Raw genomic sequence first — 144,179 nt, forward strand, 5'->3', positions numbered from 1 at the left:
TACTCTTATCAGCACAAAACCACAATACACTCACAATACTCGAAGCATCTGTTTGACCATTACTGTTATCACTGGACAAGAAGGGCAACTTGCCTGGCTTATCCATGTGTATATCCGTTTAACAAGGGCTTTCACTTCAGTTGGCTTCACTCACACCAGTATTCCTTGCAGCCTTGCCTACCTTGAGCTCTGGGATGGAGAACTTGCAGCAGGAGGCCAGGTTGGTTTTGGCGATGGTGCGCTTCAGCTTCTCTAGACTGGTCAAACTGGTCTTGTCCAACGGGACAGAAATCAGCCACAAGTCCGTCATGACTCCCACCGCTTCACATATAGAGAGCGCTCCAGTATCTCACCCCAGAACAAACAAAGCTTTGGCATGAACGCTGTGTGAAATGTAAATGACAAGGCAGACCTGACCCAGAGCAAACACACTTATGCAGTAAGATGAGCTGCATGGTGGAAAGCCTAGAGGCTTATATAAATATATAAACACAACAGTAATATGAATAGGCTGTCCCTCTAAAAACACATATCAACATCATTAAAGTCATGAAAGATGTGCTTCCTTCTTTCTTTTTGATCATTCAAAGCTTTTTGTTTTTGACTTGTTAGGCAGAACTTTCCCTTAGAAAGGACCAAAAATCAAAAGAAAACAAAAGAAAACAAACAAAGAAAGGAAAGGAGTGTATAAATGGCCTCTCTCTTACCGCCAGGTGATCTTCTATGGCCGTGCTGTGCCAGTCTCAGTCTCAGTGTTTGAGGAGCAGAGCAGCCTCACCTAAGAGGAGCGACTGACGGCCGACTGGCTTCCGCTGATGGTGAGCATTACATCACTGAGGGCAGTTTGAAAGGAAACATCACTGAATAATATAAAACACAATTAGAAACCATTGCAATCACTCTGCAATTTCCTAATTGATTTAGGTTTTCATGTGTTAGGCTACTTAAATTGTTACAATGTATAGTGTAGCCTATGTTCAATAGGTGGTAATTGGAAAGAATAAACTCTTTAGGCTAATCCTTCAGTATGTAAATGTTGCTATGCCACGTTCATCTAGGCTATGCTCTACATATTTTTATCCTAGCTTACATTATATGGTAGGTACAAAAATGAACTGTATATTATTGCTGGCTATGGCCACTGATTTTTCGATTCAATATGATTCTGATCTGGCAAGGCCCCAATTCGATTCGATTTACAATTCAATATGATATGATTCGACATCAATATTTCAGTTACAATAGAAATTTTGCTTGGATATGAAATAGATTCTCAAAGAACAAACATTGTAAATTGTACAAGTAACCCTCTAACCTGCTGGTGCAATGTTTACAGATGTTTGCGAGATCTCGTTGCACTAAGAACAAAACCACACAAGTCTTTATGAATCAATATCAGTTCCTTCAAATGAATATCAATTTGATATCGATTTTTCTAACCCAGCCCTATCGAACAGTATGCCTATACAGTTTATCATAATCTATCCAGTGTGGTTAATACAATGTTGAATCTCTGCTTGGTTTGGCAACTTATTAGTTAAACTGAAATCACAAATAAATAGACTGGTTCATACTGCAATGAATGTGGTGGGGGTGAGGGAGCACCCCACCCTTCAAATACTGTTAGAGAAAACTGTAATTAGACAAGCTAGAAAAATCATTGCTGACCCTCTCATGTCTTGTATTCAGAATACGAACTGCTTCCATCTGGCAAGCGTTACAGAGTCCCAACCAAGAACAAGAAAAGATACCTCAACAGATATAAAAACTCTTTCATCCCACTATCACTAATCTCCTAAACTCAGGTCATAAGTGATTGTACTTGTAATTGATTAATGTCTGCACCTTAATTGTATGTTTGCACATGTCAGCACTATTGTGCTATGCACTACTTGTTTTTTGTTATTTTTTTGTTTTGTTATGGCACTGTTGTTGTACTGTAGGCTATGTGGCAGTCTGTATGTCCAAGACAAATTTCCCTCGAGACAAATAAAATAATGTTGAATCTTGAATGTTCATGTCAAGGACTAAAACTGACCGCATGGACCCCCATTTGATAAGATTTTGTCCCAAGGTCCCACATCTGATAAGATTTTTGCTTTTAGATGTTTATTACAGAAAGTGGATGGAACATTTGCACAGACACCTGCATAGCCGCCATTTTGGATTTTCAAAATGGCCACTATAAAAGACATAATAGTTTCATGCAACTAATATTTGCATGAAATAGTTTCATGCAAATCCGGGATGACTGGAAGCCGAGATAGTGCAAAATATGTATTTTATAGGGGCCATTTTAAAAATCCAAAATGGCGGCCTGTGCAAATGCCAACATTGTTTTTCGGACTCTAGCCTACATGCTCTGATGATGACAAAACATAGTGAACCTGACTATACCAGTCTTAAAAGATGTGCCAGTTAAGTCACGGCAAATGAACGGAGAAATACCTTGAGCGGAGAAAGCAGAAGTGCAAATCCACGTTTCCGGGTCAGGGGCCATGTTGTGTGAGATAGGCCTATCAAGCTCTCCTGCGGCCTGGTTGTGCCTGCACGTAAAAGCTATATGTCAATGTATACGAGGGATCAGTTGAGCAGCATTTTGGTAAACAAAGGGCGTCACTGGGGAAAAACTGCAATGGGACCCTATGGAGCCAGCCTTGAGTGCTCACTCTAGCCCCGGCTGTGCTGTTCATTTTAAAAACTGCGACAGTTCACACAACTTTAACATGACATGCTGCGGTTCTGGGGCATTTGCGGTGTCGTGACATCACGCTGATTCCTCGTATACTACACAATTAGAAATGTTTTTTTCTTCCTTAGTTTATTTACTTATTTTATTCATTCATTTATTCACTCACTTCAAAAGTGTCCCTCCAGTAGCCACAGAATCGCGTCAGGAACCTGTGATGTTCATACATAGTTTCTACACGGACCTGTTTCTGAAACCTCCCGTTCGCTTCCTGTTTTTACTCTGATTCAACAACGTGGATTGAGCGAGAGGAAAAGTTCACCGGTCTGGTCAAGCTGGGTGTTATGTGTGACCAGAGTGTTGTTCATCCTCTAAAATGCAGATATCTAGTGTGAATGATGTGAAGATTTATAATCTCAGCCATGGGAAGTCTCTTCCAGAGGTAAGAGGCACGATCATCCGATCAGTGTGTACTAGCTCGCCATCATGGAAGAGTACCTGCCGTTCTCTCGTGTATGGAAAAAGCATGCCACTTTATTAAAATCTCAGTTTCATTTGGCTTTGCTAAACAGTATTATGGCATACTTAGAACATTTAAGAATCATTACCCCTCAATCCAATCTTTGTCCCATACTAATATATGCGGCATTTCAGTAAAAAAAATAATCACAAAAGTTTCCATTCTTTGAGACACACATACGAGACACACTACACGCCGTTGTTGTGCCAAAAAGGGATTTGCTGCCAGAAACTGATTTCACTCCGTAATGTGAGGGAAAACACAAGCCTCTCGCCGTTGACTTCAATGTAAAAATAGCAGTACACTTTTTTTGTTAATAGAAATAGAAAAATAACAGAATCAATCTCGTAATGACACAAATACACCATGACATAACGATGAATGCGCAAGATACAACGGAAATAATTGACCCATCTAAAATCTCCCAAGAAGCAATTTGTGAATGTAAAATCTCCTCTCTGGAAATTGGTTCGCTCTGCCGCCTTCCATTGTATTGGACTGTGTGTGAATCACCGGCGAAATATTTAAATATACTTGAGATGTGTGCTTCTTATTGAAGTACTAGATCAGGGGTGGGCAATTATTTCTCATGGGGGGCCACATGAGAAATCCAGATTGTTGCCGGGGGCTGAACAAATATTGTCATGCCATAACAATACTAGACAAGAATAAGTGTTCCAAAGTGTGACAAAGTGTGGTAGTTTGTTTCCGCTGAGCTCCATTGGAAAAGCGGAGAGTTTTAACAAACTGCGTTATTAAGTGTTTTTACACCAGTTTTAATTACCGAGAGCGAGTGTTAGGAGAGAAGGAAGCCCCAACTATAATTCGGCTATGTCTGTAGAAGCCTCGTGAACTATGAAAACTGATGGAATCCAAACTTGATCAAGCTGCTCACCTGTAAACAGTCTTGGGCTAAGCCCACGTTCACACAGCACGCCAAAGCAATGCTCAACCGAAGCTGTACCTACGCTGTATCCACAAGTTTCATTTCGGCGGCCTTGTTAACAGGCAAAGCCGTTCACACCACCCGCGTGCGTGCCACGCTGACGCCGTGCCGAAGCCACGCTCACGCCACGCCGAAGCGGTCACTCAGGACTGACGCCGAATTTCCAAGCTTGACACTGAAGCCGTGAGGCATGAAGTCAACGGGGATTGTTGTGGGCGGGTTCAAGGCGCGAGAGTAGGCGCTGAGAGGAAGAGAGGAAAAGAGAAGGCGTCTTGTGTGAACAGTTAGGCGTACGTTCAGCTTGTGCCTGCTTCAGGCTTCAGTTCTGCTTACGTTCGGCGTCCTGTGTGAATGAGGGCTAACATTAGCGCCAATACGGCTGTCAGCCCCTCCCGCAGAAGTGCGTTGGGGAACCAGTGGTTTTTAGCGTGCTCTCCTCTCAGGCTCCTTCTCGTGGCTAGGGAACTCGAAAAAACTACTATTTTTGACTATTTTTCATAAGATGGTGGTTGTTGTAGGCCCCTGCACTACACCACTCTAACAAAGTTTTGCGCTACAACCGAAAACGACAATTCACGCATATTCTAGCATTCTGAATTGGTTCTCAATGGGACTTCCTCACCCACCTACTGACGCGCTGCCCCTAAACCAGCCAAATACCCGAATGTGTGTCTCAAAGAATAGAAGAGATACAATGGTACTTGTAGGGGCTATGAAGCGTGGCTCATTGATTTAGCATTGTAACATATACATAGATGGAGAGACATAGATGACACTGACCTCATCTCCAAACCGTCTGTCTCTTTAACCTGCAGTGGCTCTCAGATCGGAAGAAGAGACAGCTGCAAAAGAAAGATGTTGGTGAGTTTCTGCCTGCTATCACTTCAGCATCATCAGGGGCCTGGGGTCATATTATCCCCATATGTTCTGCTCTGTTCTCCGTTCCTCTGTGATCCACTCTGAACGAGCGTCACACAGCCTTCCATAGGTCAATTGGGGGGCTCGGGCGTTCAAAACGCTCTCCTACCCGTCTCTGACGTCCGATTGCAGATCCGAAGATATAATAATAGTGAACTGAAAGAGCTTTTGCACGGAGCGGAATGGGATTTCCATCCGGCACAGACTGAAATGGCAAGCGCCAATGGAAGAGCTAAGTCCACCAGGCTGCTTCAAGCCAGTCAGACTAGTCCTTCAGTAACAGACTAATATCCAACGCAAATTTTGATTCTCACAGTAACGCTCCGCTAATGAATACACTTTGATGCGCACTTTGAATGAATGAGGAAATAGGCGTGTCTGACGCTGTTAAATCTGGAGCTGTCCATATTGCATTGTGATTGGCTAGTTGTTACAAACCACACCTCTTTCGTGGGCAGATCCTGGATCTGTTAAATCTCCATTCGTGGTAGAGGACCCAGGACTGGTACATTTGCTCAGAAACTTTTCATTTATCTTCTTCCCAGACATCCAGCGCAGGATTGAGCTCATCCAGGACTTTGAGATGCCAACTGTCTGCACCTCTATCAAAGTGTCAAGGGATGGGCAGTTCGTCCTCGCAGCAGGTAAAAGGAACTGTGGATGATACTGTATGTCAACACCTTACTATAAAGTGAGATTCCTGTGTGAAGGCACTCAAGTTTCACCGATATGGATTATTTTCAGGCTATATAGACATGTATCAGTCTAACCCTCGATATCACTGACAAGAAACGAGACGCTTTCACCATTTCCAAATTCCCATGACAATGCTGATGTATCGTTTCCTTTTCTGTATCTTCATCATTTTCAGGCACTTACAAACCCCGGATTCGCTGTTATGACACCTACCAGTTATCTCTGAAGTTTGAGCGCTGCCTGGATTCAGACGGTGAGTCCTAAGAGACAGACCCGAACATCACCACCTTGAACGTCCCTACTAGGGATGGGCATTTCTAGCAAGAACACTAGTCGAAAGTCGCTGGGCCAAAGTCGACTTAAAAATAAAAATAAATGCGAGTCAAATTTTACATTGTCTCCCCTGATTCTAAGTATAGCTGAATCGCTTGGTTTGACGAAGTAAAAAGAAATTATAAGCATTTTACGCAAGGTCTATGGAAAAATGAATGGCGGATGAAATTATAGAAATTTTATTTAATGGATAGCCCCTTGAGATACACCATCTCGTTTTCAAGGGGGTCCAACACAAAAACAGAACAATGCAACATAGACAAACATACAACACACAGCACACAGAGGCTCCATTCACTGACCCACCCACACATTCCCGTAACCCACAACAACCTACAGAAAAAGTAAGAAGTTGATAGAGCGAGATAGTATTATGCATATTATACTATACAATGCACACATACTATACTATATATATTATATTATATATTTCTATATATACCATATCATATCATATTATATTATATATATATATATATATATATATATATATATATATATATATATATATATATATATATATATATATATATATATATATATTATAGAAATCCCATGGACAGGGAGAGGGGGGGACTTTGGCACTCTTATTGTCAATAGGCAGCCAGACCTATGTTAGCAACGTTAGCATTAACGTAGCGCCGAGATGGCTCTGGGGACAGTAGACAGAATATCAGCTTTTCTTCATGCAGTAACAAGCCTTGAAACCTTTTCCTTGTGACGTGTGGAGTGTTGCTGTAATATAGGCAGTTTAAGACCATTTCTACTACATTTCTAGTGTTTCTAGAGCTACTGGGTGCTGCACTGCGCAGCTCCTACGGCAACGTCACATTGACAAACGGTGTTCTTAAAGAGACAGGCGCGGGTAATATATATATATATATATATATATATATATATATATACCGTATATATATATATATATCGTTGCCCATCCCTAGTCCCTACCTTGCAAGAGACAATGTGATAAGTCTGTTCTCTCTGCCTCTCTTAAGTTGTGGCCTTCGACATCCTGTCCGATGACTACTCTAAGGTAAGACTTGCCTTACATCACTCCTGCTATTGAAATTACACTCTTCTACGCCTAAACTGATTTGTGTACTCAGACTCAGTCACAAGATTTATATTTGAGTGGTTTTGACTTCATCTTTGCTTTTAAATTCACTGTCTGTTTTCATTTCTGTGTGTGTAGCTGGTGTTTCTGCGCTCTGACCGCTATGTGGAGTTCCACTCGCAGCACGGACACTACTACAAGACACGTATTCCCAGGTTTGGACGGGACTTCGCCTACCACTATCCCTCCTGTGACCTGTATTTTGTGGGGGCAAGGTGAGAATAAGGCTAAAAAAATGATGTTGGGATACGCTTTTCGTTTTTGAGATTCATCCTATGCATCTATGCATCTATGCTGTCCATTGCTACATTTTACTCTCATATATTACCATATTAATGCAATTTGATTTTCAGCTCGGAGGTGTACAGACTGAATCTGGAACAAGGACGCTTCCTCAACTCCCTTCAGACTGATGCTGTGTAAGTATTATGAAGCATCATCTTTGGTATGAGTTTTGCCTGGGTCCAGACTGCCTTTGAATCTGCCTACTCCACCGAGTTGACTTTTGGCTGCTTCTGCTCTGGCATCATGACATGCAACAGCCATTTCCTCAGTTGAAAAAAATATTAGCCAATCAGCGCGAGTGCACCGAGGAGTAATAACAACAATGGCGGCCGCCATAGGCAAGGTAGACACTGCTATCAAGGCTGTTTCAAATCTATTAAAAGTAGAACTTACTTTGAAATTCAAACTGTACTCTGCTTTGAAGGTATTTATTCAAAGTTGAGAGGTTTTTTGCATTCTCCCGACTGGATTAGAATCAGACCGATACGTTAGTCTCTAGTGATTGGTTAGGGAAAATGGAATTCCCCTGGGGGATTCCCCCCATGGAATTCCATTAGAGTGGCAGCGATGTCAGACTAGAAGATGGAAATGGAGAATGGAGATGGAGTGTAACACTAACGAGTTGACAATTCAGTCTGATATCAGGCTAGTATAAATTCGCTGTTACCTGATAATGTGGTTTGCGGTGCTGTCAACTGATGTTACGCGCCTCTCCTTCTCTTGTCTTGTCTACCAGGGAGCACAATGTGTGTGACATCAACCCCGTGCATCACTTGTTTGCCACAGGAACCACAGAGGTGAGTGGCATCGTTGCAGGCTGGTGTGTGGAATGAGACACCGGTGATTAGCAGACACCAGTGAAATGGTGACAATAATTGTAGTCTGCAGTGCTTGTGACCTTGGTAGATTTTCACCATACAATGAATTGCAGCTTTCTTTATGCTGCATGTCAGAATGGGGTTAGTAGCACAGTGTGTAAAACTTTTTAATGTTTTTTTATTTCACTGTATCTTCTACCAGTTGGTTAATTATGCAGTAGGGATGTTCCTAAGTGACTAATTTCTAAATTTAGACTAGTCAACTACCGTAGTCTAAAAGTAAGAAAACACTCACAATTAAAAGGTTGTCCGAACAATTATTGCATGTACCGGTATTTAAAAGTACCGTAATTTGAAACCGTTAATTACGTTCTTCAATAGCCAAATCGTGTGTGACACTTTGCTCTGTTTATTATGAACTTATCATTATATCTGGTCAGACGGTTACATCTCCCTGCCATTAGGAGTCACCAACATGCAATGTTGCGTAGTAATAAATTGATCTTAAATTCTGTTCCAGGTAGTAATACATTCTTTTACTAGTTTTAAATTTGTCTTTGTGAAATCTGCAGAGAGCCGCATTTGTTTGACATTGCCCTTCTGTTCTACAGGGAAAGGTGGAATGCTGGGACCCTCGTGTCCGGAACCGGGTGGGCATGCTGGACTGTGCCCTGAGCAGCGTAACAGAGGGGACAGAGTGAGTACCAAGCACTCACACAAAGATGTCAATGATATCTTCTGTACTCAGCATAAGCATATGTTCAACCACAGGGCACTTTTTCCCATACCAGGGCCTTTTCAATTGTCTTTTATTATTATGATAGCTATGTATATCATAAGCCCATAACTATCAAAAAAGTCTATCTATCTATTCTATAATGCCAGCAGTCTCGATCTGTCTCTTTCTCTGTCCTTCGCGTATCTCCAGAACCGTTTGTCGGATTGACTGCAAACTTGGGGAGTGCGCGAAACACGTTCAATATTAATACATTTGTGTTCAATTCTGCCCCACCCGGGTGAACAACGAAACGAGCGCTCCCTCGGCCACAGCTCTGGCCAATCAGGAACGCCTAAAGGCTGCCTCTGTTGATGTCTGCCTCGACCACTAAAGTCAACGTTCGTCAAGTTTAAACAGCCATAAAGTGCAGTTATTGCAGAAATAGAATCAATAACAACAATTAAACAACCGGCTAACGTTGTGGCGAGCGATGTCTTTTTGGGGGGAGGGGATATCGCTTACGGCGGATAACGTTAAGTGCGATGTAAGTCCCTCTATAAACCATAATATCTGTGTCGTTTCACCTTTGATTGAAAAATGCTTTCACCTGATTAAATAAAACATTATGTGATATTGACTGATGCCCTGTTCGGTCATATATCATGGTGTAGTTAGCTAATCTAGCGTTATTTTGGACCAAACAGGGGCTGGAGTTCAGCTATATGCTAGAAAACAACCATCATCGCAAAGATGCCATATCGCCCGTCGCCACCGACGATAGAATATGATCATGGTCCGTCACAACCACCATAAATCGCTGTAGCCTACTATAAACGGCCCTTGAGTGGTGATGGTGATTTTCGTCAGAGATAACAAGGATAGTATAGGGGAGACCGGGGGAAATTGTAATGTGTTTTTTGTTTGTTTACAATCGATCGTTCGATAGACAGACAGACAGACAGACAGACAGACATAGATAGATAGATACGATAGATAGGATAGATATTGATAAGATAGATAGATAGATAGATAGATAGATAGATAGAAACATACATTTCCCTTTTCAGTTGAATTTCAATACAGAGGTTGAAGATTGAACATCTAATCATTAGTATCTTTTATTTATGTTAAAGTTCACTTTGAATGATTTTAACTAATTATAATGTAGAAAAACAAAGATTTTAAATTTGGGTTAGGGGTTAGGCAACATTTAGGCTATTTGGGGACGGCTTAGATTGTATTTTTGGGACGGTTCCGGGGCAATGGTGAAAAAGGTAATTTAGAGTCCTGGGCTCATAGCCTCTTTAATCATAAATTCCATGATTTGTTTGGTTCTCATACAGGTAAATTTTTCTGTTGTCTCACATCACTAAACCATCTCACAGGACACCTAAAGCAGGAGTTTGCAGTCATCTGACTACAAACTCCTTCTTTAAGGCTTATAAAAGTATTATCTTGGCTGAACATCACTCCAATAAACGTTGGGAAATTCCCTTTTTATTTTATTTTACTTTTGTTTATGCCTACAAAATGTTACTTTGTATTTGAGTTCTCCCCTGAAAGTGGTATGGGCCATTGTATTTAAGCCAGCAGTGTTGCAACTTCACAGTAATGTTGCGTTAGCGCTACTAGGAAGCTAAGTTATCTTGATTGTCTATAAATGTTAAAGTTAACATTAGGATGCAGACAGAGAACCTGCGCAAGTAAGTTACTCCACACATCTGTTCACTGTCACCTGTGGTAACATGAGGGTTGCTGTGAGGAGCTGGGAAAGTTATAACTAGCGTTAATTACTACAGACGTGTATAACGCAGGCCACCATCGCTATTTTGTAATATAGATAATAAAAAGACTGATGACATCATCACTGAACTTATATAGCCTCAGCCAGGAAGGATGACATCACTGATGATGACATCACATCATTAGATAATTAGGGCAATCACCAAATTAAAAAATCTGGCTCCGTCAGGTCACCCGCATGGGTGCTCTTTACACTTCCTGAAAGTTTTAGCCCAATCGCACGTAAAAATGGCATTGCTGTGGCCGGCCAAAATTCTGCTGAATCACACACGCACGCACACAGACACTTCTCAATCCTATTATAGGATAAGAAAGAAGATAGATTAAAATGCAAATGCATTTTGAGCCATTCTGCCATGTTTCTGTGGTGCAAGTCATGTGTCACTTTTGGGGGTTTTCCACTGACAACTTTGTCCGTGCCAATCTATGCCATACCGTGTCGACTTCGGTTTCCATGTAAAAAAAAGATCTGTCAAGCCCAAGCCGCATTCGAAATGGACCTACTCCGGAGTGGGGCCAAAGCGCGCCGGACAACCCATGATGGCCCCCCTCCTCCCCCTCAGCTGTCCTGCGAGCAGAGCAATCATGTGAAACTCGTGGGTATGTGCTGGAGAGTGGAGAGAGCAGAGAGAAAAATATGTTTTTAAAAGCCTTTCTGTGTTTAGCTCTCAGTACCTTTGTAGCTCCTGAATCTCTGTGGTGGTTTGAGGTTTAGTTTCTCTCCTGTGTTTTTCTTTGTACTTTCAGATATGCTTTACTTTACCGTTTCCTCATCGCTCTGACCCGTGTCAAGTCACTGCCGAGCTGATGAAAGCATTTTCCCCTGCCACTCCTTTGTACTAAAAGTAAAACCCTTCCACTGACAAACTAACAGAAGGCTTTTTTTGTGTGAAAAACTTAAAGTCCCTGGAAACCAAACATAAATATTGTTAAATGTGTTTTGAGTTTGTCACACCACAGTAAAATTTGTTATGAATAACTACTAGGGGTGTCACGATACACTCAGTTCACGATACGATACGTATCACGATACTGGGTTCACGATAACGATACGATACGATACGATTTTAACAATATTTTTTTAAACTTGAATAATGACAATATATGACTGGAAAAGTAGTATTTTATTTGAAATGCACAAATACAAAACATGCTGTTGTGGGAAATTGTTATTACAATAACAACTAGAAAAAACATGAGATTGGAGATAAGGCTTATCTTGAAATAGAATGAGTTACACCGTCACTTAGATTTACTTTGAACTAAAAGGTTTCTCAGCAGTATAAATTCTCATTATGCATCTTCAGTTTTTCTTCAAACTCAAACAACAAGACTTTTCTTAGTCTATTTTTTACGCATCTTCAGTTTTTCCTGTCAAGTAAACAGTTTTGCCAGAAACTCAATTGAATGGTTTCTCTCCTGTATAACTTCTCATGTGTCTCTTCAGAGACTTGTTCAACTGAACTACTTTCCACACATTGAACTTCAACAAACAAAGACGTTTCTTTGTCTACTTTTGAAAAAAAAAAAAAAAAAAAAAAAAAAAATCACGATATGAGATTTCATCTCAACGATACATATCGTGACGTTTTACTATCGCGAAATTTCGTGGGACGATATATTGTGACACCCCTAATAACTACCCAGTCAAATTTTAACTGAATTGAATGTCGCCAAGAACATAAAATGAGGAGCTGCAATCTCTATGTTCTCAATGCGATTCAACTACTGCATGCTGTGAAGACTGTCTCTGCCGACTGTGGGGGCGTAATACAAGCTGCATACTGTGGGTGGCGTAATACAAGCTGGCTGGAGCTGAGTCTGTAGAGATGTCAACGGTTAACCGTTAATCGATTAACCGTCGCTAACGTCGTTGTTCGGTTATTGCTGTCGGTCTATCAGTTAATATAAAAAAATAATAATAATAATATTTAATATTTTGTTTGTTATTCAAGAGAGAGTTTCCTTGCAGATTTTGCACAGTGTTTTGCATCATGCAACTATTTTGTTCAAATTTTGTTCAATTGTTGGCAGCAAATCGAAATAGGCTATATTTTGTTTAAGTTTTTATGCTGCAAAAGACAGTAGGCCTAATGTGAAAAAATCAAAAGAAATAACAGATTGTTGTTGTTGTAATGTTTACATAAACAGGAAATAAAGCTCTCAAAAATATATTTCCTTGTCATCCATATAAGAGCCAGAATGATTTTGGAATGATTACCTGATCAAAATGTGGCAATAAACTTATAAATTTCAGCAAAGCCAACAAAAAATAAAGGCATAATTCTAACACAAAAAGCATTAACATTTCACCATCTAAATAGACACGCCTTGTTTGGGCATGAGCTCATTGAGTAAATAGACCAAAAAATATTTTTTATTTTTTTATTTTTTTTAATATTAAAAAATTATGAATTAACCGATAGGTTAATCGATTATTAGCGTCGGTTAATCGAAAGTGAAATTAACCGAAAATTGACATCCCTAGTCTGTAGAATGCTCCGCAATCGACCCATTTCACAGCAACCGTTTTGGAGACAAGCTCATCATTAACTCATTGAATGCCATGGACGTCCTTCGACGTCCAATTAAATAGTGACGTAGAGTGCCACGGACGTCCTTCGACGTCCAATGCGTTTTTTGACGGTGGGACGTCGATCAAAGCCTTCCGCAGCTCCTGTACAACTATAGTAGCTATTGGAGGTCTATAACCTATTTTACAGAACCCTTAGGTGGCGACAGTGCTCTCCAAATTACAGAAATGTCAGGAATACACAGCCTGAATTAGCCTTGATGAAAGAGAACCCGCTCATGCTGCAATCCAGAGCCATGTAGATTGTTCTGGCTGCAACTGACGGTGCGTGCGAACACAGTCAATCCGCGCACACAACTGAGTCCTTCTGCCTCTGTCTGTCTGTCAGCATAGTTTCTCCACATGATTAGCCGCTAGAAAAGCAGCAGCGCGACACTGAAAAGCCAAACCTTTCACTGCAGTCCGCGTGTGGCTTCTCCATGTTGCGCTGCCTGGGAGGCGGCGCTTCCCAGGCTTCCTAGAGACGCTTGGTGCGAGGCTGTGTGTTACTAGTGTGGGGAGGAGTTTTCAGCTGAGGGGGGGGAGGGGGGGTGGGGCACGCAGGGCAGGACACAACTACACCACATCACTACATCAGAAAATATTACCGTATCTAGAGTCAGTGAATGTGCTTGAAATGCTGCATTTCACAAAAGGCTGAATATCTCAGCTTATAATTTGAAATGCCTGAAAACGCTGAAAACAACCTATCTTCTCCGGCTCATAACTAAAGAACGGAAAATGGTATCAATAAACTTTTTTTTGCTGATGATACAATAGAGTCTCCTTGTTCTTTTTGCGTGTTCGGTGTTTACATAGTAATATCACACAATATTCTGTGGGCCTCGAGAAATCACTGAAAACGCTCTGAAAACTCTGGCACTGGGAGCGTCCGTTCTCCAAAAGTGGCTGGCACTCAATGAGTTAAAGACACACTGTAGCGAAGCTTGTGGGCTTGCCTCGGGTGATGCGTGAAGTGGCCTGGGCCTGGCCTGGCTGGGTGTAAGGCAGCCAGTGACCAAGAGTGATCGGTCAGAATCGCAATCAACTTGTAGTGAAGCTTGTGAGCTTGCTGGGGGCGAAGCTTTGGGGCTTGCCTCGTGAAGTGTGCTGGATCGTGGATGAGGACTCACGAGCTGTGATCGATCAGAATCACGGGGATGGAGATAGGGACCGAGATGTCGGTCCTGGGACGCGGTTGAGATTCCACTGGTGTCCTGGCTGGGTGTAAGGCAGTCGGTCATCAGGGCCTGGCTGGTTGTAAGATAGCCAGGACTCAGCTCGTGTCCGGATTTGGTTGTGCTAATGGTTGACATTATTAGGGATAGCAGGGAGTAAGAATACCTGAAGAAGTATGGAAGTAGAAGGAATCTCGCGGATGTGAATAGCGTCACAGAACACTTTGTTTATATCCCCGCGTTTTGGTGTATGACATCACGTCATTGGTGATGTCACAACGTTCGAGGGAGCTATGACATCATCGGTGTTATGTCTGACATCGCCGATGACCTCACAGGTGAACTCTATGCTATTACATCATATATTGTCATCGTTGATGATGTCATCATCATTACGTCGTTTGGCGCGCTGGCTGGTGGGCATCGACTGCCCCAAGAACAGGCCTGACGGTGGGCCATTATGGGCCCTTTTCTACACACACCTTCAGCTCTGTTCTAATGGAAACACAAATCCCAGGGCGCTGGGCGGCCTCCCAAGCCATACGTTTTTGTATTGAAAAAGGCCATTAAATTTGTCTTTTCATTATTATTGAAATTCTTACTGTTTTTATCTACAGAGTGCAAGGTTTGCCTTCGGTCAGCGCTCTCAAATTTAATGGCTCCCTCAACATGGCGGTAGGCACCAGCACTGGACAGGTAAGGCAGAGAGATACACACTTATTTGCCTTTTTGTAGAAAAGCGCACATTCAAATGAGAAGCAGACAGTTTACTGTGAGCCGCTGAGGTTGTGTTGTGAAAATGTTTGTTTCTAATTTATTAAGTAGCTCCGTTAGGCTGCTGTTTCTCAACCTCTCCACCATGTTGACTTTTTCCAACCATGGGGAACAATGTAAAAGTGTTGAATCCCAAAGCATTTCCATTTGCCAAGAAATTGGTAACATTTATGGCTGATAACTTGCTTGTCATCCAATGATCGTCTAATGATCACAGACACAGCATAGCACCCCTCCCTCCACTCCGAGCAGCGACTGTAAGTTATATATTGATATGCAAATTAGCATGTGACGGCGCGCGTGTGTTGCTCACAAAATGTCATTGCCCGTTTACATGCACGTGGGTGTGTGTGTGACTGATGATGTCATCAGTGATGTCATAAGATGATTTTGCGCTTATGACATTTGACATCACTGATGACATCATCAGTCTTATGACATCACATGGCCCGTCCTGCAGCTCGCTCACTGCGAATACATATGACATCACTGATGACATCACAGAACCTAATAGCCTCAGCCAGGAAGGATGACATCACCGATGACATCACATCAGCCGATCGCATGTAAAATGGCATACCTGTGGCCGGACAAAAATGTAAACAATTTGTTTCTCTGTCCCACTGTGATTGTCCCACTCTGATGTCATAAATCCCACTGTGACATCATCAGTGATGTCATAAATCTGACATCATCAGTGATGCTGGTCTCATTGGCCACACAGCAGCCGAGCCAGCTTGGCGAGCTGCAGGGCCGGCTCGGCGAGGCGAGGGTGAGGTTCCGCAGCGGGCGAGCTAGCGAGCCGACATCTAAAGTGTGCTGACAAAGTGTGCTGACAAATGCTGCAGCGTTTAGTTTGAGATACAGACAGTGTGATGTCAGCGTTTAGTTTGATAGATACAGACAGTGTGATGTCAGCGTCAGCGTTTAGTTTGATAGATACATACAGTGTGATGTCAGCATTTAGTTTGATATATACATACAGTGTGATGTCAGCGTTTAGTTTGAGATACAGACAGTGTGATGTCAGCGTTCAGTTTGATAGATACAGACAGTGTGATGTCAGCGTCAGCGTTTAGTTTGATAGATACATACAGTGTGATGTCAGCATTTAGTTTGATAGATACAGACAGTGTGATGTCAGCGTCAGCGTTTAGTTTGATAGATACATACAGTGTGATGTCAGCATTTAGTTTGATATATACAGACAGTGCGATGTCAGCATTTAGTTTGATAGATACAGACAGTGCGATGTCAGCATTTAATTTGATAGATACATACAGTGTGATGTCAGCATTTAGTTTGATAGATACATACAGTGTGATGTCAGCATTTAGTTTGATATATACAGACAGTGCGATGTCAGCATTTAATTTGACAGATACATACAGTGTGATGTCAGCATTTAGTTTGATATATACATACAGTGTGATGTCAGCATTTATTACAGCTGACATCACAGCTGCTGTCTTTAAGGTGCTGCTGTACGACCTACGCTCCAGTCGCCCCCTGCTGGTGAAAGACCACTACTACAACCTGCCCATCAAGTCCCTCAACTTCCACGAGCAGCTGGACCTGGTGCTCTCTGCTGACTCCAAGATCATCAAGCTCTGGAACAAAGACACTGTGAGACTCAGGAATAGCCTTGGTTGTATATTGGCTTGCTTCATTCCACTAGCAGCCAATATGTTGTCAATAATCATGATTCATGCAGCATGTCAGTGGCAGTGTAACATTATGTGAGGTGGCTCGACATTAGCATCAACTAGTGTGAAACAACTTGTTGGCAGAAACCTTTTTATGCTATGAAATACATACAATGTGGAAATGACAGTTAATGCAGAAATATAACAGAGATATAAATGATGTACCATTTAATTACCATTACCACAGGGCAAGATGTTCTCCTCCATTGAACCTCAGACCAACATCAATGATGTGTGCATCTACCCTAAATCAGGTGAGAAGAACCACTTCGCCAAACCTCTTATGGCCCATTTCCACCGCCCCGCCCAGCTCGACTTTTTTGTCTCATTCCACACCACAGGTCAAAAACCTGGACAGTCGGGGTTGAGTCATGCTAGTTTTGGTCTTTGCTTTGTCTGGGTTCTAGGGCTGTGGACCCAGTACCATACGGTGACGTGAAAACATACAACCAAGGGATTTCATCCGCCATTCATTTTCCATCTACAGTTTGTTAAAATTTCTGTGTTCATTTAAAGAGCATGGTGCAGGTTAGACACCACTTTGCATTAATATGTATATATAATATTTTATACGGTATATAGCAGTAGGATTCTGTTTTGTTTTTTTATTTTTCCCCACACATAGCTGCATCTAGACTGGTTTTTGTTAAAGGGATACACCACTTGTTTGGAAGTTTAGCTCATTTACCACATCCCCCCCACATAACCAAGATACACCATGCCTTAGTGGCACTATCCGCTCAGTTTACAGTGAGCTACAGTCGGGAAGTTAGTAATTATCGCCATAGAATGGAGGCTAATGGTACAACTGTTAAAAATCTGCCAAAACTCACATCTCACGGCGCCAAAATACATGTTGTGCTTCGGGTACTCACCACATGATGATGAAATATTAATCCAAAATGCACATAATTGGATGAAAAGAGGTCATCGGCCATGTTTGGAAAGTAGTGCCGGCTACCTCTTTTCCTTCCTAAAAGACAGATTATGTGCATTTTGGATTAATATTTCATTGTGTGGTGAGTACCCGAAGCACAACATGTATTTTGGCGCAGTGAGATGTGTGTTTTGGCAGATTTTTAACAGCTGTACCATTAGCCTCCATTCTATGGCGATAATTACTAACTTCACCACTGTAGCTCACTGTAAACTGAGCGGACAGTGCCAGTAAGGCATGGTGTATCTTGGTTATGTTGGGGGGATGTGGTAAATGAGCTAAACTTCCAAAAAAGTGGTGTATCCCTTTAAGCTTCTTGCACGGGCACATAAAAACCCGCAAATCTAGCAATAACACCTGTGATGATTTTAATACTCAATAAACAATTAATGTGGATCATTACCTCTGTACGCCCAGTGTCTGTCCCGGTCTGTTCGTCCGTCGAGAGGTCGCTCGCTGGAGCTGCACCTCAACTCTGCAGCTGAAACTGCTCTCCTCCTGAGCTCCAGAGTGCCACTTGTGTCCATCTCCAACGATAAAGTTATCCACCTGATACCATTGTGCAGCCGGTTTACACCAGCTGAGATGGTCGGTCCGCTGTGTCTTGCTGTGGCTCTCCAAAATTATATTTACAAATAGGCGTTATTTTGAAAAACCGATTGCATAATGGGGGTCAACTAGTTTTACTAATTAGTTACGTTTGACTACTGAAACTATAAAGTGCCATATTAACCATAGATAGAGCCCAAACTAAACGGAAAGTAAACAGTTGCCTTTGGGGGGGAAATGGAGCGGAGTTTTCCTCTTCTCCCGTCATGCCGAAATGCATTATTCTGGGCAGTGTCGAATTATCATGCCAGAGGGTCAAAATTGGTTTTGGTGGCAAATTATCGTACAAATACGATAATTATCGTACATCTGGTGTTTTGGAAAGTTTTCTGCTGTACACATTGACTGTATATTATTATTATTACAGTAAGTACAGTAGCCCAAGTGTCGTCACAGGTGTTATCTAAACAGATGGCTTTTTTTAACATGCATTATAATGCCACCTTTTTCTCCATATTTCTGCCCTGGGGGCATGTTTTAATTTTGTTTTTGCTTTTTGAGGGTATTTTCATAAGAATCTTGAGTTCTAACTGTACTTTTTTTTTTTTTACCTTTAACGTTATACAAATGGAAGGTGGACGGAAGTATATGGCGGATATGCGGTCGCTATGACGACCAGTTGTGGGCGGAGGCAAGTAAACTTGTGTTGGAATCAGAGTCTATTCAGGTAGAGACGAGTAATGCCAGTAATGGCCCATTTCCACCGCAGGTAGTAGCGCGATCCCGCTCCGCTCGACTCGATAAATGGTCTCATTCCACCACTAAAAACTATCCCAGCCCGGGTTGTATTGGGGTCGAGTCGTGTTACTTTTCGTACCTGCCTCGTCGTGGTTCTATTCTGTGAACCCGGTACCATACGGTGACGTGAAAACATTGTTGACGACTGATTGGTCAGGCAGAATCGTGTTTACTCTGTCTACTGACTGTCAATGCAATGCTGGCGGCTGCATACCTGTTTAGTGGGCTTACCTTCTCTTCTGTTATGTATATTTCCATCAGTCTTTTGTGTTGCTGCCTTCGCCTCCGGTGAAATAAAATCGTGGCGGGTGTTCAATTGTCTGAGAGAGAAAACTCACGGTGCAGCCACATCTACGCGTCGTTTGACGCGGGCTGACGCTTGGCTGTATGGACGCTTGACGCTTGGTGGGCGTGGAAATCCGGAAGCAGCAGCTAGCTCCCAAGCTAGCTGCTGCTAGATTTACTATGCTTCTTTGAAAATTGGTGGTAGAGAGGAAGTGGAAGAGGACAGGAAGGGTAGGATAGGTCCTAGGACGAGCTCAATTGGCTAGCTTTGTACTTTGTCAAATTCCACCCCGCCCCCTCTGTTGCCCACTGTCGCTTCACAAGCCTGCTACGCGTCGTCTGGTCTCCCAGCATGCTTCGCGAGGCGTCGAGCAGCAATGTTCAATACAAAGTGGATGGGCAGCAGCGTCAGCCCGCGTCAAACGACGCGTAGATGTGGCTGCACCGTCAGGAAGCTCTGTAGCTGAGTGCAGGCTGCAGCGCTCCACTAGGCCGCAGCGGGTGTTTGGTGAAGCCGCGGTCTTGCCTGGTGAGAGGCCGCGGGGTACAGGCTTCACTCTGTTGCGCCTCTCCCGTCCCCGCGCAACGCAGCGCATGCCTGTGAGTTTGACTAACTACAAAGTGATATCCATTCTCCTGGCCGATTGTCACATTTGCCCATGTACACTGTAGGTCATTTAGAGGCACCAGTATTTCATAAACAGTTTAAAAGTTCTGTGGATGGATTTAATTGTAACGTTATGTTATAGCCTACTTCGGCTATAAGCGAAGGACAGATATGCGGTCGCTATGACGACCAGCTCTGGGCGGGGGTGGGTGGGGGCAGATGATCCGCGGTGGAAGCAAAACGTCCATCGGGCCGAAACGAGTAGAGCCGAGTGGTGACGAGCTGTGCAGGGCAGTAAAATGTGGTGGAAATGAGCCATTAGAGTAGAGCCGTACTGTGCTGTTATATGTGGTGGAAATGAGTCTTTAGAACATGAGTGCAGTTCTCCCTTCACCTCTAGATGGCACCATGTCACAGTTGGTCCCTCTCTCTCTCCCATCCTTTCCTGTCTGCCTACTGTCCTATCTAATAAAGGAAGAATGCCAAAAAAAGAACGAAAGAAAGAAAAATAATCCATTTGTCAGAAGGTGCGGTCTCATAGTTTTTTCATGCTTTAGTTTCATACTTGAAGCTGTACTGCTGTTGTAATGGAAATGACTTGGAGGCATAAGAGGTTCTTATGTTATTTTTCTAAATGCCTTGCAACTGTTGCCGAAATGCTTATTAAAGGGATAGTTCTGTTTGTTTGAAGTTGGGTCCTATGAGGTACTCTCATACAGTCAGTGCACTGGGTAAAGCACTCTGGATGCATCGCGCACCGAGATAGGAGAACTGCACTCCAGCTGCGGCAGGCACAGAGAGCTGTTTGCTGAGTGTGAAGGGGGCCATGAGCAAAAACGTAAAAAACAACAGAAAAAATACATTAAATGCTTCCATACTGCTCACCTGGCATAATCCAAGTCTCCACAAGCCCTGAGATGCCAAGTTGACTTGAAAAGATGTCATGTACACCCTGTTTTTAGCTGAAATCGTCACTGGAGCTAGCAGCTGAAATTACAACAACTAGGGTACAACCTTGCTATAGTGACGATTTTAGCTAAAAACAGGGTGTAAATTACATATTTTCAAGTCAACTTAGCATCTCAGGGCTTGTGGAGACTAGCATTATGCCAGGTGAGCAGTCTGGAAGCATTTTATGTATTCTTTCTGTTGTTTTTTACGTTTTTGCTCATGGCCCCCATCACACTCAGCAGACAGCTCTCTGTGCCTGTTGCAGCTGGAGTGCAGTTCTCCTATCTCGGTGCACGATGCGTCCAGAGTGCTTTACCCAGTACACTCTGTATGAGAGTACCTCATAGGACCCAACTTCAAACAAACAGAACTATCCCTTTAAGACAATGGATTATGATTTCCTTCTAATCTTCTAATCAATCAAAGTAACTTTTGTCCAGACTTTCTAACTGTTTCTGCTGTATCTATTTTTACGATACAACTTCCCACTGATGGCCGGTGGAGCTGACAAACTTCCTAACACCTGGCTGGTGTTAATTCCCCATGACCGGAACTGGATTCTATATTTACACCGCAGAGCAATAAATGTCTGCCCTGCTTCCTTCCTGACATTGTTTCTCCTGCTTCCCTTGTCTTGTCCACAGGTATGCTCTTCACCTTCTTGTCTCATCCACAGGTATGCTCTTCACCGCCAACGAGGACCCCAAGATGAACACGTTCTACATCCCGGTGAGTCCTGACTCCCTCGCGTCCCCGGCCGCGGTGGTGCAGGTTTCAGTCATCCGTTTCCTTTAAGCCTGCGGCATCCCGTCTCTGGCTTAGGTGTAAATGAACAGAGTGTAAACCTGATGATGCGTATTTATAGCCTGTTATTATGGTCAACTGGGCTTTGCTTTGTGTAAATGGGTTTCTTTCAGGCATGATACAGTAGAGACAGTTGAAGAGATGGTGAACTTTGTCTGTTTGTGCCAGGATTAGAGAGGAACAGGGTGAAACGTCTCACCCATAAGAGCATAGCCATGCTCAAATGAATGCCTCATCAATACAAATATTACTCCGCCATTGACATTACTAGACGCTGTTGCATCCTCATCAGCTGTGCGGCGAGTCATGACATATGCCCCTACTAGCTTAAAAATACATGTGAAGTTCGCCACGTAGAGGCTAAATCTGTCCATGGATATTTATTTATTTATTTACGTCTTAGTTACAGCAAGATTGAGCTAGCCACTGTAGCCAGATTGAGCTAGCCACTGTAGCTGTTCACTTCAGGCACTTTTGTGTTTATGTGTGTGATATTTATTCCATTTGGGAAATCACAATCTCAAGCATTAGCTCAAGTGGCTGGCTGACTCAACAGGGAGTAGAATGTGTCTTGTTGCTAAAGGCGATCTACTTGCTGGAGTAGTAAATGTTTCATTATAGGAGTCTAAGGGCCCTATCGTTGCAACCGGCGTAGAAACTGCGTTTAAGGCCTAGCGCTAGGCCGCCTAGCGCAGTTAGTGGGTGTGGACCAGCGCACTCGCTATCTTGGTATCGGCGCTACACGCAGCCTCAACCATTATAACCACGCCTTTTAAGTGTAAAATTATGCACAGTCCGCTCATTGGAGAAGTGCAGTACGCTTGCCTTTTAAGCTCCAATTCCAGGAGAAATCCGGTAAAACCAGACAAAGCCAAGCCTCTGCCCCCCCCCCCCTTCCTTCATCCCTCTGTCTGTCTCCATATATAGGCTATTATTCCATATTATTATGCTTCTCAAACCAATCTAACTGCAGTTTAAATACTGCAAGCATGTAAATACGCTACACTATAGCAAGATCAAAGTGAAAAGAATGTTCTAAATGCATCAGCTAGAAAAATATAGCCTATCCCTATATGATGAGATTAATTTTATATTGGTGAAAGTTTGTCCAGAAAGATATCGTTTTCTCTCCCCTGCTGCAGGTAGAATGATGCACATAAATATACCCTACATTATGTAAAGTCATTGCATAAATGTGTTTTTATTGTAAAACTAAATGTGAAGTAGGGCCAAGTTATTGGAGCGGACATCACAGTATAGCACATGACAGTAGAAGCGCGTTCCGCTGTCACTTATCTAAATCACGTTAAATCGACAAGGGATATATATAGGCCCAGGATGACATATATGTTTCACATAGGCTGGTGTTTTCATTTCGATGTTTTATTTGGTCCAATATTGAAATGTTCTACAATTGCAGGTTGTGTTACCATTACACATTATTTAGATCTACCTTTTATATCTATTTCGGCTCATTTGGTTGCTATTTAGTAGCGAAATGGAGTACCACAATGAATGCTGGGACATGCCAGGCAGTGAACTTACAACTTCTTTTTCCTATGGGAAGTGTGTTGTGTCTGTCTGAGCGAGGGAGTCAGAGAGAGAGAGAGAAGGGTGACAGAGAAGAGGCAGAAGAGCGCTCCTCGCAACTGGCGCACTGAATAGGCCTGGTTTCAGAGAGAGACAGAGAAGGGTGACAGGGGAGAGGCAGAAGAGCGCAAAGCGCTAAATTTACGCCAGTTGGGAAGATATCATTAGGCCGGCATTTAAGGCCGACACGCCCATTCTCGCCCATTCAGGGAGTGCGCCACGCCCATTCCGCCTAAAGCGCATTTGCCAGCGTAAAGCCATGTTGATATCTTCCCGAGGCAGGCGCAAGGCACGTTTTTTTGCGTTTAAGGCCCGTTTTAGTGCCGAAGGCCTGTGGGAGAATAGGGGCCAGTATGTTTGTTTTTTAGAGCGAATACCTTGTTTATTGTATAGTAGTTACTGCAAATTCTTTGCAAATGTTTAAATGTAGCCATGCCTTGTTTGTTTGAACTTGTGCATACCTTTCTTTCTCTGTACTGTGATTATTGGCACGACAGTGATGCTTAGGTCAGGACCGAGGTGCTTCCTGACCACATTACTGTGGTGCCAATAATCATGCTAAAGCACACCCTCTCATGTACTACTGCTTAAGTGATCAATACTACAGTGGTTGTCTTAAGGAAGCCTGTTTGGATCAGCTTGCACACAAATATGCATGCTATTATTAACACTAATCTTGGGTTTCGATGGAGAGTTTTAATGTCCTGCGGTCTAAATGCTGTTTCCGAGGCTTTTCGGTCAAATATACAATTTTGGGGGATGTGTGTCATCTTTTGGCATGTAAACATGCAAATGTTAAAATCTTGAAGATCGCCACAAAATTTCAGGTCGTCATTACGCTCCTTAAAAATCCTATATCGTTTTTAACCCTATTGGAGGCTTATTTTCTCATTACAGGGAGCTGACAGTGGTTTTGTGTGTGTGTGTGTGTGTGTGTGTGTGTGTGTGTGTGTGTGTGTGTGTGTGTGTGTGTGTGTGTGTGTGTGTGTGTGTGTGTGTGTGTGTGCGCGTGCGTCTGTGTGTGTGTGTGTGTGTGTGTGTGCGCGCGCGCGTGTGTGTGTGCACGTGTGTGTGCGCGTGTGCACGTGTGTGTGCATGGGCAAGTATCAATGAGTGCATTTACATGGACACTTCAAAACCAATCATTATCTGACTTATTGAGGTACTAGAGTTTTCAAGTGGTCATGTATCAGCATAGTCCGATATACCTTATCGGATAAAAGCCGTTATCTGAGAAACACACCTCTAGCTTTTTGCTGATTTCCATTTTATTCAATGTCAATGTCCACACTCAGGGACTTTGAGGCGCGTTCCTGCTGTTTACTAAAGTGCATGTAAATGCATCAATCAGATTATTACCATTGCCTCTTATTCACAGTTATTATTAGTTTATTGTTTATTGTGGAGTTAATATTAGTGTGTGCCTGTAAATGCTATCAATGAAAGCTATGTCTTCCCAGCAGCTTCATTCATTCCCATCCTCTCATTTTCATATAATCTCCGAGAGCTCCAGCTTGTGGGTGGCTCTGTGTGCGAGTTGGAACTTGTATGAGTAATGGATTACTTCTGTCATTGATGTGTCTACTAAGTATGATTAATGGATTACTTCTGTCATTGATGTGTCTACTAAGTATGAGTAATGGATTACTTCTGTCATTGATGCGTCTACTAAGTATCAAGTAACTAAGGATGAAGCCTTCCACTCATGCCATACCGCTGCTTGTCTCTGTGGGGCGGCTGGTAGCTTTACCAGCTATCTGCTCCACAGAGACACTAATGTGGCCGGGCAGCACAGGGTGCCTGCTGTAGACTTTGGCCTTATTGATGTTAACATGTGTCTGTGTGTAATGTCATCTTTAAGGTGGACCGAATAGACTCAGTCAGACTCCACAGGAAATCACTAAATGGGCAGAATGACTCAGTTTAGTCATGTCGTCTTTTCAAATAGAGAGCCAAAGTCCCTCCCCCTTCTGGCCAAAGTCCCACCCCCTTCTGGCCAAAGTCCCACCAGCCCTATGCCAACCAGCCCCCAAAAAAAACATGAATGGTGAGAGACAATAATTTTTCCGATCCCATTTGAATTGTGCCATTAGTTACACATATGATGTTTGTCATTTTAAAAGTTAACTTTCCAAGTCAAGAAAGTCACCGTTTGTGGTAAAACTGTTGCACTATAAGTTATAAATCAGAAAGACTACACGCAACCAGTCACTTAAGTGACGTCCCTCGTGCCAGGCTGTGTTGGTGTGACGTATATTGTGCGAGACGAAAGATGTAGTTGATTGAGCAGTTTCATCAAAACTAAACGTTACATTTCAGTTTTACGACAAACTGCGACTTTCTTCGCAGTAACTAACTTTCAAAGTTATCTAAAATGTACATGTGGACTTCATGGCACAATTCAAACTGGATAAAAAAAAGACTTGTCTCTCGTCGTTCACCACCATTCTTACCCCCCACCCCATGCACACACACCCGCCCACCACCCCATCCACACACACCCGCCCACCACCCCCATCCACACACACCCGCCCCCCACCCCATCCACACACACCCGCCCACCACCCCATCCACACACACCCGCCCACCACCCCCATCCACACACACCCGCCCCCCACCCCATCCACACACACCCGCCCACCACCCCATCCACACACACCCGCCCACCACCCCATCCACACACACCCGCCCACCACCCCATCCACACACACCCGCCCACCACCCCATCCACACACACCCGCCCACCACCCCCGCGTGGCTGGTTCGTAGCTGAAGCAGGAAGTAGGTCACTTGGGCTCTCTATAGAAGCAGGAAGTAGGTCACTTGGGCTCTCTATTCAACTTTTTCAGAAGAGACCGCCTGGCTTGAGAGACTAACAGGAAGTGTAAATACAATGGGAGGTTCCGATTGTATTTACACTTTCTGTGACTCATAAACCTGACACATAATGTGAATTGAACTAGGTTTGACCAGGTGAGTCAGACTAGTTTGAGCAGGTAAAACAGCCGGCATTTTGAACAGGAAGTCGCGATACAATGGGTCAAGTGGGCAGGGCTGCATAAGGTGAATAGACTTGGATTTCAGTAACTTCAGTAACTTGATCATTAAAAGGCTCCTGTGGTTACAACATGCAACATACATGTTGTAACCACTGAGCAGTAATGTAGTGAGCGGGAAAAGGCTCAACGTCAGAAGCTTGTTATTTGCAAGTTGCAATTGATTGACACTGAATGAAATATTAAGAATGCCTCCTCGGCTTGACCGGAACTTTTTGGGATATTTAAATTTAAATAACTTCAGAAAATGCTCCATCTTTATGTATATAGTCTAGGAACTGGCTCAGATATGCATGTGCTTCATTTAGGAGAGAATATCTCAACTGTTATAGGCTAATATGACCCCTGCTAATATGACCCCTGTGAACAACGTGGGATGTGTGCCAAAAGCTTTATCCAGGGTGAAAAAACCCCAAATTACCGTTTTTGATCATTTCTTTTTTACAGGTGAATGTTTCCCCCCTTTAAAGATATCCTCATGAATTTCTACCAGTTTAATCTTCACATTAAGATAATTACACTTGGTCTCATCATCATCAGTATATAAATGGGAGCTAGGGCTCTGTCTGTTTGCTTCTCTGTCCCACTGTGATTGTCCCACTGTGATGTCATAAATCCCACTGTGACATCAGTGATGTCATAAATCCCACTGTGACATCATCAGTGATGTCATAAATCCCAGTGATGTCCCACAGTGATGTCCTAACTTGGGAATTCTTTCCTACAATTTTCCAGATCATTACTAATGAGACGGTGAAGGGAACGTAATTTGCAATCCTGGTCTAGCACTATTCCTAGTTGAGTGTTTCCCAATACGAGCTGCCATGGCAATGAAGCTTTCTGGGAATGCCAACCACACAGTCAGAGGTGACAATATTGAGACAAGAGTGGAATTGGTTCTTATTGTTCTAAAATACATTACATTTATTTTACTATGTCAAACAAGTTTCTCATTTGTAGGTGATGTCATGAAAGTTCACTTCAGTCGCCTCATAAAATAACCCGCTCAAAATTAGAGGCAGTTTTGCTTTTGCCGTGTTCATGCTTTACGCGGCAGCGGGGGCCATGTCATCACGTTTCCAATGACTCAGCTTAAAGTGAAGTGTTGGCAGTGCTCACTCAGTATAACCCCAATCGTAACATGACCTGCGAGGGTTATTTTTGCCTGGACAAATGCATGACGGACTTGATAGTTACTCAGTCAACAGTCTAAATCTGAACCAGACCTCACACTAAGGTGTGTGTCTGTGTGTGTGTGTGTGTGTGTGTGTGTGTAGGCCCTTGGCCCCGCTCCTCGATGGTGCTCTTTCCTAGACAACCTGACAGAGGAGCTTGAGGAAAGCCCAGAGAGCACAGTCTATGACGACTACAAGTTTGTTACCCGGAAGGACCTGGAGAGCCTGGGTGAGAGCTTGGCACTACATTTTGTTCCTTTCCCTCACAGCTCCCATTGTACATTTAAACAAGCACATCATTTGGGATAGCACCTTGTCTACCAGGACTAAAACCCATTTGATCTGATTTGATTCATTTGGTTAAATCTCTACTTTCTCTGTGCCAATCTGTTTTCATATTTTTAAGTATTTACAGAGCAAGCTAACAGGTCTATATATCCCTCACATGGAGTGAAAGATATAGGGATGCACGATATATCGGCAATCATATCAGTATCGGCCGATGTTAGTCATTTTTTAACATATCGGCATCGGTCCAATGTTGCAATGTTAATATCTGTTATCGGCATCAGCCAAAATTTGCATATTGAGAGGAAACGATGCGGTAAATCTATGATCTATGGGTTTTTAAAACGTTTTGGAAATAAAGAAATGCATTACTTTCTCAAATTCACATGTTTTTCAGTGTGTACAAAATTTGATTATCATAGAAACTTGTTTTTATACAGATCATATCGACATCGGTAATATCGTTTAGCGGCCATAACAGCAATGTTAATATTGGTTATCGTATCGGCCAAAATCTTCATATCGGTGCATCCCTAGACAGATATAATTGGATTTTGTAAGAGCTCATTTCTCACCCTGTCTCCTACCATAGCGCCACCGGAAGTTCATCATTTTGCATTTCTATTCTTGGGTTACAATAAAATTAGTATTTAAAAATGAATGTCTCCCACGCAGGAACTATCTCTCCTAAACGGTATCCATCCACTATGTTCTCTTCTCTAAATGTTGGACCCACAGTCAGTTGAAAATCAAATCAGAAGTATCTGTTATTGAATCTGTTCACCAACATATTAAATGTAAGTTTTCACTGTATTTTCATGGCTCATTCAAATGAATAGGAAGTCAAAATCTGAACGCAGAGTAGATTATATTCTAAATGGTGGTCAAGAGCCAAATAACCCCCATGTTAAAACTAAGTGGAATACTGCTTTCAAAAGAAATAGCACACAGCTATAAAACACAGCTCCACAACAAGTCTTTTCCCTTTTCTTCTGAATCACTGTGGACAGTTCATGCATTTTCTCTCTGACTTACCGAGACAGAGGGAGAGCAGACATTACAGAGACAGAGGGAGAGCAGACATTAAAGAGACAGAGGGAGAGCAGACATTAAAGAGACAGAGGGAGAGCAGACATTAAAGAGACAGAGGGAGAGCAGACATTAAAGAAACAGAGAGCAGACATTAAAGAGACAGAGAGCAGACATTAAAGAGACAGAGGGAGAACAGACATTAAAGAGACAGAGGGAGAACAGACATTAAAGAGACAGAGGGAGAGCAGACATTAAAGAGACAGAGGGAGAGCAGACATTAAAGAGACAGAGGGAGAGCAGACATTACAGAGACAGAGGGAGAGCAGACATTACAGAGACAGAGGGAGAGCAGACATTAAAGAGACAGAGGGAGAGCAGACATTACAGAGACAGAGGGAGAGCAGACATTAAAGAGACAGAGGGAGAGCAGACATTAAAGAGACAGAGGGAGAGCAGACATTAAAGAGACAGAGGGAGAGCAGACATTACAGAGACAGAGGGAGAGCAGACATTAAAGAGACAGAGGGAGAGCAGACATTAAAGAGACAGTGGGAGAGCAGACATTACAGAGACATTACAGAGACAGAGGGAGAGCAGACATTAAAGAGACAGAGGGAGAGCAGACATTAAAGAGACAGAGGGAGAGCAGACATTAAAGAGACAGAGGGAGAGCAGACATTAAAGAGACAGAGGGAGAGCAGACATTAAAGAGACAGAGGGAGAGCAGACATTAAAGAGACAGAGGGAGAGCAGACATTAAAGAGACAGAGGGAGAGCAGACATTAAAGAGACAGAGGGAGAGCAGACATTAAAGAGACAGAGGGAGAACAGACATTAAAGAGACAGAGGGAGAGCAGACATTAAAGAGACAGAGGGAGAGCAGACATTACAGAGACAGAGAGAGAGCAGACATTACAGAGACAGAGGGAGAGCAGACATTACAGAGACAGAGAGAGAGCAGACATTACAGAGACAGAGGGAGAGCAGACATTAAAGAGACAGAGGGAGAGCAGACATTAAAGAGACAGAGGGAGAACAGACATTAAAGAGACAGAGGGAGAGCAGACATTAAAGAGACAGAGGGAGAGCAGACATTACAGAGACAGAGGGAGAGCAGACATTAAAGAGATCACGGTACAAAGAGAGATTTGAAACTGGGCCCATGAGGTCTGAGGCTGCGCCGCGCCGTCGTGCCACAGCCTTTTAACTTGTCTTGAACTATGAATCAATCTGAGGCATTTTGCCGCCTCAGGGGTTAGTTAGCACAGGAGGCTAGACTGCCTCAGTAGAGGCCGGCAGAGCGTTTGAGAGGGTTAAGGTAAGCGAAGTGCTGTGTGTGTGTGTGTGTGGGGGGGGGGGGGGGGGGGGAGGGGTGAAGGGTTGAATGAACATGGGAATGCAGGCTCAGCAGTAAAGAGATCAAATGGCAAGGAGAGGAGGAAGGTGGTTGGCTGCTGTGGAATAAAAGAAGAGGAGGGGGCAGGGGAGTTGCTTTACTGTTATGCAACCAGGACGGACAGATCTCTCTCTTTAGTTATGACACCAATGTGCTTTCAGTGGAAGAGCCGCTTCAACATCATCGATCTCCCTCTCTCCTCCTATTGCATTCTCTTGCATTCATTGACCCAATGAATACCTTCATCTAGGGTTGCCAACTTCTTGAAATGGAAATAAGGAACGGGGGGGGGTTGGCGGTAGTGGACTTAAATATAACAATCACATAACTGCAATTGCTTCAGCTTCAACCATTTACACATTATTATTATTAACACAAGCAAACACTTTTGCGCATAGCCTAGTGCTAGATTATCATCCAATAATTTTATTTGGGCGTTGCAAAACAAAAGTTTCTCATTCTTAATAAAACAGCTGTATTAAAAATCAGAATGTATCAGAACAAACCTGGTATGAAAGTTTAAATCATTAGTGCAAAAACATTTTAGATTTCAACTGAAATCGTCTGAACACAACAAAAACAAATGGCATGCTACATTTGTATAGGTACAATGTAAATAGCCTACTCAATGTGCTGTCTTCAGAGTTTAGTTAAATCTAGCAACGCTGACAACACTTCATTGGTCGTGACTCACAACAAACAGAATGAGAGAGGCGCAATCTAGGGTAGTTGAACGTAACATGATGACACCCCAGACAGGGTGAGGGGCAGAGCAGCAGCGGCTGCGGGGTTTACTCACTCAATACAAATAGCCCTTCACTCTTTGTTTCTCCAATACGGGACAAAGCGCGTCCCGTATCAGTTCAATACAGAAAACGTCTTTTTGTTTACAAATACGGGACGATTCCGTATTTTAAGGGACGGTTGGCAACGCTACCTTCATCACTCATACATACACACTTCCCTGTTCCGTGCAAGCATACCTGAATGTGAGCCATGACTAAAGGCCCGAGGCCATTCTGAGTTGACTCATCAGTGTGTGACACATGAGTCTTGAGTCATAATGACACATTCACATTTTGCATCCAAGCTAAGTTTATGGTATCAAAAAAGTGATAATCCTGATCATCCATAATGACGCTGTGGTTCAGATGTGACTTTGGGAAGGTTTCAGATTGTGTGTTGTACAGTACATTAGAGCTCATATCATGGGATGTTAGTTGATCGACGAAAATTGAGCACCAACTTTTTTTTTTAATTATTATCGATTAATCCAGACAATTTTAAGAAAGAAATACAAAAATTATCTGGTTCCAGCTTCTTAAATGTGAATATTTTCTGGTTTCTTTAGTATTCTGTGACAGTAAACTAAGTATCTTTGGGCTGTGAACTGTTGGTCAGAAGATCACATTTGAGGATGTCATCTTGGGCATTGGGGAAAAAGTGACAGATTAACTAATTAATAGTCGAGAAAATAATCAGCAGATTAATCGACAATGAAATTAATTATTAGTTGCAGCCCTATTGTGCATGTTTTAAATTGGTTTGTTGGTTGCCATCAGGTTTGTCGCACCTGGTGGGTTCATCTCTCCTGAGAGCCTACATGCACGGCTTCTTCATGGACATCAGACTGTACCACAAGGTCTGCATTTCAACTCTTTCACCAAGTATTAGTTGTGTTAATACAGCTTAATTTCTTCTCAGTGGCTTTAGATATAGGCTAATGGGATATGACAGATTAAATGTACTGCAAAAGTGTTGCTCTTTAAGGGAACATTTATATTTGATAATGCTGTTTGGTTTGGCTCCAGGTCAAAACCATGGCAAATCCTTTCGCATACGAGGAGTATCGCAAGGATAAGATCCGCCAGAAGATCGAGGAGTCCAGGACCCAGAGAGTGCAGATTAAGGTGAGAGATCCTGACAAATTCTCTCTGCTGTCCACTTTTTAAAACTGTGTTAATAAATGATCTCAGTGATCACAGTGTGTCCATGTTTAAGGTTACAGTTTACCTTCTTTTCCTTTTTTATGAGACAAAGTCAAAGCCATTATTTTGTCTTGCTCCATCAACATATACATATACCTCATATATATAGATATATAGATAACATATAGTATACATATACCTCATTAAACATGATCAATCAACATATACATATACCTCATTAACCTCATCAACATATACATATACCTCATTAACATAATCATTAACCTCATCTACATATACCTCATTAACCTCATCATTAACCTAATCAACATATACATATACCTCATTAAACACGATTTAAGCCCCCCCCCCCCTGCCTTAAGGTCTACGCCTCAATAAAATATCAATTTGTAAAACCAGCTTGTGTGAATGCCTACAAAGTTATCGTTTTTGACAAAAGAATACCCAATAAACCAATCTATTTTATTTTTATTGATATAACTGCTGGTGATCATTATACTTGATGATGACAATGACCACTTTTTCATTTTAAGTTTTGCATGTGTGTGTTGTCCACCCCTCATGGTTTCTGTTCTGACCGAGACAGAAGCTGCCCAAGGTGAACAAGGAGCTGGCACTCAAGCTGATGGAGGAGGGAGATGACGAAGTGGAGCTGGCCGCCAGGAAAAAGAAGGGCAAAGTAGGAGTTTATAGCTCACAAAATCCAGAGATGGTGGAGGGGGAAAACTAAATGTATTTACCGGTATTCAAAATGTATGAATGCCTAGAAAAGGTAACTTGTCACATCACTTGTTCTACACCTGTTTCTGTCACTCCCAAACCTTCCAAACCTCCAGCTCCTTCCCAGCATCCTAGGCGACGACCGCTTCCAGGTGATGTTCGAGAACCCCGAGTACCAGGTGGATGAGCAGAGCGAGGAGTACCGCCTACTCAACCCCATCGTCTCCAAGGTCGGCCAGAAGAGGAAGAAAAAGCTGCGCCTTCTCGCCCAACAGGCCACCGCCGCTCAGCAGGTAACGCTGCGCTTCACTGTTTTTCGCACTACCACTTCAGAAGGACAGTTTCCAGGCCTATTAAAAGTATGTGTAGGGTGGTGTAGCACTCTATTCCCTTGCCTACCAACACAAGGGCGGCAGGTTCACGCTCCTGGTGTTCCACCGGCTTGGTCTCCTGGTGTTACCACCGGCTTGCTCGGGTCACTACAGACACAATTGGCCATGTCTGCGGGTGGGAAGCCGGATTAAGGGTATGTGTCCTGGTTGCTGCACTAGCGCCTCCTCTGGTTGGTCAGGGCACCTGTTCAGTGGGGAGTGGAACTGGGGGAATACTGTGTTCCTCTGCACATACTACATCCTCTTGGTGAAACTCCTCACTGGGGAGTATGTAGAAATGCAAGTTTGCGCTCATTACCTGGAAATATTACTGTCCAGGTGGCTGAGGACGAGGAGGAGCCCGAGGGGCGAGCCAGCTCCGAGGAAGAGAGCTCGGACGATGACAAGAGCTGGGTGGAGGAGGTGAGGGAGCAGCGCAGGCTGCTGCGCGAGGAGGACCGCGACCGGCGGCGGCAGCAGCAGCGGAAGCGGGCGGACCGTGACACTGACCTGCTGGAGCGGGAGCAGAACGCTCCTGACACAGCACGGGGCAAGAAGGCGAGCGAGCCACGCTTCTTCCAGATCAAAGCCGGGGAGGAGTTCCGCAGCTTTGGCGACGTGTCCCGCAAGCAGAAACTACAAAAGTACGTTCCTGGAAACACATTCGATTTCCCATGCCAAAAAAGAATTACAAGTACTCAGTGTTTGAGTCGAACCCAAGTTTCCAATATTTGCATATAGCAGTGAAACCATAGTTTCCAATATTTGCATATAGCAGTCAAACCATAGTTTCCAATATTTGCATGTATATTTCCATGTCTATGTGGAAATATAGTCTGATATAGTCTGAGGAACAGGTCTGTCTGTCTCCCAGGGCTTCTCTGGAGGACCGTCTGAAGTTGGTGGAGCACTCTGGAACTAGCAACATGGCCGACACGGCAGTGGGCAGCAAGCAGGTCACCTTCACCCTCAAAAAGGTAAAGCTGGTCACACGGTGCTGTACGTGGTTCAGCAGACTAACCATGTTACCTAAGACATTATTCAAATCCTTGACCTGTCTCACTCCTGTCTCTCTTGTAAAACATCTCTGTCACTCCTGTGCATCCTGTGTTTCTCATAAACGCAACAATTCACTAAGCTTTTCTCTCTTGCGGCGTTCCTCCTCTCCAGTCAGAGCAGCAGCAGAGGCAGCAGCAGGCTGAGCGGGAGCATCACGAGGAGAGGAAGAAGCTGCGGCGCTCGGCCGGACACCTGAGCAGCGGCCGCGGGAGAGGCTGGGGCGGCGGGAGGGGAAGAGGAGGAGGAGGAGGAGGAAGAGGAAGAGGAAGAGGAAGAGGCCGTCACTGAGGAGGACGAGCCCTATCCCCTGCCTGCCCCCCTAGCTCTATCTTGCTTCAAAGCATTGGCAGTTCCTTCCTGTCTACTCTGGCACGTTTTCAAGTTGTAAAGGGCGCTGGTGTTAAGCCCCAGCTCTGGCTGATGACATGTTGGAGAGACTCTGTCTGCACAACAACTTAACATTTATGGACAGTCGAGCCCATCCTGCTCCTGGGTGGGCTTGGCCACATATTCAGCCGCTTTGTGTAAATTCAACGCACATTGGTAAAACACGATTGCCTCGGAGCGCAACATAACATAATGTATATCATTATCCAAAGCCTCTCAGAGAATATTCGACTACATTCATTTTTAGCATGGGTGGGCCCAGGGGGAATCAAACACGTGTTTAGAGCTGAGAGGACTTGACATGACCTGCTCAACCATATATTTCCTCAGAACTGCAGCTCTGTTTGAGTTCAAAGAAGGGGAGATAAAGTGTGTGTATGTGCATGTGTGTTAAAACAATGTTTTGTATCGTTTACTCCTGGTTAGTATAGTATATTAAGTCTACAATGAGTAACAATGTACCTTAACTATTGATATTTGGTATACCGTGTTTTTATTACTGGCAAAACATCTTCAAAATGTGCATTGACTATTAAAAAAAAACATTTTATTTCCCATACAAGGGAACTTTGTACGAAAGAATTGTTACAGGAAAGCCATACAGTATATCAGATTCATATCCAAAGTTAATGGATACAAGAAGCCAAGCCCATCAAACAATACACTGGAAGAAAGCAATGTTAGTATACGGTAGTTTATGTTCACATTCACTACATTGCATTTACATTGACAAATGTCTTTATACTTTTGACGACATGGTGACATATTTGTTACCAATTGTAAACTTATATGTTTATAAGAAACATCACTGTCTTTATTTCTCTGCCAAAACTGTCTACCAGTTGGTTTTTTAATATCAACGATGAATCATCATCCAACTTAACTGAAAATTGGGCAATTAGAATTAGAATCAGAATTCGATTTTCTACTGAAGGTCAAAATGGTTGGCATTGTGACTACCTACTAGCTTCAGTTAGAAATAAGAGGAAAGAGGGGAGAAACTTGTGAATGAGGAAAGACTTTTTCTCTCTCTCCCTGCCAAGAACTGCAGTTCTTGGAAATAGCAACTGCCTGGGTGTCCCTCCCATCCCCCAGTGTGCTCATGGCGTGAACCGTCTCAATCCAGCATTGGCCCCTTTCAAATGCGAGGGAGGCGCGTTTCGCCCCCTTATGTCGGGCCTGGCCTCAACCCTCATTTATTATTATTACTTAGGCCGGGCCTGGCCTCAACCCTCATTTATTATTATTATTTATGCCGGGCCTGGCCTCAACCCTCATTTATTATTATTACTTAGGCCGGGCCTGGCCTCAACCCTCATTTATTATTATTATTTATGCCGGGCCTGGCCTCAACCCTCATTTATTATTATTACTTAGGCCGGGCCTGGCCTCAACCCTCATTTATTATTATTATTTATGCCGGGCCTGGCCTCAACCCTCATTTATTATTATTACTTAGGCCGGGCCTGGCCTCAACCCTCATTTATTATTATTATTTATGCCGGGCCTGGCCTCAACCCTCATTTATTATTATTATTTATGCCGGGCCTGGCCTCAACCCTCATTTATTATTATTACTTATGCCGGGCCTGGCCTCAACCCTCATTTATTATTATTACTTAGGCCGGGCCTGGCCTCAACCCTCATTTATTATTACTTATGCCGGGCCTGGCCTCAACCCTCATTTATTATTACTTAGGCCGGGCCTGGCCTCAACCCTCATTTATTTATGCCAGGCCTGGCCTCAAACCTCATTTATTTATGCCAGGCCTGGCCTCAAGCCTCATTTATTTATGCCGGGCCTGGCCTCAACCCTCATTTATTCATGCCAGGCCTGGCCTCAACCCTCATTTGAAATCACTGTGCTTTCTCGCTATGGCCCATTTGTTTCAAGCGCCTGACGGCAGCAGCACTGATCTAGTGTCACTAGTCGGGTTATATAACGTTATAAAGTTCAGCCTGACTGAAGAGGAAAACCTAAGACCAGTATGCTATTTAATTAAAATATCCATGTTGCTTTTATGCCTTCGCACAGTGCAATGGGTTTTTCTCAACAAAGAGCAACCTTCTCCTAAAGAAAGCAGAAAATGCAGACTTTGATCTGTGATATTACATAGAGTGGGAGGTGTAATTAGGAATTTCCCTCTGCACATATTTCTTGAAACACACAAGAGGGTTCAGAGCAGGACGGATCCAGTGTCTTCCTCCAATGCTCAATGCATCACATCAAATGTACACTACATTATTTGCCATGCTGCTTGAATGTAATGTCATTTTATTTAGCCATGTCAGCAAGCTCTTCCTCTGGAGCACTTATTGTACTTTGTGATTACTTTATCCTGATCAAAGCACCATGAGCTCAAACCACTGAAAAGCTCTTGACTCCCAGAATATGACCCTGGATACAGTTGCAGAATATGACCCTGGATACAGTTGCAGAATATGTCCCTGGATACAGTTGCAGAATATGTCCCTGGATACAGTTGCAGAATATGACCTTGGATACAGTTGCAGAATATGTCCCTGGATACAGTTGCAGAATATGACCCTGGATACAGTTGCAGAATATGACCCTGGATACAGTTGCAGAATATGACCCTGGATACAGTTGCAGAATATGACCCTGGATACAGTTGCAGAATATGACCCTGGATACAGTTGCAGAATATGTCCCTGGATACAGTTGCAGTCACCTTTTCCAGTAAATCACATGATTGCGTCATTGTGGGTTTGAATCTGGCTTTGTTGAGTACCATCCTTTTCTCTCATCCAACACTGTCACTTTCTATTGTATTCTGTTTAAAGCAAATGTGACTGTCCACACATACAGGTCAAACTCTCCTAAGGGCATAGGTGACTGTCCACACATACAGGTCAAACCCTCCTAAGGGCATAGGTGACTGTCCACACATACAGGTCAAACTCTCCTAAGGGCATAGGTGACTGTCCACACATACAGGTCAAACCCTCCTAAGGGCATAGGTGACTGTCCACACATACAGGTCAAACCCTCCTAAGGCAAGGGCATAGGTGACTGTCCACACATACAGGTCAAACCCTCCTAAGGGCATAGGTGACTGTCCACACATACAGGTCAAACCCTCCTAAGGCAAGGGCATAGGTGACTGTCCACACATACAGGTCAAACCCTCCTAAGGGCATAGGTGACTGTCCACACATACAGGTCAAACCCTCCTAAGGGCATAGGTGACTGTCCACATACAGGTCAAACCCTCCTAAGGGCATAGGTGTCACTTCAAAGCTGTAATTCAGTGGTATTCTTCACAAGGCCTTTCTAGGATGAAGTAAAAGTCATCTTTTTGTCCATGTATATGTTTGAGAGATTACCAGTAGGAGATTTTATTTTATTCGACAATAGAAAAAGCAACAGTACAATAAATACAGAGTCGTATATGTTTGAGAGATTACCAGGAGAGAGTCTGTAACTGAGCCAGGCAACAAAAAGCTCCACTCGAGTTCATCCCATTGTGTTGGGAGACACCGACATAATTATATAAGTTACCCATGCTGCTTCACTGTAGAACAAAAGAATGTGATTTTGCAAAGTGTCAGTGGCTATACTATAGTTGTCCATCTAATTAATGAGTTGCAGGCTAACTGCCCCCTTTTTTCTTTCGTGGTTCTTTGGCGTCACCATGACAACTCAACAATCAGGCCACAGGAAGTGGGCCAACCAATGTTGGCACTTAACCTCGCACAAAGGATGAGGAAACAAACAGGTTTTGTGGAAGAGAAGGGATTGCTGTTTGATATTCCTTGTAGGTCACATGATCACTGATCTATAATAGGAAAGTTTCCTGGTGCAAATTTGTGGCTTACAAGAAGGAAGAAACGCATTTTAACGGCTGCATTCACGTGTCAGATATATTACTAGTGTTCACTCAAATCTACGCAAAATCAACTTGTTTAGGAGAGGGCTCTAAAAGCAGATCAGTCATGCCTTGCAACTTCAATGTTGGTGTTTTTCTTTTTTCCATTTTAATTCTAAGCATGAATTCTAGCATTGGACAACTTGCCTTGGACATACAGTTAGGTCCATATATACCGGTATTTGGACATTGGACACAATCTTCATCATTTTGGCCTTGTACACCACCACAATGGACTTGAAATGAAACAATTAAGATGTGCTTTAACTGCAGACTTCCAGCTTTAATTTGAGGGTATTTACATCCAAATCAGGTGAACGGTGTAGGAATTACATTACAATTAAGGGACCAAAATTGCATTTTAAGGGACCAAAAGCAATTGGACAAATTAACAATCATCCAATGAGTTCTGAAGCATCAAGCATTTGGCTGAAGATGAGCAGATAATATTGCCCGAAACACTTCAGAATGCATCTTGCTGCTGTTGTCAGCAGTCACATCAATAAATACAAGGGAACCAGTTCCATTGGCAGCTATGTAAGGGATAATGTATATTGAGGCGGTGATTACGGGGGAAATAATGACCGACAGGTGGATTGAGCCCGACGCGTAGCGGAGGGCTTAATCGTTCACCTGAAGGTCATTATTTCCCAGTAATCACCGCCTCAATATACATTATCCCGCTTAGAACACGGCCTACAACTAAATCATTCAATAATCTGACAAAAATAATTATTCAAATAGATTTTTTAATAGCGTTTTCAACGGCAAAGCGGTTTCATTCGTAATTGGCACACAAGACACCACAGCTGCAACTGGTTGGCCTAATTAGTAGTGTTTGCTGACAAAAAGCTCTTATCAACTGATTAATCCAGGTGTGGCAGAGCAGCGGTCGGTTGTCGAGAAATAATGACCGGTGAATATTGTTGATTGACCAATCAGAATCGAGTATTCGAGAGAGCCGTGTTCTAAACAAGTATAACCTGACGCTGCCAGAGAGAATCCAGCTGGCTTGCAAGGTTAATACATACAACTATGGCTGTCAATGGAACTGGAAGACAGTCATACATGCCCACTTACTGTGGGCATGTATCACTGTCAATAGAACTGGTTCCCTTGTATTTATTGATGATGTGACTGCTGAAATGAGTCATAAGTAGATCAATCTGGGAAGCCAGAGTCTATCAGGGCCCAGATTGTAAATAGATCTTCTCAACACGTCTGGTGTGGTTATGTCACTGCAAAACACGAAGAAAACCTACCCTACCATCTCCCGTGGCTTTTCCAACTTCTTCCATTGGGAAGGAGGCTTCACAGCATCAAGTGTAGAGCCGCTCAGCTCTGAAACAGCAGCTACCAATCAAGTCTGTCAACATGGCGATAAAGCATTGAATCTTAAATCTCATTTCTTAAAAATCTCCACTTGTCCTTATTTTATAAAGTCAATTGGACGATGTGCCAATGTCAGAAACCGCGGCGGAGAGAATATAAAGCATTGATCCTTCTCTTCAGTCCATGTCTTTTTTTCTCCAAAGGGATAAAAGGAGTGAAATGCGCCGATGTCAGCTCTTTTCCACCCAGCTTCAGGCCAACACAGAGAAGCACAAAAGAAGTTCCATTGGAAATACCATCACATTTTTTTGACTTGCTCTCCACACTGCCGAGGGAACTAACTCTGGGCAACTCAACCTTGAACGAAGAAGAAATGATGAGTCAGCAGAGAACCAGATTAAACAACTCTCCTCTCATCGCTGGAGGCCCGGGGCGTTGATAGCTGCTCACAGATGCCTGCTGCACGGTCCAGCCCAAATTCAATTCTGAGAACCTAATAGTGTTGATGTCATTTTGATTAGATCTATGCATAATTATGGCTTCAAATATTATTCACATCTAGTCTTTAATTAAAAACTAGAAATACCGCATCGTGGTTGTATGTCTCCGCCAACAAGTGAGCAGTCTCCATCCATGTCTGTCCAGACTCATACAAGCACAAAGACCTTGAAGCCCACAGCACAGTGGTGTGGCCATTCAGCCTTATGGCACTTTAGGCAATGTTTGGGAGTACCTCAACAACACGGCTAATCGTTTTCAACATGGAAAATGGTCCTACCCCAAAACCACCGACATCCCCCCAACCACTCCCCCTTACCCACCCCTCGAACCCCAACTGTCTACGACCTTTCTATCCCTAACTACGGCCCCTTTCCCCTAGCCCCACCCCTCACCATGGTCCGTCCCACCACCAAGAGCCCCCTACCCACTCCCTCTACCCACCCCTCGAACCCTGACTCTCTACGACCTTCCTATCCCTAGCCCCGCCCCCTTACTGATAGTGCACCCTCCCACCATCCCTAGACATTCTCCCAAACCACCCCTCGAATCCCGACTCTCTAGGCTATGACCTTCATATCCCTAGCTACAGCCCCTTTTCCCCAGCCCCGCCCCCCTTCATTGACGCTCACACCCCTTCCCACCACCCATAGCCACTGCCCCTACACACCCATCGAATCCCAACTCTCCACGACCTTCCTATCCCTAGCTATGGCCCATTTTCCCTAGCTCCGCCCCTTTCCCTCACCACGCCCCCTCCCACCACCCACACCCTCTACCCCAGGGGTGTCAGATTAGATCATGTGAAAATGCCGGGGGGCAGGTGCTTCTCGCATCATATGGGTTATAAAAAAAATAAAAAATCACATACAATTGTACTAAGTATTTTGTTTACCATGTGAAAACATTAGTTCTGCCTGTGCTGTTCCTACTTGGTGCTTGTACAAACTGTATGATAGTGCTGTCATCTTTAGTATAGGTGAAGGGGAAAAATGCAAATTGAACTTGCTTAACCATATACTGTGTGGAAGGCCACATAGTATATTTTGAGAGAGAAGCTGAGGGCCACTTAAAATCTGTCTGTGGGCTGCAATTGGCCCCAGGGCCGGACTTTGGACATGCCTGCTCTACCCACTCCCCCTTACCCACCACTCGAATCCCGACTCTCTACAACCTTCCTATCCCTAGCAATGTCCCTTTTTACCTAGCCCCGCCCCCTTCCTTGATGGAACAGACATGCAACCACTGTGACCTTGAACTTTGACCTTTGACCACCACGAGATGTTTCTGCACTGGTGGTCCACCACCAGAAAGTACAAAGAAGATGGAGAAGAACTTCAGAACACTAAGTTAGAAGTATGACTTCAGAGCGACTTCAGAATGAATTGAAGAAAGTATCCTCCTGCATTCAGGTGCCCAGAGCAGACTTGGCCATTCATAAATTCCTATTACAGTATGTGCACTAAAATGGGTAAAATGAGAGAAAAGATGTGTGGTACAGAAAGCGTGGACAGGCATCATGAATGTCAGATCCAGATAACCTCGACAAGACAATAAAGTAGCCTGTAGACACAGGATGACATCAGCCTTGTAAATGAACTGCCATGACATGGCAAGTTAGCAGAGACCCACAGGCCCAAACCCTCAATTCCCTCTTCTTCTTCTTTTGACCGCCGCTGCGCTGCGGTAGCGAGCCAGACACCACAGCACAGCACAGCACTGGGAATGACCTGAAATTACAAGCCACCCACTCGCTTTCCGTCTGTCTGGCTCTGTGCGTTTTGTGAACGTTGAACTTATGTATTCACCTTTGATACGTTGTTGCATCTATATATAGACACAAACACAGACATACAGACTTGTAAATTAATTGCAGAAGGCACAATTTACAACGATGCTCTTCGAGTGACTCTGCCTGGTCGAGGATCAGTGATGTGAGCGGTCACTGGCTTTTAACTCTCCCCAGCTGTCTGGGTGCTGTGTGTGGCGTCATGAGAGCTAAGTTCATTAAGTTATCACTGTGTCAACACGCGCGTGGGGGCTCGCCCCTGTCAAAGCCGCCCTGCGTCACATGGTCTGACCACCACACAAAGAAATACCATTAAGGGAATTGAGGTCAGGTCTTAATGGATTTAAACTTTTAAAACTTTGGTAACACTTAATATGAAGGTATTCACCATTAACTAGTTGCTTATTAGCATGCATGTTAGTAGCACATTGGCTGTTTATTAGTCATTAAAAAACACTTAGTAATGCCTTATTCTGCATGACCATATACAACTACTAGGCCATTCATTAAGAGTTTCCCCTCCTAATTAATGCCTAATTGATAGTCAGGATGTTGTACATGAATTATTTATGATCTTAATATGCTTTGCTCAGTATGGCCCTCATAAGGTGGTAGTACCACATTAAGATCATAATTCAACAGCTTCCCTACTTATGATCAATAAGCAATAATTATGTGTAATATGTAATTATTTGTGGGAAAACTCTTAGTTAATGGCCTAGTAATTGTAGAATATGGCCATGCAGAATAAATGTTTTAAACAGCCAATATGCTACTAATATGCACTACTGTATAGTTAATGGTGAATATGTGTACCCAAAACCTCTTATGAAGCCTTCAATGATCCCTAACCCCTCATTGATCTCTGGTAATCATATCTACATCCTTATTTTGCATTTAAAATACTATCCCATGGGACTTCTGGACATATAGACACTAGACAGACTAAACACCGGTAATCCCAAAGTTGTGACCTGCAGCCAGCTAGACTATCACCTACGTATTAGCTGTTTGCAAACACGGCCTGAGGAGAGACACGTCTCTAAATCTGACCCACAGTGCGGCGGTGTTCATCACGTGTCATCCCACTGGACAGATTTGTGATATGTTTAATTTTAATCAACTGATTTCAGCTATCCCAATTAATTGGAAAAGTTTTGATGCAGACAGCAAGTTTGCACCTACTACTAGGTCTCAGAAATGGCTATAGGACAAAGATAAATAAATAAATTTATAATTTCACTCTACAGAGCAGAGGTCTTATTGCATTCCCACATACAGCCTGCTCCTTTTGGGAAAGTGAATTTAATACTTTGATACCTTGGAAACATTTTTTCAGAACAATTTATAAAACAACAATTGATTCCTATTCCAGAATGTTTCAATTGAAGATATTTAAAAAAATTACTGCTACTAAAAACTGATTTGGTATTGAGGAAACATCACTATGTAGATTCTGTAAGGAGGAAGTGGAAGACCAGTTGCATTTCACGACCCGAGGAAGACTAGCTGTCGTCCAGGCGGCAGCTAATGGGGATCCTTTTTAATAAACAAAGAAAGATTTGTTTTTTTTATTGCCCATATGTGGCAAGCTTGTGGACCAAAGTCCAGGATTGGTTCAGTCCACTTGGGATTTATTTTGAATTTAAACCCATCAATATTTTGTTGGGCGTTCTGAACGAAAACACCCTCCAGATACTAAAACACAATTGTCTTACTGGGGACCGTGGGGTGCAGCATAACAAGAAGTGGAAGAGGGTATCCTCCAGTGAGGAGTGGGACAATGACCGATGTTGATGGGGTCCTACCGGATTACGCTGTGTTATCATTATTGTATTTCTATGTGATTTTTGTGTGTTGTTGGTCATTTTGTTTCTGGTTTTGTCTTTTCTTTCTGTTATTGTGTTGTCATGGTGTTGTAGTGTTTTGTTATGGGGGGGGGGGGGGGGGGCATGTCAGTAGGGCCATGGGGGGAAACGAGAGGATGTCCCCCTCACTGACCACGCATCTATGATGAGACACTGCCGGAATGTGTACTAGAATGTTCTAAAAAAAATAAACATGTGTGTTGATTAAAAAAATCTTAAATAATTGGATGGTGTTGGAAATGTCAAACTGAGTGCTGTTACTCTTGAAGAGGAAACCTTTGGAGTAGCCACCCAAGTTCACACTGCCTTGACTTTGCTACAAATGCAGTCAGCATGCAATCCATTTTCTTGTGATCACAAACCAAAATGGCACTGACTGCAGTGTGTCATTGTGCAACTATGGACCAGCAGCTGAACAATGACACAGTCAAGAGCTGCACAAAGCCAGATGCAGAAGTACACATGCACAGCACTGTATCTTGTGGGCGGCCAATGACAATCATCATCCTTGTCTTTCATGAGGCCTTGCAAATGTGGGGGTCAGGCCACAATGGTCCACAGTGGTGATAACAGAAAGTCCACACAGAGTGAGAGATAGACATTACACAAGAGGAGAAGGAGAGGGGTGAAGGACAGGGTAGAGAGAGAGAGTTTTGTTTCACATCTATTTAGTGGAAGAGAGAGACAAAGGGAAATGGCTGAGGAGGAAAAACGTGATACTTTATAAACTCAACTCAGGGTCACTAGTCGCTACATACCAAGTACCCCGTGGTTTTAAACAAGCAAATAAATGTTTGTGGTAAGTTAATTAGCAATCAAGCTGCCTCCACCCGCTGCTGGGTGGAGGGGGCGCGCCTGCTAAGACAAGATGAGATAAAAGGGAAGGAACTGCGATGGAGGGAAATGAAATTGCAGATTGTGTCTTCATATCAGCTCGCCCCTTCCCCTCACTTCAATGGTTACGCCCCCATTCTGAAAATGGCTGCGCTTCCTACTTTTTGACAAATAAGCTATGTGGAAAAATGACTTCATTCCCGAGCTGTGCAGAAAAGTTTAATGGAAATCCTGTTGCGCAAAGAGGAGCATGCCAACTAGATTGTGGCTTCAAGACCTGGAAAACGTATTAAGTTAAGCCCACAGATATGTGGCCCTAAGTTTCCTGTCAGTGTCTTTGAACTGAAGCCTGCACTACATTTCCATATGTACTATTAGGTCATGCTAACCAGATTCTTCATTTTCCTCCGGTTGGTAATGTCTGCTTGCGGCCCAAATGTCTCTGAAAGCAACATTTGGACTGATTGTGCAGTATGGGCGAAATCTCTGGGAGACAGGAATTTGTGGTGTGTGTGGGGGGAATAAACATTTTACTGCATTACTTTATGCCTTTTATAACCTTGCACACCATGAGGTTGAGTGAAGTTAGAGCTTTTTCCTCACGATCATACTGTAATCCAATTTAGATAAGGATTATGCATATCACTGCCATCACAAAAAAGGCCCATCAGTGGTTGTTCTTCCTGCGGCAGCTGAGGAAACACAAACTGCCACAGAAAACGTTGGTCCAGTTCTACACGGCCATCGTGGAGTCCATCCTCACCTCATCCATCCATCACTGTCTGGTTCGCCGCCTCCACCACCAAGGACAGAACCAGACTGCAGCGGATCATCCGAGCAGCTGAGAAAACCATCGCCTGCAACCTGCCGTCTCTGCTGGATCTGTACCACTCCAGAGATCATCAAGGACCCCTCCCACCCTGGCCACCACCTGTATCAAAGACTTCCATCCGGTAAGAGGTTCCGGTACGTCAAGACCAAAACCTCACGCCATCTTAACAGCTTCTACCCCATGGCTGTGAAGCTCTCCAACACCCGCCCCCCCTCAAATCCCACTAAATGCACAACACTATGCTTCTCTGTCAATACCTGTAACCCCATGTGCAATACTAAAGCTCAAGTCATTACTCTGCTGCTACTATTGGGCACCTTTCCACTGTATATATTGTGCTACTCTGTTATCTCATTACTGCTGCTATATCATGCACCTTATCACTGTACATATTTTATTACTCTGACTGTCACTTATCTGCAAACCATGTCAACACAAAGCTCACTTACTGCTGCTACCTCTGATGCACCCTGACCCTGTAAATATTCTGTAAACAGCTAACTTAAGCTACCTCACCTAGCTGACAAGTCTGTTAAATACTCTGTTAATACTGTTTATATCTGTTAATACTGTCTATATCTGTTAATATCTGAATCATTGTATCATATTTTATAATCTCTTTAGATCCTTTATATTTTATTTGTTTATGTCTTGTTTATTCTTATCAATGTTAATGAGCACCAACCACACCATGTCAAATTCCTAGTATGTGAATAATTCTGATTCTGATTCTATTACCGTTGGGTATCACGCAACTTGTGTGTATGTGTGTATGTGTGTAACTATATCCAGAAAATTTGTCTGGCCTGGGTTAGTGTGCATGAGTGTGCTACTGCTAAGTGCTAAGAGGTGGCGTCGTACTGACAGGCAGGTGTTTGTGTGTCATGTTGTGGCCTGTAAACTCACCAGACAAGGGTCAACAACTGCCGGGGAGACTGCACAGACTGGACTCCGGCCATCTGGGGTCATTGAGGACCTGCTGTCAAGCGGATGGCCACCGTCTGCTGGTGTGAGTGAATGAGCGTCTCTGGGATTAGAAGTAGAGACTGCACATGCTGCTGGCTGGCCTGAAATCAAACTCCATTGCAGAGGCTAAAAGGATCATCATGAAGTCAATTTAATTTAGGCCCACAAGATGTTCGTCACAAGGTCCTCTGAAAACCCACGAGCCAACGGTCTCATAATGAAGCTGTGGAATGTGAAATGACATTTCAGGATAGGAATCTAATGCTGCAGCCTGCAGACTAGCGGCTGTATTCAAAAACTCTGCCACCAGTTCAAAGATAGCCTACTAAAAAAAAGTTGTAATGCTAAACCACTTTTCTGTGGTGGCTAATTAATTTAGCACAAAGAAAGTTGTATTTGAACTAAAATCACTTAATGAGCGAATAGTGTAATCTAGCTAGTGTAGAATCAAACCACTGCATTGAATATGCATACATGCAGCATTTTCAGCACACGTTTGATATATTGCACAGCAAAGAACACGTTTCCAGTAGGCTATGGCCGAAAAATAATACTGCAATTTTACATCAAAGAATAATACTGCAATTTTACATCAAAGAATAATACTGCAATTTTACATCAAAGAATGCAATTTTACATCAAAGAGACAAGGTTGCTGGCTTATATAGCCTATTCCCCCTGGACCTTTCTCAGTAGGTCCGGAAACTTGGCTGCAGTGACAGACAGTAGGCTACAGTATGTAGCCTATGTGTTTTATGTGTATAGTACTTTTCTAGCGGTCTTTACCCAACATGTGGAGTCGACTGGGGTGACGAGACTAAACCGGTTCATACGTAGATGGGAGGCCGGTTTCAGCTGGCTGCGTTGCCTTGGTAACGAGATCTCTATAAATACTGTGGCTGTCCTTTATCAGCCCTCCACTCAGTTTGAACCGTGGCAGAAAGGCGAGCTCAAAGCGGACTCCAGTGCGAAGGGGAACTAGACATTTTCTTTTTATCCCAGAACTCTCGTCTAATGGACAGACTCTTTGTAAATGCTTTTTAAGGTAGGCCTGATAGCCTGGTAGCTTTCAAGTTGACACAATTTGCTAACGTTAGCGGCATGTACGTCATAATTGTAGTGCTTTTGGCTAACGTTATTTCAGTAACGTTAAGGTTTATGGCGGCTTGAAGTTATGTTTCATATAACGCACTTTGAGAAAAGTCTAAATTGCGAGGTTAAAGCGAGGTAACCAGCCCACGTTAGCATACGACGTGGCTGATCACAGAGGTGTGGTAGACCATGTGGTAACTTTACCGTTCTCGTGGTCTTTGGGTTATGTTAACTGACTTTACCCAGCAAACGCTAGACGGCGATAAGGCATTTCAGCACGATTGATAACTTTTAAGCTAATCTAACACATCACATACTTTAGAAGCTGTTCAAATCGACGCCGCATGGCATGAATTATTGCTCAGCAGCGCTCCAACCGGAACCGGCAAATGTACGTCATTGCGTCATGCGCTATAGCCTAATATGCGTCATTTGTGTGAATCATCGATTGGTTCTTTACATGCCATTCTTAAACTGAATGCCCACGTGACCTTATATATATGGCAATGCACGTGACTCATGGTGTTCGCTATTACATTGTCATCATGACAGACTGAACCAAATCATGAATGACTATTTGATCTGTTTTAGTAGGCTACTAGTACTACACATTTCTTACCATCTAAAGTAAATATTAACAGATCTAGTAGACAAATCAATAACTTCATGTGTCCTGGAAGCCACATGCCACTGTTTCAGGCGAGAACTTCATTCATTCATATGTACCCAACATTTAATCCTGGAGACATGTGCCCATGTATTAACCATGTGAACACACGAAAAGTGTGCTCTGTGCTGCACCACTTTACACACAGGTTTCTGAATTTATACAAATCCCCAGGTCGTGAGAATGTGTATACCAGTACACATCTCTCACACCATGCATACTGTACACAGTCGTCTGAGTAGTGTGGTGTGGCAAAAAAAGGATAATGTGTATAAGTGTGAATTTGGCTGACATTTTATTTTTTAGCTTTTTGGGGCTTACATAATGGCTTACAGATTTCTACAACTAAATATAGAGTTTTATACATTTGGCCCCTGGACTCAAAACTTGTCCTCAAAGTTGTTGGTACTGAAAGACTGTTCTTTTCTGACCAAGGTTTTGTGACGTTTTCTAAAGTAAATCTGCATGTTTAAGTCTAAATCCTGGCAACCTCTGCTCTTGTTGACAGAATAATCAGTCTAGGAAAGCACACACTGGCTACTCAACAGGCCCCGGCCTTGAGTCTTATCTGAAAGGATTCAACTTCACTGGTGAGCCACCTTGGCTGCTCTGCACCTGATAAAAGCTACGCCTCATCTCGTATCAAAGTAAGTGTCTCACAAGCTGTTTATGACCTGACAAAAATACTTTCATGCAGATACTGTAACAAAATTGTGCATTGAAAATGAATGGGAATGACACGGTTACACCTTTCCCTGAGGCAATTAAATTCACAAAAGACTGTCGTCACACCCAACCATTTCTCTCTTCCAGTTTTTCTAGTGACCAATCAAAAGGCCTTTTTGCAAACATGGACAATCCCACTCCTGCTGAGATTGAATTCTCTTTCCTGGAGGAGGGCTTCTCTGCCCGGGACATCGTTGACCAGAAGATCAATGATTCATCCATGACGGTAAGCCTGTTTTGAATGGTTTAATTATCTTGAAGGATGTAGTTTTTGTTATGGGGCTTTCTGTATTAAGCTCATGTATCCCCCCGTTTATCCCATCTCTCCAGGATGACCGGGATGCCTTCTACATCTGTGATTTGGGGGATGTGCTGAAGAAGCACTTGCGCTGGGCAAGAGCCTTGCCTCGCATCACTCCTTTCTACGCCGTCAAATGCAATGACAGCCGGGCTGTGGTTATGACGCTCGCTTCTCTGGGAGCTGGCTTTGACTGTGCAAGCAAGGTGCGTCTTCACCTAGTCTAGTCTTGTTTATTGATATTACAGTTGGCTCTCAAAGGGCTTTACATTCTTCTTCTGGGTGTATTGTACTTTGTTTATATAGCCTTACCTGCTTCTCTTTAATACACTGTACATTTTAATTACTCTTTGTGCTATTTGTATTTATTTTTGTATATTATAGACTTCCCTTCTCTGTGCGCGGCTGTCCCATGTCAATTGCTGCACCTCACAGCTCATTTTTGGTGGAACACAGTCATTGGCTGATTGAATGCACTGCCCCTGTTACTCACCTGTTGGTAGTCCTTTAAAATGCCTCCCTAGCCTCTGTCTGTCATGACTCTGATGAAGACGCATTAAGTCCCCTACTCTGCACCTCAATAAAAGCTATCTAAATGGTCCGAGCTCCTCCAGTTTTCTTCATTCTACTTTAGGGATTGACATACCCTTAGAGAGCTCGATCGACAACAGAATGACTGTTTGAACACAAAATATAAGATATATTGGTGCCCATAAAGAGACCAACAGGGACAAGTTGCCTTCAAACCATTTCTTAAAATGTGATTTATTCCGTTGTGTGTGTGTGTGTGTGTGTGTTGTCCCACTCCAGACGGAGATCCATCTAGTCCAGTCTCTGGGAGTGGATCCAAACAGAATCATCTATGCCAACCCCTGCAAGCAGGTTTCTCAGATCAAGTATGCCTCCTGCCACGGTGTCCAGATGATGACCTTTGACAGTGAAGTGGAACTCATGAAGGTGGCCCGCTGTCATGACAACGCCAAGTAAGCAATAGCCCCTTCACAGCAGCACAATGCCCCCTTTTCATTTGCATGCTCTGTGAAGGCATCAGCAGAGTTTTGAGTTGTCAGATTAAAGGTACCTGCCTTTAACACAGATTTGACTTTGTGTCTAGGCTTGTGCTGCGTATTGCCACAGATGACTCGAAGGCAGTGTGCCGTCTGAGTGTGAAGTTTGGGGCCACCCTCAAGGCATGTCGGGGCCTCCTGGAGCGGGCCAAGGAACTGGGGCTGGATGTGATTGGTGTCAGCTTCCACGTTGGCAGTGGCTGCACTGATCCAGAGACCTACAGCCAGGCTATCTCTGATTCCCGTTGTGTCTTCGATATGGGGGTGAGCGGTACACACATGAATGTGGAAGTGATTGACCTCATGTACACTTCTACTGAGGAAATTAGTTCTCACTTAGAGCAGCAAGTAAAGTCGTGTTCATCTTGTGTCCTCTAGGATGAGCTGGGCTTCAACATGAACCTGCTGGACATCGGAGGAGGATTCCCTGGTTCAGATGATGTCAAACTCAAATTTGAAGAGGTATCCTTATTCAGTCCTTTTGATTTAATAAAACATAACTGAACGGGCTCTGTCAATGCCTAGGTGGTTAATTTTAGCTACATGCTGAGAATCAGTAGTACTGGGACTAGAAAGAGCGGGGTTAGCACTTGAATACCAAGTGTGTATTATACAGATTTGGGTCTGCATTTTTGTCACTTTTAAAGACTTTGATATGCCCTAAATAACATTAAGGCATTTTAACTTCATCCTTGGCTCTGAGTGCCTGAAGCAAGGCAATAGGCTTTCCGTTTGGTTCATGTTGATATTATACAGACTTGTTGTGTGGTACCTGACTGTGGTCTTCTTCTTTGCCAGATAACTGCAGTAATCAACCCGGCCCTGGACAAGTACTTCCCAGTCGACTCTGGCGTGAGGATCATTGCTGAGCCAGGCCGCTTCTATGTGGCCTCTGCTTACACCCTGGTGGTCAACATCATTGCGAAGAAGGTCATCATGAATGAGCAGTCGGCGTCTGATGGTAACAGCTGTGATTTAGAGGGGTTGGGGGAGGTGCAATGTTTCTCCTAAAAATGAGAATTGTCAATTGTAAAGTTTCTCAAAAGTAACCGGGATTGTTTATGGTTTTGGCACAGAGGAAGACGATGGGGCCAATGACAGGACCCTGATGTACTATGTCAACGATGGAGTGTACGGTTCTTTCAACTGTATACTCTATGACCACGCTCACTGTCTGCCAGTCTTGCACAAGGTAAACTAAATCTGACACCTAAAATTATTAAAGTTTCTCATTTTACTATTGGATCAATAAAAGTTAAAATACTTTCAAATGGCCAACCTTTTTCTTTAACCCACCACCAGAAGCCAAAGCCAGATGAAGTGATGTACCCTTGCAGTATCTGGGGCCCGACGTGCGATGGCCTGGACCGCATCGCAGAGCAGTGCAGCCTGCCCGACCTGCAGGTGGGTGACTGGTTGGTGTTCGAGAACATGGGTGCCTACACTGTGGCTGCCGCCTCCACCTTCAATGGCTTCCAAAGACCTGACATGCACTACGTCATCTCCCGCCCCGCCTGGTGAGTATAGGCCTTTCACTCATCCCCATGTGCATGCTTGTTGCTGCTGGGGAGAAATGTCTGTTTGTCATAGTTTTTCTACAAAATCTAAACTCCTCTGCATTTGTCTTCTCTAGGAAACATGTCCAGCAGATCTGTACCCAGGGCATGCCAGCTCTTGCAGAGGAGTCTTGCCTGGCCGGAGTGCCAGCCTGCTGTGGCAGAGAGAGCGGCTTGGAGATGCCCACCAAGCCCTGCCAGACCCACGTGGTTTAACTGCATGCAACGCCGCACTGTTCCCCAGATCCAGCATTCAGTGTCATTAATAATGTACTTGGAGGTTCTTGTTAACTGTACTTGGAGGTTCCCATTTTGTTTGTTCTTTTGTTTTCACAAATTTACTCGCAACATTGAAAGGCCAGTTACTTGACAGGAGAATGAGAGGGACATGTTGCACACATTTCTCTGTTCTGTCTGGAAGCTGGGGATCATTTAACTGAGGCTGAATCGCTCTCTTGAGTGTCTCTGTGGGTTCGAGGCAGACTGTTAACAGGGCAGCTGTTGGCTTGGACATGTTGCTAAAGCCGTCCCACCCAGATTAGGGAGGGCTGATTATAAGAACTGTGGTGATGCAGGTAGAATCTGTTTACTGAGCTGCAAAAGTGTGGGGAAAGAAACAGTTGCTGCCTTGCACTGCAAAATAAACCTTACCTAGGTCTCATCTCCCATCAACCTAGGAAATTCAACCACCAGTCCAAGGTTTGAAGGGTTACTCATAGGCTGTTAATTAGTAATATCAGATTAGTAGTAGTAGCAGCTGCCTTATAGGTAGTAACTAATTAAAATTTACCCAAGATTCCTAATTGGGGGTAATATTAAACACTATCTCCCCCAAAGCCCTGTTACAGCTGAATCCACATCCCCGATCAAGTGACTCACAATGAGCTGGTTTATTTCCTCAGGAAAGGCTGCTACGTGTATATTTATCTTATTCCACGATCTCCACTTCTGTGCAGAACCCCTTAACATGAACTACAGGGACTCAACAAGCAGACTGTCCCTCTCCTCTTCTCTTCTTTGTGTTTATGTGTATGTTATGTAACCATTTTAGTAAGAAGTAAGCCTGTTCATATTAATGAGCAATAATGATTAATGATGCATTTTAAAATGGATACGAAAGAGACGGGATTGCACATTTATAATGCTTTCCTATGGAAACTTTTTTAAGTTTTGTATTTCTTTTTTAAATAAATAAAAACATTAGGTGCAGAGCCAACTTGTGATCCGCCTAGATCTAACATGGTATTGTGTGCATTTGACACTTTATTGACCCTGGGGGGGAGGGGTGGTGGTGGATATAGATAGATCGATAGATATGGATTTGATTCAAGTTACTATGACTAATTTTGAACTGCATTCTCCACATACTTTATGTGGATGAGCATTACACCACCTAGTGTTTGCAGTAGGTAACACTGGGATGTTGACATTATGTGACATCCTCATAGCTTCATAGTAGAGTGTATATTGCTTAAATATGCAGGCTACCTTCACCAATGGCAGCTGTGTTATGGATGAATCTCCAAACAGAAATGGCCTGCTCTACTGAAGTGATCCAGTTTATTGCTTACTTCCAACACGTGCCAGGTCATTTACATTCACCTGCCTGCACAGCATCAAAACACAGAAAAAGAAGAAAGTATCCCCTCCCTGAAACAGTATTTATGTACTGTTTTTGAAACTTGTTGACTGTCTTTGGAATGTGATGTATCTCTAAAGTCCATTCCTGATCTGTCCATTTTTACAAGGCCAAAACTGGGCTGTATAACATGTCAAATAAGGAGTCCAACTCCTTCCAAAGTTATAGTAAATACTTTTATACGGTACATCGATTCATAGACTTGTACCTATACAAATTCACATTAAGTAGGCCTACACAATTGAATGTGTAGTAATATCTGCTGCAACAACCCAGATGTGGTAGTGATCTATCCCTTTCTTTAATCTTTACCATAAATAGCTGCAGTTTTGCACATGTTCAGTGTCTCATCAGAGTATTTACATGTTGGATATCATTGGTCAGACCTGGACAGCTGGCAGAATCAATATCCCACATACCTGTTTTAAAGGTACCGACTATTAGCTTTGTGTTAAGTGATATTCAAAGGGTGGGGGGGGGGGCAGGATTATGACATCATCACTCATCAGTCTTATGACATCGATGATGTCACAATGCCTCCTATGACATCAGTGGGACAAAAATGGAATCAAACAAACATTGCTTACTTGCTCCCTTTTATAATAAGATTTCACTGTTTTCCTACTGGAGTTTTGTTTTGGAGAATTTTGTACAAAACTCCTCTTTGTCTATATAAAATTAACACTCCACTACTATAGCAGGCCTGAATGCCTCTATGGGAAAAGCACAAAGCAAAGAGATGTGAACTTCAATTTATTGTAATGGATCATAACCACAAGCAAAGAGAAGGCAAAACACATTGATTTTGGGGGAAGAAAACAAACAACTGAGATAGTCTCAGTGTTAATCAAATGAATACATGCTCCCATTAAAATGGAAAATATTACAGTATCGTTCAAAAGGTAAAATATGTCCCTTAACCTAACAAAGCTTGCATCACAGCTTATACATCTGCAGACCCTTCTGGAGGATGCTATGATTAAAAATTCAAAAATTATATGAACTTCATTAGACTCGAATCGCAAGTGTTATGAAAGAAATATTGCCATACCAGCCTCAACACACAGACATAGGTTTCCAAGGTGTCCAAGCATAAGTCCAGATAGGGTTTCATGTCTACCTGGACATTGTTTTGGTGTTTTTGTTTTGTCTGTTTATGTTTAAAAAATTTGCAAATAAAGGGGGAAAATGCATGTATATATACTGAAATTGTGAAAAGGGTCTATACACAGTAGTAGCCTATATATTAGGGGTAGGAATCGCAGAGTAACTCATGATACGATACTATCACGATATTTGGCCCTTGATAGCGATCACGATACAGCGATTCTGCGATAATCGATACATTGCAAGAAATGTAATCTATGATAGCCTACATCACGATATAACTGAAGAGGGGAAAATACCCCGAAAAAGGCATAAAGCAGGAATTACAAAGTGCATACTGCATAGTGCCTCTTTAACACACACTGACTGCAATTTGTCCACGACTCCATGTGTGAAGTTAAATGTTAATCTTTTCAATCTGGGTAAATTCAGTTTACAAAAGAATTGCAAAAGAAATGGAAAAAAGAATGCAAAAATATATACAAAAATAATACAGAAATACTAAAATACATATTTCAGGATAAATGTCATGATGTGGCACCACAATATGGTGCCAGTGTGTCAATAATGTATCGCAAGAGGAAGTCTCATGATATTTTGTCCCACCCCTATACACGTATATTATACTTTCTATTATACCCTTTGTTTTGTTTTTATACAGTATATTTTATATTTCTCTGATGTCTATTCCCATGGACTACAGTTATATTATGTAACCCAGCCTAACTACCAGTATGTGATGTTCTCATTAATGTTTTAAAGATAACAGACCAAACAATCTTGTACTATTGATAGTTGCAGTCGCATACACAAAACTTGTACATCAAAATATTTTAGAAGATGTCACATAATGGAAGAATCAATAAAAAGAAATGGTCACACAAAAATTATAAAATTATATGAACTACATTAGACTTGAATTAATGTGTTTTGAAATGGAAACCTACATAGCCTAGCCTTATACGAGATGTGCCATACCAGCCCCAACACACAGTATACGTTTTAAAATGTACAATCAGTGTATATATAGTTATGTTTAGTTAACATTCATTCACATCACACACTTGCAGCGCATGCTGTAGTATGTATTTTGAACGTAGGAACATTTTGTTTCAATGAAATTTTAAGTTAGTAAGAGCAGAAGTAGTGGAAGCAGCAGCTAATTGGCCATGGGGAATTTATTTCTGAACTATACAACAAAGCTAAACATACTGCAAACAGTTGACTATAACAGGATAGCATAACACTACACACACATACGTCTGCTGACATTGTAATTCCAAAAAACGTCAAGCAATTTGAGCCTAGTCTGAGAGACACATGGCCTATGACTTCACCACAGGCATGCCTTTCTGTTCATAATGCTTCCTGATGTGCTCAGCGATGGCATGCTCATTATTCATCTCTTTCTTCAACACCATGATGTAACACTTGGGGGCGGAGTGACAACAGAGGATGCTGTAGCTAGAAACCACAATGGCAGCAGCTTCTATGGCTTGTGTGTATTTCCCAGGCGTGTTGAGATAGATAGGGATGAAGAGGATCCAAACGACCAAAAACAGCAACATGCCGATGGTGATGAAACTTGCATTTTTATACAGATCTGGCAAGCGTTTCCCTTTGAATGCAAACACGAAACAAGCGAAGGCCAAAAGACCGTTGTAGCCTAACATGGCACCAAATAACGCCTTGGAGCCTGTTGTACACTGAAGTAGGATGGTCTTGTTCAAGGGCTTACGGTAAGGGAACGGGGGATAATGGATCAACCACGGCACACACACGGCCAGCTGGATCCCAAAGATGACGGCGACCACGGCCACAGGCTGGTTCAGCTTCTTCAGCCAAGCACCCATCTTTAGATCAAAGCTGAAGCCCACGCAGATCTGGAGGAGGTTGGCCAGAATGCAGGAGATGCAGAGGGTGAAGGCCATGCCAAAGACAGGCAGGCCTGCCTTACAGGACGAGTCTGTGGGCTTGAGTATGAACGTAAATGTGACGCAGAAGCAGGCCAGCAAGGACAACAGCTCCAAGAAACACAAGTAACCTCCGACAGCCTTCACAATGGGGGTGTTACGATGGATTGCAAACAAAAACGCCACCATAATGGTCATAACAATACCCAAGATTTCAAAGAAGGTCAAAATGATAACGAAAGGATCCGACCAAAGAAGGAATTCAACCGTTTTTTCCAAACACTTGTCCCTCTGCGGAGATGAATACTCATCGTTTTTGCAAGGCTTACATTCCACACCTATGGGAGCAAAACAAAGAAAAACTACATTTAAACATTCTTCCAAAAAGTGTTACAACCATCCCTGGTCTCCCCTATTACATAAGTGTAATGATATTCTGAGTTGTATGTTTATGCTGGTAATCACTCTAGAAGAGAATGGTGGATAGGAAACTGTTTACAGACATGGTTCTCATGTTTGAGATGAGTCATTGTAATTAGTCAAACTTGCCATGTCCAGAAGAATAGTGTCTCCCCCCACACTGAATACATTGCTTGCAGCAGTCTTTCCTTATTTTTAACTCATATCCTGGTTCACATGTTTTAGCGCAGTTGAAAACGGTTACCTTTAAGGACAAAACAGAATCAGTAGAATAATTGATATTTCTATTTGCCAACAAATACTGTATATAGCCTACTGAAACGTTGAAATCACCGTCACATTGCGCATTTTCCAAATTTGATCATGTGGGAGTTTGATATTTCCAGATGAAAAATACTCTCCAATGGTTTTCACGTGGTCCTTTGATTCAGACATGTTCCACTGTAAAATGTCATATCCTACACTGGGGTCACCATTAGCATCAAAGGATATATGCGTGGTGTTCACATTGAAGTTGACTTTCTTGATTTCCTGAAGAAGCTGTGGAGACAAAAATAACAAAACTATTGTAGAGCATGGGCAAATCAATGTATTACTAGGACATTCAGTAATGACAACAGGTATGATCTGTAAGAGTAATGTATCAAGATATATTTATTGTTGCCTTACCTACCTCAAAGGCTGTAAAACTGGCATTACGTTCACACTTTCTGCTGTCACAATTAAGCAAGCTTCTGAGACCTTCAGCAATTACTTTGACAGCTAAGTAGATACCGTACGATTCATCCTGGTCAATGTAATTCACCAAACAACTTGGGTCCAGACATTGCTTGGACCCATCCTGCCTGGTCTTTAATGAGCAGTCTTTCTCCTCAGAGAGATTAGAGCAAGGTGGATATTGTTTCCAGTGATGTTTCAAAAGGGGATTGGTAGTTTCGTTGAACACTGAAATGACATAATCTCTCCAACCAGGGACCTCGTTCATCTTAAAGATGAAGCCGAAGACCTGGCCGACCTTCTGGATGCCTGGTATCGCCAAAATTCTTGAAGAGGTGGACCATGTATCACTTGCAATCCAAGTTCTATTGAGGTTGTGCTGAATCGCTGCTTCCATGATGATATGAATGTTGGAAGCCTTAGTGAAAAGGATGATGGCCTCAGCAGAGGAGTCATTGATCCGTCTCACAAGCTCAGCCAGCTTTCCACGGGTTTGCGACTCGTTGCGGGAAAAGTAAGCAGGCAGGATCATCTTGAAGTCAATGCATACATTCATTGTCTTGAAGGTGTCGATAAGTTTTTCACTGCCATACTTGCCATATTCGTCATCACTTCCCACAACAGCCACTATTTCCCAGTTGAACTGCTCCACCAGCTTAGCAATGCCCATTGTCTGTTTTGCATCACTAGAAACCGTTCGCAGAAAAGTAGGGAACTTCAACTTCCTACTGAGAAGTTCGCTGGTCGATGCGTAACTAATCTGTGTTTAGCAAACAAAGAGCAAATCATCTTGTTGAAATGATGCCGCAGTTTTACATTGTAATGCTAAGAGAGAATACTTAAGAATTGTATTTCTATTATTACTTTGGAAATATTACACAACCTTAAATTTGATAGGAATCCTCTCATGATTTATTCAGCCACACCTGCTAACCATTACTATGTAGACATACAAAACTGTAAGTATAATTAACTGTATAGGACAGTATCAAAAGATCATTGATGAAAACATACCTGGGTAAGCGATGACAGAGCAAATATTCGTGCAACAACTACTGACAGTTCTGAAGTCCTCTCACCAATCACTACTTTAGCACGTGGTTCAGGTAAAGCAGAGCTTAATTGTCCCGGTAGTAAACAGCTATGACTATGAGGATCGGACTGGCCCTTCAGGAGCTCCAGTGTTGCTCTGATGGCAAATGTGGCATCTCCACAAGTGTCGTAGATGTCATATCCAAGTGTCAGGTCGGGTAGAACCCTTGGTGTTTGTTGGTTTATTCCATGGATGGCAAATATCATCACTTGAGTCCGTAGGAACATTTGGAGATCATACCTAAATTACATAGATTGAGAGAAGACAGTTGGTGTTCCTATCCTTATTCAATAACACTTTAGAATACAGCCCGCAACTTACAGGGTAAGTACAGGGTAACACTTACAGGGTAAGTACAGGATACAAAATCTACAAAATCTGTACTTACCCTAAGTACAGGGTACTTACAGGGTAAGTACAGGGTACTTGGGTAAGTACAGGGTACTTACAGGGTACCTACAGGGTAAGTACAGGGTAACAACATAAGTACACTGTAAGTACAGGGAAATCTGTACTTACAGGTTGAGTACAGGGTACAAGATGTGAATTTATGGAAAAGGGGGCCCCTGTAATTATACTGTAGTTACTATGTAACTAGGAGGAAATTAACACTGCGTTAGAATACAGCCCGCTCCCCTGTAGTTACCATGTAGTTACTATGTAACTAGGGGGGATTAACACTGCTTTAGGATGTATGTTTGTAGTTACAGATGATATTAAGATGTTTGTTTATATTCAACTGTATTTATTGTGGGGCTAATTTCTATGTACTTTGTCCTTGAGAGAAAGCTGACAGAATAGACAGTCTGTGATCCACATACCAAGCACTGACGAAGGTCCTAGGACCGAAACGTTTGCTTTTTTATTTTCACTATGAGCACCGAGCACTTTATGGGCAAATAAAAGAAAATTATATTTTCGTAAGTCTCAGTCTAAGGAGTCTTCCTTAAATTACTATGCAGTGAGCGAGTCAATTCTTTCCTTCATTTCCTCTGGACCACCGCACCTGCAGCCAAACCAGAACAAGGGACAAACAAAGGCGCAACAGTTTTCTCCAAAGTTCTTTGTCCTTGAGAGCCACAACTGGAAAGAAATCCTGTAGTAAAGCGATGTTAATCCCCTCTAGTTACATAGTAACTACATGGTAACTGCAGGGGCGTGGGCTATATTCTAAAGCAGTGTTAATTCCCTGTAGTTACATAGTAACTACAGTGCAACTACAGGGGCCCCTTATTTAATAAATTCACATCTTATACCCTGTACTTACCCTGTAAGTTGCGGGCTGTATTCTAAAGCGTTACCACTTATTCTGGTTACTGCTACTACCCTTGTTCATATATTGCCACGATCTGGTGAAAACATTGCATCTCCAAAATAGGTTCAAGAGCTAAGAAAAGCAGCTTTGTCAACCCAATGGCCAGAATAAAACATTGGCATTTTACGTGTTTGCAAACCACGGATAGTAGAACCTCAACGTAAATTTTAAACAAAGCAGTGGTTAATTTGAAAACCTGAACACCTTTCCAATGTTAAATGCAAATATAACAACTTTGGTTATGTTTAGACAAGTAAAACAACTTTGGTTAGCCTGTGTTTAGGAAAGTAAAACAAATTGGTTAAGGTTAGGATTATGCTTTGGATTATAAGCTTAAATAAGAAAAATGTTAAATGTGACTTACAGTTGAAATGTGGACTTTAAACACGTTGGGACACAAACGCAGCTCTCCGGTGTGAAAGGCAAGTGTTTATGCCTTCCATCCACCCCAACCACAACGCCCTTACCGGCCACCGACTATTTCAATAGCAGACTCTTCACATTGATATGTATACACGTATCTAGAAATGTTGATATGGGTATGCAATGTATAGTATTTTTGATTCAGAAACGTTGACATGTTAAGTATCTGTGGATTGCAGAAACATACAATGTCAATGTTTTATTCTGGCAACCAGGCTGGCTTTGGTTTTAGGGTTGACCACCATGTATTTTTGAACTTATCCATTGGGGTTTGAACATATGTGTTTTTGTTTAAGCCCACAACGATGGTGGACTGTGTGTCCCTCTACTTACTAGATACATGGTGGACTGTGTCTTCCTTCAATTAAAGTGACAACATGAAAACAACCTAACTTGGAGTTTGGAGGTTTATTTCTATCAGAGTGTACTTACTTCGTGCAGGAGGCGTTCCCATTCAGCAAGGTTCTATTAGCTTCTAAGTGAATAGGGAAGAGTCCACCAATGATGATGTCCCCAGGAGCGAACACATGCAGTGTACCATTCTCTGCTGACAAACAACAAAATGGACAAATGATACTCACAAAAAGCAATAACAGCGACATTATGGATACACACAGGGCTGAAATACATGTGCACTGTCCCTGTGTCTTCCTCTCTATGAACAGTTCCTGGAGAAGAACTCTCATAACAAGGAAGTTTGAGACGATATTTGCATTGTCAGATTCAATCAGTATTGATGCAAAGCTCTTCCCATATTGACATAGATATCTTCAGAGAACTGTGTGGAATCAACAAGCTGATTTGCATTGGTCACTGGAAAAGTGGCATGACTGTAGATACATTCTAGGTTAGCTACCGGCCGCCAAGGAGGTTATGTTTGTATGTCTGTTTGTCTTTTAGAAGGATTATGGGAAAACTACTGGGCTACTACTAAAGTGAGAGAGAGAAAAAGACAAGAACACACAACACCCTTGGTCTAGGATATCTACATAGTATAAACATCACATACCTGAGCTCAGAATATTTTTCATTTGCATTGGTCACTGGAAAAGTGGCATGACTGCGCATACATTGGTAGTTAGTTACCGGCAGCCTATAGGTTATGTTTTCAGGTATGTTTTCAGAATACTACCTATTGTCTGAATTTAACCCAACTTTGAATTACATAGGCTACTGTCTCTATTGCTGAGGTAAGCAACACTACAAATATTTTAGTTCGCCATATTCCATAAGATGGTGCTACTTGTAAATTGTAGTTTCTGGATCAGTCTGTCATTTGCCTTATAGAAAACAGTGAAGCTAACTCTACATAACAGTTGCTTGTTGGCTGCTCAGCTCTGCATGAATTACATGAACAATAGGATTTGTTCATTCAGCAACGCTAGATTCATAGAGATAATATTACAATAATATTGCTTGGCAAATTCAGCCACCCATAATCAGGTGATCATACATGTAATTGCTTATATGTGTCACTAGAGGTCAGAATTGTATGCTGTCATCCAACATACAAACAGTATGATGTAGGTTGGCTATATCATATCCTATCCAGTCCAGTCCAGGTAAAGCTTGTGTTGGATCATCAGATCATTACTTTTAGCAGTAACTCAGTAATATATTACTTATAGGATTTCAGTAATATTATACCAGTTACTTTGTCAAGTAACTCAAGTTACAAATTGAGTTAAAAAAAATGTAATGGACTGCATTTTTTTTTATTCAATCAAATTTTACACATTTTATTAAAGCAAAGCTCATAGGCCTATTTAAATAAAGATGCAATGATTTCCTAATCAAACTGTCTTTTTATGCAAATAACCACTACAGATGACAATAACAAAGGAAAATAATAACATTTAGAATTTTGGATTGTTTACACCAGGCATGTCCAAAGTCCAGCCCAGGGACCAGACCGATCTTAAGTGTCCCTCTGCTTCTTTCTCAAAATAGCCTATACTATATTTGGCCCTCCACACAGTAGCCTATTAGTTAATCAAGCAAGTTAAATTAGCATTTTTTTCCATTCACATAGGCTAAAGATTTAGAGTTTAGGGTTTTATTAGGATCCCCATTAGGGGATGATGGCACTATTATACAATTTGTAGACAAGCACCAAGTAGGAACAACACAGGCAGAACTAATGTTTTCAGATGGTAAACAAAATCCTTACAGTAGGCTACAATTGTATTGTTTGTGATTTTTTATTTTTATTTTTATAACGCATATGATGTGAGAAGCAGCTGGTCGGCCCCCTGGTAATTTCACATGATCTAATCTGGCCCCCATTAAAAAAGGTTTGGACATCCCTGGTTTACACTGACTTCTATAGGTGGTTGACATTATTTTTCGGGATGTTCCGGCCGGGCAGCGATGTCATTCTGCTGCTGCTGTTGTTTTGGTGAAAGTAATGCAAAAGTAGTGTAGCTAATAAGTAACGAGTTACTCTACACAGACAGTAATATTGTAAAGTATTACTTTGAAATGAAAGTAACTAGTAATATGTAGTAGGCTATATTACATTTTGAAAGTAACTTACACTGTCAGGATGTTTGAATTAGGAATTTGTGTGTCAAATTTTAGGCTGATTGATTGATCAAACGCAGTTGTTGCACGCAAATGTGGCCAAAACAGCAAAGAAATGGCAGTGGCAGGGTGGCTTAGAGAAACGGCAGTTCAGAAGAGGGGTTCAAGCAAGCCCTATGTTGGCAAGCAGCATTCATCCACATTCCACCCTGCTGAAGCGTCCTTGAGCAAGACACTGAATCCCTATCTGCTCCAGGGGGCGCTGTTCTGTAGCTGACCTTGAAAAGCTAGAATGAATTTCGCTGGTAGCCTAATCAATAAAGAATCTCATAACGAGAACATGCAAGAACAGGAACAATAAGAACAACCAATAATCTCATAACGACCACGACGACGACAACAACAACAACAACAACAACAACAACAACAACAATAATAATAATAATAATAATAATAATAATAATAATAATAATAATAATAATAATAATAATAATAGCCTAATAATAATAATAATAATAATAATAGCTACAGGCTATATAGGCCTACATTGTTTATAAATCAATAGGCTAACATTCTTTCACTTCTACTTTTGTTTTGAGCTTTTGTTGAACTCATTTTGTTTAAATTCGCGTTTCTGTGATCATTAAAAAAAATCTAAGATGGATCAAAATAAAGATGGAAATCTTACTACCTCATCTAGCTATGTAGCCTAGGCTATAATGTTTTGTGGGATAAACCAGTTTTGGAGAATAACGATCACTTGCTATAACTCCGAAACCAGGTTTGACCTGCCTCCAAATAGCCTATAGGCGCTACCTCAGGATTGGGTCTTTTGTTCCCCACGCCCTGTGGGCAGTGGCCGAGCACATATAAATCGGATCAACTGTGGCAGGGGGACCCGAGGGCACCCAGAGACAAACATCACCAACCACTGTGCGGTAGGCTAAAATGGCTTTAGCAATGTGGGGACTCGTCTGCGTTGGCATCCTGGCGTCGGGGACCAGGGGGACCTTCACGCAGACTGGATCCTACCAGCGTCAGAGACACGCGGACAGCCCGGCCCAGCGTGTGCCTCCACAGGTCTCTCCCAGGGTCCACCACCAGAGCTTCCAAGATATCAGGCAGATCGGCCAGAGCGTCGACTCGGTCTCGCCAAGCGAATACACCGTGACCCGGGGCTTCCAGCACGGTGCAACCCGGCCAGAGGTCAACAACCACCTGACACAGAGCAGACGGAGAGCTGACTTTGGAGGTTGGTGGATGTTATGCAGCCTATCCAAATGTTGATTCACCAATATACATCCACCTGTTTGGCATGCTCAAATGATAATAAACAAGGCCAGGGTAGTGCAGTAACTTTATAGGAATTTGATTCTGTTGTTCTGTTCTGCACATTTGAACGGATTTGCTTGATTGATTTCAATGCTCAGTTTCTGATGAATCTGGGTCTGTTCATTCATCTTCAATTTTGATATGCATGGTAATCAGTCAAAGTAAAAAAAAAAATAGCATGTTGTAGCCTCTGTGATCATCATGTAATATATTTATTTATTTTTACATCATGTCACGCTCTAACTTGCACGCATGTACTTCTGCCTGACTAACAGTGGATTTCTGTGAGAAGAAGAAATGAAATGACAGCTATAACAACAGCCAGCACATTCTAAATTTCTGTTATTGTCAGAATATGACACATTCACATTCTGGATGTAGGATTTCACACCCTGCAACTAAAACTGCTTTAGGGACACAGAGGGACACAGCAGCAGCATGTTTGAATCAGGCCTTCTAATTGCATCACTGAATCTGCAGATCAGCTATAACTGTCTACTTTCTAACATCAGCCAAGCGTTAGTTACTCTATTCCCCCTGTCTGACATTCATATGGAAAGGGTCATTATAGATGCAAGCAACCATAGCCAGCTAGAGATGCAACTAGCTATTATTTTTTATTGTTGATTAATCTCTGGATTATTTTCTCGATTAATCGATTGGTATATACAATGTAAAAAAATGGTGAAAAATGTCAATCAATCACTGTTTGCCAAAGCCCAAGATGACTTCCTCAAATGTCTTGTTTTGTCCACAACCCAGATATTCAGTTTTGTCATAGAGGAGGAGTAAAGAAACCAGAATATTTTTACATTTAAGAAGCTGGAATCAGAGAATTTGTACTTTTTTCCTTAAAAAATACTACTCAAACGGATTAATCGATTATCAAAATAGTTGGTGATTAATTTAATAGTTGACAACTAATCGATTAATTGTTGCAATTCTAATGTTGCATCTCCCAGTTTGCTTGAGGCAAACAGAAGCAATCGCTGCTCTAATGCTTTTCCCTCTGCCTTCCCTTCTGCTGATGCAAAGCTTGCCGCACTAACTCTGGTCAGCAGCACTAACTCGTCAGCAGCACTAACTCGTCAGCAGCACTAACTCTGGTCAGCAGCACTAACTCGTCAGCAGCACTAACTCTGGTCAGCAGCACTAACTCTGGTCATAACTCTGGTCAGCAGCACTAACTCTGGTCAGCAGCACTAACTCGTCAGCAGCACTAACTCTGGTCAGCAGCACTAACTCTGGTCAGCAGCACTAACTCGTCAGCAGCACTAACTCTGGTCAGCACCAGCACTAACTCGTCAGCAGCACTAACTCTGGTCAGCAGCTGCTCTCATCCAGGCAGCTTGCTAGAGACCAGAGTGGCACTTCTCCACTCGGCAGAGCTGCCACAGGTAGTTCAGCTCCCAAAATACAGATTTGAACTTGTGGACATGGGTATCTCTCTGTCTTCCCTGGCACATTGGAAAGTCTCACAGATTATTCAAATGGAAAGCCAGGAGAGCTCCTTTCTGCAGCAAGTTCACTCAAGTATTTTGTTGACTAGTGGCCAACTTGCTGTCAAGAAGGATTTTTACTTTGGTTTCTTAAAGGAACACTCCGCCCATTTTCAACCAGCTTTGTATCATTAGAACATCAGTAGTATATCAGAAAACTGTAAACGGTTTTGAAGTCTGTCATTTAATTTGACAGTTATTGAGTGTTAAAGTGTGGACCAGTGACATCACTGGTCCACACTAACTCAAATGAATAACTCATTAACTCAAATCAACTCTCAATAACTGTCAAACTATTCATCATTCATCTAGTTTGACAGTTATTGAGAGTTGATTTGAGTTAATGAGTTATTCATTTGAGTTAGTGTGGACCAGTGATGTCACTGGTCCACACTTTAACACTCAATAACTGTCAAATTAAATGACAGACTTCAAAACTGTTTACAGTTTTCTGATATACTACTGATGTTCTAATGATACAAAGCTGGTTGAAAATGGGCAGAGTGTTCCTTTAACAGTTTTCAGGGGTTTCTCATCATATTGGAACATTTGATAGACTACAAAAATTGAATTATTTTGAGAAACGGCTCTTGAAACTGATGAAGGCCTGCTAATCTTGAAGTGTGAAACCCAAACTCTTTGGACTTATGGGCCCTATCTTGGTATAGGCGATATCCCCTATTTGCACTTGCGCACCTGTTTGTGCGTGCCTTAAGGCAGGGAAGATTTCAGTCCGCTGTCCAGGTGTTATGCCGAGTTTTGCATCGCCGCTCAGCAGCAGCTAAACGCATCCCCACCTCACGGGAGCATATTGTAATGATTTATACAGACACATAACTGTTTAAAAATGATATAATTGTTTAGGTAGACATGACCTCCCTGTTTTTAAGTTAAAACAGACCAAAAATGCAAATACTCACAGGGGAGCATAACTCGCCACAACAACGGGCGCAAACACAGATTAGAGGCATGCCAAATCATTTATGCATGGCGCAAATGGGATTTGGGCGGTGTTAACCACCAGAATTATTCACAGGTGTGGTTTGGCAATGCCTGGGCGTTACATCAATCAAATTCTCGTATCGCAGTCCCTGTAATACAGTTTGCGTGAGGCATGCTGTAATTCTCCCCATGCGTAATTTGGATAGGTGTAGGCCTATTGAATGTATATATTATCCCTATCTCATAATGACACCATCACATCATATACCTGTTAAAAACATCTGAGTTTTGATGCAATTCGTATTATTTTGTTGACTGGGGTGGGACAATAGAAATGTGTTTGCAGTGGGTAAACGGCTGAGACAAAAGAAAAGATTGGAGGATTTACAGTGGACTCAATTAAAACTCGACTCGTGCAGAGGACAGAAGGACAGAAAGAGATGGAGAGAGCTTGTGACAGATCAGCTGTGATGCTAACGGCCCTCCGGGTTATAGCAGGTGAAGGTGAATAGCCTATTGCAAGTAGGCTACAATGTACAAGTTTAATCAAATTAATTTACCATAACCCCTCCTTGCGATGTGATAAAAGTTTATCAGTGAATTATAGTTGATTGACTCACCGAATAATCTGCTGGTTACCCAATTTTAGCAGCAGAATTTGATGTCCGGGCGTGGCACGTCCGTGCGTAATGACGTTTCTGCGCTGCGCAGTGCGGAGATTATGGTGCGCGATCAAGCGCAGCGAGTGTTTTAGCGCCTAAGAGGTGCTTTTCAAAGCTCTTAGCACAAAGTAATTGCGCGCTGCTGACGATAGGATATGTGGCACGCCTATGCCCAGTACAATTAGAACAGGCATGCGCTTGTGCCCGCCCCCAATTTGCATTGTGCACAGCGTTAAACGAGCGCAAATGCTAAATTACCGCTTTTGCTTTTGCGAAGATAGGGCCCATGTGGTGATGGCAGAGCCAATTGTAATTTGTCTTGGACTAAATGTGGTCAGTCCTACTGCAGTCTCATAATTTAGCTTTAAATCTTCCTATTCAGAATGTCCTCTCTCACCTATTATCTAACTTGTTAATGACTGGTGTTGGACTAAGTGTTCATCACAGTGTGCTACCGTGTGGCTTGATCAGGATTTCACATTCACCAGTGCCTTCAGTGCATGTTACATCAATATTTAATAAACAAACTAAACTTTTAGATGTTATGTTATAATGAGAGGTCATTCAAATTGCAAAAGCTGATTATGAATAAGTTGTTTGCTCATGGCATGGTGGGATGTTCAAGTATAATTTGAAGTCAGAATTTGACAGTTATAATAGCATTCATCCCTGGAAACTTTCTTACTATGTTTGCACACAAACTGTGGATGTTGTTGTCTGTCATGATGCAAAATGAACTTTATGGGGACGTTAGGACTACAGCATCTGGTCCAGCCTCTTTGCCTTTCACATGATCTCAAAAAGGCCTGGCTGAATGAATCAGACAGCTCAAGGTGTGTGTGTGTGTGTGTGTGTGTGTGTGTGTGTGTGTGTGTGTGTGTGTGTGTGTGTGTGTGTGTGTGTGTGTGTGTGTGTGTGTGTGTGTGTGTGTGCATGCCAGGGTATGCAGGGGGTGAAGGAATGTAGGGGTTGGGAGAAAGCCAGGAGAGTTCTGCTCTCAAAATTGACGGTTACAATATTGTAACCTACTTTCAATCAAAAACATCAGAATACAATACTTTTAAAGCCACTTAAAACATCCATTTATTTTTTACAGCACCAAGATCAAATTGCAGAAATCGGCCTATAGACCTGGTTTTCATCATAGACAGCTCCCGCAGTGTGCGCCCTGCTGAATTCGAAAAGGCCAAGGAGTTCCTGCAAGACATGGTGGATAGCCTGGAGATCGGCTCGGATGCCACACGAGTGGGTGTTGTCAATTATGCTAGCACAGTGCAGATCACTTTCTTACTAAAGACCTATTTTGACAAGCCTGCCCTGAAGGCAGCATTGGCCCGCATTGAGCCCCTCGCTTCAGGCACCATGACAGGCTTGGCCATCAAGACGGCCATGGAGAAAGCTTTCACCGTGGAGGCAGGGGCTCGTCCTCGCTTTGCCAAAGTGGCCATCATAGTGACGGATGGGAGGCCCCAGGACAAGGTGGAGGATGTAGCAGCGGCAGCCCGGGCATCTGGGATGGAGATCTACGCAGTGGGAGTGGACAGAGCTGACATGACGTCCCTCCGCCTCATGGCCAGCGACCCAGCAGATGACCACGTCTTCTATGTGGAGAACTATGGTGTCATTGAGAAGCTCACTTCCAAATTTAGGGAAACCTTATGTGGTAAGGATGATGAGGGAAGTGCGGATGTTCCCTTAGATGGCGGAGTAGGCCTAGCTGGTGAAAAAGACGGTAAAAGAATACATTACTTTTAATTTCGCCTGTGATTATATGGGCAGCACCATAGACGGTCATCTCCATTCTAAAGTCTATGGTCCTCTTCTTTAGTCTTGAGAACAAGGACAAAGGTAACGTTGGGATTTCCGTTCACTAACTGTTGCCATCCAGATGGTGACAAACTGGGGTAGCGTAGTGCAGTCAGCATTGAGCACATGACACTCGGCCCTCTACTAACCAACTTAAAGAAGAAGACTCATCTCTGATCGTTGGTTGATCTGCCAACTCACAGATAATTCTATTTCCTTGAATACTTTAAAATGGTTGAAACCTGACATGGTGCTGCCTATACTTTTCACAGGGAGTGCGCAGCTCTTTGCACTCTGCCCTGCATCTTGCCCCCTTGACTGTGCTCCTTGCTCAGTTACCTGAAGACCTGACAAGCTACGTAGGGCCCCTAGCTGCCTACGGCTGCCTAGGGCCCCTAGCTGTGTAGGGCTGCCTAGGGTCCCTAGCTGCCTAGGGCTGCCTAGGGCCCCTAGCTGCCTAGGCCTGCCTAGGGCTCCTGGAATCTCTGACTGAACATTAGCGACCACATATCATGCAAGGCAGAAGCTAAATTAGCTTGCATTCAATTTGACAAAAATGTATTTGAGAGGAAATCTCCAGTTATTATTGCTTAATCTGCAGTAACCTATAGGCTACAGTATCTTGCATAAACATGCAGGCGTTTCACAATGCTTCCTTTTATACATGCTATATACAAAACTTAATTTTGAGGAGACTGGAATGAAGTCAATATAATTGTTTACTTGAAACGTTATATTTCATACAGTAAAATTATGGCTATCAGACATTTACAAATGCTAAAAGGACTAATGATGTGAAGCGTTACCTAATTTAATTCTAAAGTCACTTTTATAATGTTGTATATGACCGCTTGCAGGCATGCTGGATTTTACTTTATCCAACACCCAATGGCGCATTGCTCATGATGTATTTGGGTGATATCAGAACTTGGAAAATGGGAACTATGAGGGTTTTAAAATGAAAGTGCAGTTCCCACAACCTCATAACTACGAGGATTTTAAAATGAAAGTGTAGTTTCCACAACCTCATAGAGTAATTGTCCTTAGGTGGAAAGGGGATTTTAAAATGACAATATTTAAAACATTTGATACCACCCAAATAGAGCATTTTTAAGTGATTTCTACAGGTGCTATTCATGCTAACACGTTCTTCCCTGAGCTTGCCCTCTGTGCACATTTTGCTTAAAATGGGGAGAGACTGCAATGATGCAAATTCAAATGGTTGGGCTTGAATGAGGTGATTGATAGTATTTGAACCTGAGTGAGTTTAACCAACCACACTTTGACACCCAAACCTTTCTCCATTCACCACAGTGAGCAGCACATATGCTAATAAGAAAGGACTAAATGCTTCCAGTTGGATTTCCTTTTGCATGGTCTGAACCACATGAACTTCTGTGTTGGAAAAGCAAGAAAGACAGTTATACAGCTCACCCAAATTCAAAAGCTTGGTCTAGTGCAATGCTTCCCAAAGTAGGGTACAGCTACTTAGCAGAACGTGGAGGTACAGTACAGTACTACAGGGGGTACTTGAGAGATTCTTATTCTGTAATGTTATTTTCTTCGAACAGTGGGTTTATCATTCATTTATTCATTCATTGCATCATATGCTATAGTATTCTCTTTGCTTTTCTAAGCAAAATGTTGTAGTCAGGTAAAGGGGGTATTTGGATTCAGAAATCAGGGAAAGGGGCCGGGGGTACTGAAGCCAAAAAAGTTTGAGAACCACTCAAACCGCTCTAGTGTCGTATTTGAACCTGAGAAGCAATTAGGCTACCTCTCTTCCTGTACAGTTAGGCAGCTGAAAGAATAAAATAACATAACTATAGTTGGATGAACAACACCCAACATAAAGACACACGTTTTGCCCTCCCACTCTCCATGTTGGTATTAATTTTCAATGAATCCATTTGACAAAAGCAGTCATTGTTTTAATTCTGCGCTGTAATCTGCATGTGGCTTAGTAGAATGGGAAATTCACACAATCAATTATTTACATCTCACTAATACTCCTCCTAACACATTGATGATTATGATCATTAGGCTAAGCCAATCAGAAGTGTCTCTTTTCAGGTTTGGATGCATGTGCTCTGGGACACGACTGCCAGCACATTTGTGTCAACAATGGCAACTCGTACATCTGCAAGTGCCGTGTGGGCTATGTCTTGAACATGGACAAGAAAACATGCTCACGTAAGAATCTGGATCTTTTGCTTCCTTCATTTGATGTATTTCCTGTTGAAACAGGATGTTGGGGTGAGACATTCAAAAGTGTAAACCAATGGAATATCAGGGAGAGAAAGGCAGTTTTATTTGATGGGAGAGGTGGAGGGACGGGATTGTTAAGAAATCTGTGGTTTTATAGGTTGTAATTTTTATGTACGCCACACGCACACACTCACAGACACACACACACACACACACACACACACACACACACACACACACACACACACACACACACACACACACACCCAGACAGACAGTCCTGCTTTTATTAGGGAGAAGTTGGAATTGAAAGAATTTGCCTTGCATTGCAGTGAACTGAAGCCTGTGTTGACTGTGCAGTCATGTCCTGTTTCCCCACAGTGGGTATGCTTGGCCCCAGGAACCTGCGTGTTTCTGATGAGTGGTACACGCGTTTCAGGGTGTCCTGGGACCCCGCCCCCTCCAGGGTTAATGGATACAAGCTGATCTACCAGCCTGAAGGTAGGGAGATGTCTTTATCGATTTATAGATGTTATTGTAGCAGTTCCCTATAGAGTACCGCAGGAATAAGTCCAGAAGATCTGGATGTTAGCATTTCCCGTTCCTACGTGTAAAAGTCAATGGGATTTTTGCATGGGGATTTTGGTTAAATGCTTGAAATAAGGTCTGTGGTTAAAAGTTTATGAAACAGTGAACTTGGTATCTAGTAAGATAATCTTCACAAATCACTTTTTTCAAAGCGTAAATGTGGTTTTTTTAACGCGATATTTCATGCATTTAACTGGTAAATTCCCATACAAAAATCCCATTGACTTTTACACATAGTAACCAGGAAGTGCAGGGACTTATGGGTAAGCCTATACATTATCCTACTCTATTCATAGGGATCTGTTTTCTGCAAACACATGTGGAAATGAATCATGAGGATCAAGCTACAAACATGTTTCTGTCTCCCTTCAGGCTCAGATGAGGCCTTGGAGGTGTCTGTTGGAGTCGTGACCTCCCACCAACTGAATAACCTGAAGCCTGGAACCACCTATGATGTGAAGGTGCTGGCCCAGTATGAGACAGGTGTCAGCACACCTCTGAGCGGACAAGGCACCACAACCACAAGTATGTAGATATTGCCATCTGCTTTATCTGTATAAAATGTATACAGTATGTGTTGAATGCAGACCAGAAAACCACGAAGAAACCAGGCAGACCCAGCTGCTCCTGCAGGGGCCTGAAGTCGCAGTTGAGTTCGAATGACGTCACCAGAGTCACCTCTGTGCTTAATAAAATGAACCAGATATGAAATGCAGTATTGTATGTACCCACCCATGGCCTCAGCGCAAGATGTCATTCATGCTTAGCGGGCCCCGCCAAATGCTAAGACTGGCTGTAAATGGGTGGAGAGCCATCTATCCTGTCCAGGTTGCAAAGCTATCTTTGAAGACAGACCCCAGTTGAACTCCTCTTCTACTTCTCGTGGCGCAACATTGCTTTATTTCAAAGGCTGTAGCGGGCTCATTTGCTCATATGAAACTAGAACACCTAAGGAATCCATTGGTACCAGCAATATCATGCTTGCTTGTCGGGAAGGGGGTGCAATAACGCTCCAAATTTTTGGTGATGGAAAAAATTGGCATGACCATAATTGCCCCTTCACCATTTTTAACTGCCCCCTCAGTCACTTCATGCTGGAGCCGGGCCTGCTGTGGGGGACTGCCCACTAGTCCGACATCTTACGAGTCTGAAAAATGACGCATTGGACAGACGTCTCATTAGTCCGACAGCTCGTAACCCCGACAACTAAAATCTCACTAATCCAACAATCTTCTTTAGCGCATGGTAAGATAAATTACTCATAATGCAAAAGCCAATATGAAGTAAAATACGGTAATTACCTTGCTGACAGTGCACTAATCATACATTGGTATTGAAAGAATTTGCCTTGCATTGCAGTAAACTGAAGCCTGTGTTGACTGTGCTGTCATGGCCTGTTTTCCCACAGTGGGTATGCTTGGCCCCAGGAACCTGCGTGTTTCTGATGAGGGGTACACCCGCTTCAGGGTGTCCTGGGACCCTGCCCCCTCCAGGGTTACTGGATACAAGCTGATCTACCAGCCTGAAGGTATGGAGATGTCTTTATTGAGGCACAGACTCAGGGACTGGTGTTATTGTAGCAGGAAATATGTATTTCATATAGCAATAGTTCCCAATTCATAGGGATCTGTTTTCTGCAAACTCATGTGGAAACTAATCATGATGATCAAACTACAAACATGTTTCTGTCTCCCTTCAGGCTCAGATGAGGCCTTGGAGGTGTCTGTTGGAGACGTGACCTCCCACCAACTGAATAACCTGAAGCCTGGAACCACCTATGATGTGAAGGTGCTGGCCCAGTATGAGACAGGTGTCAGCGCACCTCTGAACAGACAAGGCACCACAAGTACGTAGATTCGCCATATTTTATCGGGTAACTGCTTTTTTCTGCATAAAATGTATGTGTTGAATGAAGACCAGAAAACATCGTCAGCTAAGAAGCTGGATCTTTTCAATAGATTTGATGTCTATACTTTGGTGCATTGTGTGAGTGAATATTCATTGATTGATTGATTGCTTATTGATTGGTTGTTGATCATTATTGACTGTTCAATAATGATTATGGTATTTTTCATAGACTAAAATCCTCCTTTATTCATTTTCACGAGCAACTGATTTATTGATGAATCAACAAAGCATTTGATTTATTTTTCCATTACAATTGTCTCAGGTTTCACACAAAATGTAATTAAGTTTGTTGCTTAAGGGAGTCCCCCATTGTAGTGAACTGAAGTCTATGTTGACCATGCTGTTGTGTCCCGTCTGTTTCCCCACAGTGGGTATGCTTGGCCCCAGGAACCTGCGTGTTTCTGATGAGTGGTACACCCGCTTCAGGGTGTCCTGGGACCCTGCCCCCTCCAGGGTTACTGGATACAAGCTGATCTACCACCCTGAAGGTATGGAGATGTCTTTATTGAGGCACAGACTCAGGGACTGGTGTTATTGTAGCAGGAAATATGTATTTCACATAGCAATAGTTCCCTATTCATAGGGATCTGTTTTCTGCAAACTCATGTGGAAACTAATCATGAGGATCAAACTACAAACATGTTTCTGTCTCCCTTCAGGCTCAGATGAGGCCTTGGAGGTGTCTGTTGGAGTCGTGACCTCCCACCAACTGAATAACCTGAAGCCTGGAACCACCTATGATGTGAAGGTGCTGGCCCAGTATGAGACCGGCGTCAGCACACCTCTGAGCGGACAAGGCACCACAAGTACGTAGATATCGCCATCTTTTATCGGGTGACTGCATTATTTGCATAAAATGTATGTGTTGAATGCAGACCAGAAAACATGCTCAGCTAAGAACCTGGATCTTTTCTTTTCATGTGTTTATTGCGTAAACCCATTTCTTGCGCTTTAAAACAACCCCGCTTTACACTCCAAACATCTCTGAATAATGTTATGGCTTGCTCTGAGTTGTTTAGCACATCAGTTGTTCAGCTCAGTTTGAATGAGGAGATGTGGGAGACTGGGATTGATGGAGAGAGAGGCATAGAGCATAATGGTTTCTATGAATTGTAAAAGTAACGATTGCCAATCAAAAGCTCCACAAGAGTAGACCAAGTCAGTTACTTAGATGTGGGAGTGTCTCTTTTCAGCAGTGTTGGGGAAAGATACTTTTGAAACTGACTAGTTATTTTACTTCGTTATTTGCCCTAAATAGTAACTACGGTAATTACATGACTAAGTTAGTCTTTACTGAAAGTATCTCATTAGAGTAATTTCATGTTACAATAATGACTTTAAAGTGAATGAATGAATGAATGAATTTATTTGGTGATAAAATAAAATAAACACAACAGTACATATGAAAGAACAGACAATATATCAATCACCGAGGATAAAAACACAAAAAAGTCTGAGGGCTTATTTCCATTGTGGTCTTCACATAAAACATATAGTAAGACGAGGCATAAAAAACATAAAACACTTAAAACAATTTAAAAGAAACATAAAACAGCGGAGAGCGGTTACATTACGTCATCACAATTAACAATCTACTGTTGTCAAGGTAGGGTTCATTTACCTGGTTCCACAGTAAAAACTCAGATCGCAGGCAAAGCCTAAACTATCCTGTATGGTCTCAAAATAAACATCGGATGTTCACAAACATTTTCAATTGAAATTTTACGTATGTAGTGAAAGCTAAATTTACAGTTAATAATGTAGAGAAATTGATCTAAATCCATCTCTAATGCTGCGATCATGTCACATGTCATGTCTGTAATGTGGAGATGCACAGACAGCAGACCAGCAGCATTGAACTCAATCATTGGAGTAATCTACAGTCTCCTGGTGTGAAAACAAACGTGAAACTTAACATTCCACCATTTGCTGAACTAAACAGTAACCCGATAAAACATCCTCTATTGCCCTACAGACATTATTAATGATAGGTAACGTATAGTATAGTGTATAGTAGTATATTGTGATGTTGAGTAATGTTAATGAAATTATTTAACCAAGAACTGTGTTGCTGTGCTTCAGTGGATTGTATTGAACTTAATAGAGTTGACCTGAACTGAACACATGCACAGTGGGTCTGTACAGGATCTGTGCTTGTTTCAGATTTGGATAGATGCGCCCAGGGACACGATTGCCAGCATATTTGCATAAACAATGGTCACTCGTACATCTGCAAGTGTCGAGTTGGATATCTGCTGAATGCAGAGCAGAAAACATGCTCACGTAAGAATCTCAAACTTTTCAAAGGCTCCACAACAAGCCAAGGGCTTCTTGACTTATGTTGTTGGACTAAGTCAGTTAGATGTTGGAGTGTTTCTTTCCAGGTGTGGATACATGTGCCCATGGACACAACTGCCAGCATATTTGTGTCAACAATGGTGATTCGTACATCTGCAAGTGTCGAGTGGGATATATGTTGAATGCAGACCAGAAAACATGCTCACGTAAGAACCTGGATCTTTCCAGTAGATTTGGTGTCTATGTCTTGGTGCAATGTCTCAGGTTTCCCACAGAAACCCAATATTCTAGGTGCTTGGTTAAATATTGCAGAACCCATTGTTTGGACATTTAAAGCCTCCTTCCAGTATTGAGGTTTGGCAAAGAAGATTAAAAAAAGCTCCAAATGAGGACAGCAAAAGCTGGTGCGAGACTGTACTGTGGATGCCTGTCATATCAGCTCATGAGACTGGCCATGTTCAGACTGTAGGCAAGTCTGGTGTGTTGCTAAAGTCATTATCTTGATTGGTTTCCCAAATCTGATTTGGGAGAGTGTCGGCACTGCCACAAATCTGATTTGGGCAAGTGTTTAATTCGAATCTGTGTGTCCAGACACAACCAGCATATCTGCATGGGTTGCTATGGTAACGACATAGGTATCAGTAAACAACTAGCTGCTGAAGGTGCTTTCCAACGCAGAAGCACGAGAAATTACCATCATCTCTCGCCATCCAAACAATCCTGAAAAAGACAGAATTGCTCTCAGCGAGACTCCCCCTGTATAATGTAACCGAGCGAGGCAGGCGCCAGGTTTATTTTCCGCTCAGAGGCACACATAGCATCAAGTATATGCACTGAACACAACTACTGCCGTTTATAGTCTTCAAAATAAAAGAATACCCTGTCCTGTACTGTGTAACACTGAACATGCAGAGCCTCCAGGCACGAGGCAACTAAATAAATTCCATAAAATGTTTAAATGAATGTTTAAAAAATCACAGTGCCGAACTCCTCGAAGTTTTGGCAGTGCAGCAGTGCCTGGGCGAGACAGGCATTTTATTTAAAAAGTTATGACCAGAAGTGGTGTATTTAACTCCAGCTGGCTTGACACTGCTGCCTGTCCGCTCACTCGAGGAGCCGCGGTGCCGCTGAGAGGTAGGCTAGTTGTGAAAAATAAATGTTGATAAAGAAGAAAGTACAAATTATTTCATATTTTCAGTGAGTAAATGTTTGTTTCTATCTATGAAGTAGCTCCATTATGAGCGAAGTTTGCTAGGTGCGCGTGCGCTGTGTTTCTCTGTCTGCTGTGTGCTATTCAAGCCCCCGCCCCCTGTAAAAGACACTGATATGACGTAGGCTCGCTGAAGACACATCAGTCGAAAGCACATTGTAATCACATTTGAAACTACCTCCATATGTGGTTTGGGACAAGTGACGCAAATCAGATTTGGTGCTGTTCAGACTCATAAAACCAATCTGGATAGAATCATTATAGGTAATTTAAAGTTCACAAATTGGATTTGGCCTCCCAGTCTGAACGGGGCCTAATATTTTGGCTTGTTCTAGTCAATAGTCAGCTCTTGTGACTGCAGTCAATACTGCCCTCAGCTTTAATGAACTGGAAATGTGGGAGACAAATCCAGAGAGAAACATAGAACACATGGCCATGGCTTCCATGAATTGTAAAAGGAACGTTGGCCAATCAAAGGCTCCACAGCAAGTCATGGCCTCCATGACTGATGTCTGTAGACCAAGTCAGTTAGATGTGGGAGTGTCTCTGTCTTTTTTTTCAGATTTGGATAGATGCACCCAGGGACACGATTGCCAGCATATGTGTGTAAACAGTGGTGACTTGTACATTTGCAAGTGTCGAGTTGGATATGTGTTGAATGCAGACCAGAAAACATGCTCACGTAAGAATCTCAAACTTTTCAAAGGCTTCAGAACAACCCAAGGGCTTTTTGACTGATGTAGTTTGACCAAGTCAGTTAGATGTTGGAGTGTTTGTTTTCAAAGGCTCAGTGATACTCAACCCGAGGCTCTAGAGCCACATCTTTTATGGGTAGTTGTGGCTCTTTTAAGCCCTACTTTAAATAAATAAATACATAAAAATCTAAAAGAAATAAAGAGAGGAAAGGGACCTTTTTTAGATGGTGGCTCTTGCACATTTCCAATGTGGCTCCTGAGTAGGGCAAGGTTCCGTACCACTGCGTCCAAAACAACCCAAGGGCTTTTTGACTGATGTAGTTTGACCAAGTCAGTTAGATGTTGGAGTGTTTGTTTTCAGGTGTGGATAGATGTGCCCATGGACACGATTGCCAGCATATTTGTGTCAACAATGGTGACTCATACGTCTGCAGGTGTCGAGTGGGATATGTGTTGAATGCAGACCAGAAAACATGCTCACGTAAGAACCTGGATCTTTTCAATAGATCTGGTGGCCATGTCTTGGTGCAGTGTTTCAGGTGTAACACACCCTTTTTAGGCCTATATGCTTTTTAAAGACCCAGACTAGGCGGCCTGCAGTCCAACGCTTTAGCCAGAGCCGAACGCTTTAAATACCCAGACTGGGCGACTTGCGGTCCGACGCTTTACCCAGAGCCGAAAGCTTTAAAGACCCAGACTGGGCGGCCTGCGGTCCGATGCTTTACCCAGAGCCGAACGCTTTAAAGACCCAGACTGGGCGGCCTGCGGTCCGACGCTTTACCCAGAGCCGAAAGATTTAAAGACCCAGACTGGACGACCCGCGGTCCGACGCTTTACCCAGAGCCGAAAGATTTAAAGACCCAGACTGGGCGACCTGCGGTCCGACGCTTTACCCAGAGCCGAAAACTTTAAAGACCCAGACTGGGCGGCCTGCGGTCCGACGCTTTACCCAGAGCCGAACGCTTTAAAGACCCAGACTGGGCGGCCTGCGGTCCGATGCTTTACCCAGAGCCGAACGCTTTAAAGACCCAGACTGGGCGGCCTGCGGTCCGACGCTTTACCCAGAGCGGAATGCTTTAAAGACCCAGACTGGGCGGCCTGCGTTCCGATGCTTTACCCAGAGCCGAACGCTTTAAAGACCCAGACTGGGCGGCCTGCGGTCCGACGCTTTACCCAGAGCCGAACACTTTAAACAAGTTTAAACTGGTGATGCTCACAGCTAGCATGATATGTTTGGTACCAATGGCTGCCTTAAGCCTTCTAGTTTCAGAGGATACCATATCTGGCTTTAAAAATGAGCTGCTACAGGCTCTGAAAGACAGCAATGTTGGCCGTTGATGCCGGCATCCTCAAGGAGTAGAACACTTTTTTTCATGCACACATCCATGACCCACTCAATACGGCCCCGCGACCCACTGTTGGGTCCCGACCCACCAGTTGAGTACCACTGCTTTAAAGCATCCCTGCAAGATTGGAGTTTGACAAAAACAGCTCCAAAAGCTCCATCGATAGCAAGAGCTGGTGATGCACTTTGTACTATACAGTGTCAGACATACTTCATATAGTTAATGATATGGGTTGCTCTTAGTCATTTAGCACAGTCTGCTGTTGAGCTCAATTTGAATGAGCAGCATACATGAGAGACTGGGACAGATGCAGAGAGGGAGAGGCATATAGAGACACAAGAGCACATGGCCATGGCTTCCATCAATTGTAAAAGGAACAATGGCCTTCAAAGGCTGCGTAAAAAAGAATTGCTTCTTGACTGATGCCAGTAGACCAAGTCAAGTAGATTTGGAAGTGTTTCTTTTCAGATTTGGATAGATGTGCCCATGGACACAACTGCCAGCATATTTGTGTCAACAATGGCGACTCGTACGTCTGCAAGTGTCGAGAAGGATATGTGTTGAATGCAGACCAGAAAACATGCTCACGTAAGAACCTGGATCTTTCCAGTAGATTTGGTGTCTGATGTCTGTAGACCAAATCAGTTAGATGTTGGAGTGTGTTTTTTTCCCCCCAGATTTGGATAGATGCGCCCAGGGACACGATTGCCAGCATATTTGTATGAACAATGGTGACTTGTACATTTGCAAGTGTCGAGTGGGATATGTGTTGAATGCAGACCAGAAAACATGCTCACGTAAGAACCTGGATCTTTCCAGTAGATTTGGTGTCTATGTCTTGGTGCAATGTCTCAGGTTTCCCACAGAAACCCATTATTTTATCTGCTTGACTAAAAATGTCGCAGAAGCCATTCTTTTGAGCTTTAAAGCCTCCTTACAGTATTGGGATTTGGCAAAAACGGCTCTAAAATCCCCATCTGGACAGTAAAAGCTGGTGCAACACAATGTACTGTGGATGCACTTCATATCAGCTCTTGTGACTAATATTTTGTGTTGTATTCTATACTTTAGGGCAGTCAATACTGAGCTCAGCTTGAATGAGCAGGAAATGTGGGAGACTGGGACAAATCCAGAGAGGCATAGAACACATGGCCATGGCTTCCACGAATAGTAAAAGTAACAAAGGCCAATCAAAGGCTCCACAACAAGTCATGGCCTCTATTACTAATGTCTGTAGAACAAATCAGTTAGATGTTGGAGTGTCAGTGTGTCTTTTTCCAGATTTGGATAGATGCACCCAGGGACACGATTGCCAGCATATGTGTGTAAACAATGGTGACTTGTACATTTGCAAGTGTCGAGTTGGATATGTGTTGAATGCAGACCAGAAAACATGCTCACGTAAGAATCTCAAACTTTTCAAATGCTTCAGAACAACCCAAGAGCTTTTTGACTGATGTAGTTTGACCAAGTCAGTTAGATGTTGGAGTGTTTGTTTTCAGGTGTGGATACATGTGCCCATGGACACGATTGCCAGCATATTTGTGTCAACAATGGTGACTCATACGTCTGCAGGTGTCGAGTGGGATATGTGTTGAATGCAGACCAGGAAACATGCTCACGTAAGAAGCTGGATCTTTTCAATAGATCTGGTGGCCATGTCTTGGTGCAGTGTTTCAGGTGTAACACAAAATAGCATGATGTTAGTTGCTTGGCTGAAATTGTAAAACCCATTTCTTGTGCTTTAAAGCATCGCTGCAAGATTGGAGTTTGACAAAAACAGCTCCTAAAGCTCCATCGATAGCAAGAGCTGGTGATACACTTTGTACTATACAGTGTCAGACATACTTCATATAGTTACAGTAATGTTATGGGTTGCTCTTAGCACAGTCTGTTGTTGAGCTCAATTTGAATGAGCAGCATACATGAGAGACTGGGACAGATGCAGAGAGGGAGAGGCATATAGAGACACAAGAGCACATGGCCATGGCTTCCATCAATTGTAAAAGGAACAATGGTCTTCAAAGGCTGCGTAAAAAATAATTGCTTCTTGACTGATGCCAGTAGACCAAGTCAAGTAGATTTGGAAGTGTTTCTTTTCAGATTTGGATAGATGTGCCCATGGACACAACTGCCAGCATATTTGTGTCAACAATGGCGACTCGTACGTCTGCAAGTGTCGAGAAGGATATGTGTTGAATGCAGACCAGAAAACATGCTCACGTAAGAACCTGGATCTTTCCAGTAGATTTGGTGTCTGATGTCTGTAGACCAAATCAGTTAGATGTTGGAGTGTGTTTTTTCCCCCCAGATTTGGATAGATGCGCCCAGGGACACGATTGCCAGCATATTTGTATGAACAATGGTGACTTGTACATTTGCAAGTGTCGAGTGGGATATATGTTGAATGCAGACCAGAAAACATGCTCACGTAAGAATCTCAAACTTTTCAAAGGCTCCAGAACAACCCAAGAGCTTTTTGACTGATGTAGTTTGACCAAGTCAGTTAGATGTTGGAGTGTTTGTTTTCAGGTGTGGATAGATGCGCCCATGGACACGATTGCCAGCATATTTGTGTCAACAATGGTGACTCATACGTCTGCAGGTGTCGAGTGGGATATGTGTTGAATGCAGACCAGAAAACATGCTCACGTAAGAAGCTGGATCTTTTCAGTAGAGTTGGTGTCTAGCCTTTGGGGCAGTGTCTCAGGTTTCCAACAAAACATATTTTTTTCTTCTCTATTTTTATACACTTTTTTGTGCTTCAGAGCATCCCATCAGAATAGACTACTTGCACAACTCCACTACTTCCTGAAATGAGTAGGGCAGTTTGGTTTCCTGTCCTACACAATTGGATGAACTGATTAATGTCAGGTGTGCCTGATCACTGTTGTTGTGACTGCAGCAGTAAGGCACACCTGACATTAATCAGTTCATCCAATAGTGTAGGACAGGAAACCAAACTGCCCTACTCATTTCAGGAAGTAGTGGAGTTGTGCAAGTAGTCTATTGGTGTTAGCTAGAAACAACTCAATAAGCTCCATCTTGACAGCAAGAGCTGGTGAGGCACTTTGTAGTGTGCGTTCCAAACACATACTGTATCAGCTCCTGTGACTGTTTTGGGTTGTTCTATAGTTACATGTATGGCAGTCAATACAGCGTTCAGCTTGGAAGAGCATGAGATGTAGAAGACTAGGACTGATGAGATGCATGATGCACATTGGATCCACTTCTTGTAGAGGTATCTGTGACCAAAGGCTCCACAAGTCAAGATATTCTTGACTAATGTCATTAGACCAAGTCAGATATGCAAGTGTCTTTTTTCAGGTCCGGATACATGTGCCCAGGGAAATGACTGCCAGCATATCTGTGTCAACAATGGGAACTCGTTCATCTGCAAGTGTCAATTGGGATATGTATTGAACATGGACCAGAAAACATGTTCACGTAAGAACCTCAATCTTTTCAATGAATTGTCTATCCTTTGGTGCAGAGGCTGGAGATTCTCACAAACCTTCATTATGTTTTTGCATAATTGGAAAGAAGGAAATACAGTACAAGTGTCTCTTCAGGTTTGGATACATGTGCCCAGGGACACAACTGCCAGCACATTTGTGTCGGCAATGGAGACTCGTACACCTGCGAGTGTCGAGTGGGATATGTGTTGAATGCAGACCAGAGAACATGCTCACGTAAGAACCAAAGACAATCTATTGGGCCTTTTCAATAAATTGTCTATATTTTTATCAGTTCTTCTAGCATAGCATCTCACCAGGGAGGTATGGCACATGGCCATGGCTTCCATGCAAGGAACGATGCTCAACCAAGGATTTGATAGCTGGCCAGGGGCTGCTTGAGTGGTCTTTCCTCAGGCCAGCTACTTAATGATGCTTCACCAAAGAAGAAGTGGACAATGTGCTGGAGCGGACAGCACCCAGTCTCAGACTGTGCAAGAAGATCTAAAGTGAGATTCCAACTTTCCATGCAAATATGTAGTCTACTGTGATTTATTATCGAATCAGGCCTAGACTAGTCATCTCTGAAGAGAACGTTATCTCTCATAGTTACCATTCGTTTTATGTCTTCCTTTTTGCTTTTTCCAGGTAGGGAGATATCTGCAGTTGACCTTGGAGGAAACCAAGCCCACAGAGTCCCACAGGGAGCACTACTTCTACTGGTCCAGCATGAAGCTTTTTGAGTGCATAGCACATAAAAGTGTGCTGTGCATGTGTAAGGAACAATAGACCATAACAACATTCGACGTTGTGGTGTGACTTCACATAGAGGTTTTTAAGTTTAACCCTCAATCGAGCATGGGATTCTTGCTTGAAATTGGAATTGGTTTGCCTCTTCTTTCTGTTGTCTCCCTGTATCTTTTGAAGGCTTCAGGCTAAATATTGCATCATCGATGATTTTTGGTGTTCTATTGTGTGAGCACGAGTACCACCAAAAGTATTGTGTTAACATTTGTCTGACTGTCCTAGTTAATGCTTAGATGCAGACCTCCCTCAGTGATTGACTCTTCCAACTTTTTGATCAACTAGTTGAAATTGAGTGACACATTTTTCATAATATATTTCCTAATCACACCCACAAAAGCAGAATCATGTGCCTAATTACCTCTGTTACATGGATTTATTCATATCCGCTATACATTATTTTTACATTTATAACATATAATTGCTGTTAACAAAATGTCTCAAAATGAGACTCATATTGAACATATAGGCTACAGGCCAGAAATATGCTTGGGTATCAATGAATCTCCTCAGAATCCTAAAATAACATCACAGATATGAAATTGCATTAAAACGAGCTCGATACTGTATGCCTACTACTTTGTTACTCTCAAACCCTTTGGCCAAATTTTTATTTATTTATTTTATTGCTGGCCTCCCTGGTCCATAGGTCCACATCGAGCAGGCCAGGATGGGCTGTTATTTTTTAAAGGGATACGCCAACTTTTTGGGAGTTTCGCCCATTTGCCATATCGCCCATACATAACCAAGATAAACAATACATTCACTCTCCGTACAGTATACAGTGAGCTACAGTTAACCAGTTAGTATCGCCAATGAATTGGACGAAACAGTACAGCCGTTCAAAGTAAACAAAAACACACATTTCTAACAGTGCCAAAAAGCTCTATGTACATGTTGTGGCTCGGGTACTCACCACACAATGAAATAATAATCCATAGTTACGTAAAATGTAATTTTCGTAATAAATCCCTACACCGAGTTACTTCCTTGTTTGTCTGTACACAGTGCTTCCGCTGTACACAGTGCATGCGCTGTATGCAGTGCATGCGCTGTACGCCTGGCAGCCATGTTTATAAAGTAGTTCCGGCTATCTATTTACCTTTAAAAAAAGAGCGTTTCTCTGCATTTTGGATTAATATTTAATCTCGTGAGTACCCGAGTCACAACATGTACATAGAGCTTTTTGGCGCTGTTAGAAATGTGTGTTTTTGGTTACTTTGAACGGCTGTACAATTTCCTCCAATTCATTGGCGATACTAACTAACTGGACGACAAAAGGTAAAGGTATTGTGTATCTTGGTTATGTATGTATATGGCAAATGGGCTAAACTCCCAAAAACTTGGCGTATCCCTTTAATGCTTAGTGGTCAAATGGAGAATTAAAATGAACCTATGCTAAGCATGGTAAAAGAGTGCTCTAACTAAACCTTTTGCTTTGACTTTCTCCAATTATTCTTTCAGAGGAAATGCGAAGCGAAATAACTGAAGATGCATGCATGTGTGAAGCTCAGATTGCGTTCCAGAAAAAAGTCCAGTCAACCATTCAAGAGCTGATGAGAAAACATATCCTTTTGCCTCTGACACTGGTTGGAAGAGGAGAGGGTTGAAAAGAGACACCTGTCTAAGAAGATTTACAACTGTCATCATTGTTTTAGTGTGAATGGTGCCGTGTAAATCACAGCTATTTACAGACATGCCTGCCTAGTAGTATTTTCTTTTTCTTTTTTATGAATTCCCATATTCATCATATGGGAATTGATGCTTCAGCTACCAAACAGCCGTGAAAAAAATATGAATGGTGGTGAACAGCGAGAGACAATTGTTTTGATCCCATTTGAATTGTGCCATGAAGTCCACAGATTTTGTCAATTTAAAAGATAGCCTTGCATGTCAAGAAAGTCGTAGTTTGTTATAAAACTGAAACGTAATGTTTAGATTTGTATGAAACCGCTCAATCAACTACATCTCTCATCTTGTACATCAAACGAACACCAACATGGCCTGGCGGAGTGTGTAGTCTTTCTGATTTATAACTTACTAGTGGACCCATGGGAATTGGACCCCCCCCCCCCCCCCCCCCGCTCAACCAGGAAGGATGACATCATTGCTCGAGTGACATCACATCATTAGGGCAATTACCTAATTAAAGAATCCAGCTCCATCAGGTTACACGCAGGGGTGCTCTTTACACTTCCTGAAAGTTTCAGCCCAATTGTACTTACAATAGCATGGCTGTGGCCGAACAACGTGGGAGTTGGACCCCCCCCCCCCCTGGGAGTTAGACCCACCCAGTCTGCAACCCCCCCCCCCCCCCCACCCCCGTGGGAGTTGCACGTAAAACGGCATAGCTGTGGCTGGACAAAATTCTGCTCACACACACACACGGACACTTCTCATTCTTATTAGTAGATAGTGCAACACAACACTTTTACGACAAACTGACTTTCTTGACTTGCAAAGTTATTTTTTTAATTGACAAACATCATGTAGCCTACCTCGGCACAATTCAAACGGGAACAAAAAATTGTCTTTTGCCGCCATTCACCATCATATTTTTTCCACGGCTGGTTTGCATAGGGCCCGACCGGAAGGGGAGGGACTTTGACTCTCTATTCACCTTATGAAGCTCCGCCCAGTTGACCCATTGTATCATGACTTCCTGTACAAAAGGCCGGCTGTTTTACCTGCTCAAACTAGTCTGACTCACCTGGTCAAACCTAGTTAGACTAACATTATGAGTCAGACTAGGTTTATGAGTCACAGGAAGTATAAATACAATCGGAACTTCCAATTGCATTTACACTTCCTGTTAGTCTCTCAAGCCAGACGGTCTCTTCTGCATAAGGTGAATAGCTGATCAGCATTTTACCACTAGGGTTTGGTGTATTTCCATAACTATTCCTTGACTAATTTAGTGTAATTTCCTTGACTATCTGTCCACTTGATGAAATTTCAGACAGAGTGAGCCAGATGGATGGCCAGCAGCAATACTTCTAAGGAGTGAAGAAAGCCATGTTCAGGACTTGTTCAGTTTCAGCTGTGGACTTGTTCAATCCCCACTTTATCATGACCAGTGGAACTGATTTCCAACCCTCAAAATCTCAGAGAAAATGTCTAAGAGTTGGCGGTAACTCATCATTTGTTACTTTTGTGCTAATATATAATAATGGGTTATCACATTCAGTTCATTGGATTACTGCAGTAATGGTAAGTTAACAGTTGGGTTATGTATAATTGTAGCAAAGGAAAAAGAAATTATCTGCTTGTATAATACATTGTGGAAAGACTCAAACTGTGACATCATGGTATGGAATCTATAGAACAGATAGAGGTGCATAAATAAACTATACTTATTCTTTTCAATTGGATCATGGATAAGTAGCCTCCAACAGCCACTCAGTGGGATCTGGAAATGTTTAAGATCTTGCCTATGGAGAGAGACTGAGTGCTATATCCAAAGGTAACAAACAGATTTTCACCAACGCATGGAAACCTTTCCTTGATTATCTCCCACATGATGTAGTTACCTTTTGTACATAGATAGATTTAGGCCTGTGGCAGGCAGGTCTGTTGGCTATTGATTGCTCACAATGTCTTCTCTCACTGATGATGACATCACTCGCTGTCACTGATGACATGGAGGCATCACTGATGACATCACAATTGCTCAGGTATGACTGACGTCATCTGATTTATCCTCATTGTTGTTAGTGATGCCATCTATCATTTATACAACCTCATTGTCTATTTGTGATATGTAACTATAGTGGGGCCCCACTAAAGTGTGAACCACTGTGACGAGAAGGTGGGAAAGAATAATAATGTTTGCAATTATCATGATATTGATTTCCACCATATTGTACTGAGTCAGCTGATGAATGCTAAATGACACACCCCCCCCCCCCCCCCCCCACACACACACACACACACATTTTTTGCGTCTTTTTGTGTGGTGTTTTTTCCTGTCCCGCCCCCCCCCCCCTTATTTAATGTATCATTGTTCCATATAAAATATTGAGGAAAAAAAAAAAACATCAGGACTTCGTGCTGGTATGTATGTACGGTATGTAAGTGTGTATCTATCCAGATGTACCTAAATAAATATATCTACCAAAAAAACCTATATACTTAGAAAATACCATTTATTTTTATTTTATTTTATTTATTAAATTAAAGCATGATCCACTTGGCCTGTAGCAGTGTTACGTCATCACAACAATGAATGACTGCATTTGATTTATCTGACAGCTGAAACATTGGCAATTAATGGCAATTACCAGTTTGGGTTGTTAACAGCCAAGTAAGATTGCTACTGCAGACACTGAATAATCTTGTGCTGTATGCAAAATTGTATTAAACGGAACTGTTTGGAGAAGCAGAGGAGAAATGGCTCCAATACAGTGCCCAGTTGGCATAGGTTTTCTTGGGGCCCAAGGTTTCTGGCAGCAGCCCTCGGCAATACCCATGAAATTTCTGTGACAAGTCTGTTGTCACAATAGTCCATGTTGATATCCTTCATATAAGAAAGGTACCCTCTGTACTTGTACTGTATTTCCTTACTGTCTATGTAAGTTTAGCTGTGACACATGTAGGCACACTGAAAGGTTTCAGATGAAAGATGGAAGGCAAAATTTGTGGTGCAGCTGGTTATTTGGCATAAGATGACTAATTGTAATCTGTGTATGTTATTGGTGCACTTGTGAGAGAAAACAAATTGTATACTATTTGTATTATGAGTGTATTTGCAAAAGGACATTAAAAATATTCAGGAATAATGGAACCTTTATGCTTCTTGTTTGTACATAACTACCAAGCCACTCTTTAGACAATGAAATTACCAATTAATAAATCTTTAAACAATGTAACCGGTATGTGTGTGTGTGTGTGTGTGTGTGTGTGTGTGTGTGTGTGTGTGTGTGTGTGTGTGTGTGTGTGTGTGTGTGTGTGTGTGTGTGTGTGTGTGTGTGCGTGCGTGTGTGTGTGCGTGTGTGTGTGCGTGCGTGCGTGCGTGTATGCGTGCGTGCGCGCGTGTGCGTGCGTGTGTGTGTCAAAACTCATCCGTACATAAGAAAAATAACCCCAGGTAAAAAGCTACTGTATTTTGTATGCATGATTTTGCTGAGCTGAGAGAGAGCCACTTGTCTTTGGCAGAGCTAGCTGACAGGTGGAGAGAGGACAAGGGGGGAAAACTACAACTACCATAAGCTCATAGCAGCAGCTCTTCCGGTTTACGGTTACCACGGGAGACTGAGGGAAGCGGAGTAAAAGTCTACCAACACAATAAACACAATTTTGGTTTTCGTTTATTTTCCAATCAAAAACGACCCTACCAAAGGTTTGCATGGCAGCTGGTCATTGACTTTGTGAGGCTGCCTTTGAGTGTCTTTGCTACTTGCTAAAATAGCTGCCTCGCATAGCTAACTAGTTAGCTTAGCTAAACTTAACGGTGTTCGAAAGCTAACGTTAATTAACGCAACTCGCATTGGATAGCAAGTCTGTATATCAGCAATGTTCATCTACCTGAGCAAGAAGGTGAGTCCTCAAAAACTCAGGACATGACATAACTGTGTCCTGTGCCCTGTCCATCCACCTAACGTTACATTCGTCCACGAAGACATGCTAAAGGAAAGCTAAAATGAGTCGGATACAAACAATCTTCCCTGTCCTTATAGATCGCTATCCCCAACAATATCCATCTGAAATGTATCTCCTGGAACAAAGATCAAGGCTTTATTGCCTGTGGAGGAGACGATGGTCTTCTGAGAGTACTCAAGCTTGAAACTCAGACAGGAGGTAAGTTGAATTAAAAGGCTGGCTGGTCCTGAAATACACACACTTGTTTCCAGTCTATTTCTGGCAGCTTGACTGGCTTTGATTGTGTACAGTCAGTTTGTCACCAACATTAATTGCACAAATCTAGACTAAACTGACCTGTCCAAGACTATGGGAATAAAACAATAGTGCAGACTTTGCTATAAGGTAGAGTTTTGCCTCACAGGCAGCAGAGTGGCATAGTGGTTACTAGGAACACAACTTTAACTTTACTTTTTTAATTTTAACTCATTGCATTCGAACCCGCCATTGGCACCTTGCTGAAGTTTCCTTTTTCAAATTCCACACATATTCAAATGGGCACACTGTTGTCTGCATCTGTAAGAGAACATCAGCATGAGGTGTATTGCTTTTACAATGCCTCTCTACATGTATGGACACTTTCTATGATGGACATACTTAAGGTTATGAATACCCCAGTTTTATGAATAATAAGAGTGAGGCAACTCACTAGCCCCATAACGTGACGCCGCTTTATACTGTACTCCGAGATATTCTCGTACAGTAAAGCGGCGCCACACAGCGTTAGAATCCTCAATAGGTGGACAAGGCTGTTCAAAAAGCTCTCCTACCCGTATCCGACCTCCGATTGCAGATCCGAAGATATGATCGTCCGTCTAGTGAAGCCAGTAATTTAGCCGGAACACCGGCGCTGTTAAAATGATACTGCTTGCGTGAAACAACCGTATTTGCACAGCCTGTGCCGTATTGAGGACAGGAGAAGTGCCGACAGGAACCTTGGGAGTTTGAGTATTTCATGACATGTTTTACTTCCCAGGTGCACTGGATTTGCGTTGATCACTGACAGCCGCCATCTCCGTGTGACTGCATGTGTTGTTTGCTCGCCGTGTGCAAGCGGTGCACCATGTTAGTAAGATCAAACACACCCTGCTGTAAATTCAGCAGGTACAGTATAAAGCGGCGTCACGTTATGGGGCTATGATGGGACCAGATCCTCCTGGGCCCTAGACAGAAGCACTATTTTTCTACACAATACATTCCTCCCTCTGCCGCCAGGGGCAGTGCCCCACCTTTATAAAGGGCGGCGGTGTGAGCTTGATAGATAGATAGCTTTATTTGTCCCGCAGGAAATGTGTTTTCAGTCAGTACATGTTACATGAACATTGGTGATCACATCATACATCTTCCAAGAACATGACGCATAACATACAAGCTCTCCTCGTGACGTGTAGTGGTTGAGCCCTGTAGAACCATAGCCAACTCCCACAAAGGCACCAGGGTCTTGGAGACAGGGAGGTCCCTGTGGGCCCCCCTCATAAAAGCATGCTCCAGATCATCCTGGCCCACAGTTTTACCTCCAAAACCCAGATGGCCAGCCAATAAGACTGCCAGGTAGACCTGCCCTCAAGTCCTGAAGAAAAACCACAATGGCTTTCACAGAAAGCCATTGTGTATATATATATGTGTATATGTATATATATATGTATATATATATGTATATATATGTATTCTTAATTTCTTCCATTGTTTAAAGATTTATTAATTGGTAATTTCATTGTCTAAAGAGTGGCTTGGTAGTTATGTACAAACAAGAAGCATAAAGGTTCCATTATTCCTGAATATTTTTAATGTCCTTTTGCAAATACACTCATAATACAAATAGTATACAATTTGTTTTCTCTCACAAGTGCACCAATAACATACACAGATTACATTTAGTCATCTTATGCCAAATAACCAGCTGCACCACAAATTTTGCCTTCCATCTTTCATCTGAAACCTTTCAGTGTGCCTACATGTGTCACAGCTAAACTTACATAGACAGTAAGGAAATACAGTACAAGTACCGAGGGTACCTTTCTTATATGAAGGATATCAACATGGACTATTGTGACAACAGACTTGTCACAGAAATTCCATGGGTATTGCCGAGGGCTGCTGCCAGAAACCTTGGGCCCCAAGAAAACCTACATTTCTTCTTTGCCTCAAGGCATACTGCCTGTATTCTGCACACCCTTATAATGCTATAGTCCATGCTTCCCCTCATACGTTTCATCCATACATGTATTTTGTCAGTTGCATGTGTTCATATATCCCCAATTTGCTATGTTCTTTATACTTTATTTTTATGTTTAGATTTATACTGTATATCCATTATGTATCTTATTACTGTTAGTTGCTGCAACACCCCAATTTTATGACAGGGTTCATTCAAATGTAATCTGACCTTATCACATTATTATTGTTTTAGTAGTAGGAGGAGGAGAAGAAGAAGGAAGGGAGTATAGTTGCAGGACAGGTGAGGTCAGGTGGGTCACCACAATAAAAACGGTGGTCAGCTGAATTACATTGTGCAAACTTTAATACTTCAGTTTCGAGGAGTCATGTCCCTTACAGTTAACTCTGTTTCAAGTTTTGCTAATTCAGTCAGAGTCTGAGCCGTTATGCAATGCCCATGTGATTCAGATTTAAGGGTGTGAAAAGTATTTTTTTAAACTTTAATAAGCTTTTTGGCTATTCTGGTGCCATCTGGTGTCCAGTCACTGTCATTAGAAATGGTACCATTTTGTCCAGCCTCTCTGCTGGACCATGCGCGTAGCTACGGGTGCGCCTGGGTGTGCAAATGCCACCCACACAGGCAGCTGGCACACCCAAACAGAAAGGGGGGAAAATTAAGTTGTGTTTGTTTGTCTGCAAAACACATCAGCTGTCATGCACAGCCTGTCGGCCATTCAGACCAATAGCGTTTTTGGAGCTGCCAACGTCTTTCTGCAATTCATTCTCTATGTAAGGACGCGCTAGACGTGCTCCTCTTTTAATGAACGCACCTGGCGTTTCAGCGCTAGTGGCGTCTGTTGTTTTTGGAGGAGCGCTGTGGGCATTTACTTTTTAAGCTGAAAAAGTTGAACATTGAGGAAAAGCGCCGTGCTCGTCTTTTTCACTCTTCCTACTCTACCTTTTCTCCTCCCGAGGGATTTTCAACCTCTGTTGCTGACAGAATTAGCAATAATCTGGCTTTCATGTGGACAGTGAACAACATCAAACAGACAAAACTAGCTGGCTACCGGCCGTGTGGTCGTTGTGTTCTGATCCGTACTGCACGCGACTACAGGGGAAAAACAAATAGAGCACAAAAAAACACTCCGTGTGCTGTGTTTTGTGCACAATGGAAGCGCTCTCAACATGATTTTCATAGCGTTCTGACTGAAAAAAGCGCTTTGGGTGTGAACGCTTGGTGGTGGACAGTGGAGAGACAGACGATGATGAAGATGATGCAGCCGAAACAATGACGTTAATAACAGCGGGGGGACGCAGCCAAAAACACACTGGTGGTTTGTGCAGCAGCAGTCAGAGGACACTGAGAAGTTACAGATCTCTCTGCAGTAGACAAACCTGCATGCCAACCAAACTTGCGTTCTTTCCCGACTAGAACACTCATTGAAAAAAGTAGGTGATACTTTTTTGAGATACCAAAGTGGTTTTACATGTTGCCAAAAAATACAATTTAATTGACTGCTTCTACCTGCTAATAATGAGTGCGAAAAGGAGCAAACATTGATGGTTATGGTCATATGGTCCTATCTTAATATTCCTCTAAATCTGGTTTGAAAAGGCCCAAAATTGGACCATTGGGTCCACCCCCAATTGGGTCCAATTGGGGGTGGACCAAATGGTCCACCCCCTGGCATACCCTGGCTTTCTGTGGCACACCCAATGAGCCAAGTCTGGCTATGCTAGTGTGCTGGACAAGGTAAATAGCAAATCACCATGAGTAAAGTCAAACAAATAAAAAGTTGTGTGTGACCTTCAGCCTGACGAAGACCAGTGAGGTTGAAACGCGTTGCGTTTTGTGCCCCGGTTCATCATATGAAGATGTACATTGTTTAAATGTTGCATGTACTTTACTTCGTAATTCAAACTTTCTCTAAGTATCCAATAAGCTCCTTTTTCTCTTTATTGTTATATTTTTGGCCTGCTGAGCTTTCTTGTGCCACATTTTTTATTTACAGAATGTATTACTTTTTCTCCTATTGAAGTTTCACATTGTTTTTTGTAACCAATTTTCAATGTTTCTTTCATTGAATGTTGCATGAACACCCATGCTAATTTCAATTTGATCTCTTTCACTGTTGTGTCTCAACAGATGATGGCAAAATTAAAGGACTTGCTGCACCCAGTAATCTGTCAATGAACCAGACTCTAGAGGGACACAGTGGTAAGCATACATTTACCCAGTAATCTGTGAACGAACCAGACTCTAGACTAGAGGGACACAGTGGTAAATCATACATTTACCCAGTAATCTGTGAATGAACCAGACTCTAGACTAGAGGGACACAGTGGTAAATCATACATTTACCCAGTAATCTGTGAATGAACCAGACTCTAGAGGGACACAGTGGTAAGTCATACATTTACCCAGTAATCTGTGAATGAACCAGACTCTAGACTAGAGGGACACAGTGGTAAATCATACATTTACCCAGTAATCTGTGAATGAACCAGACTCTAGACTAGAGGGACACAGTGGTAAATCATACATTTACCCAGTAATCTGTCAATGAACCAGACTCTAGACTAGAGGGACACAGTGGTAAATCATACATTTACCCAGTAATCTGTGAATGAACCAGACTCTAGAGGGACACAGTGGTAAGTCATACATTTACCCAGTAATCTGTGAATGAACCAGACTCTAGACTAGAGGGACACAGTGGTAAATCATACATTTACCCAGTAATCTGTGAATGAACCAGACTCTAGACTAGAGGGACACAGTGGTAAATCATACATTTACCCAGTAATCTGTCAATGAACCAGACTCTAGACTAGAGGGACACAGTGGTAAATCATACATTTACCCAGTAATCTGTGAATGAACCAGACTCTAGACTCTAGAGTCTGGTTGATTCACAGATTACTGGGTAAATGTATGACTTACCACTGTGTCCCTCTAGAGTCTAGGGACACAGTGGTAAGTCATACATTTACCAAACCTTGCAGTACAGAAGGCAGTATTGGACCCCTGCACTTTTTTGTCCTAAAACTAAAGTTATGTTAAAAAAAACTGAGAAAGGGCAGGCACTGGGACCATGTGGTTGCCCCATCTTTCAGCGACTGGCCCAGTAGAAGTATACTGAGTGACACTGGGGCAGCCCAATCACATATCTTACAAGGCCCAGCTCTGCCCCTCTGTGTCATGGGCTGGCCCAATCACATCTCTTAGAAGGCCCAGCTCTCCCCCTCTGTGTCTGCGCTGGCCCAATCACATCTCTTACTAAGTGGCAGCAGTGTAGAAGTGAGTCACTAAACTAATAACCATAATTGACAGAAATCTCCAAATATAAATCATCAGTATTTACCCGAATGAGAAAATGAGCAAATTTGATGGTTAAAACTGAATAATGACATCACAACAGTCTAATCCTAATGTTAATTTAAAATGTGACATTACTCTAAATCTGGCTTCAAACGGCAAAAAAAAGAATTGGGCCTGAGAATGTGGGCCTGTACAAAATGTGTCCCCCCCACCTTTGAAATCAAAGCTACGTCCATGAAACCTTGTATCATTATTATAGTCCTGTTTTATGGCATAATATGAGTAAAGTGGGCTCTAATTACAGGCAGACCCACATAAAGTACAGGCAGACCCACATAAAGGAAAGCCAGAGGCGGGTGGTGCGGTATAATGCTAGGTACTTGACCCAGCCATTAATTTGATACAGTACATTACTGCCCTTAGGCACAAATCAATGCTTGATATCACTCATGAATGCATGGAGTGTGTATAGACGGTTTTAACTTGACAACAAAAACATTCTAAATTGAACCCCCGCTCACTTCCTGTTGCAGTGTTTGCTATGGACATAAAAGAAAAAAAAACATTCAAGTGCAGGACTGACCATTCCGTGAAAACTGTCTATACAGCTGAGCAGCGAAAACAAAAGTAACGATGTCGAGTGAATATTTCTGCAGTTTGCCGAATGCTGAGAATAAAGGAAGTGCTGTGGGGTTGCGCTCTGGTGAAAACCGTCTATATGTGCTGATGTAAATAATTCAGTCGAGTTCCTTGCCTTGTCTTTGTTTGCCTCCATTCTGTCTCTCTCTATTGGATATTTACGTACAGTATATGAACAACATCTGAAAGGTAATTGATTGCTACAAACATGCAGGTGCAGTACAAGTTGTTACGTGGAATGAACAGTACCAAAAGCTGACGACCAGTGACCAGAATGGACTCATCATCGTATGGATGCTCTACAAAGGTCATTATGGCAGTCAAATTGAAAACACAGTTAGTCTTATCATAAATTTGAGGGGGGGGGGGGATATGCTATTTGATTTGACAATCATCCCTTCCCTAAGGCTCATGGTACGAGGAGATGATCAACAACAGGAACAAGTCCGTGGTGAGAAGCATGAGTTGGAATGCAGACGGTCAGAAGATTTGCATTGTGTATGAAGACGGGGCGGTCATAGTCGGATCTGTAGATGGTATGCTAAGTGTTTCTTCTTTGATTCTTTATCACTTCTTCAATGTTTTTTACTACAAAGCACATCCCTATGATTGTGAAATCCATTGCATGCCAATTTTTCTATTTTTCTATATAAATATTTCTTCTTTTTAGGAACAAATATCCAGTGGTGGAACTTTGCCACCCAGCAGCAATGGAGGCATGGAGATTTTGGCTAGTTAGATTCTGTTGACAACCAGACGTTTTTCAAAGGGTATTAATCAAATTTACACAATAATTTGGGTAACTTTAAATTAACAGGTCAGAAGCAGCTTAATCAGAATCAGAATCAGCTTTATTGGCCAAGTATATACACGCACCGTTGTGACGAAAAGAGAGCTGAGCCAGAAGGCAAAGCTCTCGATCTTCGTTCCTACCCTCACCTACAGTATGGTCATGAAGGATGGGTCATGACCGAAAGAACAAGATTGCGGATACAAGCGGTCAAAATTGGTTTTCTCAGGAGGGTCAATGGCATCTCCCTTAGGGATAAGGTCAGAAGCTCAGCCATTCGTAAGGGACTTGGAGTAGAGCCTCTGCTCCTTTGCGTAGAAAGGAGCCAGTTGAGGTTGTTCGGGCATCTGGTAAGGATGCCACCTGGTCGCCTCCCTAGGGAGGTGTTCCAGGCACCTGGTCACCTCCCTAGTGAGGTGTTCCAGGCATGTCCAGCTGGGAAGGGAATGTGGTGCAAACTGTCTATTTTATAAATAAATAAATAACTATAGGCCAATTTCTAATTTATCTGTACTGGCTAAAAAATTTGAAGCTCTTGCGAGTGATCAATTAAAGGAGTTTTTATACAGCAATGAAATTGTATCATCTGTATCATTGTAAAAATTAAATTTTTTGTATTGTATCATTGTAGCATCACAGCTGCTCTGAAGGCGATTAATGACATTTCTATTGCACTTGACAAGAAGCAACATTTGTTAAATATTGATTGATTTTATTATGGATATAAAAGACAACAAAATCCAAGGGATAAACATGTAAAGTGTGAACACTTATTTCCAGCATAGTCTCTGGTCTTATAAAAACAGGACATACAGTAACACATAACATCATTTAAACAATACAGATCAATCAAGAATAAAACGAAACAAGAGATACAATGAACACAAGTTCAAAAACCCTTTCAACGAAAGGCTCAGCACATTATTTAAGCTTACCTCAGCAAGAATCTTTTCAGAAGGTTCTTAAAACCATTCAGAGAATTCGCAGACTTCTGTCTGGGGTCCTTGAGAGGGTTCCAGGGGGTCCCCAGCAAAAAGGGGGATAACTTATTTTCACTAGAGTAGACTTCTATCCATAAGTAACACAATGACAAAATGTATGACTATTTTGGTCATGGGTTTCATTACACTTTCTGTAATAAAACATCTAAAGGCAAAACAAATGATCAGCTGGGGGACCCTGGGACAAAATCTTATCAAATAGGGGTCTGTGGTCTAATTTGTGTCAGTTTAGGGGTCCTTGACGTGAAAAAGTTTGAGAACCACTGAGTTAGGGATCTTGTTCTCACTCGTCATACACTGATCCAATTGACTTCCCAGATATGTTACACAACACTTTTCCTGTAACTATAAAGGTTAAATAAAAATAAAAATTGTAAATACAGTACATATGAAAGAATGTACATATACAGTAAATGTATAAATAAGCCACACAGGATTGTAAACAAAGGCTTATACCGATATATTTCCAGATATTGCAGTTATATGCCATTCAATGTGAAGGAGGCTTTGAGTCAGATATTGCACAGTTATTTCTGCGTGTGCATAGTTATTCCACAGTAGGTGTAAGAGAAGTGTTCAAGTGGCTGGTTTAAGTGTTAATCAGAGTAGTGGCCTGTGGGTAGAAAGTGTTTTTGTGTCTGGTGGTTTTTGCATACAGTGCTCTGCCTGCCAGAGGGGATGAGTTCAAACCCATCATGGCCAGGGTGAGATGGGTCAGTGGTTTCCTGCCCTTTTCTTGACTCTGGAGGAGTACAAGTTTTGGATGGAGGGCAGGTTGGCACTGTTGATTTTCTCTGCAGTCCTGACTGTCCGTTCTAGTCTGTGCCTGTCCTGTTTGATGGCAGGCCAAACCAGACAGAGATGGAGTTGCAGAGGACAGACTGGATGATGGCAGTGTAGAAGTGTATCAGCAGCTTCTGAGTCAGTTTGTACTTCCTGAGCTGGTGTAAGAAATGCAACCTCCGCTGAGCCTTCTTGATGACAGTGCCTACGTTGGCCTCCCACTTTAGGTCCTGGGAGATTATGGATCCCAGGAACATATTTCCACCCTAGACACAGTGCTGTTGGATATGGTGAGGGGGGGCCAGTGCTGGGGGGCTCCTCAAATTATATCATGGAGTTGAGAAATGCAATTCTCATTGCACCGGACCTTTAAGAGAATCTCATGTTAAAATGTCAGCAGGTTTAAATTAATTCCAATGTTTTTCCACCCAGAATTTAAATCAGCTTAAGTGACTTAAGCTCTCTTGAAAAGGATTTCACAATCACATATTGGGCAAATCGCATATTTCATTAAGTTCTTGCATGAGCAAATGGTACAGTTGGATAATTGCCTTGTTTTTGTAGGTAACCGGATTTGGGGAAAGGAGCTAAAGGGAATTCAGCTCGCTCATGTGGCGTGGTCGCCAGACAGCAGGATCCTTCTCTTCGGCATGGCCAACGGGGAAGTGCATATCTATGACAATCAAGGAAACTTCATAGTGAGTGTTAATGTGCTCCATGGCTGCTCATGATGTGGTGTATCTTATTACAAAAACGATCCAGAAGTGAAGACAGTTCTGGATCATTTTTGCAATAAGGTATATCACATTGATTGAAAAGTTTATTTCTATAGGGACAGATACATAAACATAGAGCATTCACAGGAAACAGTCTTTGTTATATATCCTGACATTTATAGCCTAAGCTAGTTTGCAATGTTTGTCCCTAGATGTTATAAGGCAAATATAAAAACAGGGTACAGAATACAGACTATAGAATACAGCTGTTAGGTTACACAAAATATAAAACATAAAACAAATATACATCTATTATGTACAGTATACAATATATGTAGTAAATATACATTAGTGTGTTAATGTAATACATTAATAACATCAAGGAAAGCAACATAAGATGATTAGCAACTTAAAATGGGGAGTTTTATCCACACTCACACCCATCCACTCTCACACTTAGTCAATTACACTGGCAACATCCATCTATCCTACATACACACACACGGCGCACACACACACACACACACACACACACACACACACACACACACACACATGATCACATCACATCTACTTTCACTCTTTTACCAGAATTTTAGATCAGAATAAGACTTGCAAACGATGACTGGTTACCTGCCACAGTGCCTGTTAGTAGTCAACTTACCAGCCACAACCAGAAATTACCACCATTTGGCTAGTGGCTGGCGTTAATGCTATTAGCACTTCCTCTCAAGCTAAATTTATTACATGCGTCAATGTTAGGATGTGAAAACTTGTTCTCATGAAGAGGTCTGTGTTACATTGCAGATGAAAATGACCATCAGCTGTCTGAGTAATGTGACTGGAGCCATCAGTATCGCAGGTATCCACTGGTATGCGGGAACCGAGGGCTACGTTGAGCCAGACTGTCCGTGTCTCGCCATCTGTTTCGACAACGGAAGGTGCCAGATCATGCGCTACGAGAATGATGAGAGTAAGCAAATAAGCAGCTATGCCCTCTGGGTTACATTTCCTCCAAATGTTTACTAATAGTGAACAAGCTATGCTACTGCCTTTTCTCCAGACCCAGTATACATTGAAACTCTGATGAGCGTGGTCAGCATCCAGTGGAACCAGTGTGGCAGCGTGCTGGCGGTGGCAGGTTCCCTGAGAGCCGCCAATATGGAGAAAGAATACAATGTAGTGCAATTCTACACACCATTTGGAGAGGTGCGGCAGAAGATTTTGCTTCCCTATACTTCACTATACCTATTTTAGAGATAGAGATTAGACATAAGCACGCAGTGTTGGGGGTAACTCGTTACAAAAGTAACATATTCCATATAATATGTTAATTTTAGCACTAACTCAGTAATATAACTTATTACTAATAGGATTCCAGTAATATTATACCAGTTACTTTGTCAACTAACACAAGTTACAAATTGAGTTACATTTTTATGCCTCCGCCGGCGTTAGCCAGGCCGGAGGCATTATGGTTCCGGGTTGTCTGTCCGTCTGTCCGATGTTCGTTAACGCAATATCTGAGGAATGCCTTGATGGAATTTCATCAAATTTGCCTCAAACGTCGACTTGGACACAAGGATGAACTGATTAGATTTTGGGGGTCAAAGGTCAAGGTCACTGTGACCTCTCGAATGCCATTTTCAAGCTCGTTAACGCAATATCTGAGGAATGCCTTGACGGAATTTCATCAAATTGGCCTCAAACGTCCACTTGGACTCCAGGACGAACTGATTACATTTTAGTGGTCAAAGGCCAAAGTTCAAGGTCACTGTGACCTCACGAACGCCATTTTCAAGCTCGCTAAGCCTAACGCCATACCTCAGTAACGCCTTGAAAGACTTTCTTCACATTTTGCTCAAACGTCAAAGTCTGGACAGACATGGATGTCGACTGCTCACTTGTTGGCGGAGGCATATCCATGGTGCGGTCATTCTAGTTTTTATCAAAGCACATAATTAAATAAAGATACGATAATTTCCTACTCAAATTGTGTGTTCTTATGTAACTAACCACTATAGATGACAATAACAAAGGAAAAGGATAACATTTAGAATTTTGGATGGTTTCCACTGACTTCAAGACAATGTCTTTCTGCTACTGCTGTTATTACAGTGAAAGTAATGCAAAAGTAGTGTAATAAGTAACAAGTTACTCTACAGACGGTAATATTGTAAAGTAACTTATAATAATAGTAACTAGTAATATGTAGCATATTACATTTTTGAAAGTAACTTGCCCAACACTGGACATAAGACATAGAGCTTATGGGACCAAACAGAAGAATTTGCTTAGAATGGACTAAAGATGGTTTCTGGGCCTCTAACAGTGCAATAGTCACCACACATTGCTAAATGAAATATTGATCTTTGTATACCGTAAGTAAGTAAGGTATGCATTGTCTTGAAAGGATGATTAAATGATCGTTGACCTCCATCGACAACCAAGGAATAGTATTGACACATTTCACAGCAGGAAAGCTAATTAAACATAGAGAACCAACAGAAACTTCTAATGAAGAGGTGATGCTATATATCAATTTGCAAAATACTGAAATAATAATACTGCTTTGTCTTTTGCTGTCTTTTTTCTTTCCTTGAGAACAAAATGTCTTGTGATGCTGGGTGCTCGCTCATAGCACCTTCTTCCATTGCTGAGCAGTTGAAAATGGGAGTATCATGCTTAATATTGCACTTTCTAACAAATGATGTGTTGGCTCCTGTGTTTGGACAGCACCTGAGAACTCTCAAAGTCTCTGGGAAGCAGATGACAGGAGTTGCCTGGGAAGGAGGAGGGCTGCGCATCGGCCTGGCCGTGGACTTCTACATCTACTTTGCCAACATAAGACCTGATTACAAGGTAAATGACAACACCTCAAGAGTTTCTCCCTCATTATAACCCCTTATTATATAATAATAATAATAATAATAATTTATAAATATAATAATTATAATCCCCTGTTCTATCACTCAAAGTAAAAAATAAAACAAAACTTGGGTGGGATTTTAATCCTAGGCCAGTTTAGGAAAACTGTGGTTCCAGAGGCTGGGGAGTTGGCAACTCGACTATCTCTGGGCACACATTTTCCCATTTGTAAAACCAATCCCATCCAAATGGTTAGTCTCTCACCAGCTCTTTCATTTCTCCCGACAGTGGGGTTACTGCTGTAGCACAGTGGTGTATGCCTACACAAAGCCAGAGCGGCAGGAGTACTGCGTGGTGTTCTGGGATACCAAGAACAATGAGAAGTTCGTCAAATACGTCAAGAGCCTGATGTCCATCACCACCTCGGGGGACTTCTGCATCCTGGCCACCAAGGCAGATGAGACCCACACTGGGGTACAAACACCTCCAAGGTGGCTCTCCTAACCTGAGGGAAGCCAGCTGTACCGGAGCCAGCAGGGGGTTGGAGGGCCAAACATACCAGGGTTCCGGCCCACTAGAGGGCTCCTGATCTTGCAGTGGTGTACAGTATATTATCTCTGAATTAATCTGAATATAGCCATTTAAAAGGACAGCCATCAGTCTTCTAGTCTCAACGCCAGACCCACGAGAGTTCTTACGCTGATACACTACGTTACTGCATGCTGCAGAGCTCTCTCTCGGTCTGGGACACTTTCCATCAGCCAGCTGGTTATGGGAGGGAACCGTTCACTTGGCCAGTGATATGCCAGTGATGGATTCAGTCCTCCCCAATCAGTAACGACTTTGCGATCAGACGACACGTGAGGCGCAGCTCATTTTTCGAACCGCTCTATCATCGGTGCTACGACCTGTCACTCATTCAATTTCAACCCGCCTTCAAAAACCAGCAGTGGCTGTGAAGTGGTACAGACTCATTTACGTAGTATGCGGAGCGCAGCGATTCAACGTAATATTTGAGTCTGGGGATAGACTATCAGTCTTCCAACTTCTGAATAAATCCACCACTGTTCTAAAAGAGCCAGATGGAGAGTGCAGATTAGATGATGAAGAAAGTTAATAAAGCTTTATTATATATAATATATAATATAATATACATAAGTGTATTCCAGTGCTAACCTGTTCAGCATCGATGTACACCACTGACAAGGACTAGTGTTATGGGGTTAATTGAAATGAATCTACATCCCTCCAGCCAATCAGAATCACGTATTCACCCAGGCCATTGTATAATAAATATTAATACCGGTAGATATTTTGAGAGCTGACTTTTTTTGTCATGTTCCCCTGAATATAGCTAAGCTAGTCATTTAAAAAATGACTTGTGAATAAATCCACCACTCTGTTGTAACAGAGCCAGATGGAAGCAGGAGGGTGGGTCTCAGATGACCGGGGACAGACCAGCAGAGTTCAGGTGATTAGATTTAGCTTGAGAGCTGCCTTTTTTCTCATGTCTTGTGCTCTGGGGGAACTTTAGCCAATGTCTTTTGTGGGGCCCTTTGAGTATTCAGAAAGGAAGCAAAATGTCTGAAATCTCACGGGGAGAATATAGTATGAGCTGTCATAGTGTGTGTGACATTGATGACATGGCCATCCAAATATTTCTCTGCATGTTTTGCCTCCTGTTTTTTCCTAATTCATTGCCACAAAGGAGGAACCTGAGGTAAAGCCTGCGGGTCATACAATGGTAAAGTAAAAATAAAAACCACACAGCCAAAATGACCTCCTGGAATCATTCATTGACATGTAGGATAACATGGTCCCAATGTGTTTTTCAGTATGTGCTGGTTCTGTGTAACTCCATCGGGACTCCACTGGATTCAAAGTACATTGACATTGGTGAGTACATACAGTAAATGGGACTACGGTAGTTGTTTTACTTGCCTAAACATAATCAGATTTGTTTTATTTGCATTTAATGTTGGAAAGGCAGCGAGGTTTTCAAATTAACCCGCATTTTGTTTCAAATGTACCTTGAGACTGTAGATGTAAAATGCCAGTTTTAGAAACATATTTTGCAGATGTTTTGTTTCAAATTTATGTTGATATTTTGTAGCTCGTATCCCTGGTTTTCACACATGTAAAATGCCAATGTTTTATTTTGCCGATTGGGTTGTAACAGCTGTACAGATGGGAGAACAAATGTGCAGAAATGTGTCCAGATGTTTGCACACTGCACAGTAAGATGACATGACATGAATATGACATTTTCATGTAGTCAGTACAACAATCAGTGTGCTTCGGTGTTGTGCAGACTTGACACTGGGCAGACAGAGGTGAACTTGGTAACAATCTTCTTGTGGCATGGCCGTGGGTTGTCAGCATATTCCTTCAAGCCGGCGTGACAGATCACAGACTGCCTATACAGAGATTTGAAAGGGCGATGGTCGTCTAGGTTCCTGCTTCCCACAATGATGGCTTTCATGCGCCCACAGCATCCTACAGTAAATAGACAGTGAGCGCTCGGCATCTTTATATCTCACACACATTCAGCATTCCTTTCCTGCATGCGGTGACAGAGCTGCTGGCAGAAGATCTGCTGAGGGCCGCAGGCAACGTTTTTTTTAAAGGTTCAGACGTGTGAATGGCGTTCTAGATTATCAGACCTCACCTTACTAAATAAACAGGAGAAAGTAAGATTAACTGTACTGGTGGCTCTTTTTTTTCGGTTATTGTAATTTTTCAGATAGACAAAAGACAATAACAGATTTAGATCTAAATAACCTTAACCCCTCCCCCCCAATCTCACCCCAGGATCCTCATATCAAAAGGAAAGAAAGTCCAGGATTTTTTTAAATAAAATACATAAACATTCCAAATAAGGCACGTAAGTTAAAAAAAAACTGAATTTGAAAAGAAAACACTGTTACCAAGACCATAGTAAGAGTACACTCTAATACCACTAATTACAGAATGGAAATCCTATGTGATAAAATCCTCTCCAACACAATATACTGTAGTCTGCTCCGAAAGTCAACCCTCCCACTTTTGTACATCTTTTAAACTTTCAAAGTAGGTAAGAAAAGGGGACCATATTTTCCAGAACCTTTCCGTTTTTCCTCTTAAAGTGAACTTGATCTTTTCCATTTTTAAGTGAAACATGACTTCATGAATCCACCTAATGTGGGAAGGAGGTTGTGGGCTTTTCCAGTTCAAGAGAATGAGACGATGTGCCAGCAGGGTTGTAAATGCAACTACATTATACATGTCTGATGACCAGTCGAAATCTTCACGTATCACACTAAATAAACCAAGAATGTGTGTTCAATAGAATTATTGATGTCACTTAGGGACTTAAAAACTGACACCCAGAAGGCCTGTCCACAACACGTGTAACAGAGTGGCTGGTTCACATTTACACCTATCACAAGTGGAGTTGGTGTGTCAATAGATCTTGGCCCGTTTGGCTTTAGTAAAGTGGAGACGGTGGACCACCTACTGGTGGCTCTTCTGATGAAGTATCTCACTTGTCTATGTATTCGCCTTGTCAGATCCATTGTTTGTCACCATGACTAAGACGCATGTGATTGCTGCATCCAAGGAGGCTTTCTACACGTGGCAATATCGCGTGGCGAAGAAGTTAACCGCCCTGGAGATCAACCAAGTGACCAGAACCAGGAAGGAGGGAAGAGAGAGGTGAGATTTTTGCAGAATTGGCAAAGCAACGTTTACAGTAGAGATCTGAACTGCATCTGAACTGCCAAGTTAATAAAAGCAGTGGATGAATGGGGGAAGAAATGGAATGCCTGCGTCAGAAGTGACTGCACATATCAAGCAGATCCTGGAAAGTTACAGGAAGTGACTGCACATATCAAGCAGATCCTGGAAAGTTACAGGAAGGCAAGATAACCGCAAGGATGGCTTCCTTAAGTCAGTGGGTGAAATCGACCTAGGTGGAAACATTGATTTATTGGCTTACTATTTCAGACTTATTGGCTTACCATGTCAGTGTAGGTGTCTGTACTGACAGTGCCATGCAAAAGCTCCATTCATCTGTCTGAATAAAATGCCACCAATGTCTCAGACACACCCGGTCTGGGTATTACCTAATGTTCTGCCAGGCCAATACTGGCACCCATGCCAAAAATCACCTTGATGGAGAGCCAAACTGTGTGTGTGTGTGTGTGTGTGTGTGTGTGTGTGTGTGTGTGTGTGTGTGTGTGTGTGTGTGTGTGTGTGTGTGTGTGTGTGTGTGTGTGTGTGTGTGTGTGTGTGTGTGTGTGTGTGTGCGCGTGCGCGTGCGCGTGCGCGTCTGTGTCTGTCTGGCCTCGCCTCTAGGGTCTATCATATTGACGGCACCCCATCTGGAGCCAATGAGGGTGGTGTGGACTTCGCAAAAGCCTTCACAGTAAGTGACACTTTAAAATCCTTCACACTAGTGACACTTTAAAAGCCTTCACAGTAAGTGACACTTTAAAAGCCTTCACAGTAAGTGACACTTTAAAAGCCTTCACAGTAAGTGACACTTTAAAATCCTTCACAGTAAGTGACACTTTAAAATCCTTCACAGTAAGTGACACTTTAAAAGCCTTCACAGTAAGTGACACTTTAAAAGCCTTCACATTAAGTGACACTTTAAAAGCATTCACAGTAAGTGACACTTTAAAATCCTTCACAGTAAGTGACACTTTAAAAGCATTCACAGTAAGTGACACTTTAAAAGCCTTCACAGTAAGTGACACTTTAACACATTCACTGCCAGCCTTTTTTTTTTTACTGTAGGTAGCTTTTGCCAGAGGGTTTTTTTGAGGATTCTGGCTCATTTTAAAAGAGCCAAGGATAATTTTCTGCTTGGAGTTTGTCAACACAAAGTTCACAAAAGTACTAATAGAATGTGTGCTTTCTCTGTCTAAAAGAGTTAGTTTGTAGAGTTAGTAGTTATGTAGATATTAGCCGTTGAGTACAGCATGGTTTCAGCGTCTGAGACAAAAAGCTGAGATAATCGCAGTTTTGTGAAATTCAATATCAAACAGTCACTTTAACCATTTATTTTTGGCATCAGTGAGACATCAGACATAAACAATATAGTTCTGAACAGTAATTTCCTCCATAGCAGCCCCTGCACCCCCTCTCCTTACAACTCCTCCCTCCGTGGGCGTGTCTCCGTGTTTGTCAGTCACAAGCCTGCCTGTCTGAGCAGTGAGCAGCAGCCTCTCTCTGGCGGTCCCTCGTCGGGGAGCGTGGATGTGGCTTAATCCGTTCTTGGATTTTCGGTTGAGAGCTTTGACGAAGCCTTGTGTGACTCTAGGCTTATGCTGCGCGCTTCAAAGTGTGCTTTCCACCCAGTCCACCTGTGGAAGCCCCCAGTCCGCCGTGCGCCCGTGTGAAAGGTTTTCGCCTACAGTATGAGAATGAGGCTCGTTCGCTTCTGGGTCCTCGGTTGAGCTCAGCTGGAATGCGTGCGTTTCTGGCCAAACAACACTCAATAGTCTGAGCACCGTCGCCACTCAGTGGGTCGGCGGAATGGATTGCACACGCCCGGCGGCTCTAACAGTATAATAGAAGATGCAAAAGGGCCAGATCAATGATCCACCGTCAAAAAAAAAAAAACGATTTTTTTGACGTATCCATACGTCGCTGGCAGTTAACGGTTGGATTCTGCTTGACGTATGCATACGTCGCTGGCAGTTAACGTGTTAAAAGCCTTCACAGTAAGTGACACTTTAAAATCCTTCACACTAGTGACACTTTAAAATCCTTCACAGTAAGTGACACTTTAAAAGCCTTCACAGTAAGTGACACTTTAAAAGCCTTCACAGTAAGTGACACTTTAACTCATTGAGTGCCAATGACGTCTAAAGACGTCAATTCAAATAGTAACGTAGAGTGCCAATGACGTCTAAAGACGTCAATTGCGTTTTTTGACGGTGGGACGTGGATCAAAGCCTGATGCATCTCCTGTAAAAGTATGGGGGATTTTGAAGGTGTAGAAGGTATTTTACGGACCCATTAGGTGGCGACAGTGCTCTCCGGATTAGAGAAAGATGAGAAAAAAGAGTAGAAGAAGCCGTGTGGGGAAACGGAAATGCTGTAACGTTAGCTGTGCCTGTGAACAGCAGCCCACAATTGAGCCCCTCCATCTCCGCTGCGATAGCCCCTCCACATGATTATTTGCCAGAAAAGGAGCACGACACCAGCGTCTTTCTGAAAAGCCAAATCATTCTCAGCTGGAAGCGCTGGGAGCCGGCGCACAAAAACGGCGGAACGATGTGAAAATAGAGTTGGGTGTAGCGCACTTTGAAACGTGCAGGGCAAACGTGCAGCAGAGAGCCACCAGAGACACTCCCACGGAGGAGTTTGCAGTTGAGGGGGGTGGGGCACGTAGGGCACCATACAACACGTACCGACCCAGACAGCAGGCTCGATGGACAGATTGGCAAACAAGCTAGAATACCTGATGCCCACCAACTGTAAATCAAGACCAGCAAGTAGGTGTAGGGTCTGCGCACGCAGGGGCCAGCGCTGCTGGTTGCAGCTAAAAAATATTATTTTGTCATCAAAATTCCTTTGTTTTCGCTGTTTTATTGAAGGAAATTATTTTTGATGTGTCACTACATCAGAAAATATTAGCTTCAGAGTCAGTGATGTGCTTGAAATGCTTCATTTCACAAAAGGCTCATTATCTCAGCTTCTAGTTTCAAACGTCTGTTTTTGGTGAAATCAACCTATCTTCTCCGGCTGATAACTAAAGAACGGAAAATTATATCAATAAACTTTTTTTTGCTGATGATACAAGATAGTCTCATCGTTCTTTGGGCGTGTTCGGTGTTTACATAGTAATATCACACCATATTCTGTGGGTCTTGAGAAATCACTGAAAACGCTCTGAAAGGGCTGGCACTGGGAGCATCCGTTTTCCAAAAGTGGCTGGCACTCAATGAGTTAAAAGCCTTCACAGTAAGTGACACTTTAAAAGCCTTCACACTAGTGACACTTTAAAATCCTTCACAGTAAGTGACACTTTAAAAGCCTTCACAGTAAGTGACACTTTAAAAGCCTTCACACTAGTGACACTTTAAAATCCTTCACAGTAAGTGACACTTTAAAAGCCTTCACAGTAAGTGACACTTTAAAAGCATTCACAGTAAGTGACACTTTAAAATCCTTCACACTAGTGACACTTTAAAAGCCTTCACAGTAAGTGACACTTTAAAAGCCTTCACAGTAAGTTACACTTTAAAATCCTTCATACTAGTGACACTTTAAAAGCCTTCACAGTAAGTGACACTTTAAAAGCCTTCACAGTAAGTGACACTTTAAAAGCCTTCACAGTAAGTGACACTTTAAAATCCTTCACACTAGTGACACTTTAAAAGCCTTCACAGTAAGTGACACTTTAAAAGCCTTCACAGTAAGTGACACTCTAAAAGCCTTCACAGTAAGTGACACTTTAAAAGCCTTCACACTAGTGACACTTTAAAAGCCTTCACAGTAAGTGACACTTTAAAAGCCTTCACAGTAAGTGACACTTTAAAATCCTTCACACTAGTGACACTTTAAAAGCCTTCACAGTAAGTGACACTTTAAAAGCCTTCACAGTAAGTGACACTTTAAAAGCCTTCACAGTAAGTGACACTTTAAAATCCTTCGCACTAGTGACACTTTAAAAGCCTTCACAGTAAGTGACACTTTAAAAGCCTTCACAGTAAGTGACACTTTAAAATCCTTCACACTAGTGACACTTTAAAAGCCTTCACAGTAAGTGACACTTTAAAAGCCTTCACAGTAAGTGACACTTTAAAAGCCTTCACAGTAAGTGACACTTTAAAAGCCTTCACACTAGTGACACTTTAAAATCCTTCACACTAGTGACACTTTAAAAGCCTTCACAGTAAGTGACACTTTAAAAGCCTTCACACTAGTGACACTTTAAAAGCCTTCACAGTAAGTGACACTTTAAAAGCCTCAGTAAGTGACACTTTAAAAGCCTTCACAGTAAGTGACACTTTAAAATCCTTCACAGTAAGTGACACTTTAAAAGCCTTCACAGTAAGTGACACTTTAAAAGCCTTCACAGTAAGTGACACTTTAAAATCCTTCACAGTAAGTGACACTTTAAAAGCCTTCACAGTAAGTGACACTTTAAAAGCCTTCACAGTAAGTGACACTTTAAAATCCTTCACAGTAAGTGACACTTTAAAATCCTTCACTGTAAGTGGCCCTTTAAAAGCCTTCACAGTAAGTGACACTTTAAAATCCTTCACACTAGTGACACTTTAAAATCCATCACACTAGTGACATTTTAATATCCTTCACACTAGTGACACTTTAAAATCCTTCACACTAGTGACACTTTAAAAGCCTTCACAGTAAGTGACACTTTAAAATAGGGGTGTCACGATACACTCAGTTCACGATACGATACGTATCACGATACTGGGTTCACGATAACGATACGATACGATACGATTTTAACAATATTTTTTTAAACTTGAATAATGACAATATATGACTGGAAAAGTAGTATTTTATTTGAAATGCACAAATACAAAACATGCTGTTGTGGGAAATTGTTATTACAATAACAACTAGAAAAAACATGAGATTGGAGATAAGGCTTATCTTGAAATAGAATGAGTTACACCGTCACTTAGATTTACTTTGAACTAAAAGGTTTCTCAGCAGTATAAATTCTCATTATGCATCTTCAGTTTTTCTTCAAACTCAAACAACAAGACTTTTCTTAGTCTATTTTTTATGCATCTTCAGTTTTTCCTGTCAAGTAAACAGTTTTGCCAGAAACTCAATTGAATGGTTTCTCTCCTGTATAACTTCTCATGTGTCTCTTCAGAGACTTGTTCAACTGAACTACTTTCCACACATTGAACTTCAACAAACAAAGACGTTTCTTTGTGTACTTTTGAAAAAAAAAAAAAAAAAAAAATTTTTTTTTTTTTTTTTTTTTTTTTTTCACGATATGAGATTTCATCTCAACGATACATATCGTGACGTTTTACTATCGCGAAATTTCGTGGGACGATATATTGTGACACCCCTACTTTAAAAGCCTTCACAGTAAGTGACACTTTAAAAGCCTTCACAGTAAGTGACTCTTTAAAAGAAGCGCATGAAGTTTACTCGGCTGGACTCCACCTTTTAAAACGTTGCCGAAGTTTATGAACGTGCAGTTCTTGATAAACTACATGTTTAAGTTAAGTCATTGATAAACTACATGTGATAATTTGGAAGATTTCAGTTTTGTTCTCTTGGGTGACACCTATTGGCGATTAGTGGCAAATGCAGGTGAGATCCAAATAGTGTTATTATCTGACATTACTCAGTTTGTTTGGCCATAGTAACCACCCGTAATGCTAGCAGAGACTGGAAAAAAGTAAGCTTGTTATCCTACTTTACACAAGAGTTGTCAGGAACTTACAGTAACCTGCAGAGTGAGTCTATTGTGTTAGCTCCGCCCACCCTGTGTCACCACAGACACCAAGTTCATAAATGCTGCAATACTGAAAAGGCAAAGGCTTCCATTAATGGGCTATAGGCTCAATCACCATTGTGTTAACTCACTATCAGATAGATAGTGACTTAACACACATTTATTTAGATGAAAATCTTACGTATTATCATGACATATTTTTGACTAGACTCTTTCTCTTGTGTGTGTGTGTTGTGTGTGTTTTACTGAGATGTACTGACATTGGCTTCTGCTGTAACACAAGAATTTCCCCCAGGGGATTAATAAAGTACTCTTATCTATCTATCTTTATGTCATTGCACTTGGTTTAATTGTAGCTGTCCACTTACGTGAATATTTGTTCACATTATTTGCAGTATTCATACAAAATACCATTTCCACAGCATGTAGGCTACTGATACAGACTCAGGTCTTCCTTTTTTCAATGTAAAAGCTTCTATACAGCATGGCATTGAAATGATTAAGTTCAGTATTAGTTGACAAAGCAATAAATTCAAGGGCCTGAAATAATTCTATGTTAGCAGATGTTTGTTGCTGTTATTGGTTATTACTGGTCATGTTATAGTTACATGCTTCTGTTCTTCTGTATTTCAGGCAACGCGAGATCCCATCTGTTGTATTACAGCAACAGATAAGACACTGATTGTGGTATGTAAATCTCAGTTTTTGTTATGGAACTTTGTTTTGTGCAGTGAAATGAAATACTGACAATTATTTCCCTTGATGTATACGTCTGAGTCTGACCACTGTAAATCGTGCGTGTGCGTGTTTGTGTGATTGCAGGGCCGTGAGTCTGGGACTATCCACAGATACAGCCTCCCCAATGTCGTACTCATACAGAAATACACTTTGAACAACAGAGCCTACTATCTCTCCTTGAACTGCAACTCCAGGCAAGCACCGACGCAAGATAATGTCATGATCTCATATCATAAGCGGTCAAATTAATCAGTAATCACACACACCTTTTCAGCTTGTCTAGGTCTGAAATAAAAATCCATGAAATCAAACTTTTTCAGTGATTTGGATATAGCGGACTCTATTTCCCCCCTGGCCTTAAATTTGCGTTTATGGCTGGTCGCAGCGCTATTAGTGGGCGTGGTCACGCGCATTCCCTAATTTTTAAGTGCTAGAGTGCACGGCGCTAACCATTTAACCACGCATTAAGTGTAGAATTATTCCCAAGTGTGCCATTGGTGATCTCCAGTAAACCAATCACATTCTTGATTGAGTGAGAGAGAGGGAGAAGTCTGTATCAGCCAAGCATGCAGACACAACTGAGAGTTGCTTTGGAAAGGCATGTCCGCAAAATAGGATAATGCCGTGGGTGCATCCCCGGCGCACTGAATAAAGCCTGGTTTTGAAAAGCGTTAACCGCAAAATTAATGCCCGTTGGGAAGATCGCTTTAGGCTCGTATTTAAGGCCGAAACGCCCATTCTGGCCTATTCTGGCACTGCGCCACGCCTCTTCAGCGTAAAGCGCATTTCGGGGCGTAAAAACATGACGGTATCTTCCCGAGTCACGGGCCCGGCGCCAGGATGAAATGACTGAGGGTGCAGTTATAACTGGGGAGGATATCTTTTTTTTAAACAGGTTATATACCCGCCATGCCTATTTCTGCACTTTTTAACCATGCAATAGCCTCTGAAAAGCTAAATAACTACACAGGAAACTAAAGACATACTGTTTCAAAATCAAATAAAAGATTTATTTCACAGCAGTAGTGAAATGAAGGCAGTATTAAACCTGAGTGTCCTTGCACAACGCAAAATGTCGGGAACTGTCTGGAGCACTCTGAGTCTGAACATAGGTCTATGCAGAAATCACAGAATGAATGGTTAGTTGACTACAAAAATCAACAAAAACTAAACAAAATAATAGCCAACAGTGCCATGCCAGGGTCATTAAATAGCCTAAATAAATATTAAGTGATCAGATTGCGTTGTCTGCTCATAGTGGGTGCAGCTCTCTCTCTCTCTCTCTCTCTCTCTCTCTCTTTCTCTCATTGACATCACTGGAAATTTCACTTCTCCGTGGCTTCCATTCTGTGGATTGCTACAATGGAGAAAAAAATAGCCTAGAATTAGGGCCGAAAGTTCAATTCACCACGAAAAGCAGACTGTTTGAACCAAAGTGATGTGTGTCTATCTCTCCGTTCAATTTCAGCACCACGGACAGCAGGGATTCCGCTAGGATTTTTTCTGGCCGGCCAAATGCAGCCGGTATCGTTCCAAAATTCCGGCCTTATAGAATATTTACCAACCCAGTTAAAATGTAGCTATTGAAAAAAGATCGATTTAATCATTTTTTACATACATAACATATTTTTAGCAAATTAAAATTTCATTTTAAAATCATTTTTGTTGACGTTTATTTCAAAAATAATTATCTGTGCTTGTAGTGCAAAGGGAGTGAGGAGAGCCTCACCACTCGTTAATTAATTAATTCGGTTCAGGTTTGAATTTAGTTCAGAAATAACATTTAAACAGCAATAAAACACACAAAAACAAAGGCTATGATGCAATCATCCAAGAAATGTGTTTTGTCGATATAAGGGCGGCTCGACCTCTTCTTCTCAGGAGTAGCAGGAGCTTGAGGAGCTTTTCTGTCGTCTTTCTGGCCTAGGCTGAAGTACTTGCACCATCATTACGTTTAAAAAAGAACTTGCCCAGCTGTCTGCTTTGACATTTTGATCTTGTGTCGGCCGTCCGCAGGAATCGGGATGCTGCTGCTGTGTGCATATGGTGAATGGCGGACTACAGTTAAAGAGACAGCGTCGGCTAGATTTTTCCTTTTTTCACCAAACACTCCACATAGGCCTATATATGAGGTTCAAAACTAATAAATACATCCCTGACACCTTGTGACAACCAAAGCACAGCAAATAGTGCTTCCCTGCCAATTCTGAAACAACAGAGCTATGTTTATAGGGGGTACATTAACTTAAACTGATCAAATTTGAAGTGAGGGGGCAGCAAATTGAACTGAGGGTGCAAAGCCCCCTGTTGCCCCCTCGTGGCGCTGGGCCCGCCGAGTCAGCGGTAGGCAGGCATAAAGCGTGTTTAAGGCCAGTTTACCGCCTAAGTCCACTTTAAGGCCAGGGGGAAAGTAGAGCCCAGTGTCTGCATGTATGTATTAAAATTGGGATTGTTTTATTAATTCTAAAAGTCTAAAAAAATAGAACATTTGAAAAAGTGTGTGTGTAGACCTTTGCTGTCCGCTGTATGTATGAGCTTCACATTTGATATTATTATATATTTGATGATTTTCTGCAGCCGTCTGGCCATAATCGACATCGCAGGCGTATTGACCTTGTTGGACCTGGAGGTTCGCGCCTCCTTGGCTGACAGCTCTGGGAGCCAGGCGGCCGCTGGGGATCCGTCCAAGTTTGAGCGCAAAGATGTGTGGGACATGAAGTGGGCGAACGACAACCCTGATCTGTTTGCCATGATGGAGAAGACCAGGATGTACGTCTTCAGGAACCTAGACCCAGAGGTGAATGCTCAGTCCTCGTGTGATGGTCAAATACCATAGCAATGTCTCATACAGCTACCATTTTCATTACTTCAACAAATGGTACAAATGGCAAAACCTCAACTGCCATACCTTACTATAGCAAAACCTCAACTGCCATAGCTTACTATAGCAGAATAAACATTTGACAGTTAATTTTAGTGGGATTACTGTGCAATTTATTATGTCTATTATGTTGTCCCTTAAAAACAGGAACCTATTCAAACATCTGGATACATTTGCAATTTTGAAGACCTGGAAATCAAGTCTGTCCTGCTTGATGAAATCCTGAAGGTAACCCTAAGATTAAAACGAGATGCAGTTGTGCCTACCAGTTGTGCTAATTGGATCATTGATTAAGCTAATTCATACATTAATTAACAGATATTTCAGTCAACATACTTGTCTTCACCTAACACATATATGAACTGTGAATATATGTATGAACTCCATTTCTCAATACATTAAGGAGTTATAGTGTAACTAGGCATCTTGCGCGCTCGATTCCTAGGCTCGCCCGCTGCGCGGCCTCACCTGTCCTGCAGCTCGCCGAGCTGACCCTGCAGCTCGCATTCGCAGCTCGACCGCTGCACGGCCTTGCCCGATTTATAACATCACTGATGATGTCATCAGTCGGACAGACAGAGACACAGCCCCAGCTCCCATTTATATACTGATGATGATGAGTGTGTGTGTGTGTGTGTGTGTGTGTGTGTGTGTTTGTGTGTGTGAGAGAATTTATGACATCACTGACCAGGGGCGGAGCGACCCTATCAGCCCAGAGGGGGCGAAGCTCTTAGGGGGGCCCCATCAAACAAAAAGACAAATTTAGATTTTTTTGCATGTTTGAATCAGTTTTAGTGATATTTAGTGGAATATCTCATTTTAAACACACCAATGTTATTGTCTATTGATTGAATTCCACTCACACTCACACCACTGACTTTATTAAATAAAGTCATTTTAAGTCACAACTGTAAAATAGCTGATAGCCCCTATATCCGAAAACACACTTTGTCACTCATTGAGCCAAGTAATATTATGTCCAAGAAAGCTTACAGTGAAGCCACTTCACAGACAAGCTTGTTCTGAAGAAGAAAAAGAAAAACACAGGTTGCCAGCCGGCCCCGGTGGCCTGGCCTGCAAAAAAACATTTTTTTTTTTTTTTTTTTTTTTTTTTTTTTTGATGGGGCCTTCCTGACGAGTGGGCCCCGGGGCGGGCGCACCCTCTGCCCCGGTGTACGCTCCGCTACTGTCACTGACAGTATACAGTAAATGGGAGCTGGGGCTCTGTGTCTCTGTCTGTCCCATTGATGACATCATCAGTGATGTCATAAACCACTGTGACATCATCAGTGATGTCATAAACCACTGACGACATCGGTCCCACTGATGCCATCATCAGTGATGTCATAAACCACTGATGACATCAGTCCCACTGATGACATCAGTGATGTCATAAATTCACTCACACACACAAAGTCCCAGTGATTATGTCAACAGTGGTTTATGACATCCCTGATGACATCATCACTGGGACTTTGTGTGTTTTGTGTGAGTGAATTTATGACATCACTGATGATGTCATCAGCGGGACTGATGTCATCAGTCGTTTATGACATCACTGATGATGTCATCAGTGAGACTGATGTCATCAGGGGTTTATGACATCACTGATGATGTCACAGTGGTTTATGACATCACTGATGATGGCATCAGTGGGACAGACAGACAGAGACACAGAGCCCCAGCTCCCATTTATATACTGACTGATGATGAAAGACCTTTTCTCATTATTATGCAAATGTATGCAGCAAGGTCCTCCATAATCTAATCAGACTCGTTAGGGGGGAACTGTGCTGTAAGTATGATGTTTCTAGTATCATATTGGTATACAATATTGGTATTGGTCTTGAGTTATTGTGTACACACACACAACCCCCATTTAGCTTTCTGCGACAACAGCTGATTGCAAAATGCTAAGAAGTAATCACTTTGTATTGCTATCAAGCATAAGGTAACATAGCCTGTGACTTAGTTGTCCCACTTATTTCCAGCACTCAGCCTTGTGATGTTGCCTTACAGGATCCAGAGAGGCCTAACAAGGACTACCTCATCAACTTTGAAATCCGCTCCCTGAGAGACAGCCGTGCGCTGATTGAGAAAGTGGGGATCGAAGATGCCTCGCAGTTCATTGAAGACAATCCTCACCCAAGACTCTGGTAAGTGCATGAGAGGTTGCCTCTACCCTTAGATCAATACGAGATCAATAAAACATACTGTACTGTTAAATGATATGGAATTCATTCATTCATGAACTGGATATTCACCTTATTATTTGCCCGTATAAGGACGCTTCCGCATAACGTCATTTTGTAATCGTCTTTCCGTTTTAGACCCGGAAGTCTACCATAATCATTTTTAGACTTGCCAAAATGCTGTTTTCAAGCAAAAAAAAATGTTTTAAATAAACAATGATGTCACAATGCCTATGTATGAGATCACTGATTACATCATCAGTGATGGTATGACATCATTGATGACATCACTGATGTAATTAGGTAATTAGGGCAATCACCTAATTAAAAAAAATCCAGCTCCGTCAGGTCATCCACCCAAACTACTAATGCTGCTGTGCTGCGTGCACGTCTCATCCACCCAAACTACTAACGCTGCTGTGCTGCGTGCACGTCTCATCCACCCAAACTACTAACGCTGCTGTGCTGCGTGCAGGTCTATCCACCCAAACTACTAACGCAATTACTCACACTTCAGTGTTTCCCCTCAATCATTTCTTTCTTACAGTAGTATAGTAGATCCGATACGGATCGAAACTGTTTGTCTCTGTCTATTAAATGTTGTCCACGGGAGCAAAAACAAACTTTGTGTTGCATGCCTTTTCTCTATTTCTATTTTGACTTTCAAAAGTTTAATCCATCATCTGGGCAAAAGCAGCTACAACCAGCTGGTTGTAGCTGCTTTTGCCCAGATGATGGATTAAACCTTTGAAAGGACATTCAAGTGTGCTGGCTGTTCTCTTCTTTAAGTCATATTCTGTGCCTTGCACCTGAGTTTTTTTAACGTTTGGTGAGTGTGCTCGCTATTACTGTGGTTGGACAGATCTGACCTGCCCACATGACTCCTGTAACCCAGCCCTAGCACTACTCTCACCAGTTTATTTTGTGCTACTTGGAGTTTCTGCTTTAAGGCCTTATTAAGGCTCCAATACCACACATTGACAGCGTAGTCCAAGTGACAGTGGGCTGGGTCGGTTTGAAAATTTTAAAACCAGTTCAATATTGCCGTCTAAACCGGATCGAACCGGTATACCGAATTTTTTTGTAATTGAAAAAAAATGACCCATAACTGTCTGTAGTGCAACTTCAGTCCACCTGATAGCGATAATACACCTCTAAGCTGGTATTGTCAACCAGCAATGATACTGAATAAAAAGAAGCAGGACACCTGTGTAACAAACACACCCTGTATTTATTTCTCATAACTATTCAGCTTAACTTTTCTTCAAACATCAACATAATAAACAAAATAAGACTTTTGCATACTAGTGCAACTTGAGAAGAGGCTAATACGAACAATAGTGCAATCAGAATGGACTGGCAAAAAAAAAAAAAAAAAATTAGGTTTTTTCGGTTCGCACGTGATCAAACTGGTTTGGGCTCGTACACCGAACCGAACCGGTAAAACCGGAAATCGACCCATGCCTAAGTGACACTGGACTAAGGAGGATGCCAGTATTCTTAGGGATTCCCTGTCTAGTAATCTTGCCCTCCTGGCAAGGTATCTGGTTCTGGATTTAACCTTACCCAAAATCTTTAAGGCCATGGAAGCCCCTCCCAGGTTCCCATACAGTGTACAGCCCAGATAATTCAAGTTAAGCAACCCGGCACCGGGTGGTGCCCTTCACACTGAAATCAACCCATGTCCGACCCGGGCAAAGCAGGTTAACCCTTTCAAACACAAAATCAACCTGACATTTCAAATGTAGATGTGTTGCATGTACTGTAAATGGACTGCATTTATATAGTGCTTTTATCCAAAGTGCTTTACAATGTGCCTACATGCACCCATTCACACACATTCATCCACTGAAGGCAGCAAGCTGCCACGCAGGGTGCTGGCACAGCCATCAGGAGCAATTTGGGGTTCAGTGTCTTGCCCAAGGACACTTCGACATGTGGACTGCAGGAGCCGGGGATCTAACCACCGACCTTCTGATTAGTGGATGACCTGCTCTACCTCCAGAGCCACAGCCACCCCTGTGGCCTCGCTCTGCTGGTTGCCCAGGCGCTTGACAAACTGCATGTCATCTGGCACTCAGTGAATAAGATCTTATACCGGCACTACAATGATCTGACAAAGTTGTTCTTGTGTTGACTGATGACAGCAACCTAACCGCCCCCTCTCTTTATTCTCACCCTGCCAGGCGCCTTCTGGCCGAAGCGGCCCTCCAGAAACTGGATCTGAAGACGGCCGAGCAGGCCTTTGTCCGCTGCAAGGACTACCAGGGCATCGAGTTCGTCAAGCGCCTGGGCAACCTGCAGAGTGAGGCCATGAAGCAGGCCGAGGTGGCAGCGTACTTCAGCCGGTTTGAGGAAGCCGAGAGGATGTACCTGGACATGGATCGCAGGTACACATAGCATGTCATGTTACTGTATTTGCAGGCGTCATTTTTACTGCCAGTTCTGCCCTAAAGGATGAAACGGCACCAGTTATTTTGACCCGGTGGTAACGGTGGACTTGTCTCTCTCTCTCTGTAGGGACCTTGCAATAAGCCTGAGGATCAAGCTGGGCGACTGGTTCAGAGTGCTGCAGCTCCTCAAGTCTGGCTCTGGGGACTGTGACGACGCGCTGATGGAACAGGCTTACAATGCAATTGGAGACTACTTCGCTGACAGACAGAAGTGGTATGGGCTTTTGCTTGTCCTTTCTTTCTCTGGGAGATCTCAAAAGTGACCTGTGCTGTTTATTGTTCAACATTTCAGCAAGTGCACTCGTGCGTTTTAGATGCAATTGGTATATGCATTATTGGAGTGGCATAGAGCAACTGTAAATATATATATATAGTTTCCCTCTCCCTCTCGCTCTCCTTTCTGTGTATATAATATACATATATACTTTCCCTCTCTCTCTCCTCTCTGTGTATATAAATATACATATATACTTTCCCTCTCCCTCTCTCTCCTCTCTGTGTATATAAATATACATATATACTTTCCCTCTCCCTCTCTCTCTCCTCTCTGTGTATATAAATATACATATATACTTTCCCTCTTTCTCTCTCCTCCCTGTGTATATAAATATACATATATACTTTCCCTCTCCCGCTCTCTCTCCTCTCTGTGTATATAAATATACATAATATACTTTCCCTCGCCTTCTCTCTTTCCTCTCTGTGTATACAGTATAAGTATCAATCCTTCCTTTTTCAAGGTTCAATGCAGTGCAGTACTACATCCAGGGGCGCAACCAGGAGAGGCTGGCAGAATGCTACTACATGTTAGAGGACTATGACGGCCTTGAGAGACTGACAAGCTTGCTACCAGAGAATCATAAACTTCTGCCGGTGAGCGAAGACTATAGTTTTAACAAACAAACAAACATAACAAATTGCTCAGCTTTATATCAGCAGTTTTAGAACCAACTGTCTTCTAAACCTATATATCCCTACATAAAATAGAATCTGATTTTCTGTCTCTGTGTTGTAGGACATTGGCCAGATGTTTGCTACTGTGGGCATGTGTGAGCAGGCTGTGAACGCCTACCTGAGGTGCAACCAGCCTAAAGCTGCGGTCGATGCCTGCGTCCATCTGAACCAGGTGAGAGATGGCCAGAGTGCTCGCGGCCGGCGCCAGCGTTTTCTGAGCGCCAGCCCAATTACATTTGGCTCCAGTTCCCGTAGAGCAAACACAAGGTTTGACACCGCTGTACCAGCAGGGTCACTGTGGAACTTTCTGTCCTCCTACTCTCCTGCCCTCATCCTGACTGATGTTTAGCCACGGACTGTGAATGGTCTTCTCAAACTCTGGTTTTAGATACTCATTATACAGGGTTCCCACGGGTCCTTGAAATCCTTGAAAGTTTGTGAATTTGAGAGAGAAAAAGGCAAGGCGTTGAAAGTTTTTGAAAATAGTCATGAATAGATTACATTACATTATGTCATTTAGCAGACGCTTTTGTCCAAAGCAACATACAATAGTACATTTTGTCAAGAATAGTGCAAACAACTGTGCATCATAGTCTTCATCAGCTAAGGTAAGATAGATAAGTAGATAGGTTAGTTTATTTGTTTATTAAAAAGGCATCAGGTAGTCTTCCTGGGGTCCAGGTCAACAATACATTAATTCACAATACATGTCATACAAACAATATAATCAAAAAACATGTCACATAAGAGTGAAAGAAGAAGAAAGAAGAAGAAAATGTTTAACAGTACATCTAGAATCAGATAGAACAATGTAGCATGGTCCTCAAGCACTCTGTTAGCGAGTGGACCAGAATATCAACTTACAATCATAAGATACTTGCACTCCGTAAAACAGACATCACAAAATATGACAAGAGATAAGATAAAATCAGGATGGTTAGTGTGAACATAAATAAAATCTAAGTTTCCTTTTAAAACACTAGGCATCTCGCGCGCTACGCGCACTGATGACATCATCACTTATGCCATCACTGTTGTCATCAGTGGTGATGTAATCAAACAATTTGACGAAACAATACTGACGTTAGAAACCAGACAGTACCAGACAGGAAGGGTTAGTTCAAGAGGGGTCCAGGTGTAACTTGAAGAGGTGTACCTTTAGTCTCCGACCGAAAGATGGGCAGTGATTCGGCTGTCATGTCATGGGTGTTTGAAAGTGCTTGAATTTATCTATTTTGTGTAAGAATAGAAATAGAAATTATTTTTATATTTTCCCTTTTACTTAACTTGTAACAGCACAGTTGAGATGTGTTCACACATTCAAGCCTCTCTCTGTTTTTAATTATATAGTGTCTGTGAGCTTCTGTAAAGCTGCTAGTTCTCATAAACATTCTCGCTATTCTAACAGTAATTAACATCGATCCATGTCTTAAACTATGGCCCTGGAATTGGTCCTGGAAAGTCCTTGAAAAGTCCTTGAAGTTTATGTTTAAGGTGGGGAAACCCTGAATAGGTTGTTAACTTTTCTGTATTCAGCATACAGCATCAAATCTTAAACTTTCTTTCCCTACCATGCAAACTGCTTCTGCTGCTGTTTGTAAAAATAAAATAAAAAGAGGGCACAGCTGGCTCTGTTGAAGAGCACAGTAACACTGTAATTTACGCAAGAGAAGAAGTCATTAACAGCCTTAACATCCCCCATTTCAGGAAGGTTCTCCTGCTGAGTTAATGCTGTGTTTTTTGACAACAAAATGAATGGGATGCATTGTGGAGCTGTCACTTCATTGTGAGGGTCTCCATGTAACTTTCCTGTTGTGGTTGCAGCACACACGTCCACACTCAGGACTTCAAATATCTTAAGTGTGATGTCCATTAAAAGTAAAATATATATTTGAAATAATTATATATTCACCGACTTTTTATTATTTATTTATTTATTTATTTATTTATTTATTTATTTATTTATTTATTTATTTATTAATTAATTAATTAATTAATTAACCTTAATTTATCCAGGGACGATCCTTGAGAGCAGGCTCTCTTTTTCAAGGACACTCTCTTTACAGAAATACAACAAATACAATTATAATTACAATTACAAATTTACGGCACGTATAAAACAATAAAAATCACATTAAAAAACCACAGATGCAGACAAATAAGAGGGCTACTTAAGCAGGTACAGTCACTATGTAATGCATCCCCAAGTAGCACCCTGAGCGTCTCTAAGGAGACCAATCGGTCCAGTTTGAGAGTCCTGAAGCTTGTTCCACCTATCAGGAGCAGACAAAGTGATAGCGGCCTTTCCTGACTCACTGTTCATACGTGGTCAGCTTTTTGGTTAGGTGTTCCACATGGGTCTGAAATGAGAGCTTAGTGTCTAGACAAATGCCCCAATATTTATCATAATTGACGATTTCAATTTGCTCACCTTTGAGAGTATGAATACTTACACTGGGGTCAGTCTCAGGAGACCTTGAGAATAACATGCATTTAGTCTTGTGATTATGATTATGATTCATGTGACCATGGCATGGCTGTTGGTGCCAGATGGGGTGGTTTGAGTATTTATGAAACTGCTGATCTCCTGGGATTTGGGATGCGAAAAACCAGAAACATCCAATGAGCGGCAGTTCTGCGGGCGGAAACGCCTTGTTGATGAGAGAGGTCAGAGTTCAGAATGGTCAGGCTGGTTGGAGCTGAAACATCTTGTTGATGAGAGAGGTCAGAGGAGAATGGTCAGACTGGTTGGAGCTGACAGAAAGGCTAACTGAGATAACCACTTTAGAACTGGGGCTGAGCAGAAAAGCATCTCAGAATGTAACACGTCAGGATGGACGGATGGCACTTTGGCCAGTTGAGTGCGTTTACATGCACATACTAATCAGATAACAGAATAATCAGGTAAATGCAATAATCTGATTACCGCGTTTACATGCACTTAAGTAAATAGCGGGAACTCACCTCAAAATGCATGAACATTGAGTTTGGGCCATGCACTGAATACAACTGATGATTCAGCAGAAAGCTAGATGTGTTTATCAGATTTTTCAGGATCCAATAACGGCCTATCAGGTACGTAACAGTAAAATCCCATAATGATCGTTTTATTAGTGTGCATGTAAACACTCATTGAGCTGAAAGCTGATACCTACCGGTCCTAGTGTTCCTACTAAATGCTTGGGGAGTGCATTTTCCAAAGCTACATAATTTAATTTAGAGTGTTGCAGGTTTTTTAGAGATTAGAGATGGCAGTTGTGTTTTTTAATGACTTATTACAATGTTTTTGTTCTCCTACAGTGGAACAAAGCAGTTGAACTGGCCAAGAACCACAACATGAAAGAAATCAAATCTCTTCTTGCCAAATACGCATCACATCTGCTTGAGAAGAATAAGACTCTGGAGGCGGTGGAGCTGTACCGGAAAGCCCACCATTTTCTTGATGCGGCCAAACTCATGTTTAAGGTAGGCTTGTTTTTATCATGCCGATGCATCTTTTTCCTTAAATATTGCATTTTGGAATAGAGCTCGTCAGATGCTGGCCTATATCAGCTTTCAGGCACATGCTATATATATAATATAAATATATATATATATATATATATATTTATCCTATATATACATATACTATATATGCTATACTGTTGGTGGCACCTTCTTTCAGATAGCAGATGAGGAGGCTAACAAAAGGAGCAGACCACTGAGAGTGAAGAAGCTGTATGTGTTGGCAGCACTGCTGGTTGAAAACTACCACGAGCAGGTGAAGACGTCACAGCAGAGCAAAGCCAAAGGGAAGAAGTCAGAGGTAGGCCATGCCATAGATGGCCCACACATGGCCACATTTCAAAATAAAGTGTCTCCCATCTGAGAAAAGTGACACCTACTCCACCTACTGCTACTACACTTCCAATATGAAAAGCTCTGCGGGTCATTTTTCATATCTGGTATCAATCTGTGGAATTGCCTCCCCTGGCAAATGAAAAACTGCCCTACGTAGGCTATGTTTAATAAGGTCGCTCCCAATTCACAGAACTAAAATGGTTGTCAATTGAGAGCAGGTTCTGGGTCTTACCCACAGAATAGTGTTTGGCTCCGTCCCCAACTACTTAAAAAAATGTTTTTAACCTAGTCAGCGATACTCATGGGTACTCTACCAAAGCTAGTGAGTCAAATTTAGTCCCTGTAGGTTTAGAACTGTATTGGGAACAACAGCTTCCTGTACTCGGCAGCCACAGAATGGAATATGTTGTTACCCCATTTGAAAGAAATTGTCACTGCCAACCGTTTTAAAACATCAGTGAAGAGATGGCTGATGAGCTGCATTGTATAACTGTCGCTGTTTGTGCTTTCTGTTGTGGTGTGTGTGTGTAGTGTTGATATGCTGTTTGATTCTCTCTTGGAAGGCTCGTGCTGGCTGGGCTGAGTGTTTTTTACAAACGAGGACCACAATGGAAACAAGTCATGGACTTTATTGTGTTTTATTCCTTGACAATTTTAATACCGGTGTATGGATTTTATCTGTTCATTTGTATTTTTAACATCTGTCTTAATAAATTCATCCATTCATTCAACATTATTTTGGAAGAAATTAAGAGGTGGCCAGCATTATGACAGTTTAGCTAGTGCCATAAATTAAGAGGTGGCCAGCATTACGACAGTTACGACAAAGTTCGCCCCCTCAGATTGTTGGCTTGCATGACGCCCCTGGTTACCACAATGGAAATAAAAGTTTGAAAGCAGCTATGAGGAACTTTTAACTGGTTATGAAACAATTCAATTTTATACTCATACTAATACTCTCAATTTAATACTGATGCCTCACATCTTACCTACATTATCAAATGAGACCATTGGTGAGGACATTGGTGATTTATATAGTAGTTATTCTAAATGCCTGTGTGCGGGTCGGGACAGCGGGAGTTCCTCTGTTCACATCCATGTGAAACTGGTTGTAATTTTTGTTCCAGCCAGCGAATGAACCAATAACGTAAACTTATGCAGTAAATAAAACAGCAGGGGAGGTTCGATGTTCAGGAAATGCAGTCTTTGTTCAAGGAGAACACTAACACTTTTGTCCACAGGGGTCGCTAAAATCAGCACAAAATGAAATTATGTTTATGGCCTAACTTATTTGTGAAGCACCACAAAGTCAACAGCTTACTGAATGCGTCACTTGAATGTTTCATGTTAGAATTTGTTGTGTCAATCAATCTTGGATATTTCTGATATTTAGGCGACATTTGCACTCGCTGGACTCCTCGAGGAAGATGCAGCCTCTTCAGACAACCGTATTGTGGACAACGCCTGGCGTGGAGCAGAGGCCTATCACTTCTTCCTGCTCGCCCAGCGGCAGCTGTACGAAGGCTACATGGAGAACGCCATGCGCACAGGTAACATTATCCTGCTGCATGGGACAATTCAACATATTAATGATGGATATATTATGACTCAAAATCAGGAGAATCCATCTATTGTTAACATAACTCAAGTATTCATTCAGTATGACAATGTGTACATGTGCTTTGTTACTTTACGTTTCCTTCATCCTTCCAAACCTGTTCTTTAGATTGTTTCTTGGGGTAATTTTGACTCACATTTATTACGAATCTGAACTCAACCAAACAGTCTTAACTCCGACTGTTCCCTCCCTTTTAAAAGCCCTTCACCTGCGTGATTACGAGGACATCATCCCAGCGGTGGAGATCTACTCCCTGGTGGCCATTTGCTCCTCAGCCAACAGGGCCTTCAGCACCTGCTCGCGGGCCTTCATCAAGCTGGAGTCCCTGGAGAGCCTGGAGGCGGAGCAGAGGCAGCTGTACGAGGACCTGGCCCTGAAGATCTTCACCAAGCACAGCCCCAAGGACAGTCGCATGGTAGAGCTGGACAGCACGCCGGAGGGGTGAGGGCAACAGACTTCAGATCAACTAGTTTCCTATACTGTATGGCTGCTGAACATCACATGCTCATATTGATTTCATAAGCCTTAACATAAAAACACACAAAATATTCTTCTATGCCTTTCATCCCATCACTGTGGACCAGACAATGTACCAGACACTAGGCTGTAAAATACATTTTGTGGTGGATTTTTGTTTAATAAATCATTGGCTTTATTAGCTTATTAGAAAAGAATATTGGATTTTCACAGCAGAAATGCAGATTTCTTTTTGACTAGTGACTGTAAAACAGATAGTTAGATGATTGGACATCAAAGCCAGTACAATTTGCGGGAAAGTTGAAGTTTTAAACTCCCTTACATCATGTTATAATGTTCCCTGAAATGTCTAATTCATTGTCATCTCTGTCTCGTCAGGCCGGAGGCAAAGCTACCGACGTGCATCGTGACGGGCCTGCCCATCCCCGAGTACCAGTTCTGGATGTGCAGTGTGTGTAAACACTGCGCTCTAGAGCAGGAGATCGGCAAATACAGCTTCTGCCCACTGTGTCACACTTCTCTGTCCTGAAGGAACTGTGGAACTGCACAAGTTGTCATTGGATTACTGCAGTGTCACATCCATGTCTTTCCAGCAGATGAACCACTTGTTATTTACAAAAGCTGTACTTGTTTGCCACAATGCAAGTTCTTTAAACAGCCATTATTTTTGTGGATAGATGATTAGCAGGTACACAACTGCTAACAGATCAATTACCTAAACTGAAACTGTCATTGTTTGTTAAAACCAGTCAAAATATAGCAAAAATATTACTATAGGATAATGTATTTTTATATGGAGGAATAAACTGTCACGTTAAGTTGAGCATTTTAATTGCATTTTGATGGGAAAAGCCAAGGCCGGATTAATAGTAACATGGCCCCCGGGCCGGGGATATTAATTGTTTAAAGGCTCCCCCATGTTGCCCTCCAAAAACACTGTTCGGCTTCAGATTTTAGTATTTTACAGGTCTGGAAAAAAGGAAAATAGTAAGGAAAAATATTTATTTCCAGAGTACTGTCTATTGTGACTATTTGACTAGTCATTTGTTAAAAATAATAAAATTTAGACAAAATAAATTGATAATACACGCAAGTGTTTTATCATGGCATCAGAATGTAACGTTAACAATTGTATTTTAAAATAATTTAAATTAGTTACATAATAAACATCGACCTGTATTCCCAACCCAGTCTCACCATGCATTCCATTGCACTCGGAATTTCGGAAAAACTGACCTCCGACAGGGAAAAGGGCAATGGAACGGTCATTCAAGACGGAATTCGAGTCGATTCACATACAGTTGATTTGTGCTTGATAGAAGCATGCGGTAGCCTACTAGCCATCCATGTTTGTAGCATGCATGTTTTTCCGCACAGATGCACTGGAAGGCATTTAGAGCAGAACACGGAAATGGAGATACTGGCCCCTATTCTCCCACAGGCCTTCGGCGCTAAAACGGGCCTTAAACGCAAAAAAACGTGCCTTGCGCCTGTTTTGGGACGATATCAATATGGCTTTAAGCTGCCAAATGCGCTTTAGGCCGAATGGGCGTGGCGCAGTCCCAGAATGGGCCAAAGTGGGCGTGTCGGCGCTAAATACCGGCCTACTGATATCTTCCGACCTGGCGTAAATTTAGCGCCTTGCGCTTTTGAAAAGCAGGCCTATTCAGTGCAGCCAGTTGCGCGGAGCGCTCCCCTCTGGCTCTCTCCCTCCCCTCTGGCTCTCTCCTCTGTCACCCTTCTCTGTGTCACTCTCTCCCTCTCTCCTCATTCTGACAGGCACAATACAACTGGCTCTCTCTGACTCCCTCGCTCAGACAGACACAACACACGTCCTATAGGAAATAGCAGCTGTAAGTTCACTGCCTGTGAATGTCCCAGCATGCAATTGGGTACTCCATTTCGCTACTAAATAGCAACCAAATGAGGCGAAATAGATATAAAAGGTCGATCTAAAATAATGTGTAATGGTAACACAGCCTGCAATTGTAGAACATTTCAATATTGGACCAAATAAAACATAGAAATTAAAACACCACCCTAAGTGAAACATATATGTCCTCCTGGGCCTATATATATCCCTTGTCGATTTAACGTGATTTAGATAAGTGTTAGCGGAATGCGCTTCGGAACGCGCTTCTACTGTCATGTGCTATACTGTGATGTCCGCTCCAATAACTTCGCCCTACTTCACATTTAGTTTTACAATAAAAACACATTTATGCAATGACTTTACATAATGTAGGGTATATTTATGTGCATCATTCTACCTGCAGCAGGGGAGAGAAAACGATATCGTTCTGGACAAACTTTCACCAATATAAAATTAATCTCATCATATAGGGATAGGCTATATTTTTCTAGCTGATGCCTTTAGAACATTCTTTTCACTTTGATCTTGCTATAGTGTAGCGTATTTACATGCTTGCAGTATTTAAACTGCAGTTAGATTGGTTTGAGAAGCATAATAATATGGAATAATAGCCTATAATGGAGACAGACAGACTGGATGAAGGGAGGGGGGGGGGCAGAGCGCTTGGCTTTCGTCAGGTTTTGCGGGACCACTGGAATTGGAGCTAAAAAGGCAAGCGTGCGATTCGTTTATTGCACTTATCCAATGAGCATGACGGTGCATAATTTTACGCTTAAAAGGCGTGGTTGTAATGCTTTAGGCTGCGTGTAGCGCCAGCACGACGATATCAAGTGCGCTGGACCACGCCCACTGATTTGCGCTGCGCCAGGCGCTCGGCCTAGAAACAGCGCCGATGCAACGATAGGGGCCACTGTGTCAGAACTTCCGATACCCTACTTTCAAAGGAACACCATCACTCCCGGGGAGTTAAAATACACCAATTTGTCACGCCTCCTCAGCATCATTATTGCCAACGCAAAAGGTAATATGCCGAACGACCATCTGGAGGTCGCCTCGCGGTGACCCCCAGTGGTCTTGACATAACAGTCTGGTAGGTCAAAGTTGCACTAGAGAGGAGGGGTGGGAGTGTTGCGGACCCGTTCGAGACCTGGATAAAATCCCGACCCAAACCATAACCCTAACCCCAACCTAGTTGCTTTGTTGCCTAAACCTAACAGTTGTTTTACTTACCTTACCTAAAACTAGGGCTGGGCAATATATAAAGAGAGAGAGAATTTGGTTGAAAAAAAAGTTAAACATGAGATCCTGCTGTAAAAAGCCATGGGGCAAATTCTATCCCGGGTCTCTGCAAGGAAGGAACCTGATACGGTCCTCACTCAACCCTCTGAGCCACTGCAGCCCTGCTGCTGAGGAGAGACTGCATGGCTGCACCATGGACATGATGGACATCATACTAAGGACTAAAATTGCTGAAATTGACCAACAACAGAGGAGAAACACAGGCGCAGTGGCAGTGCCTTGCTGGCACACTGTGTACTGTATGTCAGCTGCCTCCTGAGGTATACAGCTGTCCTATGAGCCACTGGGTCAGACCACTTTTAACATGCTTGTCCTCTCACACAACTCATATTTCAATGCTCAATTTAGATAGCCTACAGTTCATATTTGTTTGGTTTATGATTTTAATGCAAATGTGTCACTCTACTAACTGAATTTCCAGTGTGACACACACACACACACACACAAACCCGCACGCGCACAAACACACACTGTAAACAATATCTTATTTTATGATATTCCAGAAATAGTTCGATATAGCTTATTCTGACATTATGTAGGTAGATGTATGCAGATCTTTTTTTTACAGTCTATGATGCAGGTAGCCTATTATAACCATGCATTGTAACACTGCTCACATTTGACATACGCTCATACCACCCTCTAGTGGTTAAATATCAATATTGCATTGTATAAAGTTATAGCATCAAAATCAGACCACTTAACACAGCAGCATAGAATCTGCAGATTTGTCCTTGGATGTCCTTTTCTCACTCACCGACCACTGTACAATGTATCATGCAGTTCATTTTCCATCTCTAAGAAGACACATTCACTGGCTTCAACTTATTTTTAAATGTATTCACCTCAATTAGGCTACCCTTTTTACGACTGTGGCTCAGGAGGTAAAGCGTGTCGTCCACCAACCAGAAGGTCGGTGGTTTGATCCCGGGCTCCGCCAGTCCGCATGTCGAAGTGTCCTTGGATAAGACACTGAGCCTCCTGATTGCTGTGCCAGCACCCTGCGTGGCAGCTGGCCGCCTTCGGTGTGTGAATGGGTGAATGTAAGCGCTTTGGATAAGAGCTTTGGATAAATGCTCTACGCCGCCCTGAAGAAGATGGAGGGGTAACACTTTACAATAAGGTACACAAATAATGTAGTAGTTAGGCCTACTAGTAAACTAATCATTAACTAATAGTTAATGAGTAGGCTAGTTAATTAATAATTCATCATTAGTCAATCACTAGTTAATAGTTAATGAGTTGGTAGTCATTAGTTAATGATTAGTATCTAAGTTCCTGAGTAGAGTAGTTAGTCATTAATGATACTAAATGTCAGCTCGTGGATATAGTAGTTAATCATTAGTTACTCATTAGTCGGTTAGTTCCATGAGTAGAGTAGTTAATCATTAATGATTAATATGGTAACACTTTACAATACTGTAACACAAAAATTGGGTAGTTACTAAGGAACGAGTGAGGAATGAACCATTAGTTCATGATTAGTTCATGAATAGTTAATAGGTAGTTCCTTAATGGTAGTTACTTGAGAACTGACCATTAGTTACCATGTTAACGAACCAGTAAGTAATGATTACTTCCTTAAAAAAATATTTTTTTTATTTTTTTTATTTCACTAGTTCATCAGTAGTTAATGGGTAGTTCCTTAATGACCCTTAATGGTAGTTCCTTAAAGATCCTTAATGGTAGTTACTTAAGAACTGACCATTAGTTACCATGTTAATGAACCAGTAAGTAATGATTACTTCCTTAATTTTTTCCCGCTAGTTCATGAGTAGTTAATGGGTAGTTACTTAAGAACAGACTATTAGTTACCATAGTTGTTGCTAGGGAATTAATCATTAGTTAATGATTACTTCACCATTAGTTACCATAGTTGTGCCCCCTCAAGTAAAGCAGGCCATCATACTTAGTTGTTACTAGGGAATTCATCATTATTTCATGATTATCTTACCATTAGTTACCATCACCCTACCTATAACAACTAAATACAAGAGTTGTTCCAGGTGAGGTTTGAACCCTTGGCCCCAAGAACGCAAGATTATTAGTCTCTACCAAATGAGCTATCTATTTGTTATAGGGTAGGGTGATGGTAACTAATGGTAAGATAATCATGAAGTAATGATGCATTTCCTAGTAACAACTAAGTATGTAGCCCTGCTTTACTTGACGGGGCACAGACATGGTAACCAATGATGAAGTAATCATGAACTAATGATTAATTCCCTAGTAACAACTAAGCATGAAGCCCTGCTTTACTTGAGGGGGCACAGACATGGTAACTAATGATGAAGTAATCATGAACTAATGATTAATTCCCTAGTAACAACTAAGTATGTAGCCCTGCTTTACTTGAGGGGGCACATACATGGTAACTAATGATGAAGTAAGCATGAACTAATGATTAATTCCCTAGTAACAACTATGGTAACTAATAGTATGTTCTTATAAGTAACTACCCATTAACTACTCATGAACTAGCAGAATTTTTTTTAAGGAAGTAATCATTACTTACTGGTTCGTTAACATGGTAACTAATGGTCAGTTCTTAAGTAGGCTAACTACCATTAAGGATCTTTAAGGAACTACCATTAAGGGTCATTAATGAACTACCCATTAACTACTCATGAACTAGTGAAATAAAAAAGATATATATTTTTAAGGAAGTAATCATTACTTACTGGTTCGTTAACATGGTATGGTCAGTTCCTAAGTAACTACCATTAAGGAACTACCTATTAACTATTCAGGAACTAATCATTTACAAGGCCGGATTAACCATAGGGCAACCGGGGCCCGGTTAAGGAAGTAATCATTACTTACTGGTTCATTAACATGGTAACTAATGGTCAGTTCTTAAGTAACTACCATTAAGGATCTTTAAGGAACTACCATTAACCCGGGGCCCTCGGGGTGAAGGGGCCCTCCAAAAAATTTTTTTTTTTTTTTTTTTTTTTTTTGTCGGGCTCATGTTGGCCTCCACAGAACTATGACACAAATCTAAGACCAATCAGGACAAAATAAAATGTGTTTCCAAGAAGATTAAGTCTGATGATTTAGTCTCATTGGATGCCTGTGGGCAAGTGGTGACCAGGGGCGCGGGAAGTGGGGGTGCTTGTGTTGCTGCGGCACCCTCTGCTGTTTTGTATTGGAAATGTAATGTCAATTATTTTTTCATCATTGTAAAGCCACAGCACAGTGAAGAGGATATTAATGTGAAGATTAGCCTCTTCCTTTTGCTCTCAGAGTGCATCAGATTCATGCATTTTACTTTAAAATGTACAAAATTTCTTTGTCCAGGGGGGGCACAGCCCCCCCTACAAACCCCCCAGTCAGACTTTATCTTTATCCTGCTGGTGCTACCTCTTTGCAAAGCCTACAATCGCCTATGAGTGAGTGAGAAACTGAATCTCAGCAACGGAATAATAACATAACAGTATAATACTAATGTTCATTTTAAATGAGATATTCCTCTAAATATGGCGAAAAAACATCCAAACATCCGGACGATGGGTAGGGGGGCCCCTGGGAGCTTCAGTGCCCCGGGGCCCCTGGGGGTGTTAATCTGGCTCTGTGAACTAATGGTTAGTTCCTGTTTAGTTCCTCAATATCTACCCATTTTTTGTGTTACAGTATTGTAAAGTGTTACCATTAATACATTTCAGTTCATGAATATATTAGTTAATCATTAGTTAAGGTCACATTGTGAGTAGGCCTATAGTAGTTAATCATTATAATGATTAACTATATATAGTTAATGATTAGTTGTTAGTTCCTTAGAGTAATGACTCATTAGTTAATGGTTAGTCAATGGTCAGTTTGTGACACGCGCGGCGACGCGGTGACGTCTGTGGGAACACATGTAAAGACCCGGATGTAGGAATGTTGGGTTGTCAGTATGAATGCAGAGCGCGCAATAAACCAGACAGGGTTTTTACTTGCATAACCCAGCGACTCCCTCTTTATTCCCGTGGATTCTACGTGATTCCCTGGATTACTACAACCTGTCCATTAGTTAGGCTACTCTTTTTGTGTACCGTATTGTAAAGTGGTGCATCATACTCGGTAGTTTATGAGTACTGAATCATTACCTGTACATAATAATTTATTTGCTATGTAATGAGTGTAATGTAGCTATGTTGGGACCCCTTCGAAAACGATATGAGTCATCTCAAGGGGTTTACCCTAATAAATACATTTCAAGAAAACTCATATTTCAATGCTCAATTGAGATAGATAGGCTACAGTTTGTTTGTTTGGTTTACTCCCCACACACACACAGTAAACGATAGGCTATCAATTTATTTTATGATGTTCCAGAAATAGTTCGATATAGCTTATTCTGGCATTATGTAGGTAGTATGCAGATCTCTTTTTTTTTTACAGTCTCACATTTGACATTATATGCTCATACCACCCTCTAGTGGTTAAATATCGATATTGCATTGTATAAAGTTATAGCAACTGACTTAGAGATAACGGATATGCTTTTTTGGGGGGGGGGGCATAGGGATAGGAAGGTGCTAGAGAGTTGGGATTCGAGGGGTGGGTAGGATTAGTGGTTGGGGAAATAAGGGGGGCGTTTGGGGGGGTAAAGGGGGGGCATGATGGGGAAAAAGCGCTGCGGTCTAAAAAGTTTGCACTTGTTTTGCACTTGGTGAATTTCTTTAACCCAAAACCCACATTGAGGTCTGTTTAACTCATTGAGTGCCAGCCACTTTTGGAGAACGGACGCTCCCAGTGCCAGAGTTTCAGAGCGTTTTCAGTGATATCTCGAGGCCCACAGAATATTGTGTGATATTACTATGTAAACGCCGAACACGCACAAAGAACGAGGAGACTCTCTTCTATCATCAGCAAAAAAAAGTTTATTGATATCATTTTCCGTTCTTTAGTTATCAGCCGGAGAAGATAGGTGGATTTCAGCAAAAACACACGTTTCAATTTAGAAGCTGAGATATTCAGCCTTTTGTGAAATGAAGCATTTCAAGCACATCACTGACTCTGAAGCTAATATTTTCTGATGTAATGACACCTCAAAAATAATTTCCTTCAATAAAACAGTGAAAACAAAGGAATTTTGTTTGGCCAAATAATATTTTTTAGCTGCAACCAGCAGCGCTGGCCCCTGCGTGCGCAGACCCTACACCTTCTTGCTGGTCTTGATTTACTGCTGGTGGGCATCAGATATTCTAGCTTGTTTGCCTGTCTCTGTCCATCGAGCCTGCTGTCTGGGTCTGTGTTTACTGTCAATGGTTGTATGCTGCCCTGCGTGCCCCACCCCCCTCCTCCTCCTCCGTGGGAGTGTCTCTGGTGGCTCTGCTGCGTTTGCTCTGCGTTTGCTCTGCACTGAAAAGTGTGCTGCACCCCGCTTTTTCACAGCGTGTCGCCGGCTCCCAGCTGAGAATAATGTAACTTTTCAGAAAGACGCTGGTGTCGGCAACTAAATCATATGGAGGGGCTATCGCAGCGGAGACGGAGGGGCTCAATTGTGGCAGCAGATTGACTGCTGTTCACAGGCACAGCTAACGTTATGCTTCATGCATATCGATGCATACCGATGCCGTTTCCATTTCCATAACGACTTCTTCTCTGTTTTTTACTCAACTTTCTCTAATCTGGAGAGCACTGTCGCCACCTAATGGGTCGGTAAAATAGGTTATACACATTCAACATGCCCCAAAATTTTACAGGAGATGGATCTGGCTTTGATCCACGTCCCACCGTCAAAAAACGCAATTGACGACTTTAGTCGTCATTGGCACTCTACGTTACTATCCGAATTGACGACTATAGTCGTCATTGGCACTCAATGACAATGGACCCACAGCTAGATTAGCATGTACCCTTCAGGTCAAGGCCAATGTGCTTCTCGTTAACCTCACTCTGGGTTGAATGGCCGATTCTGGAAGAAGTATGCACTTTTATTCAGAATTAAAATCCTGACAGACCGATCTGTCTTTTTAATGTACTTTTCACTCACAATACTGACACATATGACCTGGAGCACCAACACCACTGCTACCATCAATAAGGCACACCAGAGACTGTACTTCCTGAGAGTACTCAGGAACAACCAGCTCGCACAGGAACTGCTGGTCTCCTTCTACCGGTGCTCCATCTCACGTACTGTATCTGCATGTGGTTCTGCAGCTGTACAGCCGCGGAGAGGAAGGCGCTCCAGAGAGTCGTCAACACCCAGGGCACCCCCTAGATTTTTTCCCTTTTTTTTTTACAAATGTAATTAAAAATATTTTGCAGTGCACTATGTTCCTTTCTTGTTTAAGAATGTTTCGGGAAATGATTGCATTATTGATATACTGAAAATGTAACCTATTTAAATAGAATTATCAACAATAAGAATCAAGGAAGTTACATGCTTGTAGGTGTAACCAGTTTAGAATGATGCCTTTATTTTTGTGTTTGAAACATCACCAAATCCTGATCTATGTTGAATAAGATCTGTTTTGTTATGTTCAAGTTGAATTTCATAGTTTTATCTGATTGTGTGCTCAAACCTGTACTGTCACTTTAAGACGTCCGTTGTTATTGACGTCACTGCTGCGACTCCCTCAGTCCGCGCTAAACGTTCTGAGATGAGGTATGTATTATTTTCTGTGTCAGGAATAAGCATTTATTTTGGTTTTTGGACAATACAAACGTATCAGTATGCACTTGTCAATGATAACCTTAAGGTTGTGAACATGTAGAGCTCTGTGTCATTAGAATCTGAACTTTGTAAATTCGTTTTGCAAGTTTATAGTGACATGTGTTTCCAAGTACTACAGGGTTTCCCGTGTGTTTATTGCTAACAGGGGCCGGTGAATCCGTGTCCTGTGGAGAGACTGCATGTTTCAGCCTTTGTATTGTATTATTATTTTATACAGGTATGTGCACTTTGTTATTTTCATACCACTGTACCATTTCATTGTTACTGTTACTGTAATGTTTAGCATGTTTAGAGTAATGTGTAAATGAATGCAGTCCGCGCTAAACGTTCTGAGATGAGGGGCCGGTGAATCCGTGTCCTGTGGAGAGACTGCATGTTTCAGCCTTTGTATTGTATTATTATTTTATACAGATCCCCGTTTCCACTAAAAGTCTTCCAGTCGCAGCTTGTGTCAGAGTCCTTCCTTCTTCCACCTGCACAGCCACAGAACACAACGCAGATCATACTAACGTTAACGGATGCGCAGCCAGCCAGACTGAAGTGGCAGGCCAGGCGCGCCCGTTACAATGGTGCCGTGACCTTTCAAGGATTGGTCTGAAGATCGACGCCAGCTCGTTCGCCGGGGGGAGTCTGTGATCCCTCGCCTGTACCAGGTATTTCCTTGGACTGTGCCCAGGTGTGTCAGAGGACACTTCCTTTAATTCTATGGGCTGAGCTGATGAACAAGAGGATAGGAAGAGAGAACCAAGAACCCCACGGACTGGTTGTTTAATAATTTTACAGAACTGGGATATATAAAAAAAAAAAAAAAAAAACTTTATTTAGTGTTCTCTCAGACTGGTAAACAAAAGAAGAGGAAAAAGAAAAAACGTTATAGACTTTTTATTCAGTGTTCTCTCAGACTGGTCAACAAAAGAAGAAGAAAAAAAAAAAAGAAGATGCTTTATGGACTTTTTATTTAATGTTTTCTCGCAAGTTGGTGAAAAAAAAGTGAAGGACAAAGAACTTTGCAGGCTTTTTGTTTAATGTTTTCTTGGTAAAAAAAAAAAAAAAAAAATAGAAAGCTGAAATAAGAGCTTCACGGATTGTTTATTTGATTTTTTTTTATGGACTGGGTTTAAAAAAAAAAAAAAAAAAAAAAAAATGAACGATAAACTCAAGAGACTGTGTTGATATGCAGTAGCGTCTAAGTTTCTGATTTGCTGATGTACAGCCGAATACCGATTGATGTGGTTGTACAAATCTGTATAGTGATCTTGAATTGGTCATTCAGATTTAGTTTTAAATTTTCTCTAAATTAAATTTTTTTTTTCTCTGTGTGTATAGAGTGACAGAAGCATGGCAAGGGGTGGGACATATTTTGTCGGGTTAGAGGGTGACAGTGCTGATCGTGACTCTATTGAGTCCCAGTTTGGTGTGGGGAGGGGATTTTCGGATCGACCCTTAGAGACCAGGACACCAGGGCATACAGTCACAGCATTTAGTACTCCACAGCTTACCTCGACACGTTATGTAGATCGCGCCATGCAAAGCCAAGTTGAGCAGAATCCAGACTTAGGCTCACTCATCACACAGTTAGCTGAGAAGCTGGGCGACTCCATTACAGCTCGGCTGCAATCAGATAGGAGCACACACAGTGCTAGAGCTCCTGAACAGCCCTCAGACATGACACTGCCTAACGTCAAGTTTGTCATGCAATCAGATGCAAGGGAGCCTCCTATATTCAGGGGAGATGGCTCAGATAAATTCACAGTTCACGAGTGGGAGAATCTCATGACTTTGTACTTAAGGAAGAGGGCCATTCCAGTTCATGAGCACTCACAAGAGGTCCTAGCAAGGCTTATGGGTAAAGCGGGGGATGTGGTGAGGATAAAGTTGCATAACAACACATCTATCAACCACACTGCCAATCCATATTTGATTTTTGATATTCTGAAACAACACTTTAGCGAGCTGACATACTCAAGCATGCCGTTAGCAGATTTCTATAATACACTGCCCATACCAGGTGAGGATGCGATGGAGTATTGGATCAGGCTAAATAAGACAGTAGATGTGGCAGGTGAATGTCTGAAAAGGCAGGGCCGTAGCATCGATGACCCTGGTCATGAGGTCAGTATGATGTTTATCAAACACTGCCCAGACCAGCCTCTTGCAAGTGTTTTCAAGTTCAAATCTGCAGAGAAGTGGTCAGCTTGCGAGATCCAAGAGAGGCTAGATGAGCACATGCAGGAGAAGAAAACTCGAGCAGCAGTGGTTAGGCCACTTAAGCTAAGCACAGCAGAGCACAAAGTCCATTCTCATTGTCATGTGCCCTTCATTGGTGATGCACCTGTCTTGAATGCCACTGTGGCATCTGTGCCGTCTCCGGCTGGTATTGACAGTGACTGCATGAGGAGCTTAGTGAGCTTGTTGGACCGGCTGGTCACACAGCAGACACAAGTGCCTGCTACTTTCGACAGCAGCGCCGCAGTGCCTAATTCTTTCCAGAAGGTGTGCAGGGTTTGTAGGAGCCCTGATCATTCCACATTGGCTCACTGCAGGCGTGAGAACAGATGTTTGAAGTGCTTATTTCCTGGTCACTGGAAGAGGGACTGTCCTCAGCAGACAGGCCAGCGCCGCCCTCAGCCGAACGAGAGCGCGGGTGGACAGAACGAGCCGTTAAACTAGAAAACCCACACCTGGAGGGGGGCGGTGTGGGTAACTTAGATGAATCCCTCTTTGAAGCGGGTGACCTAGCTCAGTTATATGAGGACAGCTGCAGCGCAGCGCCTAGGGGAACTCGAATAGTTATTCAAGCCACTCAGAAGATCGAAGCTTTCGGAGAGCTGTCTTATGCTCCTGTTCTTGTCAACCACACCGTGCAGCTTAAAGGCATGTGGGACTCTGGCTCTATGGCATGTAGCATCAGCGAACAGGCAGTGGGGAAACTCAGCTGTGCTGGTGTTTTGCCTGAGAGGCAGCACCCCAAAGAGAACATTGTCTTGGTGGGCTGTGGTGGTCTGCAGGCTCGTCCCGAGGGCTTTTATGACTTGGAGATGCAACTTTATGGTGTTCGCTGCATCGTGCCCACTTTAATCGTGCCCGGTCAGCATGACGATCTCATCTTGGGCTCAAATATCATCAAACGCGTGATTCATGTCCTGAAGGGTGGAAGCGACTACTGGGACATCGCGTCCAGACATGAACATCAGTCTGACCCCGACATTGAGCATTTTCTGTCGATGTTCACCAATGTTGAGCGCTGGAAAGGGAGCGAGGTCCCAGACAAAATAGGCACTGTCAAGCTCACCCAAGCAGTGACCCTCCTACCCCAGCACGAGCACCTAGTTTGGGGCAGACTTCCGGCTAATGTGCCTATGTCACCTGGCAGCACTGGAGCCGACCAGCTCCAGAGCCATGCCACGAGGTGTTCTAGTGGGACGTCTTGTCACACCTCTCTGGGGAGATAGGTGGGTGCCAATGACAGTTGTGAACCCAACTGACAAAGCCATCACACTAAAAAGAAATAGCAAATTGGCTGACGTGTGTCCATGCTTGGCGATCGAGGATCTTGATGCCTTCCAAGGTCTGCGAGCGGCTTCAGAGAAACCGCAACCTGACACGCAGGTACAACAGTCTCATGCAGAGAGGCAGGAACCTGACAAAGGGCAACCGCAGCCTGGTGCCTCATCCAGTGCCTGTCCTGCTCAGTTCGCTGAGAGTCTGTCAGAGTTGGGCCTGAGTGACATAGAGATAGACTCGTGTGAGGTTAGCGAGGCCTGTAAGTCTCGGCTCGCAGGGCTGCTAGCTGAATATCAGGACATCTTCTCCAAGCACTCGCTGGACTGTGGTGAAGCCATAGGTTACACGCATCGCATACGTCTCACTGACGACCGCCCTTTTCGCCTACCATATAGGAGAGTTCCCCCAGCCCACTATCAAAAGTTGAGGCAGGTTCTCACTGATATGGAGGAGAAGGGGATTATCAGGAAGTCGTCGAGTGAATATGCTTCGCCTTTGGTGATGGTATGGAAGAAAGACGGTGGGTTGCGGATTTGCAACGACTTCAGGTGGCTGAACGCCCGAACCTTGAAGGACGCCCATCCCTTGCCTCACCAGTCCGACTGTCTGGCTGCTCTTGGTGGCAACTGCCTCTTTAGCACAATGGATCTCACCTCTGGCTTTTTCAACATCTCAATGCATGAAGACGACAAAAGGTACACAGCTTTCACGACTCCCCTTGGACTGCATGAATACAATCGCATGCCACAGGGTCTGTGTAATAGTCCAGCGTCCTTTATGAGGATGATGATCGGGATCTTTGGGGACATGAACTTCACAAAACTTCTGTGTTATCTTGACGATCTTCTTGTCTTTGCGCCGACCGAGGAAGAGGCTCTATGCAGACTCCAGACAGTGTTTCAGAGGTTGCGGGAAAACAACTTGAAACTGGCTCCTAAAAAGTGCCATCTGCTGCAAAGGCAAGTCGGATTCCTTGGCCATGTCATCGATGGTCATGGTGTGTCAGTCGATCCTGCCAAAGTGGAGGTTATCACCAACATGACGGTCCGAGACCTGATGGAAAATGATGGGTGCACGCCTTCTGTTCGAAGACTCAAATCATTTCTTGGCATGGTGTTTTATTATCAGCACTACCTCCCGAACTGTTCCTCTGTTGCAAAGCCCTTGTTCGCACTTACAGCTGGGCAAAAGAGGCGGGGAAAGGCAGCTAAGGATAGGAAGGCTCAAGGCACTTATCGAAAGCTTACCCCTGCAGATTGGACGGTGGAGTGTGGGAGTGCTTTTGACCGGCTGAAAGCCATGCTGCTGGAATGTGTCGTGCTCGCCCATCCAGACTTTGAGGAGCCGTTCATCTTGATGGTTGATGCATCGTTGGATGGACTTGGAGCGGTACTCTCTCAAGTGCCCCAAGGAGAATCCAAGGCCAGACCTATTGCTTTTGCGAGCAAGACTCTCAGTGCGTCACAGCGAAGGTATCCAGCTCATAGGCTGGAGTTCTTGGCACTGAAGTGGAGTGTATGTGAAAAGTTCAGCCACTGGCTGAAGGGCCGTAGCTTCACTATCTGGACGGATAATAATCCGCTTACATACCTTCTAACGAAGCCAAAGCTTGACGCATACGAGATCCGCTGGGTGTCTAAGCTTGCAGCTTACTCCTTTGATCTCAAACATCTGCCTGGGAAGAAAAATGTGGTGGCAGATGCCTTGAGCCGCGACCCATTTGCGAAACCCATCAGCCAGAGGCTGTTGAGGGAATCATATTCCACTCTGACTCAGGAAGCCAATGGGGTGGGAGAGGATTTGGTGCAGGATGTTTTTAGGGTCAGCTGCCAGTCTCAAGCCCACAGATCAGCGAACCACCCAATACCCAACATTGTGTGTGATGCAGCTGAGATGAGGGCTCTTTGTCAGGGCCACTGTGCCTGGGCTGACGCAGCGGAGACCAGAACACTCTGTCTAGCCCAACATGTCCAACAGCTATCAGCTGGTCAAGATGTGTTGCCCATGTTCTCTGCCCAGGAGCTACAGCTGAGTCAAGAGCAGGACCCCTGCATCTCTGCCGTGTTACCCTTTGTTGCTGCCAGGAAGCGTCCTTCTAGGCGAGAGAGGCATGGTGCAGACTCAAAGGTCCTCAGGTTGTTCAAGCAATGGGACAAGCTGGAGGTCCATGGTGGCATACTGTACAGGGCAACACGAGATCCTGTGTCCAAGCAGAAAAGGTGCCAATATGTGCTGCCTCAGAGTCTAAAAGACAAGGCGTTAGCAGGCATCCACAATCTGGCGGGTCATCAGGGTCAGGACCGTACTCTCTCGCTTGCAAGGCAGCGTTTTTATTGGCCCGATATGGAGAGGGATGTAAGGGCACATGTCAAATGCTGTCAGAGGTGTGTCTTAGGGAAGTCACCAGAGCCAGCTGCCCGTGCGCCCCTTGAAAGTATCAAGAGCTCTGCTCCAATGGAGTTAGTCTGCATGGATTTTTGGTCTGCAGAGGACAGCAAGCAGCGGTCGGTGGACGTGCTAGTGGTCACCGATCACTTCACCAAACTCGCTCACGCTTTTCCTTGTGCCAATCAGACAGCGAAGCAGGTCGCCAAGAAGCTCTGGGATAATGTGTTCTGCGTTTATGGTTTCCCAGAGCGGATACATTCAGATCAGGGCACTAATTTCGAGAGCAACTTGATTGCAGAGCTCCTCAGGTTGGCTGGCGTTGCAAAATCCCACACCACAGCCTACCATCCAATGGGCAATGGCGCAACAGAGCGATTTAATCGCACCTTGGGTAATATGCTTCGTGCTCTCCCCCTTAGAGAAAAACACCAGTGGCCACAGCAGATCCAGACTCTCACGTTTGCTTATAACGCCACCGCCCACGAGACTACAGGCTATGCGCCATTCTTTCTTATGTTTGGGCGTGTCCCTCGACTGCCCGTGGATGTCATGTTCAAGCAGGTTTTGAATGATCCTGCAGTGGCTGATTACGACTCATATGCCAAGTCCCTGCTTTCTTGCTTGAAGAGTGCTATGGAAATAGCACAGAAACATTCTTCCACTGAGCAGCAACACCAAGCCCGACAGTACAACAAACGCGTCAAGGGCACCTACTTGTCCGTCGGGGATCATGTGTTGGTCGCGAATAAGGGGGAACGGGGTAAAAGAAAGTTGGCCGACAAATGGGAGGATGGAGTGTACACAGTTGTTGGTGTGAATCCCGGCATTCATGTCTACAAGATACAGGATGCCGAGGGACACACAAGAGTAGTGCACAGGAATCTCTTACTGGAGGTCAATTTCTTGCCACTCCCTGGGGTGGATCATGGCGATCTGACCCATGCAACGGATCAGTCCTTGATCAGCGAGGAGTCTGATCAGGAGGACTGTGATGACACAGCCTCAATGTCTGAAGTACTGATTCCAGGTGACGATGCACGGGAGTTGTCAAATCCCGGAGATGGAGAGCAGTCTGCAGTCTCATCTCTTGAAGACTCGCAAGAGTCCAACTTAGCTGAGTCAGAAGAGCCAGTGCAGCCTAGTCCAGTAGTCAGTCCTGCCGCTGTCATTGCTGACTATCCATCCTTCTCACCTGCAACACAGACAGACACTTCACACTCACCTCACACTGACACCTTAGCTTCCACTGACACACATGCACACACTGAGGCTGATAGCCAGGTTAGAACGCGTGCAGGGAGGTTAGTGAAGTCAGTGAACAGACTGATAGAGTCTATGGTTCAGAAACCATTTCTGAAGGGTCCAAACAGCTTATTTAGTAGCCGTCCTCAGTCTCTCCTTGCTGGTTTCGAGAGGTGAGCTGTAATAAGTGTTGGAGGTATTTATGAGAGACAGTTTTGTTTTTTTTGGTTTTGTTTTGAAAAGGATATACATGTGCAAGTGTCTATGGAACAAGTTTTAAGGCCAAGTGTTGTGTGGCGTATCAGGCGTCGCATTTAGCTAAGGGGATTCAGAGATCTGATCAATCTTTT

The 144,179-nt window shown here is 42.6% G+C and overlaps 6 protein-coding genes across 6 annotated transcripts in view; 4 read left to right on the forward strand and 2 right to left on the reverse strand.

Moving 5' to 3' along the window:
* atp6v1c2 (ATPase H+ transporting V1 subunit C2) overlaps positions 1 to 310 on the reverse strand; it is a gene marked incomplete at its 5' end in the record, with an annotated part of 13,410 nt that extends 13,100 nt beyond the window's left edge. The window contains one exon of the mRNA XM_083633738.1: positions 182 to 310. Within this exon, the coding sequence (XP_083489864.1) occupies positions 182 to 310 (129 nt within the window). The remainder of the gene's footprint in view (positions 1 to 181) is intronic.
* A 2,679-nt stretch (positions 311 to 2,989) lies between these two features.
* nol10 (nucleolar protein 10) lies at positions 2,990 to 35,556 on the forward strand. The gene is made up of 21 exons (XM_083634367.1): positions 2,990 to 3,131; positions 4,971 to 5,016; positions 5,619 to 5,717; positions 5,945 to 6,022; positions 7,098 to 7,135; positions 7,295 to 7,431; positions 7,570 to 7,635; positions 8,238 to 8,298; positions 8,931 to 9,016; positions 15,208 to 15,286; positions 16,841 to 16,990; positions 17,258 to 17,324; positions 21,874 to 21,926; positions 27,925 to 28,051; positions 32,101 to 32,180; positions 32,350 to 32,448; positions 33,074 to 33,166; positions 33,324 to 33,500; positions 33,918 to 34,222; positions 34,453 to 34,555; positions 34,749 to 35,556. The coding sequence occupies exons 1-21, from the start codon at positions 3,066 to 3,068 to the stop codon at positions 34,923 to 34,925; spliced, it is 2,187 nt and encodes a 728-aa protein (XP_083490493.1). The 5' UTR covers positions 2,990 to 3,065; the 3' UTR covers positions 34,926 to 35,556.
* A 12,398-nt stretch (positions 35,557 to 47,954) lies between these two features.
* Positions 47,955 to 53,677, forward strand: odc1 (ornithine decarboxylase 1). Its single transcript, XM_083632661.1, has 11 exons — positions 47,955 to 48,078; positions 49,301 to 49,439; positions 49,606 to 49,744; positions 49,849 to 50,022; positions 50,627 to 50,799; positions 50,931 to 51,147; positions 51,262 to 51,345; positions 51,682 to 51,844; positions 51,960 to 52,075; positions 52,186 to 52,400; positions 52,517 to 53,677. The coding sequence occupies exons 3-11, from the start codon at positions 49,643 to 49,645 to the stop codon at positions 52,653 to 52,655; spliced, it is 1,383 nt and encodes a 460-aa protein (XP_083488787.1). The 5' UTR covers positions 47,955 to 48,078; positions 49,301 to 49,439; positions 49,606 to 49,642; the 3' UTR covers positions 52,656 to 53,677.
* Positions 53,678 to 55,114: 1,437 nt separating this feature from the next.
* On the reverse strand, positions 55,115 to 61,617 carry LOC310773169 (G-protein coupled receptor family C group 6 member A-like). The gene is made up of 6 exons (XM_083633079.1): positions 61,499 to 61,617; positions 59,250 to 59,568; positions 58,192 to 58,995; positions 57,933 to 58,058; positions 57,687 to 57,762; positions 55,115 to 57,436 (listed from the first exon to the last, which is right to left on the reverse strand). Exons 2-6 carry the CDS (start codon positions 59,553 to 59,555, stop codon positions 56,511 to 56,513), a joined length of 2,238 nt encoding a protein of 745 aa, XP_083489205.1. The 5' UTR covers positions 59,556 to 59,568; positions 61,499 to 61,617; the 3' UTR covers positions 55,115 to 56,510.
* A 2,932-nt stretch (positions 61,618 to 64,549) lies between these two features.
* Positions 64,550 to 85,952, forward strand: LOC310773170 (uncharacterized protein; the record flags this gene model as incomplete). The annotated part of the gene is made up of 10 exons (XM_083633080.1): positions 64,550 to 64,841; positions 69,121 to 69,687; positions 71,904 to 72,023; positions 80,552 to 80,671; positions 82,187 to 82,306; positions 82,395 to 82,514; positions 82,616 to 82,735; positions 83,411 to 83,530; positions 83,656 to 83,775; positions 85,807 to 85,952. The coding sequence occupies 10 exons, from the start codon at positions 64,550 to 64,552 to the stop codon at positions 85,950 to 85,952; spliced, it is 1,845 nt and encodes a 614-aa protein (XP_083489206.1).
* Positions 85,953 to 89,751: 3,799 nt separating this feature from the next.
* wdr35 (WD repeat domain 35) lies at positions 89,752 to 127,777 on the forward strand. Its single transcript, XM_083633254.1, has 27 exons — positions 89,752 to 89,877; positions 90,018 to 90,138; positions 94,283 to 94,354; positions 96,312 to 96,404; positions 96,505 to 96,633; positions 99,236 to 99,369; positions 100,195 to 100,360; positions 100,451 to 100,596; positions 102,124 to 102,249; positions 102,544 to 102,729; positions 104,091 to 104,151; positions 105,804 to 105,948; positions 106,591 to 106,660; positions 112,334 to 112,387; positions 112,523 to 112,632; positions 115,016 to 115,235; positions 115,467 to 115,547; positions 117,339 to 117,475; positions 119,698 to 119,901; positions 120,032 to 120,178; positions 120,705 to 120,837; positions 120,980 to 121,090; positions 124,219 to 124,383; positions 124,583 to 124,723; positions 126,152 to 126,308; positions 126,577 to 126,817; positions 127,232 to 127,777. The coding sequence occupies exons 1-27, from the start codon at positions 89,854 to 89,856 to the stop codon at positions 127,380 to 127,382; spliced, it is 3,525 nt and encodes a 1,174-aa protein (XP_083489380.1). The 5' UTR covers positions 89,752 to 89,853; the 3' UTR covers positions 127,383 to 127,777.
* Positions 127,778 to 144,179: the final 16,402 nt, after the last annotated feature.

The sequence above is a fragment of the Poromitra crassiceps genome (genome assembly GCF_964638095.1).
Source record: "Poromitra crassiceps genome assembly, chromosome: 3".
NCBI classification, from domain to species: domain Eukaryota; kingdom Metazoa; phylum Chordata; class Actinopteri; order Beryciformes; family Melamphaidae; genus Poromitra; species Poromitra crassiceps.

Bases quoted from the DNA above. Each gene is read 5' to 3' on its own strand.
- LOC310773169 (XM_083633079.1), bottom strand. From the start codon at position 59,555: ATGTTCCTACGGACTCAAGTGATGATATTTGCCATCCATGGAATAAAC. The intron at 58,996-59,249 runs GTATGTTTTCAT...TGCTAAACACAG, and splicing joins CTCTGTCATCGCTTACCCAG to ATTAGTTACGCATCGACCAG. The intron at 57,437-57,686 runs GTATTCAGTGTG...TTGCTCCCATAG, and splicing joins GAAAGACTGCTGCAAGCAAT to GTGTGGAATGTAAGCCTTGC.
- odc1 (XM_083632661.1), top strand. From the start codon at position 49,643: ATGGACAATCCCACTCCTGCTGAGATTGAATTCTCTTTCCTGGAGGAG. The intron at 49,745-49,848 runs GTAAGCCTGTTT...CCATCTCTCCAG, and splicing joins TCAATGATTCATCCATGACG to GATGACCGGGATGCCTTCTA. The intron at 51,148-51,261 runs GTGAGCGGTACA...TGTGTCCTCTAG, and splicing joins GTTGTGTCTTCGATATGGGG to GATGAGCTGGGCTTCAACAT.
- wdr35 (XM_083633254.1), top strand. From the start codon at position 89,854: ATGTTCATCTACCTGAGCAAGAAG. The intron at 105,949-106,590 runs GTGAGATTTTTG...CCTCGCCTCTAG, and splicing joins AGGAAGGAGGGAAGAGAGAG to GGTCTATCATATTGACGGCA. The intron at 112,633-115,015 runs GCAAGCACCGAC...GATTTTCTGCAG, and splicing joins TCCTTGAACTGCAACTCCAG to CCGTCTGGCCATAATCGACA.
- nol10 (XM_083634367.1), top strand. From the start codon at position 3,066: ATGCAGATATCTAGTGTGAATGATGTGAAGATTTATAATCTCAGCCAT. The intron at 5,017-5,618 runs GTGAGTTTCTGC...TCTTCTTCCCAG, and splicing joins GCTGCAAAAGAAAGATGTTG to ACATCCAGCGCAGGATTGAG. The intron at 6,023-7,097 runs GTGAGTCCTAAG...GCCTCTCTTAAG, and splicing joins GCGCTGCCTGGATTCAGACG to TTGTGGCCTTCGACATCCTG.